General features: G+C 41.9%; 11 protein-coding genes and 1 pseudogene across 34 annotated transcripts in view; 7 read left to right on the top strand and 5 right to left on the bottom strand.

Annotated features, from left to right (window-relative positions):
- LOC133918315 (phosphatidylinositol/phosphatidylcholine transfer protein SFH6-like) overlaps positions 1–2,281 on the bottom strand; it is a 4,553-nt gene extending 2,272 nt beyond the window's left edge. Inside the window, exons 1-6 of one of the 3 annotated variants that reach the window (XM_062362144.1) lie at positions 2,167–2,281; positions 1,931–2,041; positions 734–1,031; positions 524–623; positions 145–411; positions 1–54 (exon numbers count right to left, since the gene is read on the bottom strand). The exon at positions 1–54 is cut by the window's left edge and continues 24 nt beyond it. In XM_062362144.1, coding sequence (XP_062218128.1) covers positions 1–54; positions 145–411; positions 524–623; positions 734–1,031; positions 1,931–1,964 — 753 coding nt within the window. In that variant the 5' untranslated portion in view covers positions 1,965–2,041; positions 2,167–2,281. Of the gene's footprint in view, positions 55–144; positions 412–523; positions 624–733; positions 1,032–1,930; positions 2,042–2,121 lie in introns of all 3 variants that reach the window. The other 2 variants (XM_062362145.1, XM_062362146.1) reach the window with 2 other exon arrangements.
- Positions 2,282–10,920: 8,639 nt separating this feature from the next.
- Positions 10,921–24,244, top strand: LOC133918314 (pentatricopeptide repeat-containing protein At4g04790, mitochondrial-like). 5 transcript variants are annotated; one of them, XM_062362139.1, is made up of 17 exons: positions 10,921–11,324; positions 11,421–11,474; positions 11,570–12,220; positions 12,371–12,550; positions 12,777–12,841; positions 13,468–13,575; positions 14,420–14,533; positions 15,143–15,238; positions 15,313–15,411; positions 15,815–15,934; positions 16,273–16,377; positions 16,527–16,691; positions 16,797–16,924; positions 17,015–17,084; positions 22,183–22,397; positions 22,604–22,807; positions 23,090–24,243. In XM_062362139.1, the coding sequence occupies exons 1-17, from the start codon at positions 11,048–11,050 to the stop codon at positions 23,151–23,153; spliced, it is 2,715 nt and encodes a 904-aa protein (XP_062218123.1). In that variant the 5' UTR covers positions 10,921–11,047; the 3' UTR covers positions 23,154–24,243. The 5 variants fall into 5 exon arrangements, with proteins under 5 accessions (XP_062218123.1, XP_062218122.1, XP_062218127.1 ...); XM_062362138.1 differs by having other exon boundaries at positions 11,558–12,220; XM_062362143.1 differs by lacking the exon at positions 13,468–13,575 and having other exon boundaries at positions 11,558–12,220; positions 23,090–24,244.
- A 9,654-nt stretch (positions 24,245–33,898) lies between these two features.
- On the top strand, positions 33,899–35,540 carry LOC133918312 (bZIP transcription factor 44-like). Its single transcript, XM_062362137.1, has one exon. The coding sequence runs from the start codon at positions 34,718–34,720 to the stop codon at positions 35,180–35,182; it is 465 nt and encodes a 154-aa protein (XP_062218121.1). The 5' UTR covers positions 33,899–34,717; the 3' UTR covers positions 35,183–35,540.
- Positions 35,541–45,892: 10,352 nt separating this feature from the next.
- Positions 45,893–52,474, bottom strand: LOC133918311 (uncharacterized). Of its 13 annotated transcripts, none has more exons than XM_062362128.1 (8): positions 52,264–52,470; positions 51,018–51,346; positions 50,835–50,920; positions 50,548–50,694; positions 49,998–50,100; positions 48,723–48,835; positions 47,873–47,998; positions 45,893–46,141 (listed from the first exon to the last, which is right to left on the bottom strand). In XM_062362128.1, the coding sequence occupies exons 2-7, from the start codon at positions 51,292–51,294 to the stop codon at positions 47,903–47,905; spliced, it is 822 nt and encodes a 273-aa protein (XP_062218112.1). In that variant the 5' UTR covers positions 51,295–51,346; positions 52,264–52,470; the 3' UTR covers positions 45,893–46,141; positions 47,873–47,902. The 13 variants fall into 13 exon arrangements, 11 of the variants coding, with proteins under 11 accessions (XP_062218112.1, XP_062218110.1, XP_062218118.1 ...); XM_062362126.1 differs by having other exon boundaries at positions 45,894–46,141; positions 47,881–47,998; XM_062362134.1 differs by having other exon boundaries at positions 45,897–46,141; positions 47,873–47,995; positions 52,264–52,467.
- Positions 52,475–54,674: 2,200 nt separating this feature from the next.
- LOC133918310 (uncharacterized) lies at positions 54,675–58,407 on the top strand. The gene is made up of 7 exons (XM_062362123.1): positions 54,675–54,899; positions 54,976–55,054; positions 55,893–56,897; positions 57,006–57,068; positions 57,148–57,368; positions 57,670–57,773; positions 58,020–58,407. Exons 1-7 carry the CDS (start codon positions 54,834–54,836, stop codon positions 58,132–58,134), a joined length of 1,653 nt encoding a protein of 550 aa, XP_062218107.1. The 5' UTR covers positions 54,675–54,833; the 3' UTR covers positions 58,135–58,407.
- A 2,168-nt stretch (positions 58,408–60,575) lies between these two features.
- On the top strand, positions 60,576–63,618 carry LOC133918308 (proteasome subunit alpha type-6-like). The gene is made up of 9 exons (XM_062362122.1): positions 60,576–60,756; positions 60,866–60,960; positions 61,314–61,395; positions 62,102–62,198; positions 62,283–62,341; positions 62,472–62,554; positions 62,705–62,800; positions 63,167–63,226; positions 63,308–63,618. Exons 1-9 carry the CDS (start codon positions 60,681–60,683, stop codon positions 63,398–63,400), a joined length of 741 nt encoding a protein of 246 aa, XP_062218106.1. The 5' UTR covers positions 60,576–60,680; the 3' UTR covers positions 63,401–63,618.
- A 2,373-nt stretch (positions 63,619–65,991) lies between these two features.
- On the top strand, positions 65,992–70,093 carry LOC133918307 (uncharacterized; annotated as a pseudogene).
- A 3,773-nt stretch (positions 70,094–73,866) lies between these two features.
- On the bottom strand, positions 73,867–100,104 carry LOC133918306 (cyclin-dependent protein kinase inhibitor SMR6-like). 6 transcript variants are annotated; one of them, XR_009909740.1, is made up of 5 exons: positions 99,623–100,104; positions 83,561–83,642; positions 82,389–82,594; positions 80,918–81,097; positions 80,609–80,749 (listed from the first exon to the last, which is right to left on the bottom strand). XR_009909740.1 is itself a non-coding variant. In XM_062362120.1 (3 exons), the coding sequence occupies exon 3, from the start codon at positions 74,487–74,489 to the stop codon at positions 74,061–74,063; it is 429 nt and encodes a 142-aa protein (XP_062218104.1). In that variant the 5' UTR covers positions 74,490–74,556; positions 80,603–80,749; positions 80,918–81,433; the 3' UTR covers positions 73,867–74,060. The 6 variants fall into 6 exon arrangements, 3 of the variants coding, with proteins under 3 accessions (XP_062218104.1, XP_062218103.1, XP_062218105.1); XR_009909739.1 differs by lacking the exon at positions 99,623–100,104 and adding an exon at positions 82,674–83,345 and having other exon boundaries at positions 83,561–83,931; XR_009909741.1 differs by lacking the exon at positions 99,623–100,104 and having other exon boundaries at positions 83,561–83,931.
- LOC133918305 (uncharacterized) lies at positions 84,250–99,253 on the top strand. The gene is made up of 8 exons (XM_062362118.1): positions 84,250–84,384; positions 86,163–93,698; positions 94,272–94,886; positions 94,985–95,239; positions 95,629–95,703; positions 96,162–96,581; positions 96,699–96,959; positions 97,037–99,253. The coding sequence occupies exons 1-8, from the start codon at positions 84,343–84,345 to the stop codon at positions 98,975–98,977; spliced, it is 11,145 nt and encodes a 3,714-aa protein (XP_062218102.1). The 5' UTR covers positions 84,250–84,342; the 3' UTR covers positions 98,978–99,253.
- A 298-nt stretch (positions 100,105–100,402) lies between the features above and the next one.
- Positions 100,403–106,284, bottom strand: LOC133918304 (uncharacterized). The gene is made up of 10 exons (XM_062362116.1): positions 105,902–106,284; positions 104,229–104,705; positions 104,006–104,163; positions 103,777–103,860; positions 103,631–103,683; positions 102,633–102,714; positions 101,939–102,046; positions 101,564–101,687; positions 101,169–101,254; positions 100,403–100,926 (listed from the first exon to the last, which is right to left on the bottom strand). Exons 1-10 carry the CDS (start codon positions 106,254–106,256, stop codon positions 100,705–100,707), a joined length of 1,749 nt encoding a protein of 582 aa, XP_062218100.1. The 5' UTR covers positions 106,257–106,284; the 3' UTR covers positions 100,403–100,704.
- Positions 106,285–107,757: 1,473 nt separating this feature from the next.
- On the top strand, positions 107,758–111,863 carry LOC133918303 (probable ATP synthase 24 kDa subunit, mitochondrial). The gene is made up of 7 exons (XM_062362115.1): positions 107,758–107,936; positions 108,794–108,893; positions 109,416–109,560; positions 109,985–110,095; positions 110,513–110,659; positions 111,193–111,315; positions 111,519–111,863. The coding sequence occupies exons 1-7, from the start codon at positions 107,898–107,900 to the stop codon at positions 111,580–111,582; spliced, it is 729 nt and encodes a 242-aa protein (XP_062218099.1). The 5' UTR covers positions 107,758–107,897; the 3' UTR covers positions 111,583–111,863.
- Positions 111,864–133,494: 21,631 nt separating this feature from the next.
- On the bottom strand, positions 133,495–133,950 carry LOC133917300 (uncharacterized). Its single transcript, XM_062361209.1, has one exon. The coding sequence runs from the start codon at positions 133,948–133,950 to the stop codon at positions 133,495–133,497; it is 456 nt and encodes a 151-aa protein (XP_062217193.1).
- Positions 133,951–141,379: the final 7,429 nt, after the last annotated feature.

The raw sequence follows: 141,379 nt of genomic DNA, 5'->3' as shown, positions 1-141,379 counted from the left end.
TTTCTGCAGTCGCTGAATTAATTCACGTGCAGTTTTGCTGAAATTTTTCAACCCCTGCAAAGCACAGGTGCCAAATTAGCTCTCATAAACTGTCAGGTTGCAACAAGAAAAGCATTATGGAAGATTAAGTCTTCGGTGACATACCACACCCTGAACATCCAGAATTGTTGTGCTGGAATCAATGTGCCTTTTTGCAGCAAGAGAGCATGCTGGAAATTTGATCAAGAAGCTCTTCTCGAACTCCTTCACATGGTATCTTACATATCGATCCATTGTTGTTACGCGCATAAGCTTGTTAGGGTCAACCTTTCCAAGCCTTTCGATATAAACAGGTCTCCCCTCTTTGTCAACACCGTGATAACCATGAGGATAATATTGCAGAACAGTGTCCAATTCGCTGTAATCAAAATCCTGCGGAACAAACATAGTTCCAGGTTATTTTTATTGAAGGCACAGGTGGCTAGGTGTCATATAGCCAAACAAAATCCGAACTGTCATATGACTTCAACCTCAGCCAACTAACCTCGACAATTGTATCAGTACCATACTCCTTCCTCCATTGAAGCATGTCAGTCCACAATTGCTTTGTTTTCTCAATATCAAATTTCCTTGCTTTCAGAAATCTATACAGATCAGTTTTAGTTAGGTTATAGCTGCGTGCTTGCCCTGTGGAAAAATGAGAAACAATATGCCAAGAAAATGTCAGAGGGACACCATAATTTATAGTACATACCTCAGCATCATATGATAGTCATCATGCCTTGCAGGCAGCAGCTCATCCAAAAGTAGTGATTGTCTAAATGCCTCGACAGCTTGCAGCTCCTCTAGATCGCGCACATCTTCAATAGACACAGAGAGAACCCGACTGCCACTCTTCCTCCTGTTCTTCTTTAAGGAATGCCTAATCTTAGTTGATGCATCTATTGCTTTTTTCTTCAAAGAACCCATTCTGGTCTTCCTTTCATCTTCGGAGTTTTCAAAGTCTGACTTATGGTCTCTACGTTCATCATGACTTGAGCAACCTTCAAAACCTGGAATATTGGGATGAAAATAAGCCACTGCTGATGAAACTAAATTGTGAAAGCTGCTATTATTTTGCCAAAAAGAACTTCCAAGTCAAATCTGTCCAAATTTATAACACTAAGTTACTTAAAAGAAAAACTATAGCTCCACCTACAGAAGAACATAACGTCTGGTTTGTCTAAGCTCATCATGCGAGCAAGAGAAGTGACAAACCAAGTCAACTTCCCGACAAAATCAGCTTTCAAAATAGCTTTGAACTACATTTGCAACTGCCTCAAGCGTTGAAATTCCTGGTGTTCCTGCACACCAGATTGCAGACCCTAAAAGTAACTAGTGCGCTGGTTCAGAGCTTGCTGTTATTGAACAGGTCAAGCCAACAAAGCGCTGTCTCATGTGGGAATCAGTGTGAAACCTTCTTCTTGTAGCAAAAGGATTCCCTCTATTGTGACCTAGCAATTGATCCCCAGGAGTTTGTTCTCAAATCCAACTTAGCCTACAGGCTACTTCATAGGAAGCTACGCGCCCATCTATCTAGACCATAGAACCTCTCATGGGACCGAACAACGCAGTGTACTGAAACTGTCAAACCACACATCTCGTCGTTGCCAAACTACCGGATATTCCTATAGCCAGAGGCGCGCACGCCGCGCGGAGGGGGCAGAGAAGGCCTAACTCGAATCCGGCGAGCTCCCCGAAGACTCAATGCAGTTAATCGGATTAACCTCGAAGCGAACCAAAAAAAAAATAACGAAGAGAAAACCATATTGATGCTACAGATTACGCTAGCCCAATGCGGCCGACCGAAACCTAAACCTAAACCCACCAACCTGCCGCGAACCTCCGAGAGAGATCGAGGGGGGGGGGGGGGGGGGACGTAAGCCGACAAGGAGAGAAATCTCCAACTCACATGGCCGCGCGAGGCGATCGAGATGGCCCGACATGGGCGGCGATGGGAACCGGATCCTCCTCTCCTGCGGCTCGGCTCCTCCTCGTCCTCCTCCGCAGCCTGAAACGGAACCTGCATTCCCGTCAGAAACCATAGAATAGAACCCCGCTGCGGAAAAATCCCCAAAAAAAAATCTCCAAAAAAAGGGGCACCGAGCGGAGCTGCGGCTTTCGCCGGAGACCTCCCTCCTCACAAACCTCGGGACGCCGGCGATGCTTTGACGCGAGGGGAATTTTTGGGGGAGTGGCGTCGCGGAGCGGGGACGGGGAGTATAACTTTAAAGTGGGGAGGAGGAGAGAGAAAGCTGGAGGGGGCTAGGACGGGAAATTCGGTGCTGGTGATCTTTTATGGTTTCGGATCCGTATGCGTTTCAGCCCCTGGGTTTTACTGCAATTACTTCCAAATATCTTTCGGGGATTTGGGGTTAAGGGCCTATTAGGTACAAACTAGGTAGAACGGCGCCTTTCGCTACATCAGTTTATACTACAGCGTAAATGTAGGTATAGAAAGAAAAATTATATGTAGATGTAATTTAATAGTAAGATAGTATATAAGTTTGTTGTCTAAAATTATTATTTTGTAGGAAATAGGTAGCACAATAAGGATTAATAGAAGTTTTAATTTAAAAAAATAAGGTCGTGAGTATTTTTTAAACTGACGACTGAAGCTTTCGGAGAGATATTGTATTTCTCTGATTTCACTGGTACGAGGGGATAAATGAGTGAGATATATGTTATTTTTAAAATATAATAATTTTTTATTTTTTAAATATCAAAGAACCGTAGCCACAATGCGCATAGTGTTAGTACAGTAATGCATAGTAGTGCTGCAGTACTGTACATTGCTGATTCAATGTCAGCCCACGCATCAGGTACGATAGCTACAGTGAGGGAAGGCCTAGGAGCTCACGCCCTTTGTATATAAGAGCATCTCCGGCACGATTCCTTATATCTCAATCTCCGGCACGACAACCACTAAATTGCACATCTCGTCCTCATGGGCACTCACGTTTCTACCATTTGTCATCATCTCCCTCCCCTACTAAACCTCCTACCTCCTCGGCGCTGAGCATCATGACGGCTTCGCCTCCCCCTCCCAGTCCCTTTCCACCCCCATCACCACCACCATCTCCTGCACAACCATTGCCCCCCTAAAGAAGAAGAAGACCCCATCCGCCCTCTCCCACTCTCATTCGCGCCCCCTTGAATTCTCCACGCGCCACAAGATAATCACAGACAAGGCGCTCATCACCGATGTGTGCCGCTAGCCAGGCACCACACCACATTCGTGTGGTCCACCAGTCACGATGTCGCCTGGTTCGCCAACTTCCTGCATAAGGAGCTCACCGTCAAGAAGGCGGTGTAGAACTGGATCCACATTGACGGTGATAAGCTCAGGTTCCCCAGTGACGAGATCATGTTCCCGCATGGCGCCGATGCATACATCGATGATATTGGGAAGCTCATCCTGGGGCCTCGTCGAGCTCTATCGTGTCCTACTCCTACTCACCGAGCTCCATGTGTTGCCTCTGCTTGACATCGCGACGGCCCTCTTCTCGTTGGCGCAGTGGTGCCAAGTGGCTGCTCCTTGTCACGGCGACCCTCTACTCGTGGGGCGGTGCTGGCCACCTGCTCCTGGGGCAACGTTGGCCACCTACCACTAGGCCTCACCACATGCGGGAGGGGGCACACAAGAGATGAGCGCACAAGAGAGGGGCTCATGGCAGGGGGCCGGACGGATAGGGTCCCTACATTTGGATGATGTGGAGCTAAATTTAGAAGACTCCTAAAAATAGAGGATGAGATATGACATCTGTTGAAGAAACATTTTTAGCCCAAATCCCCTACATTTAACTATAAAACTTCAAATAGGAACATACCTGGAGATATTCTAAGATATATTTGTGAAGCTAAAGTTCTAATGAGAAGTTGGATTCTATTAAACGAGGTCTAAGAAATCCATGTGTCATGCTTGTCATTTCGGGGACAAGTAAGAAGTATTTTAGACGAGTCAATATTTTTTTAATAATGAAAAAAATATAACTTCTGTTCTATACACTAGCAAGAGGTACATGATGCACACAACTATTTTTAAAAAAATCAGTCACTCAAATTCATATCTAAGAGAACTTAAATGTAATGGTCTAGATATACATCTATACCCCCAACTAACTGGGCTAGCTAGTCTCATTCCTATGTATGAGCTAATACAAATTTAAGTATAAATTTATATAGTTGGTGTACTAGGAATATTCTGAGGTGTGCACGTATCTTTTTTTCTATGCAATACCATTGCCTACCAGGATTTATGCAGCTATATTTCAAAACTGCCTCATTTCCATCCAGACGTAGGGATCCTATAACAGTGTTCTTTAAAAGGCGGACTTTATTTTTAGTTGCTTAAAGAGCGGATATAAATATTCTTCCATGATTTCATTTTTATTTCTGCTTTCTAGAATGCTCTTTAGCTACAAAGAAATGTATTTTTAGCAGTGCTATCTTATCACTATATAAGATGCTAGTAGTGCAAAAGTTCGCATTCGATGATGGAATGGGGGCATGTGATCCCCCAAGATAGCGAAGGGTGCGGAAAAAGAAGGTCGGGCCTTGGAAATTCTTCAGCAAAATGAAGCTTCTTTCTTATGTGATCCTTGCCCAATGCCAAGATGGCAATTTCATTTAGATATGAGAAATGAAGCCTTGTCACCATGCCCACCGATAGTCCATGTAAAGATCCTGACGGTAGAGAAATGGAGCCTTGTCACCATGCCAACCGATAGTCCATATAAAGATCCTGACGGTGAGTGTATATTGGGTTTGCTTCATGAGCTTCAAAGGGGAGGGAGAATGAGGGTGTAAAGGGCATTCTTTTTGGAATAAAAAAACAGCCATGAATGCCTGTGTGCAAATAAAATACTCCCTTGAGTCTATAATATTATAAAATATTTTTAAAGATAAATCTACCTATATAATTTTCATGTTTTGAAACTGTATATTTTAAAAATTATTAATAATTAAAATTTTAAAAATTTGATTGAATTTTATTTAAAAGGTTACGTATTTAAGGATCGAAGGGAGTATTGTGCACAACTTTCTTTGCTTCGTGAGACATTGCTTCGTGGTATCTCCACGTCTGCCACCGGGGATGGCCGGCCGGATGCATCCACCAGCGTGAACAGCGTAAAAATCCACAGGGGGCAATTCACAGGGGGCTACGGGTAAAAATCTTTTCCTTTCTAAATATCTCCCAGTTTACCTGGTGCTCGGAGGGACCCGGGCACGGCCCCCACGGGGCTGTCGGTGCACGTGGCGCACCCGCAGGGAGCGGGACCCACTCACAGTCGGCTTCTAGACCTACACGCGGCCAGCGTTTTACGTTGACACCGTGTCCAAATTTTTCTCTGAATCGAATACCCGGAATCCGAGATGTATCTCGGCACTTTATTGAATCTAAGTTATATTTTGCATGTTTATTTTTTTTACCAAATCAAAGATTTAAATCCAAATTAGATTTCATCACCCTTATCCATATCCAGTTAACCCTGGTTTAAGCCTTGGCTTCTTACCAAATTCCTCTCATCATGGCTGCATCATGCAGCAGCAGCCTACTCTACGGGGCCTGCAGAGGCGGAGGTGGTAGGCACGCTTGCGCACCACCATTCTGTCGGAGGAGCCGAGTACCACCGTTCGTGGACGTCGACGGAGGCAGACCTAACCTCTATTCCATGTGGGCCTAGGTTGCTCCCTGGCCCATATGTCAGTGAGGTTTACATCATAGCCGGAGGTGAGTGCGACAGTACGGAGCCGTTACAAATGGAGAGGCAGGTGAGTGCGAGAACGGCAGGCATCTCCAACGAACTCTGTATCAAATTTTTATATCTATAGCGGATGCTAGGTACTTTATATCTATCTAGGGTATTCTCTTTTTTTCGTCCGTATTACCATTTATAGAAGTTGATTTTGAGTTTTTAAAGAGATAAAAAATAATAAAAGATAGCAAATATAGTAACTACTGGCGATAAAAAATAAAATGTACTAAGAGATATTATAATAATATTATAAAAATAAAAATTTTAATGTATCTCCCCTCAGAGGCGGAGGGGAGGAGAGCCTGGGATTCTCTGTGCTTGGCGGGGAAGCAGCGTGAACCGGATGAGCCAATTGAATGGTCAAGCGGGGGACAGCACTGCACGGGCCTGGCTGGCTCTCTCTCTCTCTGCCGCGCGGCCGCGACTGCGCCACGCCAGGGACAGTGGTGAATCGGGCACTGCTCGATCTGCTCCGGTGACGGTCCGTGGGCCGTCCGATGCGGTGCGATTTATCGCTGCTCGTGCAGAGAGAGGAGACAGAGAGGGGTATTTCTGCACAGATGAGGCGTTTCGTTTACGAGGAAGAAATGAGGCGGTTACTGCGCTTTGCTTACGGTTTATCACTCCGGTGACAGTATTGCTGCAGTAATTAAATTTCACTGACTGCTTCGCTTTTAATTTTATTCATTTTTTTGCCTTTGATACTTCGATTTCTTGACAACTTGAAAACCTCGTCAGCAAATTAAAATGGCTGCGTCAATGAGGGGAAACGCTGAAACGTTCCTTCTCCGGTTCTCAAGTCAACGGTGGTGGTAGTACGTGCCATGGGGCTAGTGTGTGTATGTGTGTGGAAGTCAATTGCGCCGTCTCTTCCAAGTCCTGACTTTCCGGTCTCAAATTTCTTCAACTTTAAATTCCTCTAAAAAACGGGGCTATACATCACTTACTTGACCAGCTCAATTATTATATTAATTCCGCCCGCCGTTTCCTAACTAATTAAAAAGCCACAAATCATATGTGGCCAGGGGCCAAGAACTAAAAGTCTAAGGACATGTTTAATTTACGTATAAGTTTGTCTCCCTAAAATTAACTAAGTGTGGTTTATCATAAAAATATGATCAATAAATTTTTAATTACAAGTGTGACAAAGATAGTTAAAATACTGAATGTATGATGTAAGAGCTATGAAAATAACAAAATATAATTCACATAGTTGTAACAGTAAACCAAATAATTGACTAAAAATTAATAATATGATTAAATTTAAACATGACAGACTTAGTACAACCAAATAAGCTCTAAAACGCAGGTTCATCATCGAGGCACTTGCTGTTTCGTTGGTCAAAGCTTGCGTCCATTTTCTCCTATAGCCTCTCTTCCAGTCTTTATCGACATGTATATTCAATCTAGTTCTGCTCGAGTGCTGCACCTCTGAAATTCTCCCGTGACCAAGTAGCTAGTAGCTTATTTCTTGGCAAAAAATAAATTATCCTTAGAACAGCTTCAATTCTGACTCCCAGAGATTACGAAGCACGTCCCGCCACTGAACCGGCCGGCCATGCAAATTAAGCTGGCTAACTAAGTGCGGTAAACCAACAACGGATATTAGTATATTATTACTTCCTCCGGTCACGAAAGAGTCCCGTTTCGATATTGACATGGTCACCAACAAATTACTATGACTACTGATCTTTAGCACAAAATATATACACAATATAACAAAGTTATAACATTTTGAGGACATATTTGGTAGAGCTCACAGAGCAGTTTCCTGATTGGAATTAAGAGAGCTCTGTCAAACAGTAACTTTTAGCTTTTAGCTCCCTACGTGAAATCTGTGGGAGTGATTCTTTAAAATGAACTAAAAGTTGGAGAGCTGAAAAAAACAGCTTCCCCTGATTCATTTTCCGCAGAGAATCACTTCCTCCATATATTTTATTTTAGAGAATCATTTTCAGTCACAGAATCACTTTCTCCAAAAAGTCACTCCCCGCCGAGAATTTGAATCAAAAAAAGCACTACCAAACAAACTCTGAATCTACTTTTTAAGAAAAATCTAGCTATACCATTTTACTGGGACAAGCTTAATTAAGCCCGTATGGTTTGGCCAGCTTTAGATAGCGCTAATTAAGAAAAGGATTAGTACTCATCATTTGGTAGCAGCATGAGCTAGTTTTTATTTAGTTAAAAAATACGTAGCGGTTTATGTTGCGCTTGAATGTGTTTTGTTTTTAATATTTTCAGCGTCTACATTCCCCTCCACTTCCTACGTGGGCCCGCGCTCCCGTGTGCTGTCACTTGCTCTTATGTAAGCCCGCCTGCCACGCACGCTCTAGCGTCCGCTTTCATATGAGCCCGTTTGCCATGCGCGCTCTCGCATGGACCTACTTCTCACGCACAGCCGTGCATCCGCGTTACGCTTCACGTAACTAGTTTAAAAAAAAAGATTAGTACTCATCATTTGGTAGCAGCATGCAGCTAGCCGCTTCGTTTGGCTTGCTCCGGCACGGCGGCGCCCGGGTTGGCTCGGATGAAGTATCTCTGCATGGTTTGCTGCCCGGATCAACCAATCCTGCTGCCAGTTGTCTCGGCTTATCCATCAATTCTGTCTTGCGGTAGTTTAGGTTGTGTTTGGCATCGTTCTGAATTCTCTTTAAAAGTGTTTTTACGATAAATCAGAATCAATTTATGTAATTATTTAGCTAATCAGTAGATTTAGATTTTTAAGATGATAGTTGAGAGAGAGGGATGGTTCTAATAAGAGACATATTTTCGAGTCCGGCTAGAAAGAAAAGATACATTTTCTTAGTTTCATGCCAGAATAAAAAAAATAAAAATATCCGTTCGATAGAGATTCGACTGTTTTTGATCGAAACGGGAGTATTTCTTGCTACCAAATGCACCCTAGTTATAGATAACAAACTAACCTAATTACACGATGAGATTCTCCAGCTGATCCAGCTAACAGCGCTGATTAGGGAGGCAGCTTGACGTACGCGATCCATCCATTGATCGGTCGACACGCGTTGGTTGCGCCGCTCGTTACCGATTTTTTTTATTGATAACGATTTCTAACCGATTTTTTTAATGATAATGATATTTTAGCGATTAAAAAGAAAATAGATCGTATATGAACGGATAACAGTCATTTCATATCTTTATCTTTATATTTTAACTAAAAAAATAATAGATATGGAAATAAATACGAATAGTATCGGAAACAAATACGGTATAAATATAAATATGGATCTAGATATCTGTGAAATTATAAAGACCCCTTAAATAATACATATAAAAATAACAATATAGTATAATATTAAACATAAGAGAAATAAATTATATATATAAAATAATAAATAATAATGTAGTCTAAGTAGTTAGGTGCCCTGTTGGCAATAGCGATAGTCTTTATCCTTATTCAGATATTATCCGTTTTCGTATCCGTATTCGATTAAAAAACGTTTCGTTTTCATATCTTTATCCGGATAAAAAAATATCTGTATCCGATCCGAAATATCCATATACATTTTTCCATACCTAGAGCGGAAACTATTTGAACCGTTTTCGAGCGTACGTATCACTAAGCACGCACAACACACTTGTACAAATCATACACGTGCAGCAGATGACAGAGTTATTTAACAAAGGAGACCCGTGCTCCATTGGTCTTGCTACCAAGCCCACTCCCACTCCCGCTCCAACTCAAACTCTGCTGGATAAACAACAGATAATAAGCACCCCAGATCCTGCTCTGAGGCATACACAATCTTCAAGAACAAGTATAAGCAACGGTGGTACAGTAGCCTCTAGATGTGTTCCTGTGGACAGTTCGTTTTATAACAAGTCTGTTGGCTGTGCAGCAAGGAATGAAGCGAATCAGTCAGTCTGCGAGCACGCATAAATCATAGCTTGAATATTGTTGCGGTGGATCAGAGGTTAGAGAAACAATCTCCCAGGGGAACTCTGAAGGCTGATCATGTTTCCCATGTTTGCAGTGGACCGAAGGATATGAATGCGGCAAGAATCAGGGACTTGACCAGGCAGAAAAGAAGAATTCGAGAGGCTGAAGGGCACCCAGCTCCTGTTGATATATCTGATAAAGGTGCTTGGATTGGGAGGCAATTTAGAAGTGTAATTGTTGTTGAAACGAATTCGTCTTAGAAGAAGCAGAAGCCACCAAATGCACTCAGCTTGCACTGAGATGGCAACAAACGGATTCATGTCTCATTAATAATGCTCTGTTAGTTTTTTATCGGTTACCTGTATATAATAGAATTTTGTAGCAATGTTCATTTGTATATCAGCTTCTTGTCACCTCAGATCTTGGGAGCGGTATTCTGATGCTATATACTTTTTTTTTCCTGAGATCATCTAATACTATATACTTGTTTACATTACCTGTGTTGGAAAGTGTTCAAGCAGGTAACGATTTTCTTTTTGGTTTACAAGGAGATTGACAATGTTGTGGTGATCAACACAATCTCCCTTAGACATTTGATGACCTTTTCAAATTTCTATTGGGAAAAATGATATATATTCGTATGGAATTACTTCTGGGTTTTGGGAAAAGTATGCTAATGCTAGTTCCGTCGTTTTTTAACAGAGCAGTTCCAACATCTTGATATTTTAGCCGTTTTATAGATGCTCGGCTAACAGAGCATTTTGCAAATTAACCCCTTCTATCTCTTGGAGTACAAGCATCTGGATTTACGGTGTCTAAGTAATATTTGGAGGCAGCTGCTAACTAATTTGAAATATGGATATATGAATTAAAACGATAATATAAATGAATAAATACGTAAATTATACTTCATTCGATAAAAAAATATAAGACATACTTTGTTTCGAAAAGAATCAAATTTTATAAGTTTTGACCGATAATTAGTCACATTATACGTATGTTTAGTATACAAAATTTATTTAAATAGATTTATATTTTAAAGTACTTTTAATATAATGTTGATTTATAGTAATTAATAATATATAAAAAATTAACTGTTAAAATTAACTTTTAATGATTTTTCAAAATAAAATACACCATACAATCTTGAATAAGTGAGTAGAATTTAAAATCATCGGTAAATTAGAGAGCACACGTGTCACATGCTCCAACGAATGCAATTAGGTTAAGGTGGATCGGATCCATTTGAGTCCAGTCCAACCACAACGCCACGGAACCGACCCACTCGCTCCGACACCTCGCGCCCGCCGGACTCGCCGCCACTCACCGGCGGCGGCGGTGGCTACTTCGACCGCTGCCCTCGCCACCAATGTGGAAGCGCCTCCTGGAGACGACCAAGCAGGCAGCCGCCGCTTCTTCCCCCAAATCCGCCACCCCGGCCGCAGCCGCCCCCAAGCCCGCTACCCCGGCTGCCGCCGCCGCTCCCAAGCTCTCCACCCTGAAGAGCCCCTCCTCCAGCCGCCGCGCCGCCGTCACTCCAGCTACCGCCGTCAGCCAGGCCTCCCTCCTGCGCCTCAAGCATGCGGCAGCCTCAAAGAAGACCACCTTGCCATCCTCCCTCCCACACGCTCAAGCCCATGCCCATGGTAATCAACACCTCCCTCCTCCTTTTTATCGGCTTCCCTCTCACTCCTCTCTGTTACACCGGCTTCCCTCTCACTCCTCTCCCTTCTCTTGCGCAGATGAGGAGGAACCCCCTCACGCTCTCACCAAGGCGCTCATGTCCGTCTTAGATGGTACCATTAAACTCTCCTAGCATCCTGCAACTCCTTCAGTTGTAACTGTGACTGTAATTGTAATTGCAATTGTGAGTTATTAGTTCAATGCGCAGGGCCTGATGACATAGAAGAATCATGGCCTTCGGAGGCGCCAGCAGAGGACTCTGAAGATGCTGGGAATCTTGTCGGGAAAAAGATATTGGACATCGAGTGGTTTGTGGCGCCACCATCGAGGGACCCGCTGATGCATTGGAGGAGGGAGGCGGCGAGGGAGAAGAAGAAGCAGTACATATTCAAGAACACAGAGAGCCGCCGCTTCACGAAGCTGATGCGGACCTGCGCCGATAAGCTTGGTGCGGAGTTGACGCTTGAGTTTTTCGAGAAGCTGGGGAGGGATAATGGGGTCAAGGAGTTCAATGCATTGATTAGGGTTTGTTTGGACAAGGCGAGGGCCTGCAGGGATATTGACTCTGCCGTGGAACATATTTATAGGGCATATAACCTTTTTGAGATGATGAGAGACAGGGGGCTTAGGATCGAGCAAGATATTTATGGCCCATTCCTCTTGTATCTGGTGGAAGTGGGCCTGTCAGAAGAATTTGAGATGTTCAGTACGTTCTTTAAGGATGCAAATCCACAGTCCTACTCTAGAATAGCTTATTATGAGATGTTGCTTTGTATTAGAGTTCAAAATGAAGAAAAAATTCAAGAACTTTGTCACTCTGTTGAAGACTACAACGAGGAAGCTCACTATGACATAGCAGGTAAACAACCAAAATCTTAATGAGGTCCTTTTTATTTCTTGCTCATTCATGGTAATTGAAAAGTGCTGACTTGTCTTGTATAATTCATTCAAGCTCGCATGCTGACATACCATTCTCACAGCAGCATCATATTGAATGCCTCTTTTACAGAAAGTTATATGTTGGCCTTTGCTGAAAGCGGCAGAAAGAGGGATCTGATCGCTTTGTTGGAATTACTTGATCTAACGAAAGTTTCAGGCTCAAAGTACATATCTAGTATATTCAAATCATTGGGTAGGTTAGAACTGGAGAAATATGCTGAGAAACTTCTTCAGGGGATGAGGTCAAAAGGTAATCAATTGTGTGCAAGGTTCTCCAAATTTGATTCACATCCTTTTTATGGCAATAAGATGGACGCAAGTATATTAGCAGGAAATCTGTTCGTTGAAGTGTTAATTTATTTACCACTAGATACCACAATGCCTTTTTCTTTTCCTTTCCCCCTTTTGTGGTTTACCTCAAGATTCTCCACAGGGCTTAATCTTTACCTGCTAATGTTATTGATTTTTTTTTTCAGAATCTGCTGGTGGAAACATTTCATCCTTAATTTTTGACTATGCTGCAAATATACCGAACATAATGGTGAGGAATCTTTTATGATCACTACTGGTAATATTCATAGCTTCTAATATAAAACGGACTTTATGTGCAATTCATTGCAACGAAATGAACTACTAATTTGTTGTACCATCATAACTTAGTAATAACTTTACAAAGTAAAACTGTTATTAGTTTTACATTTTTATCATATGCAAAAGGAGCATGCTAGATTTACATATCAAATCACATACCTGCAGAAATACATTGCATTGGGAGTAATTGCTGGGAGTAGTAGAAATTGTCCAAAAGATGAGGCAAACCATTTTTATTTGCAAGGATGACATTTATCATCACAACTACTACTGGACCTTATATGGTTATCATGCCAACCGACCTTAGTTTTTTTTGTTCTTATTACTATCCTTATATTTGATCTTTGTGAAGCAAATACACTTATTGAATTATCAATATACTATGCTAATTATTTTCCATCCATGATTATTACATTAGGACTTTCTTTCAAAAGTTATTTTGCTCCCCCAGTTTTCCTTAATGTAAGGAAAAGTTTCTCCATGTTTGAACAAATGCAGTCAATTGTCAAGTTAACAATTGCCCTTCCATCTAAACTTTATTGCTAGACCACCATTCAATGATGAATTTTCTTGAAGGTTGAAGACATTGTAGTAGCATTTCATAAATGGCACGAGAAGTTTGAGGTAGCACCCTCTATTGCTGCATATGACAGGATCATCTCTATCTGTTGCAACTCATCAATGGTAATGGCAAATGCATTCACAGGTCTCTTGTAATCCTAGTTGAATGAATGACTTGACCTACTTGTACGTGTACATTTATTTTTTGAATTTTTAACTTTTGTATTTTTTGGCTTTCTGCTGGCTTGGGTACTACTTAACCAACTTTAGGTTTCCAAGATGCACAACTTGGTTAGCATGTGTTTCATCTATTATTTTATTTGGCCATCTGCACATTGATATTTTTTCATAATTCATTTAAATTTGGGTGTCAGAACTCCTGCTACCACTGCAATAGTGGATGCATGGAAATTTTTGGTTGCTTGGAACCTTAAAGATCTGGTTCTGGATATTGGTTGATGCATGTTGAGCATCCCATATGTGAAAAGTTACTTGGGAGCAACGAAGAACTATTTGATGTCTTTATCGAAGGGCAAATACTGAAATGTGTTGTTCCTTGGGTCACTGGGTGCTCGAATGGTCTAGTGCTGGTTGGGGCTTCCTCCCCGCATTTGAGCTAAGAAAAGTGGCCAATGTGGCATACTGTGTTACTGATGTGCCATACTTCCTTACATGCTGTTTTGTTTAAGCCCATGCTTGGTATCAAGCCAAAATAACCTCTAATTCTAAAATTTTCTTTTGTTGACTCTCAATTTTTTTTCTTACTGCAGTTGACACAAGTTCTGCATCAGTGGATCGCAAAAAAAATATATTAACACTTCTATTAATTTATCCCACTTCAAACTGATATTGCATATGTTATGCTAAATTATGGAAATGAGTTTAGATTTGGTTCTGAGATTCTGAATTCATCCTTATGTCACAAAGCAACATTGTAACCAAGCTATTTATCTAATATTCTTTGCAGATCAGCTTAGCTCTTGATGTAGCTGACTGCATGTGTAAATCTAATTCCGATGTGCCAATTGAATCGTTTCATCCAATCATACAGGCTTGTGAGCAAAGATACGAACTTCACATGGTAAGTGGGTGAGTATGTAGGTGTATCAAACAGTTGTGTGTTCCTTGTCACTATAGTTATCAGGATACATCTTGTAGGTAGAATCTATCATTTCAAAGTGCACTGCACTGTGGTAAAGGACTGCATACACTAACCATTTGTGAAGGTGTTTCAGAATTTGAACAAGTAATAGCAAGCATAAACACCTATTTGATCATAAATTTTCCAGAATGAACTCCGCCCGACTTTTTTCTCTTTTAAAAGGAGAAAAGAAACTCAGCCTGACCTATTTAAACTTAAAACATGTGTACAGCCGCTGCTTAAACTGTTTAAGCATAAATTTGATTCTTGGTTACACTATGCTACCTATCACAAATTTATAACAAACTCCAAGATTGATGTGTTAGTCGTAGACCCAACTTGTATTTCAAAGCCCATAAGGCATAGCTATACACATATACAAAGGTATAAAAGACAGAAAAGTGCCCCTGCTATACATACAGGATCAGGATGAACATGTATTTGTAGTCTGGCATGCGGCAATTATCCTTTTCAAAACCATTATTTCATGTGATCTCCAGTGAAATATCTCACTATGAACTATTATCAATATCTGTGCAAATTTTGCAGGTTCACCCCATATATGATTTGATCCGTCGGCACAAGTTGAAATTGAAAATTGAAACATTCAGAAGCATAATAAGTTCATTTGTAAAAATGAAGGATGTAAGTCATGATGCTGGTCACCTGCTATTTTTTGGCATCATGTGACACTGTTGTTTATTGATCCTTGTTTCCAGTTTGAAGGTGCTTACAAGATACTCATAGATGCAGAAGAATCCGGGGAGATATCAACCATAAGCCTGTATAATGCTATCATGCTTGGATATTATAGGGAGGTAAATTATTGGGTCACTGTTTCTTTCATTTAGTTTACCTTGACATTCCAGACACTGATATATTCATTCATATTCTTGAAACTACAGTGGCCCTACAATTGGCTATTGGCAGCATATTTGTTCAGCTTCAGCTGATATGCATGTTATCCCATGCTTAGTTAGTAAATGCATAAACACCTATGACTCACACATACTTCGGGTTATTTGTTCAGAGTTACTCAATCCTTCACCTGAATACATATGTATAAAAATTTCAATAGTCCAGCTCAGCATCTCGTACATCTGTATAAAAAACCCGCATAAAGTTGCAAATCCTGCTAGCAATGACATTCTGGAATATAGACTTCTCTTGTATACCTCTTTCTAGTTCTTCTCTGTAACTTTGAGCTTGAATGTTGGGCAGAAAAACCACAGTGGAGCACAAATGGTCATGGCCCAAATGCAGATTGCTGGAGTAAAACCAGATTCCGAAACATTCAGTTATTTGATAGTGAACTGTGAGTCTGAAGAGAACATTTCTAAGGTTTGCCACATACCAGACCACTTGTTATTGCCATTGTGTCTGTTTATATTGTGGTTCGAGGAAAGGCAGAGGTCTTGATTCTGGAGGACACTGTACCAGACTCATTCCCTCTGCTGATGTCACCTAAGCATATCCTCAGTTAATCAAAATTTCTTTTTTCATTTGTAAAGTCTGTTGTATCTTGGATAAGCCACCATGCACCATAACCCGTCCTGCACTATTACCTATAATTTCCCATTGTAGTTCCATTGGAAATAATTGTGTGAAATTCATGTTGTAAATCCCTTTCTATATATAATTTCTAATGTGATAACTGCTGAATATTGAAATGTTGACAGTATCGTGACCAATTACGGCAAGATGTAATTCCAATGACCAGACATATATATATGGCACTCGTTAATGCATACTCAAGACTTGGGAACTTTGACATGGCCAAGCAGGTAAATGGTGTTTGCTGCTCAGAATGTTCTTTGGATTTAGCTGCACTTTTGTGCTTTCAGGTCTCCTCACATATTTCTCAGTAACACAGAATGAGGTATATGCTGTACTTTGTTATATTGACTACTCTAAACTGTTCTTGTTTCCTTAGATTCTACTGGATAAGGAAATACCACGTAAATACCTCAAGGACATTAAGAGCGCACTTGTAACAGCGCTTGCATCAAATGGGCAAGTGTTAGATGCACTTAGCATGTATGATGAAATAAAGCAATCCGGAAGCTCCCTTGAGCCAAAGGCTGCCATAGCCCTGATTGTGAGTTAAGCTGTGAACCATCTTTCCTGTTGAAATGAATGAATCTGCGTAATCCGTAATCAGTTGTTGTCTCCATTACTTATAGCATTGTATTTGTTTCTGCAGGAAAATATTCGAACAGAAGGTGAACTGGATAGAATGCGTCAACTTCTGGAGGAGCTGAGTGAGTCAAACCACTGGTTTGAGGGGTGTGGCAGAGTACTTCTATACTGTGTTCAGCACAACCACCCTGAGTATGATATTTGATGTTTATGCAGCTGCCTTTCTACTGCTATTTAGTCAAACTTTTCACAAAGTGTTTATTTGCTATGTTTTTTCCCCAGTGCTGCGATTGATATACTTAAGCAGCTCAAGGCGAAAGATGAAATGAGTACATATATGGTTGTCGATCAGGTATGTTTTTGGATTGATCTTTCTGGGCATTGGGATATCTGACGGCCTTCTGATTTCCATAACTTGATCAAAACCGTCCAAATATTTTCCCTTTGTCTTAATACATATACTTGATCTCTTGTAAAAGTGTGCACTTTTGTGTCACCCGGTTTTAAGACCAAACCGAACATAAACTATATGTATGTCAATATCAAGTTACATACATATAGTGACATCATAAATGAGATAACAAAACAATATCATTAACTTAAACGTATCTTCGTTCTATCAAAATGGACTAGCGAGGGTCAAAAAGCAAGGACATCAAAACCAAATGTAGCCTTCATCTCCAACTGGACGACTCCATAGGCAATCGACGGAGAACACACCCTAGAACGTAGCATCATCCTTGGGTACTCCATGAGATCTTCACCTTCTGAGTAGCAACATTATGAGGGGAGAAAGCAAGCGTGAGTGCATGGAATACTCAGCAAATGTAGGAAAATATGACATGCAGGCCTGTCGGAGGGTGAACTCCTGTCGCAGGGATCCCGAGAGACCCCTTTTTAGAGATTCGGCCGGGGGGATGATCCTGAATAAGTTCGTCGGAGAAATAAATGGAAGTGGAAATAAATGCAACGGCCGGTGGTGGGGAATGATCGACCTAGTGTAAAGGGAAGTAAATGCACCGGAGTTTAGACAGGTTCGGGCCGCACGGGGGCGTAATACCCTACTCCTGTATGGATGCAATAACTTTCCCTGAGGGGGATCCCTCAAGGAATATGTCTGGTTACAAGAATATATTGTCTAACTAAGAGCTTGAGGCTCCTTGTTCTAGCTCTGCTCAGGCTTGCTTGCAGTGTTCTTCGTCTAAGTGTGGCACGGTCGATTGCTTGGACTTGTTCTCTCCTCCGATGCTTCGAGTCAATCCGGTGTCTCGGTCCAATCTTCTCTTCTTTCTGTACGCCCATCCTTTTATGCACTCGCCGGCCACGACATACCCCGAACGGGAAAGAAGGGGCACAAGTTCCAAGACGCCACGACTGAGAAAGGCGTCATCATTTCCTCTGGGCGAAGTGACAGCGGCGGTGGAAAAACGCGGCGCGCGTCCGACCACCCGTCACTGTGGACGCCCTGGCACCGGGCGCCGTTGAGAGGGCCCACCGAGCAGCCACAGAGGCACCCGGCGCACCCACCCTGTCTTGTTCCTCTGCCACGGCAGGGTGGCAGGCGGAACGCCTTGATCCTGGCAACGTTATCCCGAGATACACCGGATGATACGGGATGAGACCCGTGCAATTAATGGCCCCACGCCCCTCTGCCAAAGCATGGCAGGGACTGACACTGCGGCGGGAGCAGTTGGGGATGTCAGGATGTCAGGCCGCGCACGCCCATTAAATGCGGCCTCGGGCCTCTGACTGGCTGACACCTCATTGGCGGGCCCCTCAGGGGCCCTTCTGGGTCGTCGGGGCACCGAGTGCTCGGAGGTACTGTTCACCCCCCCGAGCACTCTTGCACGAACCTTCGGGGAACCGAGTGCTCGGGGGCTGCCACGTGCAACCCCGAGCACTCTCTCCCGAGCACTTTTGCTCGAACCTTCGGGAAACCGAGTGCTCGGGGGCTGCCACGTGCAACCCTGAGCACTTTTGCACTGACCCTCGGGGAACCGAGTGCTCGGGGGCTGCCGCGTGCAACCCCGAGCACTCTCTCCCGAAACTTAGCTTTTCTGATCATCGGGGGACTAGGGTGCTCGGGGGCTACCGGGCACCTCCCCGAGCACTTTCTTCCCGGAACTTAGATTCTGCGGGTCATCAGGGAACTGGGGTGCTCGGGGACCAGAGGCTGTGGCCCCGAGCGCCTTCTCCCAGAACTTAGATTTTCCTCATCCCGCAAGAGAGACCTCGCGGGATGGTGACACGTGGCGGACGGTTGGCCTGGCCTTGGGACTCAGGGACCCCCGGTTCCTGATACACCGACAAGGCCGAAATCAAGAATGGTTTAACTCCAGGGTTTATTTGTATAAATGCCATTTTACTAGTAAAACAGTTATAAAAGCAACATATTTTCTATGTGAAAGATTTTTTAAAACTAGAGCCAAGGTTCTAACCACCATGCTCCTCAATTGAGGTTCCGTTCACCTCTAACCAAAATCAAAGTTGAATCACAGTTCCTACCACTGTGATCCACCAGATCCAACCAAAAACCACCCGAAAATTCACCCAACTAATCATGCGAGGGGTCTATACTATTCATGACCGTGAGCATGACTGATATATCGGTTTTCACTATGCAGAGATTGTATACTTTACCCGCATGTCATGATTTCCATTATTCCCGTCACTTACACACTTCTGAGGTGTGCAATCAGGAAACCACTACAAAGCATTTCCATCGCCTCTCTCAACATGTGTTGACCTGCTGAGGTTCCACTGCCGTGGGAGTACACCCTCCACTCCAGAAGCCCCCTCTTACACATTGCGGATTCAGGAAGTACACATTTCTATCCCCGTACCACCAAATGATCTTCACCATGCTGAGAGGATAACAAATTACTCAGCTAGACCCGTCCCATACCAAGGTGGTTGTACTGTTTTCATGGGTGGTCGCTTCATGAACTGGTTCTTAACATGGTCTGGGCAAGACCGTCATCATCCAACACAGGGTAATAACAAATTTTTCGATAAAGCCCACAATCTTGCGTGGAGTACATCCATAGGCCAATCAACATGCCAAACTTGCCCAGCCCCTACTTTTCATGTCTAAGCATTTTTACCAAAGTTAACAACATGATCCACATATAAGCAACAAAGCATTTTCTACCCATAACATGATAACCAAAACTACGACCCCAAGGAATATTGGGGAATGCTAGTAAACCCTAATCATAGGATATCATATTTGACCAGCATGTAATTTGTAAAACAAAACTTTATAAAACTAGATGCAAGATGATCAAGGACACTTACCTTCTCCGTTAAACTGCTCAAAATCCTTGAAGTCCTGGTCTTGGATGTTCTCGAATACTTCTAGGAAGAACTCTTCTACACGGACAAAACAAACAACACTAAGAACGAGTACTAAACAAAGCTAACACAACAAACAAAAGCTAAGGCGGTCCAGAGCACGATTTTAGAAAGAGTTAGGCGCAAGAATCGCCCAAATCGGAGCTACGACGCGAAAACTACGGCTAAACAAATTTTAAACAGCTAAAAATTGCGAAAACTGTTTTTTTGGAATTAAACCTAATTTTTAAAAGGCATAAAACATTTATTTACAATTTTCCAGAATTACTTTTCAACATAAAACTAATTAAAACAATTTATAGAATTTATTTTCATGTTTATGAATTAAAAACTAATTTTATATGCAACAGATTAAAAACATTTATTTGACTAGAGATAACGTACTTAAAACATTATAAAACTATTATAAATTTTGTAAAACTATTAAACATTTATTATAAATTTTATTTACATTTTTAACACTAAAAAGGTATTAAATAACATTAAATATATTTAAAATACATTACCAGAAATAAAAACAGAATTAAAACATTCTAAAACATTTATCAATTTTATTATCTAATTTGTAGAATTTTTCAAATAATAAGAACCTATTTTTTGGATTTTCTCAAATTTATGAATTATTTTATAAATAATTACTGCACAACGATGACGTCTCTAGCTGACTAGGCTTGCTGACTGTGACTAGGCTTGCTGACTGTACTACCACGTCGGACAAGAACGCCGATGTGGCACACTTGCGTGGCGGCTCTGGCTGGGATTAGATCTATTTATAACTAAACAGCATGAAATCGGTTGGACGGTCAAGATCGTCTATGCGAACTGGTACCTAAACTTCTAAGCTACGTCGACTGCATGATATCCGACGACAGAGGGGGTGCCTATCTCTTCTCCGGTGCGAGGATGATTCGATGGTGAGCTTAGAGCGGCGGTGCATCGTCGGAGATGAACGGGAAGTCGTTGCGACGCTCGGGAGACGACAGCGAACAGCGGAACGTGACAAGATGTTGACGATGAACTCGTTTGAAGGCTTTGAGGGCTTTGGGATGGCTCGGATAAGCTCGACGACGGTAGCGTAGCTTGGAGGAGTTAAGTGGCGACTCGGGAGCTCTCGGGTGAAGGGAATTCGACGGGGTTTGGAGGTGCGGGCGCGGTGAGGTAAAAGGAGGCTCGACCGAGGGTCGTATGTGGCTTTTATACACGGGAGGGGTGAGATTTGGATTCGGCCAGCTAGGGTTTAATGACGGGCATAGAAACTGTGTCGGTTTCCATCTTTCCCTCTTCGAAATCTTCGTGAAAATGAAGTCTGCCTTCAATCCATGTTCACCGGTTTCCATCGTGGCGGGGCGGTGGATTTGGGTGCAGCTGTCGGCATATTTGGTTGGAAAGGGGATCAGTGGGAGGAGGAAGAAGCGGCTAACGGGTGGGGTCCTCAAGTCAGTGAGAGAGAGCGAGCGAGCGAGAAAGAAAGAGATTCAAAGAGGGGAAAGAAATCTGGCTGTCACATTTTGCCTTGATCAAAATCATCCAAGTTTGTTGCAGAGTTATTGCATGATATCAGATGATCTCTAGGGGATACCCATAAACTATGACTTGCACTATTTCATTTCTTTGCATCCTTCCCCCATCTTTATTTTGTCCAATGCACATTTACTAGAAATTGAACTCAATAGAAGATCTTCATGTTGTTTGGTTGATCAGTCGCATTGCCGAACTTTTTGTTTCCAGCATGTTGAAAATGCATTCCCTTCTGTGTTGGTTGTCCCATTCGGTATCTGTTTGTTTTCCATGTTATAAGCTGCACTTTTTTACCGCCTTTTGTCTTTAGTGAGTACTCCATGACTGCTTAATGTGATCTCACTTGTTAATTATTCTGTTAGTTTGGAGAGGTCATTCCAGTTTAATTGAGGAGACTCAATGAGTAATCAGATTCTAATTGCATAACTGCATTTGTTGGCAATGCAGATTCCTCTGAACTGTTTTCCTTAAGGGTGTATTAAATGTTCCAAAACACATTTCCCCACGAACTATATGTTTCCCCCTTTTCTTTGGTTTTTGTTGTAACTTTGTTTACTTGCTTGAACGGGTTTTTGAAGGTTTTTGGCCAAATATGGGATATGGAGGCCACAAATTTGGATCTTGGGATGGAGCTTCTCCATGCTGTCAAAGAGCTTGGACTTAATGTTTCTCGGACAAGCCTTGATTTTCTTCTCAGTGCATGTGTAAAGGCAAAGGATTCACAACGTGCACAGCAGATCTGGACAGAATATGAATCTGCTGGCCTTCGGCACAATGTGTTGACTTTCTTGAGGTTGAATTCTTTATCTCGGACATAAGCCAATAATTGTTTAAATATTTTTTCCAGCACATGGTACATTTATGGATTGATTTTTCTCACGGAGCCGTGGAAAGCTCCTTTTAGGGAGTTCAATTCCATGATCAGTGTGCTTGATTTGATATCATGACTGATTCTTCTTTACGTGATATTTGTTACAAATACAACATTTGCACCTGCAGGATGTATCAGGCTCTTTCGTCATCTGGGAGATGGAAGGCAGCTAAGAAGTTGCTGAAAGAGATATCAAAGGAAGATGATCATGTGCGCTACATAATAGATTCTTGTCATATGACATACTACAGTGAGGAATTTAAGCCTCCTGCTACCATTAGGTTCAGTTCAAAAAAAAGTGCTAGTTCAAAACAAAGAGCTACTAACAAGGGGTAAGAGATCTATATAACCTTTACCACTTCTGTTCCAGTCAAATACTGAAATGAATTGAAATTGATTATTTTGCTCTAGCAAAATCCGTTCTTACTTGTTAGCTCTCAGCATGTGGATCGTATTGACAAGTTGATCATTGCTGGCTTCGAACAATATCTTCTTAAGCAATTGGTTATTCATGAACCTGATGAATAGCATGGATTACAATGAAATAAACTACATGGTGGAAAGTTTTATAAATAAATTATGTATGCATATCGAGGCTAACATCAAATCTTCAGACAGGGCAAACGACAAGAGACATTTCAAATTGAAGCCAAACAGACAAAGACTGCCCCTTCATAATAGGTTTCTCTGAACATGTCCTTTCATTAGTCGCTCAAAGTTATTTGCATCATTTGAAGGTGCTGCATCTAGCTTGAAACAAGCAATCATGCATCCAAGCCATTGCCAAAAGATCATGAGACCACTAGCCGCATTTGAGCCCCCTTTGGTGTGACCACTGGCCACCATTCCTGCGTGCTCCACTTGACTTAATGGCCTTAGCCAGTAGAGCCTCTCTTCTCGTAGTGCAATCCATGTGACCACAAGAGTTTGGTCACAGTGAAGCAATCACCACCACACAGATCTCAGTGTTTCACCAACCAGAAAAAAGATCTGCTGATTAGTTCTTTTTCTGGAGCTATCATTGAGCGAGGAGAATTAGTTGTAGTAGGAAAGATGCATGATTTGTTGATTTCATTGCATGCAACTGCATGAGTGTATATCTGGTTGCAAATGAGATGCATTGCATCATGGCTGCCTCATGTTCAGTTCCTGTCACTAATGGATTGGACACTGGCATTACCTTAAAACGTGCATGTATGTCTGGATAGCTCAAATTTAAAGAGGAAGAAAGCAACCTTGCATTTTTCTCCTCTTTTCTTCCCCCCTTTTCTTTTCATACCTACCTAGTAGCTTGTATGGTTCTGACAGAAACCTAACATAGCATTGTTTAAGCAAATTGTGCACTGGCCCTGTAGAAAGCATGAAAAGGAACACTCAAACATGCATTGGACATCACATGAATGGTCCAAACAAGTTCCAAGTTTGTGATGATTCATCTAGCTATGTTTTATGAATGGTGCACACATGCATTGTGTACTTGAGGATACGAAAAGCTATGGAGGTTTAGATATGCCAAAAACGAAAAGCCATGAACACATCTACACATTCGAAAGAATAAGGAACCAACCAGCGTAAGATGCACGACGGTTTGGCATATACCCTAGTCATGCATATTCTTGGTCTCCATCAGAAGGGCTTTAGGTCGTACTCGCAGTCAAACTTTATTTATTTTTTTGCAACCCCTTTTTGTTTTCATAACTAGCTATGCCGTCCTATCAGTTCTGTTCTAACATTCAATACATTATAAACCCCGTAGAAGGATTTGCAACAATTATTTGCAGGTTGAAACAACTTTTATTATGCTCACACTGTACATTACATGGCATTTCATATGCAACATTGACATATATCTGAGTGAGTTTTACACACACCTGACCATCAAATCCTAGAATGATTTATAGTTTCTGTTTTAGTGACCGGAACCTAACATTACTGTTGATTTGTTGTAATGAAAAAAGGAGGGTAAATTGAAAGGAGAAACCGCTTACATGGTAGTATGTGTTAGGTGCCAAGCCAGCCCCAAGGATTGAAGCAAATAAGCATGAATGCACACCACAGCAGTAGCTAGCCCACTAACTGGTTCGAAGCAATAATATGCCAAAATCCACTCCTCCCAAATGTTGAACCTTTGGTAGGAGATAGGGAGAGAGATACCTTTTTTTGGCCATGTGGTTGGGTGCCCCCCAAACAAACCATATACAAGATGTCTCCCATGTATTCTGATCCCATTGAGCAACCAACCAAGATGTGGGCGACTCAATTGCATTTTTTTCTCGAGAAACACCAACACAACTCTTGGCACTCACACAACCAAGATGCCGGGGGTCTCATTCAATTGCAAAGTTGATGTGCAAGTGTAGGCAGGTCCATGCAAAGCATACAACTAGTGCTGCTTGCTCTAGGGCATGCATGCATGGATTTGTCATGCAGGCACAAGCAAATACAGCTAGGGTTGTTCCTTGCTTGTGCTGAGCAATTATGCCTTTGGTACTTAGAAAGAAGCTCACTGGTCACCTAGTGGTGTCACCTCACACGGACGTAGCTCTTGTGGTCACAGACCGATCAGATCCTCTGCAATGACTTCTATCGTGATTTGCAGTGATGAGAAATCTCAGCAAGGCGTGGGGAACGTTTCATATTGACCGCTACACCGCTACAGTCCGAAAGGGCATATCCACTGTAGCTACAGTGAAATTATTAATTAATGCACGGTACTGTAGCCACGCATTTCACTGTGTAAACAGTATTTCTGTAGCTTAAACCTGACTTAATGCAGAGAATTTGGATCCGTCACAGACTCACAGCACATCAGGATAACGCCACAGATCTCTCTCTCTCTCCTATGCTCTTCAAGAACAGAGTATAAAGCCATGCCCATTGCTTGAGAGATCCATTAAACAAACAAATCTCCTAGATCTCGTACCTCCTGTTCACGGACTTCCGTTCCGATGGCACCTAGATACGATATTCAAGAGTGCTTAGTTAAGAACGTGTTCGATTAATATGCTCGGGTTTTCCAATATGCACATGCATGTTTCTACAGTTTCAATTCGTACATATATGGTTCCACAACGAACTTGGAATCTAATGTGCCTTTGGATAAAAATATGCATTGTTCCTTTTCAAGTTTCTTTCTACTCATGTCACGAAACGATCGATGCTCTTTTGTGACGGGAGGGAGTTAGTGTAATTAAACATCTTTATAAGAACCTACATCTGGCTAGCGAAAAGAGTGGTGCTGACCAAGTACGTTGAAGAATGAATACGATATCTAAAAAAGAGTGGTGCAGGCCATTATACCGGTCATCACCGATCGCTCCTGTCAGAGATCGCACAAAGGTCGAACCGGGCGGCCAGAGTGCAGCTATACAGGTACGTTTGTATTCTGCCCAGCCCTGCCTGCCTTGCCAAGTCGTTGGTGTGCCAAATACTTGACCGACGTTGGCGAGTCAAAACTTGGTGTCACTCCAAATAACAGCCAACTGAGCCTGAGCGAGCCAATATTTAGTTGGGCAAGCATTGGCTTCGATCCAAACGTATCCTAACTTGCTGCAGAACATCTTATTTGCACTGGTGCGAAATTCGTGCCCTTCGAACACGAGGAAATTTCGTGATTGTGGCGGTTCCAAAAGTTGGCATTCGGGAAATACCACTCAAACGAGGTGATTACTTCTTAGAGTACCATACACTACTATCGACCTGAACCTATATACCGATCTATCACGGTTCATTAGCCTCGCGAGAAGAATCAGTCATCATAACTTATAAACCGGTAGTGATAAGGATCATCACTGCCGGTTGATGGATTGAGCTGGCAGTGATGCACCAATACCTCATCACTGCCGGTTTAATCTACTGATCGGCAATGCTATTCTCATCTTCCCTACCTTCTTCTGCCTCGAGCTAACAGAGCCATTTCAGTAATCTATACTTTACAAAATCTCCTATGACAACAACCACTTCATCCCTTCTCAGACATTAATTCTCTCCACCACTCAAGCTCAATTTTGATCAACTTGGTGCCACTCCAAATAACGGCCAACGGAGCCTGAGCGAGCCAATATTTAGTTGGGTAAGCATTGGCTTCGATCCAAACGTGCCCTAACTTGCCGCAGAACATCTTACCTGGACTCATGCGAAATTCGTGCCCTTCGAACACGAGGAAATTTCGTTATTGTGGCGGTTCCAGAAGTTGGCACCGGGAAATACCACTCAAACGAGGTGATTACTTCTTAGAGTAGCATATATTTCTCCAGACTAAAATAAACCGTAGCTAGAAATTAAAGACTCTTTACTTTTAGAGCAGTATTTCAGGAAATTTCCCTGGATCATGTCGCGAGACCGTTGCGCATGCAGTCCAAAACGGAAGGAGTACGTAGCCCTTGAATGAATGGTGGTTACGAGGACCAAGACAGGGTGTGAATATATAAGCACGACTGTTGAGGTCGATGCATTCATGCATCGCCGGCTCGATCGCGTTGCATATATGCATGGAGATCATATTCGTCATCGAAACTTTTAATTTTGAAACACGTCGCTGCTGCCGGGTTCAGGATCGAAAACACCAACGACTTTCTATACTTTTAACATTAATTATTCTCTCCTTCTAGGTAGACGCAACGGCAGATCTTAGGAGGGCGAGAAGGACTTAAGCTCTCTTACCGGCTGTCACTCTTCTATAACCCATTTTTCATTTTTTACAAGAGAAGGAGAAAGGAGAGATAAGATAGACAATGATAAGAAAAAAGGTCAACCTTTCTTCGCGACTTAGGACTTGTTTGTTTTAGGTCATTTCTGTCTTCTGCTTCTGTTAGAAGCTCAAACAAACGAGTTTGCTGAAAAGTAGTTTCTAAGAAACTAGAAGTTTACTTCTGAGTAAATAAATTAAAAACTAAGAAACTAGTTGAGAATAGTTTTTCTAAAAAACAGTATACTAATAAGATAGAAACAGAAACCTAAACAAACAAATATAGCTGTGTCCATAAGGCTGACGGTCTTTACCATGCATGATGCATGGCCTAACACGTAGTACGCACGTACGAATACTCTAATTTGACGATGGGAAACATTGTGGCAGATCCATCCCAGCCTGTAACAGCAATCCAGCTGCCTCAGTGCATGCATGTGCAGCTAGGTCGGCGCGAAAGAAGCCAATGAGACAGTGCACACGGACCGGGACGCATGCATGCGTTTCGGTAACTAGATCGATACACGCCACCCGCCCGACGTACATGCTGTCAGATATATAGATGCAATCTGCAATCTTGTTTATGTTCAGCTCGACCAGAAATTCGGAGCGAACGAACGCGGCTTCTTTAAGATCGAGTTTGCTTGTTTTCTACACTTCGAATCAATAAGTTCACTCGGGCTTTCGAAAACTCCCGGTTGAAGATTCGATTCAATTCAATCTCCCTAGTATCATTATGAACCTGGAAGTGCCAAAATTTTGCAGGTCCCTTGCAGGAACCAGGCACAACTACAGATGTCAATGTGGCTTTCATCCCCGTTCCCTCCACGAGGAATTCCTCTATTAGAAGACGAGAATAAAACTAATTTTCTCACAGGATCTCGAATATATGGGTTTTACATGTATTAGCTTAACCGGCTCACCATCAACTTAGAGCTCAATCAATTCATAGGATGATCCATTTAAGTATCTAGTCCAACTATTTCTAACTTAGAGCTCAGTCTATATAACACTTAGCGGGGACAAGTTTCCCGTCAAGTCTCCATTCTCTGCGCGGAGATGGGTTGAAAAGAAAATAGTTCTCACGAGTAGAAACGTGGACGAGAAATTTTCCTTCATTTTGGAACGAAGATAGGACCATTGCCCGACAAGAAATTCTCCATTAACATCTCTAGACACAACCACACGGGACCCTCTTGCAGTTGCAGAGAAAGAAAGACAGAAAGGAACACACGACGTGACACAGGGAACGAACGTCGAGGCCTTTTCGCAGAGAAGTCGGCATCTCAAGTCTCCTGATCTCTCCAACGACGGCATGTCAGCAGCAAATTAAAGCATGGAGGCGATCACATCTCTGCACCCCTCTCAGCTCAGCTCAGCTCAGCTCATGCATGCATGCATGCATCCGTACAGGTGCCAGCGCCGGTTCGGGAAAAGCGGCGGCAACGCTGCATGGGCAACCCTTACTGCCCCTTTTTCATGAAAAAAGTTAATCACGCACGGTTGTATCTATTACATACGGATTTGATTTTCATCATGCAAAAGTATCTATATTATAGAATTTATTATAGATATGTAACAGTGTCTTCTGTAATACAGCTATACATATGTTAGTTTCGTAAATCTTACACATGAATTTTCTTGAAAAACCGTCTATGTGTATATAGTGTCACGGATGTTTTTTATTTAGAATCGTTTGTCACTCTCGAATTGTTGCAGACGGAGTTATTTAGAAATCGTCTGCAACTTTCAAATAGTTTCGGATGAATTTTTTTTAAAAACCGTTTGTGTCTTACAACACATACTGTCTTTCAGATCAAATTTCATAGACATGTTACTTTAAGAAACGGCTATGTATGTATTTCAGATATATTTCTATGAAAACCATGTGTGCCCCTAAGCCCCCCTACCCTCATCATCCATTTTGCTTCATGACTACCATCTGGACGTGCCACAATCATAGAATATTATGAAATGTACATAAGCAATATAACACAAATATACCATAATCACATATCATTATCAAATGTACATAATGTAATTAACATCACAAGACCAAACAGTTACATCACATAAAAGTTCAAGAGCATATATCACATAGTTCAAACCCAGACATCAAGCATTTGCAGGACAATAGAACCCCCCTTCTTGTTTATTACTTGACTAAGGAAAAGGCGAGTTGTCCTCAGATTTCACATGATTTTGTAGCTGGAAGTTGAGTTATTGACAATTTAAAAATCTGTTGATAGAAAAAAATATATAAGTAATGAGCATATGTAAATCAATATTGAAGTAACAATGATGATTTACCAACATTTGGATCTTGATCCCTCATATTTGTGATGATTTGCATGTAACAGGCAATATAGAAGTCACATGTGTTGTCCGGTGGTATATATATTATGTACCTAGGCTCAACTCTAGTTATTGTTGCGCTACCCCAGAGTTACAATCCGAAAAACAGGGAGTTACAACCAGATGTAAATAAAAAATTTTGAGTTGCAATTGCATTATGGATGAACTTCTAACAATTCCTTACCTAATGATATATAATCTAAGGAACATGATTGTAATCGTAGTACAATCTAAAACGTAACTCGTTAACTTCTCATGTTGCAATCATGTACTTTTGGATGTGCGGTTGTAACTGATCTATATAGTAAATTGTAACTGACAACTGATTGAGTTGTAACTGGAGGGTGACACAACAATGAACTATAGAGCCCCTAGGCGCAGTGTGTGTATATATATATATATTATATGTGTGTGTAAAGTGGGTTGGGGATAAAGTAACAATAATAATGTATTTTAAAAAGTTACTGTATCAGGATTTAAAGAAATAGTGCAGTTTGATTGATCGTTTCATCTTTGCATATCCTTTCTAACCAACGTGTCTCTCAAAAGCTCTAGATGCATACAACATTAAATTTATTGAATTGAAAAAGACCTCAAAATGCCCACATCCCTGTCTGCAACCATTTACAGAACATGTAAGAGCTATAGTCAAAAGAACATAACTTTTAGTAATTCTAAATTGGTCATGATCTTTTACTTGGGTTCTCCTGACCTACGGAGTTGGATGCACATCATTGTACCCACAAACCTACAACCTAATTGGGTTCAAAAGTTATTTGAAAAAAATCATTGTAGCTTCAGCAGAGGCATTGAACTTGAAGGTTGATTCTAATTCTAACTATTCCATGTACAATTCTTAACACTTCACAATTATTATCTATTATACATCCCATGAATAGAATCAAATTAACAGAGTGGCGAGAAGAAAACCAACCTGCAAGGTAGTCTTGCACATCAAGTCCAAACTCCCCAAAGCTAGCACAATGGAAATACACGCACAATTATTAAAATAAAGAATAGCGAACACAATTACTGTCTATTATACATCCCATGAATAGTACATCAACCAGGATAGCAAAGACAATTATCTCACGGGAGGAAACACAAACGAGCTAGCACAACAGAAATACTAGTACATCACAGATTCCTTCATCGATCAATGCAAACAAACACTACTACTAGTACACGTCGTACTCCAACATGCCCTGAGGTGTTGTCGAGCTGGACGAAAAGGTTGCCCTAAGTCAAGGCTTGTGGCGAGTGGGAGAGGAGGTAGATCACCATGCCGGAGCTAGGCGTGGAGGCCATGGAGGAGCTCTCTGTGTTGGAGCAACTAGCTGTGGTGAAGGAGGCATGCATGGTGGAGTAGCTTGCCGTGCTAGAGGCCGCCGCCATGGATCTAGTGGCAGTGGATCCAATTGCCATGGATCTAGCCACCATGGATCCAGTCGTCGTAGTAGACGAACTCACTATGGGGGAAGTCATTGTGGTGAAGGAGCTCGTCGTGGATCTCTTGTCTGCGGTGTTGCTGGAGCCCATGTGCCAAGACTAGGTGGTGGTAGTGACGGTGACCTGAGAGGAGCACGGGAGATAGAGGGATAGGGAATGGATATTTCTAATTTGGGGGAAGAGAGATACATGGGACAAAGAGGGGAGAAATCAGAGGTAACTGCCAAGTGGGCCTGTGGTTTAGCTACTTTGCATGTTACCTGTCCCCAGCACCAAATCGTTGAAATTTGAATAGTCCACCAAAAGTTTGTGTGATGAATTTGATTGCTTTTGACAAATACAGTTAAACATTCAATGGCGAATGTGAAAAAATTTCACATAATGCTTTACTTTAATGATTCAACCAAATAATCGTCATAGATGTTTGGCTTTTTATGACAATTTTTCTTTTTTCTATGACATTGTTTTCCATAATGTCATAAAAACGGCTGCCCAAATTGCCCAACCATTGATCTATGACAAAATCTATGAGATCGTCACAAATAATATACTATACATGACGTTTTAGTTATTCATCACAATATTTTTTGTCATAAAAGGACATTTTTGTTACAATGTAATAGCACTTTCAAATTTATTTAATTCAATTCAATTCCTGATATAACATGAATATAAATAGATGCAGATAATCAATTATTGATTAGCTCGGACAAGCCCCGACAAGATTCAAGTAGAATCTACTAGAATATAAACAACCCTAATCAGCCTCGACTAGATACTCGAGAAGGATCTTTACTAGCTCACTCGAAAAATATATTGACTAAAATACTCAAGTAGTATATCGACTAATTCACTCGATTAAACACTCAAGAAGGATTACAATATACGTACCCGATGGCGGCGTGAGATAAAGAAACCCTCGTGATGTCGATGCAGTAGGCAATGACGAAATGAAGTAGTCGAAGTTGATCTCGATGTAGCAGACAACGACGATGATGACAATGTAGACGAAGAACACACGATGATGTGGAGGAAGCAAATCGTGAGCAGTCGCGATGAGCGCTTTCGAAAAATCTTATTCGTTCTCTCCTGGTGCAGGATCCCAAGAGCGACTCTGGAGACCTGCTCTCCTATTCATTGGTGCATGCCGGTATAGCAGAATGGAGTAGTCTACGTGCGATGGCACAGCAGAGAGAAATTGGCAAAACCATAATTGCGAATATGCAACTCGCATCTCAACTTTGTGTGGCTGCTGGTAGATATATAGAGAGAGAGTCGCGTAGTTGAGACACGCCATGATCAGAGTCTTGACTGACACGATTTACATATATTTATCCGTTTGCACACACAGCAAAAATGAATAAAACCGCAAAAGAAAGTCGGACTTGCGCAAGCAACTGGACCCAATTTTAACGAACCATTCACACAGATACCGTGCACACGCCTTGGCCCATGACGAGACGAGCGAGCATGCGTAAGTGTTCTTCTAGTCCTATCATCCACACATGCTAAGTGGGTGGATGAGAGAAATCCATTTGAGTTGGTCTCTATTCATATCCACTAGCAAGGTGAGACTAAAGAAACACACATTTCTCATATAGTTGAACTTTTAAGATTTATTTAAAATTATACAAATATGATGGGCTAAACCTATATATTCTAACATGATCTCGACACCTAACACAAACCCCAGATTTAATTGGTCACCTAACTCGCCATGTGGTTATGGTCTATAAGAGGGTTCTGCTACTTTACAGGCTAACTAATTCCGAGGAAAACCAAACCATAACATCTCCAATTCCCGATCCTAAGAGGCGCTAGATCAGCACGAAGGTCGGCGCCACTGCACTAATGTCATATACACCGCCGAACTACACTCCCTCGATCGTACTTATCCCTATCGCGGCTCTATATCAACAGAGCTACAAGCCTAATGGCATCTTCAGGCTCACGTCAGTATATGCTTTCACCCTAAGTTAGGTATTCAATGTGGATATTAGTGCTAATGATGATTAGCCTAAGATTAGTAACCTACATGGTCGGTTTGAGCTTTCTCCTTCTTCCTTTTTTTGGGGGGGGGGGGGGTTAATGAAAAGCTACCAAGGAGCTGGACGGCGGTTCGGCCACCTGGCCAGCAGAGCAGAAACGCACGAAGGGGTGTCGACGCCGTCGTCCTCTCAGTTGCATGCTGGATCCGGCCCGCACGTGCGGGCATGCGTAGAGAAAAGAATGGGTTTCTCTTTGCTCCACTGCGTCTGATGTTCTTCGAGTTGTTTCCCAAACCCGATGGCGATTCGAATCCAACGGTGCACAATCGCAGGGCCGGCGGCGACTTGGTGCAGGTTGCAGATGCCCGTCACTCCTATGCTGTTTCAAGCTTAACAGTAACTCTCTTTTTTTGAAAATTTATCGAGGACCAAGCTTATCAGTGATTACCAGCAGAGTTTGCTAGGTTTGATCTTACCAGTTGGTCCAATGCAAGCAATTAACATGGTCGTCAAGTAAGCAGTGTCAGTCTTGCTAGCCATTATATTCGGGTTGCACCCAAGGTACACGAAGAGCTGCTACAAGGATGTTTAGGGTGTGTTCAACAGTCAGAAACGTTTTAAATTCTATCAATCTAGAATCAGTAGAATCCTTATCAAATAGTGTTTTTGGCAGAGGATTCGAATCCAAAACGGAAGAAAGCTTCTGTTTTTTTACACTAGGAGGAAGAAAAAAGACAGGAAGTGAAATCAGTCAGTCACCTGAGCTCGCCACCCGTAGCCACAGGCACAGCCCGACCTCTTAGAAAATACAACTCTATATATCCTTATACATATACGATCTATTTTAATCGTCCATACCTCTCGTATAATATTCTGTTGATTCTCTCACTATCTGCTGCTCCTTTTCATTAACAGACCGAATCCCGCTATAAATTCCCCTGCCGTCGCTGCAGCAACCCCCCTCCAACTTCCTCTCCTCTTCCTCTGCTCCCTGGCCAGCAGATGCGCAGGCATCGATCTCTCTCATTGGCAGGGACAGGAGGACGGAGAAGCGGAGCGAGAGCTCTCAGCCACCCACCGATCGTCGAATCCGGTGCTCTAACCTCATACCTCCCATCTTTATAAGCCGATCGATTGCCCAGCTCCCACCGCCTCACCATCCCTCTACGTCGAGCTCGACCTCGCTGGGCAGGTAGCTCCGATTGGAGTGCCAATCGGAGCCAAGAAGAGAGAAGCACATGCTGCCGTTCGTCCTAGAGTTCCTCATTGATGTCGCCCGTGATCAGTGAGATCCTCCTCTCGGGGTTTATGATCAACTCCACACTCCGGCGACGCACACACCTCGTCCAGTCGTTCTCCGTCGTCTTCCTCTACTGGTTCTATGTCTTCTCATAAACTCCTCTCCCCCGTCACGACCCTCCTCTCCCCTTCTTCTTCTTCTCTCTAGTAGCCTCGTTTCTCTCTGTCTGGTCAGTCTCCTACTCATCGTGCTCCTCCTCGTCTTCTCTCTTTTCATTTGGCTAGTGTTCGAAAGCTTTAATTTGCATGCACTCCGTATTGTTGCTGCTACTCTGCTTTAGTAATCTTTAGTACTCGTGTTTACGAAGAAGAAGAAAGAAATCGAGGCCAAAAAAAGAGCTTGGATTTCTTTGCTAGTGTGGTGTGGTGTGGTGTTGTGTAATAAGGAAGAAGAAATCAAGAAGCTGGGAGCTGTTCTGTTCTTGCAAGAAAGGACGGTTCTTGGAAGGAAGCAAGCAGGAAGAATGGCTTCTTCGAGCGGGAGCGGCAGCTCGGGGTCGCTCTCGGCGGCGACGGCGGCCGCCGCCGCTATGGCGGGGACGGAGGAGGAGCTGCGTGCGCTCATGGAGCAGCGTCGCACCAAGCGGATGCTCTCCAACCGCGAGTCTGCGCGGCGGTCGCGGATGCGCAAGCAGCGCCACCTCGACGACCTCACCGCGCAGGCCGCGCAGCTCCGCCGCGAGAACGCGCACGTCGCCACCGCGCTCGGCCTCACCACGCAGGGCCTCCTCGCCGTCGACTCCGAGAACGCCGTCCTACGCATCCAAGCCGCCGAGCTCGACGCGCACCTCCACTACCTCAACGACATCCTCGCCTGCATGAACACCAACGCCGCCGCCGCCGCCTCCGACCCATTCATCGCCTTCGACGGCAACGCTGCTTTCGACGACCTCCTGAGATCCTGCCCCGAGATGTTCCCGCTCTGCTAGCTGAAGCCACCATGGTGCAACACAAAGCATCATGAAAAAAAAAATCATCTTTTTTTGCACTTGGTGTTTCAGGTTAATTTACTAGTGAGAGGGAACTGAAATCAGATCAGAGGTGGTGAGCCATGAAAATTACTGTACTACTGTACTGTACTAGGGGTAAGCAAAACTAAGCACTGCACCTAACTGAGCTAGCTGCTGGGATTAAGGTTAATGAACTATTGATTACCATGTGTGCCTCTGAGGTCTGCTCTGGTAATTGCCATGTACTGTGCTACTCCACTATGTAAGAGTCAGAGCAGTTACCCTACTATTTCTCTGTCAAACAAAGGAAGTGCAATATATAATTTACAATTTACTCGACCTGTGTCTTGCATTTATCTTAATGTTGAGTTGATTGGTGTTAATCTTTTTCTTTATTTTCCAATGCTTCATCTGGAGCAAGATATTTTTTTCTTCCTGTGCCTCTTAATTGTGGTGTGCTACTGTGCTGTAAATGTTATGTGCCTCCACTGGTTCTGACTGTCAGCTTCAGATTTTTACAGCTAGTACATTTTTCTGATGCCCATGGGCAAGTGGTGCAGTAGTATATCTCCTATTCATCTGCAGAAAATTCCTCCAAATATTCCTAAAGGTAGTGGGAATAATCAGAGTGATAACATCCAGTCTTTTATGGCTGGAATAGAATGAAATAACTGGCTCAGTTTTTTTTTTCTTTTTGGAGATTTTTTTAGATGTTCTTTTGGGGATTTGGTTGAGTACAGTATTGATGGGCATTGTGCAGGGAGAAAGAGATTCTCCGAATTACTCCCTTTGTTCTCTCCCACTTTCAATCACTGTGCCTTGTGTTTGTTTCTGCTTGAGAATTTGATTGTACCAGAAGACCACTTTCTAGTTGTCATGGGCCAACACTGCTGTACACTGCTGCAACTCTGCAAGCTAATGGCAGTAGCACTAGTCCTTAGTGCCATCTCATGTAGCTCAGCCCTGAGCTCACCACTCCCAGCCAGTCCCACAGTACAGATATTTCATTTCATTTCATCAGACCACAGCTCACATGATACCTCTTGGTACCCACCACACCACATGCAGCCCTCTGATGATTCTGCTGCCACTCTCTCAGTCTCACACACACGCATGGTGCAAATGCAATTGGTGCAATGGACCTGCCTCCTGCAATGCCTGGGAGGTAGCTACATTGATGGAGTAGAGCCAGCTCTAGTGCAGAGGGGATTGGAGAACGTGCTGATAGCACGATAGTAACTCATCTAGCTATGGTGTTATCAACAAGAGCTCAAATCTTGGTTTAAAAAAGATATATCGCTATGTGTTATTTTCAGTATGATATTAGGTGATCATAAAGTCGCTTTGAGTGATGCTCCTGATGGCTGGTCTTAAGTCCTATTTGTTTTCTGCTTTTGGTTCTGTTTCTGCTACGGACAGAAGTCAGAATAAATGGGGTTCTGGAGAAATGTTTTCTGGAGGAATCAAAAGTCTGCTTCTGAGGAAAATAAACTAAAGCTGAGAAGCTCGCTGAGATATGTTTTTTCTGAGAAGCTATGTACTGAGAAGCAAAAAATTTATGGTAAAAGCTAATAGACTATTTCCAAAATCAGCTTTTCAGACAAACCAAAAGCACAACTTTTCAGAAAAATCAAAAACAAAACTCAAACAAACAGATACTTATGTCTTTTCTTGACCTTCAAAAATAATATCCTGCCCTGTTCTCCTGTTTGTTTTTATGGGGATTGCAGAAGCCATTGTGCAAAAGGGAGGGGGCCTCACCTCACCTTCGTGCAGGCCAGCCTCCACCTTTCCTCATCTCCACCCACACAGAGGAAGAAATGTCAAGAACCGCCCGGAATATTCTCCATCTCCGGTCCGGCCGTTGTCACGGTCGGGGTGGTCGGCGGCAGATGCACCGACGAACGACCTTCGGAAAGTCGGTGGATAAGAAAGGGATCTCATTGCCGGTTTGAGTATTTCAGAGTCACCAGCACTGTTGCTAGTACCTGATGTTGTAGATGTGAATGAACAAAGCTATCCTGAATTCTTGATATGAGCATGATTAGTTTCAATTGTGGTGAACTGTAAATGATACATGTGTCAAGTTTTCTTCTCCTTGGTCAAGTGAATCACCTACCCATCTTTCTGCATGGTGTGTGTATGTATGTATTCCTGTGTTTTGTTTCTGTTTTCAAAAGTAGAAGTTGCTTGCAGAAACGAAAACTGGGAGCCTAGAGATATATTAGGAAATGCCCCTGGAGCCCAAGAACAGTGGACTTTGGTTTTCATAGTGGTAGTATCTCTCAAGATTCTTCAGACTCTCAATGGCATGGCACCAGATTCACTGCATTACTTAATAGTACTTTAACGTCACTTGGTGTGTCAAAGTTCTGTTATTTTTTTATAAAAGAAAATGTGTGGTGATTGGAGAGGAGAGAGAAGATATTTTCTGCCTGTAGTTTGTACCTTAACACGAGTCGATTCTGTTCTTACACATCTGGCAATTATAATTTACAGAAGATGAAAGGGAAGAAGAAAAGAATCTCAATGGCTGTGATTGTTGCTTTTGGATCATAATGTCACTTGAGTCCAGAGGCAGGTTCATGCATTACACATGAGGCTAGTGAAGCAGTAGTCTGCAATGGTGGTTAGAACTTGACAAGGCTTTGTTCCAAAAGCTACAGTCAGTGGCCAGCAGGCTATGGAATTTCATTTTCTTGTTAATTTGACAGATTTGCATCTTATATATTTGCAAAGAACTATTGTTCAGAAATATGAGGAAAGAATAGAATCGTTTTTCTGTAAAATGGTTCTGTGCCACAAATATGACCAAGCATAGAAATATCTTATCTGAAGATGCAAAGATTATGCAGAATAAACACGTTAAGAATATAAAAGAAGATTAAGTAACCGAAGAAGAATCGGAATAAAGGTCGCATTAACAGTTCTCCATAGAATAAAGAGCATAATTATATTACACAAAGTGCGCTAAGTGCGGGATAAGACTATTTCTCATCAATCATAGGAATTTCTTAGCAGTAGATTAGTAATTCAGATCTTACCAAAGCATGGCCATTAGCGCAAACACGATCTAATCACGCGGTGATATGGTCTGAATATTTTTATATAAAAAATGATCTCTTGATTCCTTCTTGCAGAATCCAAGGCATTTTTTAATTACCTTGACAGAATTGTACTTGTGCTCAGTTGAATACTGCTTATGGCCATGGGTTATGCATGCATTAGTCTGGCTGTGTGTCTCGTCTCTGTCTCCTAAGCCCATGTGGCCGGTGATGCCTTATGCTGAGCACTCATACGGGGATGGTTGGAGACAAAGACTGCTGTGTTCATGTTCAGTCACATTGCTCTACTTCAACAGTTCCCTAGATTAGATTCAGTCATTGCTAATTTTAACTTTTCAAGGACTTGTAGTTTGATCTAGCATTTGTGTGTATGTCTTTCCTTAAAAGGATCTCTGCGTGAAACTACATCGCCATTAGGCGCTTTTTTCCCTTTTGAAGAGAAAAAATCGCAAATAGGTGTTCGGTAGATTTCTAATTGTTCCAAAGTTGCATTTCATTAGGCCTTAAAGCGGAAATAGGCAAGGAACAAGTTCTGGAAAATTATATGAACCATGCATTATAAAGAAGACCCTCGGTTAATCCTCATGTTATAACAGCACCAGATGCTGAATTCTGACGAATTTCAGAGACTTTCGCGAAGAGCATAAAGCGCGCAGATTAAAAATTCCAAACCTGGACCATTTGATTCTACCTAAGGATTGTATAGATAATTGGCAGAATCTGATAACATTTGTCTACTTCCCTTGCATTCCATGTTGCAGGTAACCATCGGCAACAGAGAAATATGCTGGTCGGCTTGCTTTATTGTTGTTTTTGGAACACCTTTTCTGCAAATGGAAAAGATAAAACCAAATAATGTACACACTCACATGCTCATTGCCTCTTGCCTTTGTACTAGATGTAGCTGATCCTGCATACATACTGCTCTGTAAAGCAGCCATACTCCTCTCCACTGTACACTACCTTCTTAGTTTGTTACCCTCCTTTTCATTCACATTGGTATATGGTTTTGACACGCTATATGAGCAAAATGGAAGGCGAAAAGGCGGCATTATTGTGCCGATGCATGATGAAAGAGCCTGTCATGATCACTGTGTGAAGGCTAGGGTTTGTTTCTAATGTTCAGGGGGGCAATGGATCGGCAAAAGCAGGCTGTTGCAATGCCATTAGCATGGCTGAAATGTGCATTCGTGGGAGGTGAAGGTTGGGGTTGGGATTTACTTGGAAGAGTAAGCAGGGAGCGTGACTTTGGTGCTCTTCACAGGCATTTGGAGACCAGGCAATGAGATTATGGCCAGTGATTAGATGCAAAACTTGGAAACAACGTATACTTAACAAAAGTGTCACCTCTTCCATGGCTTTCATATAAACATGGCATTTTCAGTGATCTTTAAAGGTAATAAAGTTAAGGTATTCCGACAACAATCGTTCTTCGCATTCTAAAAACGGAGATATTTCGTATTTCAGGATTCGTTGGGAGGACATGGTTGCGCATAATTTTAGTTATATTTAGCACAATTATCTAACTTTTTGAGTATTTGAAGCTTCTGAGTATCTGTTGGATGTGACTACCATTGCTGAATTCATATACATCAACTATCTAGAGCCTAGAGGCATCCACATCACACCAATTTAGCCCTATTATGACAGTGTAGTGCTGTGCCGTGTCGTAAAGCAGCTGTTACCTTACTCTGAAGGGACCAAAGCATCTCTATCAGATTGTAAATGCGTTCTTCCATTCTGCTCCAGACCTTTCGCGGTCCCTTTTTCCTTTCGCATTTTTCCGGTCTTACAAAGAAAAAGGCAAAGGATCCCCTTGTCTATCTTACTCGGTTAAGATTCCCAAAATATTTGCAACAGTAGTTCTTGTTTTCTATGACGCTAGTGAAACAATGGCATGAACAGTTATTAGTTAACATTAGTTCTTTTCTGATGAAAATAGCTTAACTGATTAACTATACTTGCAAAGAGTGATTATTATTGATCATGAGCATTAGCTCTCCAGATGGCTCTTTTGATTCCATTTGTCATCTTTCTTTCTCCCATCAGTATGCAAATGGGAGTTTGAAAGCTACATACGATCCATCATTGAGAGAAACCTTCAACAGCTCAATTCAGTGATTGAGGAGGTGTACAGATTGCGATATGACATATGGTTATCTCTCAGAAATGTCAGTATTCGCTGATATGAAATTTGCCATTCCATACCACAATAATGCCTTCTTGACTTTGGTGCAATTTTTTTATTCCCATCTATAAACCAATCAAGTTTTTGTCTGTTTGTCAACTAAAATATGCTCAATCCTATTACGGTAGAGAGTTCAAGCCAGACACACACGCACAGTGTGCGCATCTTACAATTGTTTGTAATTCATTGGGTACTGTAGTAGCTGGCATTGTAGCAAATCAATGTGAAGCAGTGGTTCTTGGCCTTCGATAATGTGATCGGATGGCCAGTGAAGAGGCATATGCCACAATATTGTCTACCCAGAGGGTCCCATTCCCAAATGAGGAAAGCATGGACCTAACAAAAGCAAATTAATTGAGTACAAATTAATTCAATCAGAGAAGATCAGAGCTCCTAACTCTGCTAAGGTAGCTTCTCATGGGCCATGGCTCTCTCTCTCTCTCTCTATAGCTTCTGATAGCTACTTCTGCCATTTAATAACTGTGCAATTGCATGTAAGCTCGTGGCTTCAATTGCAAGCCAAGTCTTAATCCTGCAACAAACTGATATTGCGTTCATTCATAAATTTATTTTCGAGCTAATCAATGCCCAAATTAGTCATAATTTCCCCACCTAATCAAAGAGTCTGAGTCCAATTGGGACTCTTTGCCACTGAACAACTGAACAAGTCATTGTCTGTGTAACTTGCATCAGTCATCGTCATGCATCACCATCACAGTGCCATTCAGCTACTACATGCTTGCAAATCATGGAAACTAACGGGCAATTTATTTTTTCTTTTCCCCTTGCCACATATGGTTGCTTGCTTCCACGCTCTTCCTACAATCATCTCTAATACCCCCCATTAGTGCGTCTTTAACTTCCAATACAGACCTTTAACTTAGAATCAGAGTAATAGAGTTTCTTAGTGATGTGAAAACGAGAAAGATTCTTTTTAAAAAAAATTGCCGTGCACGTGCTGATGCTGGAAAACGATAATTTTGTCTAGAGCCAGGAAGTTAAGCAACACTTTGGCAAAGTTGAGTGCAGTTGACCTAACATAAGAAACCAGATGATTGGATCGGTGTTCATCTGTTTCGTTAGGAAGCAAGAGTCAAAATTTATGTTGCTTCTTCAGACATCCAACCAAGCGAAAACTAGAGTAGTTTCAGTTCAAGGATTCATAGGTCATGACTACTTGACTACTCTACAAATGAAGTTAGAAGAACATCACTTACAGCAGGTGATATGGCATTTGCTGGAGCAAATTCATGCGGATCCACGACCGGTATTCACACACTTGAAAGGCACTGAGGCAGCTCTGCCCGGAATTTTGTTTTAACAAGTCACCAAGGGTCAGTTTCACCTTCACTTAACAATAAAATATTAAATTCCTGAAGCCAAAAAAGTAGGATTACTAGTAGTAATCCAAAACAGGGTCCATGCATAGATGGGAAATTTAGAATCTGGTTCGTTCTAAAATAAAAATATATATATAATCCAGCTTTTAGATTATAACAATTCAGCAATTCATCTTTCATCTGTTTTTACAATCCACAATCCAGATTGTTACAATCCAGCTTCTTACAATCCACAATCTACAAGTTGTTTTTCACAGTCTCCAACTGAAACAAACTGACCCTGATGATGATCTCCACGTTCAGGTGCCTGCTGTATTATTAAGCAAAAAATGCAAACTCCCACACCCCCCCCCCCTCAAAGCCAGTCTAATTTTGACATCCCACAGAAATTATTTTGTTGCAACCCCCCACCCCACCCCACAAAATCAGTCTGGTTTTGAGATTCCCTTCAACTCTCCTCAGAAGTCGTGCATATTTATTTTGATATTCTCTGATGACACGAAGATTCACAACTAAGAAGAATATATTTTATCACAATTCATTCCTAACTATGTGAGTTCTAGTATAGTCGGATCTTTTACTGTATATAATCCAATTATCTTCTTCTGAGCAAAGTTGAAGGACTAACTAATGAGATTTTGATAATTAATAATTAAGCATATGTATATGAAAATAGTGGAAGAAATAGTGTGGTTTTTTTTTTTTTGCATTTTTCCATATTATTAACAATGCAGGCAGAAAGGCAGAAGGCAGGACTGCAGGAGTACTCTCCTGCATGCGTGCTCTTGATTTTCAGCAGCACATCTCAAGTCACAAGGTACTAGCAACCATAGAAAATAGAAAAAGATGCACCAGTACAAGAGTAGCATGTGCAGTCCAAATTATGATGGCAGCAAAGTTAAGCAGTCCAGCATAAGTCTGCGTCAACTTCATTTTCTGAAGAGCGATGCAACGCGTACAAACTTTTGTGCACCTCCAGGGGATATTATTTACTTTATCGATTTAATTTGATGAGAATAATCAATGGACAAAGCATTGTGAATTTGGCAATACAGTTCTGAAAGGTATGTACAACAAACAGCATATTTGCATCTTAGCTGCTACGTGTTTGTTGCGAACCTGAAGAAAGGGAAAATAGAAATATGCTACTATTTTACAAAAATGTTCATTCAGAACGGCAGCCTAGAATTTCTATCATGACTTTCCTCATCGGTTGAGATGTGTGGCGATCCATGTCATTATATTGTTTGAGAGCTAACTGTCCGGCCGGTGTAAGAATATACCAATACTCACACCATATATTGAGCTAGAAATCAATCTTAGGTCGACTTCATAGATGATAATTAAAGTACAATTTCATAACTTACGAATTATCTGACATTACAAAGGACCTTCAAGGGTCGAAAAGAAGCAAATAAAACTGCAGTTAGCGTAGATCTTTTATTCTTCCATTCCCACAAGCAGTCGATGGAGAGCACCACCTCAGAACACATCCTCTTTAGAGTAGCTATCAGAATCTTCGCTGACTGAGTAGTGTGGTCATAGCAAGTGTGAGTACCTCTTGTACTCCGCAAGTGATGGTAAAGTAATGAAATAAAGTCAATCATAATAATAAAACTTATAAGGCTTATTTGCATAAAGCCATAATCTAGTAAAAATATTTAATATAAGCGTAAGTAAATACTAAAATTAAATAACATCAAGAATTAATATTCTTGACCTCAACCGAAGTTAACCACCTTAAACATAGTTCTCACAACCATGAATGAACCACCAACCCAAAATTTTCCAAAATGTTCTAATCATGTGTGGCATTCCTCGTCGCTCATGTCCGTGAGCATGACGATATATCAATTTTATACTTTGCAGAGGTTGTACACTTTACAGACAAGACGTGATCATCCGTTGCACTCGCGCCGTGCAAACATTTACGTACTTTCGAGATGTGCGGCTAGGATTCTCACTGCAAGGCCTTTGCAAAGTCTTCTCCCAACAAGTGTCTACCCGCTGAGGTTTCACTGCGCATGACACAAATATCCTCAACAACGAAAGTCCCCTCTTGCGCTAGATGGTTCCAAGAAAATCTCATCCATTTCTCATTCCTCTATCTAGTCTACACTATATTGGGAGAAAAACTAATTATTCAGCCAGACCCGTCCTATACCAGGTTTGTGGTTGTACTGTAAAGCTTGATCTGATCGCACCATGAACCGGTCCTTAGTTGAATTGAGCAAGACTACCATCCAACCATTCCAATCTCTTGCTCAATTCCCTAGTCCATGTTTCTAAAAACACAATTTTATCTCATTGCATAAAACTTTTATCAAAATAAGTAAACCAAGTTTTCCCCAAGCATGACTAAGCAATACTACCCTTGATCCCACCAAAACCAAAGCGACAAGGTGGTATGAGAAAGCTAAGGAATTGCCTATCATAGGTTTCCCACCGACAACTATAAGCATGTAATTTCGTAAATGAAAATATTTAGAAACATAGGATCAAAATACATCAAGGACAACTTGACTTCACCCTGGTACTCAGTGAGGTCTTCTAATTCTTAGTCCTGGAAACTTACAAAGTCTTCCTCTTGGATGGCGGTGTCTAAGCGCAAAATAAAATAAGGCAATAAACACCAATAACTAAGAAAAGAGCTAAAAACATAACAAACAACTCAATTTATTATTTTTATAATTTTTGGTGAATTATTAGCGAATGAAACGATTAGATCAGAATTGCAATGGTGGAGATATGGCTTTGGAAGGGTGAAAGGAGAGCGTAGGAATTTTCATAGGATTTTCTAAAGGCTCATGGTATTTTCTGGGTTCTTCTAGCAAATTTTAGGAATTAAAGGAACACTAAAAAGGATTTAAACAGATTATTCCAAAATTATTTTACTAAATAAAACTCATTGTCATAATTATTTACTATTTTCATAATTAAAAAAATTTCAAGAATTTTATTAATTACTTTTATCACTAAACATATTAAAATAGGAATAGGGATAGGAATAAAACATTTATTCTACTACTAGAAAACATTAACAGAATTAATGAAGTATTTTCCAAAATTTTCTATTAAGAAAACCTATTTTTGGATTATTCAGATTTATTTTTCTACTGAAAAAGGGTTTATGACGCAAGCTGATGTCACTAGGTTGACTGGGCTGCTGACGGGCCAAAAACACGCTGACTAGGCACCACGTAGGACAAATATGAACATGTGGCAGACTTACGTGGGTGTTGATGTGGCTTTCATAAGCTGACTGGGCCAAGGCGAAAGGGTACAGGCTGGATCTAATATCGGCCGTCTACGCGGGATTGGACGACTGAGGTTGATCTTACTTGAGATCTGGCAAGGTTGGCAACGAAGGTGAGCTCAGGACAGCGACACTTCGTCAGAGAGGGCGGAGAAGCTCTTCGCGGGGCTCGGGATTCGACGACGAGCGGCAAAGGAGCACCAGAGAACGTCTGGGAGCTCGTTTGGGGTACACGTTGGCGTCGGAGAGTGGCAGAGCGGCTCAGTGACAGGGAGACTCGACAATAACGGAAGAGTTGTTGGGGCGATTCTTGCGCATGGGTGAGCGAGGGGAAAAGTGGCGGAGGACTATGGGATTCCAAGAGAGGTCTCAAGGTGGGGTATTTATACCCGGGGAGGCGCAAATTGGAGTCGGGTTCGATGTGGGCCGCTAGCGAGATTTCCACATGTGTCTTCCTTGCATGGAGCTTCAATCTCGGTGCGGTTTCGATCTCATTCCCTTCTTCCTGCTTGGCTTTCCATGCATGCGTTCGCTGGGGTCTCCTTTTCTTCGGGTGCGCGATTTGAGGGCCAATACGATTCGACTGCGCACACAAAGATGGACAGGAGGCGGTGAGAGGAGGAAGACGATTGGCATGTGGGGCCAGCTCAGAGGCATGAGAGAGGTGTCAGGTGGACAATTGGGCCAACGTAACTTTGACCTAGGGACGAGCACACGAGAGGAGGGGGAGAGGGAAAACGAGCTAGGCCGGGTGGGCAGATGAGGCTGGGAGAGAGGGAGGAAGTTTGGGCCGAACCAAAAGAGAGGGAGGGGAGCCCTGGTGGGATTTTCTTCTTTTTCTTTTTATTTGATTCATTTTCTTTCCTCCTTTCTTTATTCCTTTTATTTACTTGCAAAAAAATTTGGGTACAAGATTTTGGGTCGTTACACCAACAAACCTACATTGGAACCAAAGAATCTTCACATGACTTCAAACAAGCAAGTGTTACACTTTTCAAGAATTTATGTGCCCCAGCAAGGTTCATTTTTCATGTAGTTCGTGCAATATCAACATCTAAGATTTGCTTCTGGTATGCCATCGATGTTTATCTGAAAAAAAAAATACAAGAAGTTATTCAAGGCAGAGTGCCTGGAGCATATAGAGCGATCACAAGTTTTTTGAAGTGGCGAGGCAGTGTGACATTTGTTAGTGATTTCCCAACACAGAGCATCATAACTATTCAAGACTTCTGTAGATGAATCAGATGGTAATCGGACATGTGGCCGTTGATTCTCGAACAACCATCCCAACACATTTCTGGTAACTTCACCAACTATGTCTATCCTTACAAAGCTGTCTGGGCAGTAGCAGTCTAGCAGCTTGTGCTGGATAACTGAGGAAACAGTATCTCATCATGAACCACATTGTCCATTGGTTCAGATGCGTCAGTACTGTATCTCAAGAAGATTAAATGACTTATCATGACATGGTACAACTGACAATAGCTGCAAGGGATGAGGAACTCAGCAGTTCACGCCTTTTTGACGTGTTCTTCTGTTCTAATTGTGCTTGAACGGCCAGCCTGAGGTGTTCCCCACTTATCAGACATCGTTACTACTGATACTTCAGAGTATCATTTATTTTTCACATTTTCTCAAGAAAAAAAGGAAGGAAAAGGGAGGAATCTTTAGGTTCCTGAATCGTGGTCCCTGAAGGGACCAAATAAATGATTCCATGTCTATTGCTATGGAGAATACTCCTAGTTCAGCATTTGAGTTGTGGCAATCAAGCCTTGGTATTTTAGGGCATTATTGCTTTTACTTTTTACCAAATAAATAATGTAAGTAAAGAAAATTTGTACATAATGTCTACGAATTGTAAACAGATATACATGGCCGTCATATGCATCTTTTCCATATTTTGATTGGGAACTTGAATTAACCAGGTACTCTGTCCATGATATAAAGAAACCAACGTATGTCTGAATCTGGGCATCAGAAGCATCAGCAAGCATGCCCAAGGCACTGGATGCAATTTGTTATCAGCATATGCGGATGAAAGCCCGCTTTGTCCTACATTAATGCAAATGGTAACAGGCTGATCCTTTGAGGAAATCAAGACTGTTTACATGATGCTTTATGTTTTATTGCTAAATTCCAAGGTAACAGACATTTTTTGTAAAAAAGAAACGAGCTTATCTTCTAAAGTTTATTTCATCTTGTTAGAACAGCTAGTTGTGGCATTCAATATGACAGATTAAATAGGAGCGACTCAGTGAGCCATACATATATATTTTCTTAGTAGAACCAAACAAGTGTAGTGCATCTCAAGTTACTTCACTCCGCATGCCGCATGCATGGACCGATGGATAATCCCCTGCAAGCAAATTCTTCGATCCAAGGGCAACCCACAGGTGAACTAGGTTTGCAGACCCATCGCAACAAGCACGGAGGTTTGCTAGCACTACAGGAAGAAAACAAGGGAGAAAAGGCTGACTTTTTTTCATTCACTATTTCAGTACAGATATCAATAGCTCTGGATATGCAAAGGAAAGAACTGAAGAAGTACTTCAGATTAGGAACCATGAAATTATTTATGAGTCATAGAGAAAAGCAATAAGGCGACACTATCAAATAAAACTGTAGAAATTGACTAATTACGGAGCCTGAGGCAAAATCTGGAAATGTGAGACATTGAAACCCCATTTCAAGTGATTATTGCTATGAGAGCTTTGTTACACTTGCACCTATATGCTGCAAGGAAATATTTTTCTAGAGAAGTAAAGAACACATGGAAAAGCTAAGCAAATATTTTAAAGCAACAAGAGCAAAATTGTATACCTGAATACCTGATGCTATATGCAGTTATGTTCAATAGAGTCCCAATATCTTCAACTCTGTAACATGGCTAGGATCAAGGTCTGGCACTTGGTCAGCTCCTTCAAGATCTTCTACAATATACTCCTGCTACCATTCAAATATCAAATGTTGCAAGCAGAATTTTAATTGAAGTTTTATGGGGAAAGTGAGAGGACAACAAGCCATAAGGAGAAAGCAAATGTGCCACATTTCAAAAACAGTAATGCCGGTAATTGTATGAAGCTATGCTATGCAAGGACAACACACAAGGATACACATCTGGATCACTACATGAGGAAATCGTGCTCTGTGATTGATTGATCTATTGTTTTAGTTTTTTTTACTAATATATTTTTTCTCGAATACGCAGGAAAGCTGCGCATCAAGGAGGAGAAAAAGTTCGAAAAAACAACACACACACACCCATACCCAAACGTACACACACACACTCATCCAGACAGAACTCTAAGCACACACGCGCCCCTTAATGTCCAGTTGTGCTACAACCACTAAACTGAACCTATGTCCAGTTGTGCTAAATCCCTGTCCAGTTTTACTAATACGTTTACAATTTATTTATTTCACTATGACAAAGAACCTTACTTTTTGCTGTAAAGTTTCATAGTCTGCTTCTTTTGGTGGCAAATATAACTAAGAGAACCTGTTGGTCGTGCTTTGATGCTTAATTTGCAGTCAAACGTTCTTGCAGTATATACATATTGAAAAGTTGACAGTAATATCAATGTGTCAAATAGACAATACACTTCTTGAAAAATGAAAAAGATCAATCAATACAACTTGCTTTTTCAATTTTCCCCTTTCTTTCACCAACCTTGGTTAACTCTTGCAATGCAAGGACATGGTAATGCCGTTCAGTGATCCTCTGCCCACATATTATAGCAACGAAGAACCCATACAGCAAACCAACCAAAACAATAGCCAATACTGCAATTGAAGCAATTGTTTCAAACATTAATCTTTTTCCTCAGCAAGTGCCTCATGTAAACTGTAAAGTACAGGTAAAAATTCCAATTCATGTACATAGACAGAAGTTAACAGGGTATAGCATGCATATCAGTACTTGTACAATCTTTTTTTTTTTTTTAAAGACAATGAGACATGTCATTGCATTCTCATCCAGCACGTTCTCGAAGAAAAAAAAAGGTCTTCCAGCTATGCGCTTTACATACTTTTGAAATGATTTTAACTATTCTGTAGTTTCCCTTGAGCACATAAATTTTCTGTTAACTATATTCGTCTACAATTTGTGAAATCTCTTCTAAGATCATGAACTACAAAAAAAAAAACATAAAAGAGTTTAACTATGTTTGTGTGCGATTTGTGGAGTCCTACAAGATTATATGAACTAGGAAAATAAATCCACATGATGTTTCTATGATTACACACAACACTGAAATAACCATAACCCACCTAACATAAAACAAAATGTATTACAGGCTATCTGTTATCTTCAAGCCCCAAAGCTTGTTACTGCTATAATAAACTACACCAAGATGATATATGTCCTCACAATAGACAAGACAATACATAGTGAGACATTAATTCCACACCATACTCAACAGTAGCTTTATGAAGTGTATGGTGCAAAGAATGAAATGGCTTTCTTTAGATAAGTAAATATGAGAATATATTGTCAGCACTGAAAAATTAAATCTTCATAGACATTGGACAGTTCCAGTACAACAAAATACATAAGTATGATTCTCATTCAGATTTACAGATAAGCAGCTATTAATGAAATTTTCAGAATCACAGTTGAAACCGAACATACAACATGCACAAACAGGATTGTACTCCCTCCGTTCAGAAATAATAGACGTATTTCCTTTTAGAAAAGTAAAACTTTGTGTACTTTGACTAACATTTAATCAAATTATAAGAATGTTTAGTGTATAAAAATTATACAACTAGGTTCACAATTCAAAATAATTTCACACTATAGAGGTTTTGTAGCTATAAATGATATATTTTGTGAGAAAACCTTAGACAAAATCCAACTTCGAAGACCGAGCCTAAAAGAAATACATCTACTATTTCTGAACATAGGGAGTAGATATCACTATGAAAAATTATTAAATTAACTTACTTGCCATTGCGTAGAAAGCATATGGATGCTTTTCATAGCCAAACATTTCTCGCAGTTCATCTCCATAAAATCTGTATACCACCATACCCAAGAAAGCAACTACCTATCAGACAATAAGGAAAACCAAGATGTCAGATAAAACAAAGACGTATATTAGTGTGCAGTGCATTATGACCGTCCAGGCCTCTTTCTTGAGCAGTCATCCAAAATGTTTCTCTTAATTGATCATGTAAAATATTGTATGTTGATTTCTCATGATGTAATGACGAAGAATAACATATTCTTGGTCTTGGTACTCAACCGAGGGCAAAAAAAGAAAGGAAAAGAACTTAGTTCAGAAAAACACAATACTATGGTTTGGAGCATGCATGGTGCCTCTTTTTTATGCAGAAAACACAAAGAAAAAAATGATATGTGCACTTCTAACTTTAGCTAGATCAATAAAATCCAGAAAAGAGAAACAATGCTTCAGCGCAAATTAATGTTAATACTGGATCGTTGAAGATAAGTAATTTGTTGCATTGAACCATAAAAGGTGTGAGCATCTTACCAGCTGCACAATAAAGAAGATCAATGTGTGATCCCTAACAACCAGAAGTTGAAACTTCAATCTTAACCACCATCGATCTGGAGGAACATTTGCACGAAGCAAGAATGCAGCTCGACACTCGGTGCAATGTGAAAATGCAAAACCTTCCTGGGTGATGTGTAATAAACAGACAGGGTTTAGAGCCAGCGAGACTAATGATTAACAAGTGTGAGGTTGGGTGCATTTAATGATGCTTGAGTGTCTACAAGTACATGCAGTGTAAAGTACAGATGCTCAAGAATCCGTACCTTTGTTGATCTCCAGTTATCAAGACAGGACCTATGGACATACTTCTGTGTTCCCTTGCAACGGCAGGGCGCAATCAAGTCATCACCTATACAAACCAAAAAATAACTAAATACGAAAAATAACAAGAAATTTCAAATCCTTAAGAACTGTCTACGAAAAATACTACAAGTCATGGTGTCAACCTTCATTGTCAAGGCAAATCCGGCATTGAGGAACATCTTGAACAACAAGGTGAGTTTCTTCATTGGCATCAATATTTTCATTGTCATCATCAACACTTACTGGCTTGATTTCACATGAGGCTAGATGCTCTGTGGGTCTCTCTGGTGTGTTTAGTTCTGAAATTATCGCCTGGGAATCAGACACTTCTGCATGATCACAATGGGACACAAACTGCATTGTTTCTTCTGCTTGAGTGCCATTAGAAGCCAACTGCATTATCAACAACACGCAAATCATATCCAGATATCACCAAGCATGCATTTTGCCAATCATTTGATAAAAACAAGTCCTGCAAGATCATAAATGGTGAGTGAGATCACCAATCAACAACTAAAATGTATACAAAAGGGTAGAACTGATTAACTACGTAACAAAACACCACACACACACACAAAAAAAAGACTTTTTAAGAAAGTTGCATAGAGCCATAGAATTTATCATAATGGTTTGAAGTATGGATACCCGAAACTTCCTGTTTGGATGGAAACCAGGGATATGAAGGTGATAACTTATATAAGATATGTTCATCAGAGCATGTACTATTTATTCTTCATGCTGTTTTAGCTTGATTTTTCACAAGTTTAAAAGAAAATTCAATACAATTCAGGTCGGATGTCCTACTGGTTTTCTCTACCTTACTGGTTCTATTGACATAGCCTACCCCAACTTGTTTGGGCTAAAAGGCTCTGTTGGTCTTGTACTGGTTCTATCGACAGTATCAGAGTTTACAACGAAAGTGGCTATGGTCCCAAGTTGTAGGACTGATACTAATTTACTATTGGTTTAACTAGAATTCACCAATTCCAGCAGATTTGGCGCACCGGATTTCATCAACTGAGAAAGATTTTGCCATGGTGACGACTAATTCTGGGCAGACAACCTACACAATTCTCATTAGACCCAGCAGCAACCGTATCGAAAGGTGGGAATCTAATTCCGACAGCATCTCTGCTTGAATCAAGTATATCTGGCATCAGCCAATCCTAAACCCCACTAAAACCATTCCCATCCCGGCTACAGTCTCGTGCCAATCATTACGCCAACTATGACGCGGCACGCATTCCGGGTCCTCCGCCGATGGATTGGCTCCAGAAGCGCCTGCGGGGGTCTCTGGATCACCAACCCGAAAAGGCAAGGCCGAGCTCGCGATCCTAAACAGCACGGGCGCGCGAGAGGGTTACGGCCGGGGAGGTGATGGGCGCTTACCCTCTGCGACAGCCGACGCAGGACCGGATCTGATCCAATGGGGATGGAGCGGAGCCGCGGCGAGATCTGACCGGCGGGGGACGGCGGCGGTCTTCTCGAAGAACCGAGGCTGTGGGAACGGAGGTGGCCGTGGAAAATTGGAAATGGAGGATTTGGGTTGTCTGGTTGCCTTGTTCCGCCGCATTGACCTTGAAAATTCAGCCCACAGGGACTCCGAGGCTGGTTGATTTGCCTGGTATTTGGTTTGAACCTAAAATTTAACTGTGTCAGAAAAATCTTAGTGGTGTCCATCTACAATTAATTACTCGTAATGAGGTAAGTTTTAACGGACTGCTAAATTTTAACTTGATCACAAATCAAATAATTATTTTTTATCAAAATTTGGTATTACTTTGAATTTGACTATGACTAATATTTAGTTTGGCACTCCGGTGCCTACAATCAAACAAAGTCTTATGTTTGACTTAGACTAATAAGAGGAGTAGTCACTACAAACTAGTTATGTCTGTGAGTTTGTTGAGTAATTTAAGGATTTTATAGTGAAATACTATTTTTTTTAATAGAATAAGTATCAGAGTTATCTATATTTAGATTAAATGTGAGGATTCATGAGTAAAACTAGAGTTTAAATAAGACAAGTATGGGAGCAGAAAAATATATGGGATCAATAATTCTTTATTATATCAGGTTTCTTTTTTTCTCTATATATATGATCTTTTTAGTCATTTATATTATATCTATGCAAGACACACTATGATCATATAGCTATAACTAATACACACTAACAAGTTTAGACATAGATAGTTTGAGTAAGAGAAACACGAGAGCAGAAAAAAATATGGGATCAATAGTTCTTGATTTTACCATGCTTCTCTTTTTCTCTATACATATGATCTTTTTATTCATTTGTATTATATCCATGTAAAACACAACATCATCATATAGCTACAACTAATATACACTAACAGTTTTAGACATAGATAGTTTGACTAGAATCATTTTAAACACCTAAACAAAAGAAAAATACTGACTTGCCACAATTAACCCTCTCAGATCTATTGCTAACCACACCTATCATCTAAATCCATGTGTTAGAAGTATGAATTCCACATAATATTGCATGAAGTGGCTCAACTTTTTTGGTTTTTTAATCAATATATGCATAGTTTGAAAAAAAAAGTCTCTCAAAGAGGCTATAAATATATAACTTGACAAACATTGGGGTAATGCCTGAGCTAACTTGGCTAGGTTTGGTTAGCTAATATAGGAGTTTTTACTTTGAACTCTGTTGTATGAGAGGGTTTCTAGTGTCATAGTTCACATAACATACATCTGCTATTTGCAATCACAATAGCATTACTATAGCCAAAAAGCTCAATTTTTTTGTTGAAAATCTATGATTGAAGTATGTTGTGGAGCGAGTTGTTGAGGCAATAGATCTATCAAAAAAAGAATTCGGATGTAGCTTTAGTACATAAACAATACATAATCAAACCTTACACATATCAAACAAGCAACCTATAGTAAGACCTTCAATTGATAAGCAAACACTAAACCACATAAGATCATCTCCAACGGTTTTCCTTCAGTGTCCAGAATCCCTTCATGACGAGATTTTCGTTCCCTTTAGTGCTCCAACGGTTTCCTTTTACGGTTCCTGTCACGAAAGGATTCTCAAGGTAATTCCCTCCGAGACGAGATTATCTCTCATTTTCCTTCACGATTCCCCTCGAAGGGAAACTATTGAAGATGAGAGAAAATAAAAGGAATAAGAACGGAAAAGAGAATCGGAAAAGGAACAAAATGAAGAGAATATGGTTGAAGATGGTCTAAGAGGACCAGCAATTGTCTTGATGGTCGCTACTCATTTAGAGTCAATCCATAAAATGTTGTGGTGTGCCTTATTTAATCGAAATACATAAAAAAAGGTGTGTGCATTCAATTGGGAAACACATGCACCTATTCTCTACATGGAATTAGGAGTTTCCATACAATCCATAACATGTGAGTGTATATAACGTTATGCCGGATGAATTGATGTGTTTTCTATACGTGTACTCTCTTAGAAAAACATCCAACCATATGTTTTTCCTTTTGAAGTTGTGGGCATCATAGGACGACCAACAAGTTGCACGATTTAGGTACTCCAAAATTCGAATCTCAGCAGTCAAAATTCAAACCTGCAGATCCCTAGTTCCCTACAAATTCAAATCCTCCCTTCCCGGGGGCTTCTGCCCAATCCAATGGAGCCTGCTCCTGTAATAAAAGGCGGGCCCACGAGCCCAGCCCCCACACGCCGCACGCCACCCAAAACAAACCGCGCCCACCTCCGCTCGAATTCAAAAAAAAAAAAACACAACCCGCACCCATAAATTCCACGCGATCCCCACCGCCACATCCCATCCACGCCTCCATTTCAAAACAACGCAAAGCTTCGCGTCTCCCTCCGCTCCGCTCCCCTTCCCTCCTCTCCGCTCCAAACCCTAGCCAGTAGCCGCTGCCGGCCCAGATCCCGCCCCCTTCCCCGGCGCCTCCGTCCGTGCTAGACGCGCCTCGTCGCCGGCTCCCGGATGGGCCCCGTGGGGCCGCGCGTGGCCGCGGATCCCGCCGGATCGGGCGCGCCGCCGCCTCCCAAGGTGGATGGCCGGCGTTTGGTTCTTGGTTTTTGGTTTGGGGGTTGGCGGGGTGATGTGCTGACGCGTGTTCCTGCAGGAATTGGACGGGAGGGGTGCCTCCATCGGTGGTGCTGCTGAGGGGAGCGCGTCGCGGCCGGTGGTGATCGGAATGGGAGGTGGGTTCTTGGAACTTCTTGGTCGGATTTTCTTGTGCCTTGGGTCCCGATCCGTGTTGGTCCCATGCCTTTAAAACGAGGGATGAATTGGAAAATGTTGCATCTTTCTTGGGCTGTCGTTGTTCTTGAATCCTAAGCAGCACCGCGGTCGCTAGTAGCACGAGAATTCGAGAATGTCACAGTACGGTTCCATACTGCCACGTGCAACAGATCTAAGCGTGCCACTGTGCCAGTACATGCACGTGTTCCACTAGAATTTTCATAGAGTTGTAGCTGCTCCTGTAGCTTCCATCGAGCACAGTTATAAGTAAACAGCATAAATTTACGGCCTTTCAGTACTCAGTAACAACACATGCTTTTCTTCAATAGTTAGATGCATAATACGTGCTAATGATACACGTTTTGGAGAATTATTTTTTAACCAATTGATTTGTCGTCCTACGAATAACAGTGATTTTGTGGTAGTTGTTGGTGTCTCTATCAAAAACTCTACCCATTTACTCTATAGTGCTGGCTGTATACTCTTCAGCAGCTCGATAGAATGAAACTTGGCTTGCAGGCTGCAGCGCACTCTTCAGAAATTAAATAAAATGGAAACATTGTGGTAGCAATAGCATATACTATCTATTGTAACTCTGTTGAAGCTTCAACTAGTAAAAACTTTAGTCTTCACTCACATCATTGCAGTACTCTTGTGCACTGCCCGTGTCATAATTTCTCTGAATTGAATTCACTAATAGTAAGTGCTTGTTTCTTTTGTCAGACAAGTTATTTGTTTTTTACTTTGTGCCTCAATAACCTTGCTCTTGCTTATCGCTTCTGTGATTCCATCATGTAGATCTGAGGGCAGGAATTTCGGAATCTTCGGATCAAGAAAAAGCATGTTTGCATCCATGCAACAAGAAGGCTATTCCTCAATTGGCTGCTGAAGGTGCCACACAATGTGGAGATAGACTATCTTTATTGCCTCAGGCTGGGGTAGTTCAGGCAGAAGCTGCTTGTCTGACCTTAGGTCGTGATTCCAATGCAGCATCAGTGGCACGTGGTAAAGAGAACATTGGGACAGATCTCCAACCTAAGCCTGATGCAGAACACGATGAGAATAGGATGAGTGCTGTGCGTCTTGGATTGGACCTTAACGCAGTAGATTGTTCTGATGCAGCAGAGCATAACCCCTTCTTCCCTTACAAGAAGCTGGGGCAGTCAAAGGTCAGTGATCCATCAGAATGTGGCAGTACTACTGGTGCTACAGAAGAAAGTGAGTCGCATAGAAAGTGGAGAGAAATGAAGCAGAATGGCTTTCTTTCATCATCTCATGGAACTGCAGTGGTGCCTAGGCCACGTGGTCGACCCCCCAAAAGGAAAAGGGACGATGAATTCAAAAAGATCATTTCAACACAGAATGGCCAGACTAACAAGTTTATGAAGGTTGCTGCTCCTAGTGGCCTATTATCTGGGTTAAACCCCGGAATCATAAACCATGTGAGAAATAGCAAGCAAGTTTACTCCATAATAAAGGCTATGGTACACTCCGAGAGGCTTGAGAATGAGAGCCAGCCTGTTTGTACTAGTCGAACAGGTGAAAGAGGGAAAGAAGTTTATGAGAGAATCCAGGACCAGAAATATGGGGGTAGTTTGATGAACTGCCATTTCATGATGAAAGATAATAATGCAGCATTTCACCAAGGACTGCCTACCGCATCACAATTCCTTCCAGAGGATGGCGATGATCTTAAATTGCAACTCTCATCAGCAGTCACTATGGCTTCAGATAGGACCTGCAGTACATCAGACAATGATCATGCATCTAAGCATGATTACATGACTCTATTGTCAGTAAAAGGTATGCTTCCTTGCTTGTCTAACTAATCATTTTGTCTGTGAGCTTGAACTAGACACTACTTATAGAAATATCCATGTCTGATAGTTTTCCTGCTCTTCCAATGACCAGCGGCCAGTGTTGCTTCTCAGTGGTTGGGACTGCTGCATCAGGACATAAGGGGGCGCCTTGCTGGTATAATTATGGAGCCTGAAGTAAATTTCAAAGTTTTAGTCATGCATTATATTTAATACATTTATCTTCTTTCTCGAAGCTTTGAAGCGCAGCAGGAAGAGAGTCAGAAATGCCCTTCACACGGAACTGCCTTACCTGATATCAACAGAATTTTCATCTAACCAAGAGAATGAATCATCCATTGCAAATTCTTCTGAAGCTGGATGTACTGACAAAGCAGTTTCAGAAGCGCATGTGGCACGATGGAAGTCTCTCTTTGTTCAGATGGACAGAGCACTTCAGGAAGAGGGGAAACACCTGGTGAGTTTATCATTGATTTGACCTGAGTATTTTGTGAGGGATATATATTGAATCATGATTTGCCATTCTTCGTGTTCTTGATGTGACATTGGAATCTAGATTGCCTCTCAATGCTCTCGGCACAACGCAGCAATTGTGACCTTTGATAATTATGCTCCATTTCGTATTGATAATATTAGACGCACACAAGTAGTATATATATGTACATAGAGCATGTATGCCCACTCAGGCAAATGTGTTTCATTTTGGTCCTGTGAGGGTACACACCTGACTACCTGACCATGCCAAATACCTGTTGCAGGAGAACCGGTTGAAGCAAGTGCAAGAAATGCAATTGAATTGTGATAAAGGCCTAAAACACATGACCTGCGACGCTCCACTGCTGGGACCTATGGCTGAATTATGGTTAGTTCATCAGGACATTTGACCATAATTGATTTATCTTTTTTTTTTAATTTCTGGAATCATGTTCAAAGCCAATTGTTGATATATAAAACTCAGTTAAACAAAGTAATGACGTAACAACAGAATCACTGAATCATTTCACTTCACGCCTGCGTAATTGTCTAACTGAAGATCCTACAGCTTGTACCTATTGTTGAGGCTTAAAAAAAGTGTCTAACTGAAGTAACTGCTAATCTGTCTCTTCAGGAAGCTGAAGAACCTGGAGATTTCTGAAAGCGAGTGGGCAGTGCAAGCCGCTGCTGCATCAATCTACTCGACTTGCAACATGGTCATGAGAACCGAAAACGTGCCTTGCTTCTGAAATCAAATTTGGAATTAGTTTCTTGCTTTGCTGATCTTTACCTCAAAATTAGGTTCCCTTTCTTTCCTTTAACCTTGTAGGTTGCAATCCCTTGTTGATTACAGTAGTGGTGAGTGCTGCTTGATGTAACGTGAAAAACTTGTGCTGTATGTTGTTCCCAACTTAAATTTCACAGGCTCGTGAAATAACAAATTCACTTTATGAAGATCAAAGTCTTCAGATGCTACCATTCTGGCTTTGCTAGTTGGTTGAAATAGAGATTGCCAACTTCTCAATTATTGATGTGCATGGTCGATTTTCTGATCGAACGATCACAAGCAGTCAAGTACTTTTACTTCTGGACGAGGGGAATTGCTCCAGGAAATTTTGGAGTTTGTGTTAAATTTAGAATCAAATCCTTCTTATTCAAACTTGTCGAAGTGCCCTTAAAATTGCGATAATTGTTCGTTGGACATGGTAGATCGATCCTCGACGTTTCGAAACTTCTCTGCCGTTTGATGGCGATCTTAAGAAACAAGAAGGGGTAGACATTTTTTTTTTGGAGTGAGTCAGCGAGTGTATATGCTTGTGAAGATATCCACATCTTCAAGCTTGAGCACAAGCTAGAGCTAGTACAAGAATGTATTTAGTTGTCTCAATTTATTCTAATTTGATATGGTAGATACGTATAATCTTTAAAAGATGTTCATTTAGTTGCTTGTATCCACTATTACAATTTGGTCCATCGGATATAAATACAGTATCTCATCATAGGCAGAGAATAAAGCTCTATTCGAGCATGCAAGCGAACTAATCATTGTTAGAAAATCATCTTCACGTGAGTAATCAATTACAATCTTAACTCTTGCATTCGCTAATATGATCTCAAATTCAATCAACCAAACAGAATCTTAACTCAACTTGTCCAAACAGATATAACCAACAAAACATTTTTTTCTTCAATAAATATAACTCCGCTTAATTTATTTCCCGCTCAGCGTACATTTAGCTGAATAACAAGTATGCTCACTGTAGTTCATACCTGTGCACACTCTACAAGTTGTAACTCACAGTATTTCGGGTTGTAACTGGGGATGTGCGCAGAGCCTCGCCGTATATATGTGTATATATATATGAAACTTTGATCTTTCACTTATTAGGGTTTGTGTGCTATTTCGAACTTTCAGATTTCTTTTGAATCGATGTTAGGCTATGCAGATTAGTTTTACCTGTTTAGGCGCGAATGCTATTGATCAGACATCAGAGCTCCGCATTGCTCTGAAATGTGAATTGTTGTTCTTTGAATAATGTATGTAGAAAAGTTGAGTTCATTTGTACAGCCCAAGTTCATTGCGTCTCAAACGATCCATTTCTTGCTCGTTGTTGTACAGAGATTCTCTGGTGAACTGCAGGAAAGGATTAATGTTGTACACAGCTGCATACGCCATTGATGTTGTGGCAGATCAGGAATTCGGTGAGTATCACCGACCTAATTTGAGCTACCAGTCATGTTTCTTTTGTATATATTTTCCTTTCTTAGACTTTCATATCTAAGTACGTGATCTATTGATGGATAAATGCATATTTCACCTACCGCTCATGGTATTTATATTTACACCTGAAAGCAGCAGCAGAGTCACAGAGATATGTCAAGTGCTACTCTTTCCGTTCTCCATAATTAGATCTCCCAGGTGACATCTACACAATCAACCAGATAAACTTATAGGCTGCTTTGTTCCCTTATTCTGTGGAAACTAGTGGTTATTTCCTGTTCTTTTTGCACTTCAGTTATACTCTCTGCTGTTGTGGATCAATGAGATCGGTAGTAGGTTAGGTGTACTACTTGCCGGCGATGACCACGCCGCCCACCCGCTGCCCAAAGGTTCGTTCCCGACGACGCTTGTCTATGAACGAGCCTACTCGAGTTGAGCTCGAGCTTCTGTCGAGCCGATCTTGAGCCTGACTGCAGGCTCGGCTCGAGCTGGAGCTTCTATCGTGCTCGACGAGCTCGACTCAGTACTCTGATGCGGGCCCAGTGGCAGGGCCCACGCTGTCAGAGTCTCTATAATTAGTTCTCGCAGGTGCCATCTACACAATCCACCAGCAAAACTTATAGGCTGTTTTGTTCCCTTGTTCGGTAGAAACTAGAGGTTATTTCCTGTTTTTTTTTGCACATCAGCTATACTCTGCTGCTGCGAATTAATGAGATCGGCAGTAGGTTAGGTGTACTACCTCGCCGACGGTGACCACGCCGCCCACCTGCTGCCCCAAGGTCCGTTCCCGACGACACTTGTCTATGAACGAGCCTACTCGAGTCGGACTCGAGCTTCTGTCGAGCCGATCTTGAGCCTGACTGCAGGCTCGGCTCGAGCTGGAGCTCGGCCCAGTACTCCGATGAGGGGCCGGGCGGCAGGGCCCACGCTGTCAGAGTCTCTCTTCTTCTTGCGGAATAAGAAGCCGCCGCCGTGTAGTTTTGTGCCCGAGAGGTCCCAGAGCTTGAACGCCCAGCCTCTCGCCTTTCTCGCGAACCACACCCAATCCGGCGAGATCTTCCGGCGGCCGGCGAGATGAGCCGCGGCACTGGCGCGGGGTACGACCGCCACATCACCATCTTCTCCCCAGAGGGCCGCCTCTACCAAGTCGGTGCGTGCCCCCCAAAACCCTAGCATTTTTCTTATTACTTGCTTAGATCTGGGGGACTCATGGAGTTTCGGTTCGAGGGCGCCTGACCTGTGTCGCTCGGTGTGCGCAGAGTACGCGTTCAAGGCGGTGAAGTCGGCGGGGGTCACGTCGATCGGCGTGCGCGGCAAGGACTCCGTCTGCGTAGTCACCCAGAAGAAAGTGCCGGTGAGTTCTGGTCTGCTTGGTTCGTGGGCAAGGGGCTTGCCTCAAGCAAGGCCAGGTTCCGAGCGACGCCTTCATCGTTGCCTCCAGTTGCCCTCCCCTCTCATTTTTTTTGTCTCGCCACCGAATCGAACACCTACGCGGCCAAATCGAACACCTACACCGCCAAATCCTCGCCGCCACTTGCCTCGATTGATCGGAGCGGTTCTTTTTTCCTGTTGTTTCTCTACCTCCTGCGGCGCGCTACTGAAAATATTGCAACTTTCTGTGGTTGTGTGTTCGATTAGTTGTTTTATGTGGTGGTGGAGTCTGAAAGACGGACTTTGTTTTTGCTCTTTGATGGGCTGTGTGTGCAGGATAAGTTGCTGGATCAGATGAGCGTGACACACCTGTTCCCGATCACCAAGTACATCGGATTGGTTGCCACTGGCCTCACAGGTGTGTTTATTGTGCTTTAGCTTACATGGTTATTTGGTTGGAAATCGTTTCAGACGCCTTCAGCAATGGAAGGGTGCTGTATTTTTGTTGAATTATTGGGGGGGGGGGGGGGGGTAGTATTTGTGATTTCGTGATTGCAGATATAGATTTTGGGATAGATCAGTGGAAATCGACTTGTGGTTATGCGGGCTCTAATGAGGATACGATAACAGAAGTTGGGATTTATAGTTCAGTTTTGTTAAGTGTTGCATCATGATTATCAAGATCATGAGTCTTATTAACTGCATCATGATAACCATTAGCTTGAAGCTCCAAGAATGGACTTAAAAGACTTGTTAGTTGCATAAATGTAGGGAATAGTAAGATTTTAGACTAGGCCTCAGTGTTATGATTTGTGAGCTTCAGCCTCTTGCTAATTGAGTGAACAATGGAGGCTGTGGAGTTGCTGGTAATTTTATTTTTTTACTTGGGGTTATGGATGGCATGCCAAATTTGTTTATACTTCCCTCAGGAATATGGTAAGAGGCAGTGCTCTTCCACAAAATCCTAATTAATCTGTTGACCGCATATTTCCCCTTCAGAACACTCATCAATTCACGGAGTACTAGTTAGCCTTTGCTGTTTGCACAGATTTTCCCTATTTAATTCTACCAGAACACCTTTTTGTTCTTTACCAATAATGGATATGTGGTTACTTTATTCACAGCCGATGCAAGGTCATTGGTTTACCAAGCAAGGAACGAAGCAGCTGAGTTTCGTTTCAAATGGGGTTACGAGATGCCTGTAGATGTTCTAGCAAAATGGTACTGAACCTTTCCCTATTCAAGTTCCCAAATTGTTAATTGTTCTTCGTGCATATAATGATACTTACCTGATTTATGTTTCAGGATAGCAGACAAAGCACAAGTTTACACACAGCATGCCTACATGAGACCCCTTGGAGTAGGTTAGTATCATCATATGGCACATCTTAGCTATTCCGTTGAGCTTCTACCATATACTGTGGTGTTTAAGTGGTTAGTCAGCTTATAGCTTATTGGCCATCATATTAATTTTCCTTGGCTTCATTCTTTTAGTTGCTATGGTCTTGGGCTACGACGAAGAGAAAAATGCCCAACTTTTCAAGTGTGACCCTGCTGGTCACTTCTTTGGACATAAGGTGTGTCTTTTTTTTTTTTTTTTTGCTGCTACGCTACCTTATATAGTTGCCACCTTCTCTCCTTAATGATTTTTCTGCTGAATGTCTAGTTTCCTTGTCTCTTCTTGATATTTATTAAGATCTAAATATTCTGCTGACATTTTCTTTCAGGCAACTAGTGCCGGGCTTAAGGAGCAGGAAGCAATAAATTTTCTGGAGAAGAAAATGAAGGATGACCCACAATTCACCTATGATGAAACTGTTCAGGTAAACCTTCCCTGTCTTATAATTTAGGCAAGGAAGAAGCTCTCTTTTTGTGTAATATTATACATGTTGCACCAAGTTATTAATCCAATTATCCAAACAACTAATTGTTCACATATATTAGTCTGCACATTTATTTATGTAAATATCGCCAATTGTTCATAGCGTGGTTGCATATTGCACTGGTAATGCAGCTAAAGGATGTAGCTGTGCCATAGTTTCTGCAGCTACATATCACACATTGGCATGTAGATATTCATACTTCAGTTGTAATTTACCCCCTATTGTTCACTTTCCTTTCAATTTTCATACTATTATGTAGAAGTTGAGGTCATGATTCTTTGTTAACTAATGTCCTATACTTTTCAGATCGCAATTTCTGCATTGCAATCAGTTCTGCAGGAAGATTTCAAGGCCACTGAGATCGAGGTATCACACATGCTCCAAGATAAACATAAAACTCCTCAATTTCGTTTACTTAATCCTAATGCTATGAACTTGTGTTGGCAGGTTGGTGTTGTGAGAAAAGAAGATCGTGTTTTCAGAGCGCTCACAACAGAGGAGATCGATCAGCACCTGACGGCAATTAGTGAACGGGACTGAGCCACCATATTTTCGACATGTCACTGCGCCGTTGTGCTTCAGCACTGTCATTTCATTTCATAGCCAGCATTGGAACACTCAGTGGACTACTTCCTGTCTAACACAAGATAACAAGCCCCTTCCAATGTACTTGTTGCTTCATCCTTCAATGTGGTTGAATTTGCTACGATTTTCATATTGCTGGCAATTGCATGTCTGAGCCATTGGTTCTTCAGTTCCGTCGCATATGCATCCTGGAGTGTCTTAGACCACGAATCGGATGGTCTATCGTCCTAATTCTGAATTCACGTTCTTTTTTTCGTTACTGGAATTGGTTGGTACATTATGTCAGCTAGTTCTAAGGCTGTTCACATCATGTTTTTGTCTATACGGAGGGAAGAGTAATGATAGATAAAAGTTAGATTACTGCCTAATAAATTGTCTAGTCATATAATATAGTCGACTTTATTCCCTCAAGTATTGAGTCCTCTTAACCCAAGTGTCTTTTGGTCTACGAAAGCAAACCGTCCGATTAAGTAGCAGTTGCTTCGACTTGCCCCCTCTCCGTTTGTAATACCCTCTCACATGACATCATTTCATATACCGGAGCTCCATCCTCATTACCAGCGTCTTCTTTCACGTCGCAGCACCGTCATGTCGTGCTCCTCAACCGTGACTTCCACCACGTCATATACCAAATCGAGCATGTAATGCGTACACATACTGTGCATACACCACAACTTCTGTTTGTTGGTGTGCTCAAGAAGGACGAGTAGATCGAGGAGCAGCCCTTCTTCGAGTATGAGGCTAATTAACTGCATGCATGCACTTGGTGTAAAGAACTGAACTTAATTTGTTTATTGATTTGGTATGAGTTTGTGTTGTTTGAGGAGTGAGACGGAGACGAGCGAGAGGCCAGGAGGGGATGCAGCTCCACGCGGGGGCAGCAGCAAGAGCAGCCCTAAGCCCTCCCCCGTCTTGCTCTGCAAATCCGCGGACGCGTAGACGAGAAAGGAAAAAATCACACAATATGATATTCCACATGGTAATATATATAATCTTCTACATCATCAAAATCATTTAATAAAACCGGTATAGAGAATGATGTGAGCTGGTATTACAAACTCAGGAGTTAAATAGGTTAAAATATATTTGGGAGTTAAGTGGACTCTCATAATACTTGAGTGAGTAGAATGAATTTTTTTCTGCAACCTATTGATCTTGCAGTCTCTTATATGTAGATCTATATTAATTTTATCTACAAAATATGTTTGGTGTAGTTTTAGCTCTAATAATTTTTAGAACCGGTCATCTTAGCTCTATTAATTTTTAGAGCTGGAGCTGTGAATAGATTGAGATCTTTAATTTAACTATCTTATTTTAATTTTAAATAAAAATAGATATTTAAATTATTTTATTTTATTCTACACACTCTAGGTCCTATAAAGATAAACAAAGTCATTGTACTATAAAGATTGTTAACTGGGTCAGTCCGAGGCACGGTACTGTAGGCACGATCCAAGCACGAGAATAGACGGGTTGGATTGGTACGTGCCTGGGTCGACACCTCGGCACGGTGGGCTGGCATGGCACGGCCCGGTTTAGACGGGCCGGCACAGACATGGTCCAGGTACGGGCACAACCCACCCCGCCCCGCACCGGCTGCCTGCCCCTGCGCCGCCTCCCCGCCCAGCACCGGCTGCCCACCCCTGCACCGCCTCCCCGTCCCGGCCCGGCCGCCCGCCCCTGCGCCGCCTCACCGCCCTGTCCCGGCATGACCCGTCGTGCTGCAATCGTGCCCAAGTCAACCCGGCCCTGTACTGTGCTTCACGGGCCGTGCCATAAGCTGAGGACGAGGCATGCGGGTCGACACGACACGGTTTGTTACAGTATCCAGATCTATCGGGTCGTGCCGGACTGACACGATTAGCCTATTTAGCCATCTCTACCGTACTACATTTTATACTAATATAAGCTATAGGAAAGATGGTCTATCGTATATTCTAATATTATAAAAGTAAAGTTTGGCAGATCCAAATGACCTCAGACAAACAATCTACCTTGCTCCAATGACATTGCACATCACATGACAACTAATTTGCAAACACAGGGCAGCCCTAAGCCCTCCCCCGTCTTGCTCTGCAAATCCGTGGACGCGTAGACGAGAAAGGAAAAAAAATACACAATATGATATTCCACATGGTAATATATATAATCTTCTATATCATTAAAATCACATAACAAAACCGGTATAGAGAATGATGTGAGCTGGTATTACAAACTCAGGAGTTAAACAGATTAAAATATATTTGGGAGTTAAGTGGACTCTCATAATACTTGAGTGAGTAGAATGAACTTTTTCCTGCAACCTATTGATCTTGCAGTCTCTTATATGTAGATTTACATTAATTTTATCTACAAAATATGTTTGGTATAGTTTTAGCTCTAATAATTTTTAGAACCGGTCTATTGATTTTTAGAGCTGGAACTATAAATAGATTGAGATCTTTAGTTTAACTATCTTATTTTAATTTTAAATAAAAATAGATATTTAAATCATTTTATTTTATTCTACACACTTTATATCCTATAAAGATAAACAAGGTCACTGTACTACATTTTATACTAATATAAGCTATAGGAAAGATGGTCTATAGTATCTATACTAATATTATAGAAGTAAAGTTTGGCAGATCCAAATGACCTCAGCCAAGCAATCTACCTTGCTCCAATGACATTGCACATCACATGACAACTTATTTGAAAACACTGAATCAATTACCAATTAATTTGCAAACCTGCCAGTCAATTTATAGATTAATTTGTGATCTTCTCACACACCCGTGATTTTGTATTTAGTCCCAAGAAATTAGGGATATAATTGATCCAACCTACAGATATGGAAAGTAATCCATGCCGTCACCGTTCGTGAACGGTCAAGATCTACGGACGCTGGGCCCTAAACCTCGGAGGCTCGGTTCGCTAGAGCGAGCCACACGGCCATGGCCGCCGCCGCCCCTCCCGGCGACCACGCTCACCGGCGGCAATGGCGGTACACGTGGGAAGCCCTAGCCCACCTCCCCCTCCTCCGCCTCTACCTCTTCCCCCGCCCTGCACTCTCCGCCGCCATTCTCTCCGGCCTCTGCGCCGACCTCCGCCTCGACGGTTCCCTCCTCCTCCTCTCCTTCTCCCTTGCCGGGGACGCCGTCTCCCTCAGGGTCCCCGTCCCCAGGGTGCTCGTCGACCCCTCCGCCCCCGTCGAGTTTCGCGCCGCGGGAGACCACGTCGAGGTCCGCCTCGCGCTCGTCCTCCCCGTCGATCACCCCGTTATCGCCGCCGCCTTCCCCCCGCCCCACGGCGCGGAGCCGCCAGCTCCTCTAGCGCTGCGCGATGGTGAGCCATCTCGGGGCTGTCTCCTCTTGTGAGATTAGGTTTGGCGAAATGTCCGTTCATAAACTATGTTCATTTTATTTCTGTTTTTCAGATGAAATTGAAATCCATTTTTATAATTCACTTTCATGGATAAACAGATTTAAAGAGTCTATCTGCTGGAGACGTTCACTTGTATTGCAAAAATTGCTCAGCAAGATTGACAAAACAGCCACTAAGGTATAGAGCATTCGCAACTTGTGGCCTCTAGTTGTATTGCTCTTTGTAGTCTTCAGTAGTCAGTTTACGCTTGACATATATATGCAGTGAAGAGATTTATAGAAGCTTGACTTGCTTAAATCATATCACCGGCAAAACTACCTGCAATCTGCAGATCAGAATCAGATTGCTGTTATCTCCCACCAAATCTGCATATCGATAAGCCTAGAAATTTCTTGTTACAAGCAGTAATTTTAGGTTATTACAAATTTTGTCTACTTATGAGCTGGTGTATATTGGCTAGCTTTTGCTCATGGTTTCCTATTAATATTTTTGAAGACTAGACTTGAGAACCTGGGTAAAAATTTCTTATTATGCGGCAGTTTGATTTGACATTATCTTGGTGCTGACTTTAACAATCTAGATACCTTTTTTCCAGAAAAATCGTGGAAATGCCATCTTTAAATTGGGAAGATGTGGCTGACAATTGGTTTGGTGGATGTTGCACCTCATTTGGTGGTGCAGGCGAGAAGTTAGTATCACAGTATATTAATGCATATGGTCGTCTAGAGGGAACAAGTCTACTGGATGCAACCTCCATTACTGTAGAAACAGACTATCTTGAGGCAGATTTAGTGGCTCAGGTAGCTTGTTCGGCGCTTAGTAGTGATTTTGTTGCTCTAAAAGAAGCTATATCTGATGTTAGTGTAGGAAAAGATCATACCACTGGGAAGATAAAATTGAAGAATTCAGAAGAGCAGGCAAAGATCACCGCTACTCATGTGCAACCTCCACTTGTTTTGGAAGAGGGACCTAGTGTTAGTAGTAGTGAAACAAATGGAGTCACTCCTGAGAAGTCTAAAAATGACTGCTGTGCTGAGAGCATGGAGAAATCTAACAAAGAGGCCGACTTGTCGCTGGTGGATCCATGCCGTTGCTGCTGTGTCAATGAATACAGTGGAAAAGCTGAAGATAACCCTTCACAAGTGTCCTTGGGGAACCAGAACAAGCAGACTATGTTGGAGACTAAAAGAGATTACAAATTAACAAAAACTATTTCTCTTGGTAGTAGCTTCATCGTTAAAGCATCTAACCTTTTGAATGATTTCGAGTGGGTTGAACTTCTCTGTGCTCGATGCTCATCACCTCTTGGGTCATACCCTTCTCAGTGTTAAGCTTGTTCCAGCTGATGGCCGGGTACGAGTCTTTAAGTGCTACACGTCTACAGAACTTCCTGTTGCGGGGCCTCATGATGCGTTCAGGTAATTTTCTGCACAGCTTTTTAGTTTTGAGATGTTAAACCTTCACTCACAATTCTGATAATATTGTAAACAAGGAAAATAGTTAAAAGTCTAATATTCTTGCTCTGTACAGATATTCTACTCTTGCTTATCGCTAATATGTAGATTTCATCACTGATACATGGACATGCATTATCTATGTGCAGGGTACATACATTGGAAAGAGTTTTTGTTAATCTGTTGCTCGAAATTGCAGAAGATGAAATATCTTTTCGTACAGTAGTCAGAAATTTGAAAACCAAAAGGCCCATCCTGCAACTAGTTCTTCTAAGTTCAAAAGCATGGTTATCTTCTGGTTGCTGCTATGAAAATGATATGGATGGTTCACATGGAACAGCAGATCTGCAGCCTAGTGTTAAACTCTTGTATTCTGATTATAGCAATGCTTCAGAATCAGACTTAAGGTATGATGTATGCTAACACTTGTTAGTATGTTTGCTATTTAGTCGTGTACAAAAACTTTTGAACTCCTCCCCCCCCCCCCCTCCTTCTGAGAAGCATGCATTGTGCATTTTATAGCTTGCCTCCCATGGGTTACTGAGTGAGTGAGTGTTGCAGCGAAAACCTGCCTTGCTCAATTCTCTATGTCCATACTGTTTTTCACATACATGTCTAATTCTTCTAGTTAAAGATAAATGTATGGAATTATATGAGCACTTTGGCATAAACCTTTATCATACTTTGTTGGTGTGCATTTGTTGTGTTTGCAGTTTGCGCTTGGTCATTTACTACTGTGATTTTCTGAGGAAACCGGGCATTTGATTTTCATTCATGATTCATAGCATCTTTGTATAATGAGGAATTGGTATATTTAGTTATTCAAATTTCAACTGTTATCTGAGCGGTTCCTTTCTTTTGTCAGCAATTATTCTGTTACTTGATGTTAGTCCGTGTTTATCCTTAACATTTTTTAGTTTCATTTTTACACTGCAATAGTTTCTTGAATAAGATGTGAACAGATGTACTTCTGATATACATTGAGTACTATGATTATTCCTTGGTTATAGCTTCCAGCCCCACCATGGTCAGGTGGTTGGAGGTAACATTTTTGTTGATGGCAAGTAAGTTTCAGGATCGCAGCCGATGGTTTGCATATCTACAACATTTGTTGCATGTAAAGCTTGGTTCTTTCAGCTAATGATTTGTATATACCTCAGTTTTATTTTTCTTCAGCTGTATTGACATCTGTATGTGTCCTGTCAGCAAGTCTGTTATGTGCAAAGCCATAAGGGTGGCATACCATGCTTATGAGTCTTTCTTTTGCTGTCACCTTTTCTTATCTTGTGCTATTTCCCACACGCAGGATAGTAGAAGAGTGGTCATCCAAATATCGGGCTGAAGAGTTGTACATGATGAAGCGTCAAATAGATGAACTTATTGAATGCCTAAGCTCAGCAATGGACAACTTTCCACTTTCTTGTTGTTCCCTTGAAGGGATGTTCCTCTCATCTCTGGGGCGCTGACTTGAGTATAAGATAGGGGAATTGTATTATTGACTGATCAAGTTTTCGTATCCAGAGGGGACTCCAATCTATAGAATTCTGATCGGATCATCCTCAGTTTCTGTCAACCTTTCAGCAAGCTCCCTGATCATCTCTTCTTTGAACTGCAAGATGTCATGGTTTGTCCTCTGCTCTCAAAAAGACAAGGTGAAATCTGAAATGGAGCAATGGCGAATCCAGCTATTGGTAAATTCTGGTCCAGCTGTCATCTGGTAATAGCTTAATAGGGGACTCAGCCTTGTGGTGATCTAGTTGACATAGTATCTGACATGTTGTAGCTCTGAAGGATTAAATGATCAACTTACTAACCTACTTTTATTCCATATCAACTCTGGTATGTCTATATTTTCTCACTGGGCTCATTCTGATTATTTGAAATGGATTTGCGGAGTCATTTGTTCTTGGATTTTTTAGGATCCAGTTTGGACTTGAACCAAATCTTAGTGGTTTGGAGCCAAACTCATCCTATTCAAATAGGCCCCGATGGTGTAAATTATCTTGTATGTAAAATAGCCGAGTCTCGAATGTGCAGTTTTGGCCAAAATCCCTGCTGATGTCTGGGGCTCAGATGGTTTATTTACGGACAATGCCACTTGCAAGAATCTTAGCTCCTGGAACACATTTATGATTATTATCTTACACAAACCGCAATATTCCGTGTCCATTTAGAAGCACAGAAGGACATGATTAATTGGCATGTAGCTAAAGGAAACAGTACTTTTGAGTTAAGTCGTGTACTGGTGCATTTGCACCGTGCTAGTGTACAACCACTGTGCTCTGTGATGGGAGAGAAGAACTAGCCTGTACTTGTGTAACATAACATCAGCACCCACCTGTGATACACATGCATGGATGGTGAACTTAAATTGTTTATTCCTACAGGAATCATTTCACTTTGTATTTTGCATCTGACTGTATGATCCAGTGGAGTTCCACATAAAAACAGTAGCACATTCGATGCTGTCAATTGCATAATTCTGCATAAACAGTGCAGCATTTTATGACCATCTTTGCTTATATGCATAGATGATAAGGATCCAATCAGAGCCTGTGATAAATGAGGTGCCTGTTCATGCAAAGCTGCATTCTTTTTTTGTGCCACATGGCCACCGACTTGTCATGGAACTGTACATGTGTACATGGGGCTCCGGCCGTGTTGTGTCCACGTCACTGACACTGTGTCTCGGCACATGCCCATGAGCCGCATCGATCATTGCATAGACCCCTTGCCGAAACCATGAAAGCGACATGGAAAGGGTTCATGCTTGATCTATCAGGTGTTGTTGCACAAATGGTAAAGCACACTAGGGCCATGCATGGATGAGTGAACAATGGCCTACCTATCCATTGCAAGACATGTCATATTCTCTTGCATAGTATAGCTGGAAAGAAAAGACCACAGCATGGTAGGTTTTGCATTGCTTGGTGATGAATGCAACCACCTAATAGCGTTGGAGGCAAAGGTATGGTGAATGTGTGATTATATTATTACGCACGAACTTAACTAGATATGATACTTTAATCTGTGTTCAATTATTATAAAGTTAAGTCTAATGATCAAAGCACATTTAGGGATGAACACAAGAGAAAGAGACAAGTTGTAGTATTAATGATAGAGCAAGCTTCAGGTCTATAATCTCATATGTCATTTTGTAATTAGTCCACTTGCATACAGTGGGAATTGAGCCTCGATTTTCTTATGCCCATCACATTTGGCCAAGGATGCATGTATTTCAACAAAGCTAAACTTCAGCTTTTGTCGTTCTCATTCAACATCTTACTGGCTTAAATTTATCAACGATCGAGATAACATTTGTGTACGGCGTTCAAGGAAATTAGCCATAACATTCATCTATATATCCACTTCTCTCTCATTGATCTCACCAAATCCAATAATTGGATCGCCCTGTATGATATTAGTTAGAGACTTGTTACATCAACATACATGCACCAGACTGAATTGTACATCTCTTATTGTCTAGTTAATGAAGAGACACCATGTCCCAATTGATTATACTTATACCACTTAATGGCAGACATAATTATGTGGAACTAGTCCCTCTAATAATCTTCAATAGTACTGCCCTGGAGCTTTTGATCATCATATGTACCCAACCCCTGGCCATAATGAAAATGGATCGACTAACCCTAGCTTTCTCTGGCAAGAGGATCTGTGCACTAGCTAGAGGGATCATCCTAGCATTAAAATCCTAATTGTTTTATTTCTTTCGAAAGCCATTTTAAGCACCACTTTCCCCATGACTCATAACTCAGAAATCCATCCTGCTTGTATTTATTCCTGCTTTATTCAATGAAATTGACACTACCTTATGACGTTCGTTTTTAAAAAATAACTCAGAAATAATCCATTTCATGATGGATATTTTTTTAAAAATAATTATTCGCACTTCGCAGAAATTAACATTCATGACTCTGACTAGTACAGAAAAAGGCATACAGAAACATCCAATTAGTTGGTTCTTACACTCATACAGATGCAGTGCCTAGTTCAAAAAAAAAAAATGCAGTGCCTAGTAAATACTACTACAAGATACTAGTAAAGTTAGCAGTGGCTTTTTCACTGGAAAATAAAAACTTGACTGTGCAGGTCAAACCAGAAGAAGCGGGAGACCTTCTTTACCAGGCCGGTGGCTTTGAGCAATGTAGGGGCCCAGCCATGGAGGGATCCAAGGGAGAAAAAAACGAGACCACTCAGCCCTAGTGGGAGCCGTTGTACTAGCTAGCATCCAAATACTTATATCTGTCTAGTTCACCAGATCAAACTGTGGTGCATGCATGTAGCAGTATCTGAACCTTAATTTATACTAACTAAGCGTCAGTGTATTGCAACGAAAATATAAATATTATATATGGTAACATCAAGCATAAATTTAAGTATAGAGATGTGATACGCTATGGAAGCACTGCTGATAAATATGTCAGGAGCGATGCCGTAGTTGGTTGGTTGATGCGTCATGGGAGCATTACCGAATAAATACATCATGAGCGATGTCGTAGTTTGCTGGTAATGATGTAGTGAGGCTAACAAAAATGGATAAATTATTCGAATTTTAGAGATTTTTATTAGATTGAAGGAGAGTATGGAGAAGAGGTGACGCGAAAAACAACTCGTGTTTTATATAGTAGAGATAGTAGAGATTTAAAAGGGTTTAGAACATTCCATTATATATTGAAAATTGAAATTAGGCAGGCTACGTGAGAGCTACTGAGCTAGTGTTGATCTTCAAGGCTGGTGACAAAAAGAAACAAGTGCTGTTGGTAGTTTGGTACTACTGCACAAAAATGTTTCAGTGTTAGGGCGCTTGATTTATACAAATGCACATCTCATGGGAATTAAATTATATTGCTGCCTGTCTATTTATCTGCCTAAAGTCTCTGAGGCTCTCATTTAAATGATTGAAAATTTATGCTTTCTTTTTGGAATGGCAAGCATGCATGATGCATTATTATCTCCTCTGATAATTTAATTTTGTAAGAACGAATGAGTGGATAACCTTTTTTGTGAAGCATACGGATATATTGGAAAATTGCTGAAGTTCTTGTTTAGATTAATGAGTACTTTTAATTGGGATCCTAATTGAACAGGTTTTCCCCTCTCTGTGGCTCGAAGCTCGAGAAAGAAAACAGCTTTAGGAGAACACCAGTGATTATCATTATATCAACTCAAAAGTGGCTCGCAGGTTTCCGGGGATTTAATCAGATTTCCTGGTAGGATTTAAAATTTTGGCGGGATAGAGCTTTGCCATGTTAAACAATGGATTAGACATATGTACATACACTTTCGTTAAAAAAATGTAGAAAGTAATCAGACGAGACATGTGAAACTGTGAATCTCTGACAGTATTTTAATAGAAAACTACGTACCTTGTCAATTAAAGCCTGCAAAATTTTTGCTTAAGTTTAATCAGTTGAAGTAAACTTATGCATTGGGTTTGTGACAAGGAAAAGAAATTTATGCAGTGTGTATACCCACCTTATGCCAATGAGCAAAAAAAAAAAAAAAAAAACTCACTTCCCTCCAAAATCCAAATTAAACATGGAAGAGAGAAATATATATGCAGCAAACAACTAAAAGATAGCGATTTGTAAAGGAATAATCATTCCATCCAAGAAAAGTTCACAGGCATTAACATGGTGCTAATAAAAGAGAATTTTTACAGCTGCACTCTCACTCATGCACTGCTTCGCTCTTGAGCTCTGGATCACTTGAGCTCGAGCATTGCATACACATTTGATTCATCTACGTGCGTAGCATGTATAGCTAGTTCATTAATTTGCATTGGCAGCTCGGCTGACAAAGACGGTCTCCAAATCCGCCGGCACGCGGAAGAACTCGAGGACCTCGCCGTCGTCGCAGTTGCACCAGCGACCGGCGCCGCTACTGATGATCGCCACCGCCGTTCTCGGCTTCTTAGGAGCCGGCGGGCACGTCGCCGCCTCGGCTGGTATCCTGCACCCCTCCCCCGTCGGCGTCACCGCCCCTTCTACCTCTTCTTCCTCGTCACACTCCTCCTCGTTGGCGGAGGCAGCGGGGCTGTGCCGTCGCCGGCCGGTCTTGACGGGCTTGAGCTGCTGCAGCGGCAGGGCGATCCCGGCCAGGCCCAGGACCCAGACCTTCTTACCGTCTTGGCGGTGATCTTCCACTCGCATGTCATGGCGATGCTGATTACGCAGCTTCTTCACCTCTTGGATCCCCATGTCTGCTATGCAGCTGATGATGAGTGATAGGCCTTGTGGAGTTGTCTTCTTGGTTTGTGTTGAGCAGCTGAGGAAGTAAGAGCAATGGAGTGTAGAGTGAGAGCTTGCAGCACAGATCGAAGAAGAAAGGCTGGAGGCGAAATACGTGAGGCTTTAGCCTTTCTTTGCTGGCTTCTTTTGTCAAAGCTTAAGGGGTTCTATATAATGGAGGTATGCATCAGAAAAGAGATGGTAGAGAGAGACCGTGGACACGCTTGCAAAAAGGCAATAATTAAGGCTTACACTCTTTCTGATTTTTTTTATATTTCCTAAAATAGGTGTCCGTTTTAAAGAATTGCGCATTTGGATAGGACCTGCCACGACATGTTTAAAAATAAAAAATATTACGTTCTATTACTTTAAAATTTAAAATTTATCTAAATAGTTATAAAAAATGCTGAAAAATTGATAGTGCAGACAATATTAGGATTTAGCTCTAAAAATGTTTCAGATAAAAATATGATATGTACGATAAAATTTATCTTTTTTTATTTTTTATTGTACAAGTAATTATTTGAGTTAAAAAAACTAGTGCTAGATTATAACATCTTCTACACCATATATATATATTTTTTAGAAATTTTATGTCTATTTCGATAGTGTTTTCAATTTTAAGAGCATTAGAATACTGTATTTTTTAATATGTAAATTTCGTAAAACTACAAATACTTTGACAAAATTATCGCAAAACTACATATTTAAGCAATAGTTTCACAAAACTATAAATTTAGTGCTAATTTTATCTCAAAACTATAGATATTTTGGTAAAATTATTGTAAAACTATATGAAAGTGTCTAGAGGGGGGGGGGGGGGGGTGAATAGGCTTTTCTGAAAATTAAAACTAAAACAGCGGATTAAATCTGCCGGATACTCCGGTGAAGATCGGATACTCCGGTATGGTCCGGAGTATCAGGTCTAGTCCGGAGTCTCCGGTCTATACAGGAACTCTAGAACAACTACGAATTAAAGCTAATAGCTAGAATCTAATGTTAAAGCTAGGTCTACTGGATATCACAGAGCTAGAATAACACTTAACACTAGTAAGATGATCACTAGAGCAATTTGTAAGACAAATCATAAATTTCACACAATAAAACAAATTGCACAAATACGAACACAAGAGATTATCCCGGAGTTCGGCCACCTCACAAAGAAGTACCTACGTCTCCGTTGAGGAGCTCACAAAGAGCCAGGTCTTTTCCAACCCTATCCTCTTCTAGCGACCACCAAGATCAAGTTAGAAATTCTTACTCAATTCGAAGATGTTTACAAACTTTCCGTGACACTCCACAAGTTTGGGTGCTCTACGGGCGACGCCTTGCCGTCTAGAAGCACAAAGCTTCAAGAGAAATGATCGCAGCAAATGCTCGATGAAGAACTCAATGCTCAAGTGGCTAGAACCCTCTCCAAACACAAACTCTCTAAATTTTTGCAAACTTTACACTAGAGGTGGTTGGAGGGTCTTTGAATGCTCTTAAAGTGCTCAAGAGGTCTAAAGTTCACCAGCAACAGCAAGCTCTAAATGCCATAGGGTGTAGGAGTATTTATAGCCTTTTCTCCAAAACTAGCCGTTACTGTTTTATCAGAACTGACCGGAGTATCCGGTGAACACCGGAGTATCCAGCCCTAAATCCAAAAACAATGTCAGAATGGTCACAGAACGTGTCAGAACTAACCGTTACAGTTCTGTTATCCGGTAAACACCGGAGTCTCTGGTCCTGACAGGGCTTTCAAAAACATTAAGTCCGGAGACTAGCCGGACCCTCCGGCCTCTCCAGGTACCGGAGTATCTGGTGCACACCGGAGACTCCGGTCCTTTTTATCAAAAAGATTAAAAGCTAACCGAGAGTCTCTGCTGGAGTCTCCCTCGGAGACTCCGGTTAACACTAAATCACTTACCGGAGTATCCGGTGAACACCGGAGACTCCGATCCTTTTTAATTAAAATAAACACCTTAACCGAGACTCTCTGGCGGAGTCTCCCTCGGAGACTCCGGTCTGTTAACCCATAAATTACCGGAGTATCCGGTGAACATCGGAGACTCCGGTCTTTTTCTAATAAAAATAAACCGTAACCGAAACTCTCTGCCGGAGTCTACCTCGGAGACTCCGGACTAAATACTGAGTACCGGAGTATCCGGTGAACACCGGAGTATCCAGACTCAGTGATTTTTGCAGAATAAACTTGGTGTCCGTGGGCGATTGTGTCTCTCAACTAGTTGGTTCTAAGGGATACTGTCGGAGGATGAACTCCTGTCGCAGGGATCCCGAGAGACCCCTTTTTAGAGATTCGGCCGGGGGGATGATCCTGAACAAGCTTGTCTGGGAAATAAATGGGAACGGAAATAAATGCAGTGGCTGGTGGGAGAAGGATGGGTGCACCGGGGTTTAGACAGGTTCGGGCCGCACGGAGGCGTAACACCCTACTCCTGTGTGAGTGCTATATCTATCCTTGAAGGGAATTCTTCAAGGATGTATCTGATTACAGAGGTGAGCTGTCTACAGAGAGCTTGAAGCTCTCGTGTTCTAGCTTGACTTGAGCTTGTTCGTGATGTTCTTCGTCTTTTGATCTGGGCTTCGGGTGCTTCTTGAGGGCTTCCGGATCTGAGGCGGAATTCTTCAAGGATGAGTCGTGAGTGTCGTTGCTCGTAAGCTGTGTCAGTTGTGTGTTGTGAGAGTCATTTCCTTTTATAGGCGCGCCGACCTCGACCTATCCTGAATGGGAAAGAGGGGGCGCACGTGCCAAGGTGCCACGGAGAAAGGCGTCATCATTCTGCTTCGGCGAGGTGACATGGGCGGTGGAAGATTGCGGCGTGTATCCGACCACCCGCCACTGTGGAGGTCCTCCGGCGCCATTAAGGGGGCCCACCGGGCAGCCGCAGAGGTGCCCGGTGCGCCCACCCTGTCTTGTTCTTCTGCCGGGGCAGGGTGGCAGGCGGAGCGCTTCGATTCTGGCAACGTAATCCCGAGGCACCCGGGTGGAACGGGACGGGACCCGTGCATTAAATGGACCCACGCCCCCCTGCCAGAGCATGGCAGGGTCTGACACTAGGGCGTGGGCAGCTGAGAATGTCAGGATGTCAGGCCGCGTGTGCCTATTAAATGTGGCATTCGTGTCTTTGACTGGCTGACACCCCGGCGATGGGACCCTTTGGGTCGTCGAACGATCTTGCGATAACCTTCGGGGAACCGAGTCCTCGGGGGCTGCCACGTGCAGCCCCGAGCACTCTCTCCCGAGCACTCTGGTGAGACCTTCGGGGAACCGAGTCCTCAGGGGCTGCCACGTGCAGCCCCGAGCACTCTCTCCCGAGCACTCTAGTGAGACCTTCAGGGAACCGAGTCCTCGGGGGCCGCCACGTGCAGCCCCGAGCACTCTCTCCCGAGTACTGGGGGAAACCTTCGGGGAACCGAGTCCTCGGGGGCTGCCACGTGCAGCCCCGAGCACTCTCTCCCGAGTACTTCCTTCCCGGTACTTGGACTCCGCGGATCATCGGGGAACTGGGGTGCTCCGGAACCAGAGGCGGCGGTCCCGAGCACCTTCTCCCGGGGCTTAGCTTCTTTTTATCTCGCAGGGCGGACCTCGCGGGATGGTGACGCGTGGCGGATGGCCGGCTCGGTCTCGGGACTTAGGGACCCCTGGTTCCTGATATACCGACAGATACCTTGAGCATTGTGACACTAACCAAGCAATCAAATGTAACCCTCTTAATAGAGCGGCTATCCTAGACTCAATTTCAAAAATAAAAGAATTTAAATCCTATTGAGTACTCTTCGTTGATTCTCCATTTGTTTCAACAGGCGTCAAACGTCACTTATCTTTTCAACTAATGCTTAAACCTGTTCATAACTTAGATAAGCATGTTAGTTCCTTAATCGTTTTATCATCAATAAGCCAAAACCCACTTAGGGGGCCTAGATGCACTTTCACTATAGACTTAAGCAGTAATTTCATAAAACTACAGATTTAGCGTCGATTTTATGAAAAAATATAGAATCTAGAGGAATTGTTACTAGCCCCGTTAACATAACAAACGGGTCCCGCTTGTAATCTCACAACAACTTCTAGCTTATGAAATGGATCGCTCGGAAGCTCATGAAACTACAGATACTTTGAAAAAATCATCGTAAATCGTAAAATTATAGATTTACAAAACTACAAATTTAGTATCGATTTTATTGTAAAACTATATATTCTAGCGTAGACCTGTTAATCTGACGAATGAGCCCCGCTTGCAGTCACATGAACTCCTGGACAATCCGTTTCATGAGCTAGCAGCTGTTGTGAGATTACAAGCGGGGCTTAGTTGTCATGGTAATGGGGCTCGAAACAACTCATCTAGAATATATAGATTTGTGATAAAATCGACGCTAAATCTGTAGTTTTGTGAAATTATTACTTAAATCTGATGTTTTACGATAATTTTACCAAAGTGTATTTAGTTTTATAATAAAATTAGCACTAAATTTGTAGTTTTATGAAACTATTGTTTAAATTTGTAATTTTATGATAATTTTGTCAAAGTATCTGTAGTTTTATAAAATTTACTCTTTTTTATTTTTATTAACATGACACCAGTTGGAAGGACAATATACACATGTCGCTCTTTCAACAGACAATGATAATGTAGATGTGCGATTTTTTGAAAACAGAAATCTATTTTTTACAATTTTTTATTTAAGAAATATAAAAAAACTCCACTCTTTCTCAGAGAAATTTGACTATAGATCCCGAAGCCTTTGATAAAATGTTCAACGTTAATAAGTCTTCGATTATGTGTTCCATATAGACTAGTTTGTGACAATTTTTTATTAGGTATTGCAACTAGACCAATGTACATCAAAGACTTTTTCGCCCTTATGCAAAAAGAAAAAAAAACCTTGATGTACCCGTCGGGCTGCAATTATTTCTCTACTGCGTTGCGAGGTAACGCGTGGAGGCCGACGGGAGGAGCAGGCGCGGCGGCCGGCGAGCGAGCACGCGCGGCGGTCGGAAGGCGCAGGACGCGCGGCTGCACGGGCAGAGCTGCAGCTTCTCAAAATTGTGGCACAGCTCCTTGCCGGATTAGTGTTTCAGGTGAGCTAATTAATCATTTTCGTTTGATTTGGTGATTTGGAGGCCACAGAAAACAGCAGCAGTAATAGAAAATATTGCATCTAAGCTTCAGGATAGTTATTTATCTCGAACATTTGGTTATTGCAAATTGTAATTTGCATGGACCATAAACTGTAATCTACTGTGAAGGCAAAATCTAACGAAACTCTAGCAGTAAGTTTTGGTTTTGTTTGTGAGAGGTAAACTTGTCTATTTATAGGATTATTTACTCCTTATTTGTAAAAGAGATTCTATAGATATATCATCGAACTATACAATCAAGAATATATAAGCAAAATCTCATCAACTTTGAGCATTTTATTAAAATCTCGCCAACTTCGGGACATATAGTCACCTTTCTCATCAGTGACAAACGATCCATTATTCATGGGCTGCCAGGCTCTCTGAGGAAACCGGCCATGTTGCTAATGGCACGGCCCAAGGTAAATCTCACTTGCTCCACACACTACTGGCTCCACTCCACACCACATGAGAAATGCTGGTGCTGCTGATGCCTGAGCTGCGTTCATGTTGGCCATCATCCAATTCCAATCCATGAGGAGCAGAGATTCACCAAATAGTATACCGAAACTGTTACCATCTAACTCTCATATGTGATCTCACCCCATGATGATTAGTGTTGTTTAGTGCTGATTCCTTCCTGAAATTTCAAGTCAAAGCGACTAAACTCCTTCCTTTGTTGGGATACCTACCGTTTGGCTTTTGCAATAGCCATTATAAAAATCTGGATTCTAGATAGTAGAAGGTATTTTAAGTGGATTATAGATTGTATCATAATCTAGATCTAGATTGCTACAATCTACTTCTAAAATCCATCCATTTATTTGTCTAATTCGATTGTGAAGCATAATCTAGAATCCAAAATAAACAGATCCATAATATAGCTCTCAGATCTTAATCCATCTCTTAATCTCAGCACCTAATTTGGTGTCAAAAGCAAAAAGAGAGAGATCTTGTGTACCTAATAGTCGTGGTGGGGCCCACATGACGTTCGCGCCATGCGCAGGGGACGGACAGCTCAACCACGAGAGGCCAGCCTTTCAGTAGGAGAAGATCACTGCTCGCGTCATCTGCCAGTGCCTGTCAATCTATGAATCTATCTACCATTCTGTCAGAAAACCAGAAAAGAAAAACAAGGATTAGAAAGCCATGATCATGGAATAGGGAAGGCAAACAGTGCATCATGCATCGACTAGACCAACTATTCTTGTTTGTTTCTCTGCAATGTATGCAGTGACTAATAGCGATTGATTGTTCACTGTGACTCTGAGTATACCTGCATGTGTAGTGCTGTGTTGTAAAGCAGACTTGCGGCTTTGTGGGTCCCGCACGTCAGAAAATGGACATCCGAAATTCTCTTCACTGGATCCACTCTGGAGATCGACCTCTTTCCTTTGCTTTGTGTTTCCCATTTGATCTCATGGTAAAAGGTTGCTCCCTCCACATGACCACTTGCCTGCAAGTGCAGAAGCTTTTCATCAGAAAGTTTTCCTCTTTTCCTCCTTTCTCCACCCTAGATGCTGCAGCTAGGTCCGATTATTACCAGTGTTACAATTGATCTGCAAATGAGATCAGCTAGCATGTCTGATGAGGCAAAAATACAGTATCTTCAAAGCACCGTTCACAAACCAGGTAACTAATTATTTATAGTGATGGTTACAAGTTCCAAGTCATGCATATACTGCAGAAAGAAAGATCAAAAGGGTAAAAAATATAGCACTCTATCCTTCCCTCTATCAACAAGTCTGTCAAGGCATAAAACATAGGCTCCAATTATATAGCTGAAGGCCAGAGATCAAGTACTCGGCACACCTCTATTTTTTCTTAATAAAAAACCACCTAGTTCCTTCTTAGTCTCATTTTTATATTCTCGAAAAAGAAATACTCTGCGTATATATTCTTATATTCTTACACCTACATATCGATATCGATGAACTATACCAGTATTAGTTGTTAGCAATAAGCCTTAATATGTGCATATTTTCAGCTAGCAGGGAGAATAATAGCTAATTAAAGCAGTAATAGTTGTAGTTATTAGCTATTTGAATCAGAAATTTTCAGCTAGCAGATTAAGGAGAATAATAACCAATTAAAGCAGTAATGGCTATAGTTATTAGCTGATTAACACATGCCATATTGTAGTGGTCAGCAGTGTATAAATAGAGAAGAAAACAGAAAAGACAACAAGTTATTGCAGCACCAAAAATACCACTGTTAGTGTACGTATGTCTTAGATAAGTTACTGAACTACCTATGAGACTGTAGTCCTTTCATTAGTCTACTAGTTTCTTCAATGCCCTAGAGGAGCCAAACATTATCATCACCACTCGGAAGCTAGTGATCTGTGAGTTAGATGCGTACACGGTAGAGAGACTGGTTAATCTCCAGAAAGCAACACACATGCCGGCATCGTGCAAAAAGCTAGCATGCATTGTAAGTTACAAATATTTCGCAATAATTTCACGAGAAACAATTTAATTCTCGCAGGAGCCAGGAAAATTCCCGTATTCCACATGGCGCCATGTGGCCTCTCGTTTCGTGCTTCAATCTGACGAGAAAGTTGTCGTTGCATAAACAATGGAGGTGGCTCTGGCCTTTCGCTCAAAGGAAAAAAAAAAAGAGTTGGCTCTAGAAGAAGATTACTCTCTCTCTCTCTCTCTCTCTCTCTCTCTCTCTGGGACTTTGGCTCATCGGGTGACGAAATTAGTTGAGAAATCTTTAGGTGGTTAGGACTTTGGCGGCATAACCTGACAAGATGGCTTTAGCACGGCCGGTGCCAACATTGGTGTTGCTGGGTGTTCTTCTCCAATCACAGGCCCATATTCGCTTCTCCTGTTGCCTTCATCCAAAGAAAATTTGGATGTATCATATAAAAGAAGGAAACTTGTGATACTCACCCTTCCTCTGCTTTTAGAAGATGCCGCCTCTCTTTTCTGATCCACCTTTTCTTTTTCTGCAAGATCAGATCAAGTGTTAAAACTTAGGAGATTTTAGATGTATCATATAAAAGAAGTGGAACCTGTGATACTCACAATAAATCCCATATTTTCTGGGCCACAGACTTTGTTTTGTCAATAAAAAGTAAAATTACAGAAATATTACAGCGTTGAAAAAGAATTGTGTCCATCGATACATCGACCTATGCTTATTGGCTCGAAGGATCACAGGTGACGGTTTTATTCCAGTGACCAAAAGCAAACAGTTCCACGAAACAAAACATCAACTTCTGAAAGTTTTCCAAAGAATGATAGAATCTACGTACGATGCTGACTCAGATCTGACAGCGCCACTAGGGCGGCTTGAAACTTTGATGATAAGGATATGCAAGACATACATGTCATCTTCCAGTGGGTCCATTGATTTCCTTCTTTCGGCGCAGTGATATTCTAGGACAATAGCACAAACGCTTAGCATTACCTGCCTCAGGTCTTCATAATCCATAGCAGGTGACGGATCAGACCAGGCGGTGAGACTTATTTTCTGCTGGAAGAATTTGCGTCAGATGGATCCAGCGTGGCACTTGGGGCTGGCCAACTTGGTATTTTCCTTGTCCAAAGCAGTCACTTGACTGGATTGAATATTCTGGGGCATGCACCTCCTTTCTTCGCCCTTGTGTTCATGTAGCCTACAGAAGTTAGGCCCCAATGAGCCATTTTCAGCAGGTGATGATATACTACCATAGTTCTGAATGCTAGAACAATGGGCTGAAAAGAAAAGGTAGGCTGGGTTAAGAAGTGCTGGCCATATACTTATCAAAACCGCAACAATCACTTCGTTTAAAATTCAAGAGCAAAAAAATTAGAAAAATTGACACATTAACTAACATAAAATTTTGGTAGATGAATTTTAAAGAAACCACTTATCAAAAGAAAAAGAATGAAAGCAACCCTGGAGTGCACAAGTGTTTAACTGGGCATACCATTATACCAAAGGCAAAGGTACTTTCAATCTTCCATCCTGTTCCTCTTTTCGCTCGATTCAACTCAGACACTTTCCATGGGCTGCATAAACATGGGTCAAATCTGTCATTCCCTTGCATTACAAGCGCATTCTGAGGTAAGATGAACACAAGTATTCCACAAATAGTTGAAAGCGACTAAAACATATAAGGGCAGCCTAACCAGTAGGAGATAATTTGCACCATAAGGGACTTATAAAGACCAATCATGTAATGTTATATGTAAAGCCACGCAACGAAAAAAGCAGACAATAGTATTCTTACACCAAAAACTAAACTTTTCTTTTGAGCTGCACTCAGGAAAGAGAAATAATGAAAGATAGGATCCAAGAATGATACCCCTGATCAATTATCGATCCAATAATTTCACAGAAAAGGTTCTGTGGGTCCAGCAATGCAAGGATGCAAACACACTGGTCCAGCCACCACAAACCATGTGCCTCGTATCAGTTGGCATTTTGGCACCTAATGTTAAGTTTCCATGTTCATTGATGTGCCATTTCAGGGATAATTTATCCCACTTAATCTAGATTATGCTTAAGCAAGTTCCAACTCCCTGTCAGGAGCACTGTCAGTCTGTCACTGCTTCCTAACCGCTGCTCAACAATAGAAAACATATTGACAGAGGAAAGGTCAGTATAAAGACCACCAGTTTTTCGAGCGCCCACTAGCCTTTTTCAGGAAGAAGCCTCTCCATCTTTCTTTCTTTCTTTCTTTCTTTCTTTCTTTCCTGATCTGGAGCAATGGCAACGGAAGAGGAAGCACGAGAAGCAACAGATGGGAAGGTAAGCAATGGCTCCTCTTAGCCTCTCAACTTCTGCAGAACTTCCTTTCTTCTGTTTCCCTGCATGCATGCATATTTTGTGTAGATGTAAAGCCACGTAGAGAGCTTTATTGTCGTAGAAGTTTGTCAGCTAAGATGCAAATTTCCAACAATCTCGTAGATTCTGGCCAGTTTTCAAGGAAAATCGGCATGGTATCTTATTTATTGTTCCACAGTTCCTATGTGTTAATCTCCTCCTAATATCATGAAGGTTTCTTCATGCAGTAAGCTATGTGTGTTGAAATGTCACTGCACTCATTTTTTTAAAACAAAAAATCTTCAAAATCAAAGTATATGTTCTTAAATAGTGCCAGAAGTGAACACAAACAAAAAGAGTCATCAAGTTTGCGTTGATTTATACCAAAATGAGTTAAAATGTCTGCCTCATTAAGTTTTAGTCATGTTCTTGATTTGATAACAAAAAAGAGTTAGCATGCAAAAACGTTAATATTTTTTTAGAAGGATCCAGTTGCAGGTATGAAGAGCACCACGTGGTGGGCAGAATAAATAAATAAAAAGTTTCATAGGTTATTTGCCCATGGAAAGTATCACTCCGTGAAATACTCTGCTCTGCTCTTCTGATTATTGATAAAAAAAAAAAACTGCTAGTAGTCCTTTTCCCCCACCTGGTGATTATTGCATGAACTTGGTATTTCGCATGCAAATTTTCTCACTATTAAGAAAATAATGTTAGTCAAAAATAAATATCTTCTATAGTTCTATATATCCAGATGAAACAATTTGTTTACCATATGGGTAGACAAGTTTAACAATTTTCTCAACTACTGAAACAATGGCGACAAGGTTAACATGTATAAGCAATTAGAGCACTGATCTACACCGAGTGTCAATCATCCAGTGTGCTGACGAAAGACAAAGGCATGAAGTGAGCAGAAGGCTACTTAAAGTATGCAGAAAGTTATAACTGCAGCACTAATCCACTAAACAGCAACAATCAGTATAGCTGACAAGTCCTTCATCTAAGAATTAACAGATGTTCTTGGAGAGGCACAAGCTCATCCAGTTAGGATGCCCATATGCAGTTTATTGATTCGAAACTGATGAATTCAGTACGGCTGCCACCTCAGTTGGCATATGGCAGTGCCGTATTAGTGTACCATTTAACAAGTCAGCATGTTCTTTGTTGACCACTTGCTGCAGAGTACTAGAACCACGAAATGGGAACTCTTACATGTACTGAACCTTCATGTGCCATTCAGTGAATTCACTAGTAAAACATAGTTGGCCAATGAGAAATGGTTACTGTCAGGCAGGACGGTATGCTTGCAGTATTGCAGTGCTGCAGTACCATCATGGCTGGATGTCCTTTTGTATAAATTATTAATGCAATAGAGCAAAGTCAAGGGATAGCGAATCTAAGAATGTATAAGCCATCAGTTTCTTTTTTCTTCCCCTTTTCTTGGTTTATGTCTTCTATGGAAAATATAAAACCTAATATATACTATTAGTCGTTATATATGCTAGCCAGTTAAAAGTAATATTAATATACTTATGACAATCCAGTGTCGCATGAAATGTATTTTTTAAGGAAAAATTAGGTGGATACCATTGCAAAGATGTCTATATTGAAAAATACCATCGGATGTGAGGATGACATGTAGCTATGGGACCACATGTCATAGAGACACCGACGGTATTTTCCAACTTAGGTGATCTTTGCGATGGTATTTTCCAAATTCACCCTTTTTTTAATGTCGAATTCATCTGTACCTTTCCCAGGAAGTCCAAGTGGAAGCTGTGGATTTAGGAACAGTCCAAATGCTAATGCACCCAGAAGGCAAGCTTTCATCTACTATGGAGATCAAGAGCATGGGAGAAATCTTCGATTCAACTGAAGGAACGTTGAAGATTCCAGAGGATCAAGTTTTAGTAGAAGTACCCTCTGAAGTCAAACTTCCTACAGAACATAACCTAAACGGCACAACATCTTCTCTGAATGGCCATATGGACAAAGAAGAGAAGGTTTCAAATGAGCAGTTGCATGACAATAATCAGGAAGAAGCAGAACTAGACGAGACAAGTACCGATCAGAACAACAGAATCAACAAAGAAGAGGTGACTGATTGTGTAAGCCATGGAGAGAGCACAACAGAAGATAGCTGTCTTTTGAAGCATCAGAAAGAAGAGCCGAAGGGAGAAGGTCGACAAGATTTAGAAGGTGTTACAGTAGACGACGACAAGGTGCAGGAAGACACACTGAAAACTGAAAATGCTGTTGAGCGTATAGTTGATGGACAGCAAGACCAGAATCTGGAACCAGCAAAAGCAACCGAGGACATACAACCTGCAAGCATGGCAAACACTCCCGATGTTGTGGTTGTAGCTGAAGCACCTGCTGGAGTCCAAACTCCTGTGGAGCCCAATCTGGATGATTCTGATGCCATTCCAGATGATATTGATGGAAACACAGAAATAGATGAACCAGCTAAAGAAGATGGTTTCATTCATCTTGACCATAAAGAGAGCATTCCAGAAGATACATCTATTGCAGAATATACAGATGAGGCGGTCAAAGTAGAATATCAGCTGAGTAAGCAAGGTGATGTTATGGATGCAGAAGTGGTGCAGGAAGAGATACCTAAATGCGAGGAAACTGATGTGCAGGAAGAGATGCCTAAACCTGAACATGCTGATGAGTCAACGACAGCTGCTCAAGAAATGCTGAATCAAGAATCTGCTGAAGAAACTAATGGTCTGGTGAATGAAAAAACTGTAGCAACTGCCCACCAGAGCAACATAGCAGCAAGTGAACCGCAGGTGGCTGAAATAGCAGAAGAACTGAAGGACATTGAAACCATTGAAACTCAAGAAATCATCCAACAGGGCCATGTTACTCCTTCCAAAGAACCTTCAGCAGAAGATGATTCAACAGCAAGTGAGCCTAATTATGTCATCCAGCAAACCCTTGAACAAGATCCGGTTGAAGTTAAGGACACTGAAACTCACCATGGAAGAACTATTTCTGCTTCCGAGGACACAGTGGAAGATAACGTAACAGCAGAAGGACCAACCTATGATATTGAAGAAGTAGAAAATGTAGAATCAACAGAAGAAATCAAAGAAAACATAACTGAGAATATTGCAGAAGTCTCTAATGTGGCGATTGTTTATGAGGTAGATGAAGAAAAGAATGTGCTAAGAGCTGAGGATATTTCTGAAAAGCATATGCGGGGGCTAGAACCAGAAGAAACAAAAAACACAGAACCTGTTGAAACAGAGGAAGTTTCTGATCAAAGACAAGCTGCTCTATTAAATGATTCAGCTCAAAAACATAATACACCACCAAGTGAGAAGCAGCAGATGGAGTCAGCAATAGAAATGAAGGAAACTGAAGCCACTAAAACTGAAGCAATTCCCCAGGAAAGCAATGCCTGTGTTTTTGAGGAGCCTTCTACAGAAGACTATATAACTGAAAGTGAAACAAATTGTGACACTCAAGAAGTAAGCATCACAGAATCTTCAGAAGTGATTGAGGGTGACAAAGATATCAAAACTGGAGAAATCTCTGACCAAAGCATCATAGTTTTTGCCGAGGAGTCAGCTCAAGAAAACAATGCCCCTGAAAACGAGCCAACTGCTGATATACAGCTGGTGCAAGAGCCGGAATCAGAAGACCTGAAGAACACCAAGCTTGTTGAAGTTAACAAAACATCCCATGAAATGAATGCTACTGTCTTTCAGACGCCAACTCAAGAAGATAATCCAACCACAATCGAGTTGCATGCGATGGAATCAGCAGGAGAAGTGAGCAACACTGAAGCCACAGAAGCAGAAGGAACCCCCCACCAAAGCAATGCTGATCAATCAGAGGAGCGATCAACAGAAGAAAATAATACAGCAAGTGAGCCACAAATACTGGAACCAGAATCAGTTGAAGAAACAAATGACATTGAAGCCACCGAACCTCAAAGTATCTCCCAGCAAAGCATTATCTCTACCTCTGAGGAGTCTGTCCCTGAAGAAACAACGACAGAAGATAACAGAACCACTGAACCAGATGTTGATCACCAACTCCAGGATCAAGAATCAGCCCAATTCATGGAAATTGAAGCGTTAGCTGATCATGCAGTTCAAGATAAGATACAACCAAGTGAGCCAACAGCAGATATACAACCAGTACAGGAGTTGGAACAAACTGAAACAAAGAGCACTGGAACTTGTGAAATGGATGAAGCTTCTGATCAAACTCATGCTGTTGTCTTCAATGACCTAGCTCAGGTAGATGGTATAGCAGCAAGTGAACCACAGGTGACTGAAATAGCAAAAGAACAGAAGGACATTGAAGCCACTGAAACTCAAGAAATCACCCAACACGGCCATGTTACTCCTTCCAAGGAAGTACCAGCAGAAGATGCAGTTAAGGACACTGAAACTCCCCGTGAAAAAACTATTTGTACTTCCGAGGAGGATACAGTGGAAGATAATGTAACAGCAGAAGGACTAACCTGTGATAGTCACAAAGTAGATAATGTAGAATCAACAGAAGAAACCAAGGAAAACATAGCTGAGAGTATTGCAGAAGTCTCTAATGTGGCGATTGTTGACACTCAAGAAGTAAACATCACAGAATCTTCAGAAGTGATTGAGGGTGACAAAGATATCAAAACTGGAGAAATCTCTGACCAAAGCATCATAGTTCTTGATGGGGAGTCAGCTCAAGAAAACAATGTACCTGAAAGCGAGCCAACTGCTGATATACAGCTGGTGCAAAAGCCGGAATCAGAAGACCTGAAGAACACCAAACTTGTTGAAGTTAACAAAACATCCCATGAAATGAATGCTACTGTCTTTCAGACGCCAACTCAAGAAGATAATCCAACCACAATCGAGTTGCATGCGATGGAATCAGCAGGAGAAGTGAGCAACACTGAAGCCACAGAAGCAGAAGGAACCCCCCACCAAAGCAATGCTGATCAATCAGAGGAGCGATCAACAGAAGAAAATAATACAGCAAGTGAGCCACAAATACTGGAACCAGAATCAGTTGAAGAAACAAATGACATTGAAGCCACCGAACCTCAAAGTATCTCCCAGCAAAGCATTATCTCTACCTCTGAGGAGTCTGTCCCTGAAGAAACAGCGACAGAAGATAACAGAACCACTGAACCAGATGTTGATCACCAACTCCAGGATCAAGAATCAGCCCAATTCATGGAAATTGAACTGTTAGCTGATCATGCAGTTCAAGATAAGATACAACCAAGTGAGCCAACAGCAGATATACAACCAGTACAGGAGTTGGAACAAACTGAAACAAAGAGCACTGGAACTTGTGAAATGGATGAAGCTTCTGATCAAACTCATGCTGTTGTCTTCAATGACCTAGCTCAGGAAGATGGTATAGCAGCAAGTGAACCACAGGTGACTGAAATAGCAAAAGAACAGAAGGACATTGAAGCCACTGAAACTCAAGAAATCACCCAACACGGCCATGTTACTCCTTCCAAGGAACTACCAGCAGAAGATGCAGTTAAGGACACTGAAACTCCCCATGAAAAAACTATTTGTACTTCCGAGGAGGATACAGTGGAAGATAATGTAACAGCAGAAGGACCAACCTGTGATAGTCACAAAGTAGATAATGTAGAATCAACAGAAGAAACCAAGGAAAACATAGCTGAGAGTATTGCAGAAGTCTCTAATGTGGTGATTGTTGACACTCAAGAAGTAAACATCACAGAATCTTCAGAAGTGATTGAGGGTGACAAAGATATCAAAACTGGAGAAATCTCTGACCAAAGCATCATAGTTCTTGCTGGGGAGTCAGCTCAAGAAAACAATGTCCCTGAAAGCGAGCCAACTGTTGATATACAGCTGGTGCAAAAGCCAGAATCAGAAGACCTGAAGAACACCAAACTTGTTGAAGTTAACAAAACATCCCATGAAATGAATGCTACTGTCTTTCAGACGCCAACTCAAGAAGATAATCCAACCACAATCGAGTTGCATGCGATGGAATCAGCAGAAGTGAGCAACACTGAAGCCACAGAAGCAGAAGGAACCCCCCACCAAAGCAATGCTGATCAATCAGAGGAGCGATCAACAGAAGAAAATAATACAGCAAGTGAGCCACAAATACTGGAACCAGAATCAGTCGAAGAAACGAATGACATTGAAGCCACCAAACCTCAAAGTATATCCCAACAAAGCATTATCTCTACCTTTAAAAAGTCTGTCCCAGAAGAAATAGCAACAGAAAATAACATAACCACTGAACCAGAAGTTGATCACCAACTCCGGGATCAAGAATCAGCCCAATTCATGGAAATTGAAGCTTTAGCTGAACATGCAGTTCAAGATAAGATACAACCAAGTGAGCCAACAGCAGATATACAACCAGTACAGGAGTTGGAACAAACTGAAACAAAAAGCACTCAATCTTGTGAAATGGATGAATCTTCTGATCAAACTCATGCTGTTGTCTTCAATGACCTAGCTCAGGAAGATGGTATAGCAGCAAGTGAACCACAGGTGACTCAAATAGCAGAAGAACAGAAGGACATTGAAGCCACTGAAACTCAAGAAATCACCCAACACGGCCATGTTACTCCTTCCAAGGAAGTACCAGCAGAAGATGCAGTTAAGGACACTGAAACTCCCCGTGAAAAAACTATTTGTACTTCCGAGGAGGATACAGTGGAAGATAATGTAACAGCAGAAGGACTAACCTGTGATAGTCACAAAGTAGATAATGTAGAATCAACAGAAGAAACCAAGGAAAACATAGCTGAGAGTATTGCAGAAGTCTCTAATGTGGCGATTGTTGACAAGGCAAATGAAGAAAAGAATGTTCTAAGAGCAGAGGATATTTCTGAAAAGCATACACGGGGGATAGAACCAGAAGAAACAAAGAACACAGAACCTGTTGAAACAGAGGAAGATTCTGACCGAAGACATGCTGCTCTATTTGATGATTCAGCTCAAGAAGATAATACACCAGCAAGTGAGAAGCAGCATATGGAGTCAGCACTAGAAATAAAGGAAATTGAAGCCAGTAAAATGGAAGCAATTCCCCAGGAAACCAATGCCTGTGTTTCTGAGGAACCTTCTCCAGAAGATAATATAACAGAAAGTGAGACAACTTGTGACACTCAAGAAGTAAACATCACAGAATCTTCAAAAGCAATTGGGGGCGACAAAGATACCGAAACTGAAGAAGTCTCTGACCAAAGCAACATGGATTTTGCTGGGGAGTCAACTCAAGAAAACAATGTCCCCAAAAGTGAGCCAACTGCTGATATAGAGTCAGTGCAGGAGGCAGAATCAGAAGAAATGAAGAACACCGAACTTGTGGAAGGGAACGAAACATCCCATGAAATGAATGCTGCTGTCTTTCAGAAGCCAACTCAAGAAGATAATCCAACAACAAGCGAGTTGCATGTGACGGAATCAGCAGGAGAGGTGAACAACATTGAAGCCACTGAAGCGCAAGCAACCCCCCACCAAAGCAACAGTGATCAATCAGAGGAGCAAGCAACAGAAGAAAATAAAACAGCAAGTGAAACACAAATACTGGAAGCAGAATCAGTCAAAGAAATGAATGACACTGAAGCTTCCGAACCTCAAAGTATCTCCCAGCAAAGCATTATCACTACCTCTGAGAAGTCTGTCTCAGAAGAAATAGCAAAAGAAGATACCGTAACCATTGAACCAAATGTTGACCATCCACAAATCCAGGATCAAGAATCAGCCGAATTCAAGGAAATCGAAGCTCCTCTTGGAGCTAATAAACCTCAAGGAATTACCTCATCTTGTATTGTTTCTACTTCTGAGGAGTCCACTTCAGAAGATAATGCAACAGCAACAGAAACAAGTTCTGACACCCAAGCAGAGAATTTACAGTCATCAGAAGTAACTGAGGACACTGAAAATGCGAAAATTGCTGAGGAGGTAGCTCCAGAAGAACATGTAGAAACAGAGGACACTGCTGATATATCACCAGTGCAGGAGCCAGAGGAAGAGACCAAGGACACTGAACCAGTTGGAACAGAGGATAATATGACATCACGTGACCTGCCAGCAGAAGAGATGGTCATGGAAACTATGGAGACTGAAGCAATCCCTCATGAGAGTCCTGTTGCAAGCATAAAAGAACTCACTGAATATGATATTTTAACAGCAAATGCCCCACATGTTGATATTCAACCAGTTCTGGAGCTAGAATCAGTTGAAGCCGCGAAGTGCACTGACACCACAGAACATCCAGGAGAGCTCCAAAAAATCATTGGTTCTGCTTCTGACAAGCTTACTCCAACAGAAGAAAAGATAACAGTAACGGAGTCAGCTTTTGACACACAACAAGTGCAAAATCTGACATCTCAAGAAATCAAGGATAGTGAAGATGCCAAAACTGATGAAATCTCAGATCTCAGTAGCTTTCCTACTCTTGAAGAGGCAGATCAAGAAAGTAATGTACCAAGAATTGAGCCAACTTCTGATGTCCAACAAGTGCAAGAACTAGATCCAAAAGAAGAAACCAGGGGCATTGAAGCCGTGGAAACTGAAGATCACCAGCAATACAGAGTTTCTACCCTTGAGGAGCCAGCAGTAGACAGTGAGCCAAATGTTGATGATCAGCAGATGCACGAGGACAAACCAGCAGAAGTCAAAGACAATGAAGCAATGGAAGCTGAAGAGGCCATCAAGCAAAGTAATATTAGCACTCCTGATAATGCAGCTGAAGAAAGGAGTGAACTGGGAAGTGACTTAGAATTTTATGTCCAACCAGCACAGCAGGTAGAATTATCCAGAGACAGTGAGGACAGTGAGCTTGTAAAGGCAGAAGAAACCTCAGGTCAAAGCAACATCGCCGCTCTTGAAGAAACAACTACAGAAGACAGTGTTGTGATCGAAATTAACCCACCTGTTGATATTAAACAAGAGCATGAACAAGAATCAGTGGAAGAAATCAAGTGTATTGATGCCACTGAAGCTAAAGAAGACTTTCATACAAGCCAAGCTGATGCAATAGAGAAACTAGCTTCAGAAAGTAATATAGCAACAATAGAGCCGAGTTATGATATTCAGCTAGTGAATGACTTGGAAAGAAATAAAGAAATGAAGGGCATTCAAGCCATGGATGATGGAGAACAAACAGATATTGCTACTTTGGAGGACCCATCTACAACAGATAATGGAACAAAACCAGAAGAGCATCCTGTAGAGTTGAATGAACATAACATGGGAAATGAAACTGACAATGAAATGTTGGTGCATGGAATCAAAGATGAAATACAGACATCAACGGAACTAAAGGTATCTTTGTTCTGTACATTAACCTCTCATAGCATAAATGCTAGATTAATACAAGATGTAGGTAGTGCACTAATGCTTAACTTGTTTAGTAGAAACATACAATTTGATTGCTCATGAAGCATCATACATGGCGGTTTTTTTGTATAAATGTACCTAACATCACCGCAACATTTGATCCAGTAAGAGGCACATAACTAGATGTAGCTTCCATCTTCTTGTATAAATAAATACTATCAGATTATAGATTGACTACAAGCATTATCTTACATGAAGGTGCGTACCAAACAAAGATCAACTGTTAACCTACTGCTGTCAGACTGTTTAGTTAAATCAACACAGAAAGTTTGAGAGCCAGCAGGCTCTACGCCAAAGTTGGAGAGCTGAAACGTAAACTGTAAAGTAAATTGAACAGCAAAAGTATACCTATCTGTAGCCACGCTGGGGACAAATTTTGCTAAATCTAAGTTGCAAACTAAACTAAATAAAAAACTAATTACTGCAGTCTGAATAGCACTACTCCTTTGAATTTGGGCATACCTTGCAAAACAATTTACTAGTGTATATCTTATACAGGACACTGAATGTGATTTGGGTGAAACTGTTTTAACACCTCTGAAAAGTGAGAATACGACCGATAAAGATGATGTTCAAAGTTCCAGTGATGATACACTAGAGACACCAAAAGATATCCATCAAGTCAAAGAAGAGCAAAAAGCTGGAACTGAACATAATTCAAGCCAAATGTCACAGCATGGAGAGAACATAACTCATGTTCAAGATAGAGATATCAAAGGGGAATTTCTCACACAAAAAGGCACTGCAGAAGCATCACAAGCTTTATTTGAAAGTGATCCCCAGGTAGCACAAGAAGTTACAGAAAAAGATGATACAATAAAAGGTGATGAGCAAACCAATGATCATGATAACAGGCAACTTGGTGTAGTACTTCAACTGCAAAGTTGTGAGACAGATGCTTTATCCATTGTGAAACAAGATGAGGCTGCACAAAAGGTTGACTTGGATCAACAGCAGAAAGAAGATGAGATTGAAAGCCAGAAGGAAGAACTTCAGGTAGATGAACAGAAACATGAAGAGAAGACAGATGATTTCGCCACGGAGCCACTTGTCGAGCCCCAGAATATTGAAAATGGCACCACAAACAGGACAGAAGATACTGATGCATTTAAGGTAAATATCTCCAGGAATTATTGCATGTGTTACTCTTTCCAGACTTCTATAATCAGAAACACACGAAAAGTAAGTTTCTACTCAATGAAACCTTGCAGGCTGAACAAACAGAGGCAGACATTACTGAAATTCTCAGGCACGAACAAGCCCCACATATATCCGAGGAATCCACCCCAAGCATTACATATATGAAGGTTGAAAATGTTAAGGGAACAGATGAAGGAGCTGAAGAAGATGCTGATGCTAAAAATGATAGCAAAGATGAGCAGCAGAATGCAGAAAAGGACAAGGTAGTAGCAAAAGATTCTACTGATGAAAAGGACGAAACAACTGATGAAAATACAAATGACGAGGTCAGTTCAGAGTTTCCATGAATGAAATGTGAGAAATTTAGATATAAGTTCTTTTGTTAATTATATCTGTTGGATTCCATAAGTTCAAAGTGCTAAATTTCCAAGTTAGAATGTGGATAAAAATATTGAAAAACTTGATGAACGATGACCTGGAATTATCGGTTTCTGGCATCACCATTTTTTTCTTGAGAAAATACTAGGCACGACCAACAGCTACACTTAGCACATTGAATTATTATATGGGCTCACTATTAATTAGAAGTATCACTAAAAAGGTGTCAATATATCGGAATGATCTATACAGATATCGAAGAACAAAGTAGTGATTACTTGGTGAAAACCTCTCATTGCTCTACTAACAAGACTGCTATGTTTTACTAATCCTGCAGCTTGAACCTGGTTTGGCATCATCTGTTCAAGAAATATCTGACCCAGCTCCTTCAAATGATGAAATACTAAAGAAGGTACGATTTAATTGACTAAATATTACCCATGGTGTTTCAAAAGGGATGAATAACTTCACTTTTTAAGACAACTGTTCCAAACTCCAATGGTGCAGTTCCTGGAGTCACCTTTTCTTTCTGTTCTTCTTGAACAAATATTAAAGAGGTTCACACAAGAAAAATCGAAAAGTGATAGGAATAACAAGAATGGTATACAGGTAAAACAAAATAACAAGAAAATGAAGAAAGTGAGGTTTAGTTTTGCAATCCGTAGAAAAATCATTATCCTTCACTGCATCAACATATGCAATTTCAGTGGAAGTTCATCGCTAAGCAATTTTTCGCAGTTTTCAATGGTTGCATGCCTCTTGAATTAGATCATTCTGCATCTGTAGTTCCAGAAACATCCATAGCAGTAATTCTCTGTTTAAATGACATCATAATAATTTGAGCAATGAGCTATTATATTTGTTATGCAGGATCATATAGCTGTTCCTCAGAATGTTGAATCCGGAGTGCACAGAGAGGATAAAGAATGCACTAACAAGGTTAATGATGATGTGCACGCTATTCAAACATCAGATAAAGAGATCATAGATGAAGTTGAAGAAAATAAAGAAATGCAAAATGAAGACAATGATGTTCATCATGATGAATCTCAGACCAAACCTGAAGAGAAAGAGTCGCCTCAACTGCGTTTCAATCAACCATACAACACGGATACTAAAATTGATAATACAACAACTCCCTGGGAAGAAATAATCCATGACAATACAAGTATACAGCCCAGAGAAATTGAAGAGATAGGAGAAAACAAGGGAATCGATTCCATTTCCACACCTTTTGTAGAAACATCCATACAGAACAATGTTGAGCAGGACTTAAGCAGTCATCAAAAGGTCAGTACTAATACCCTTAACAAGTACTGCTCTTATGTGCCTCGAAATTCATGTTGCCAAATTTTCTTGTCAAGTCTGCTCTTGGTAAAATTCTATGCCATTTTTTCCTGCCATCAGCTTGAAGATGAAAAGCTTTCAACAACAGAGCAAAATGCTGTAGACATTGAAGCTATGGAAGAAAAGGTTGATGAATCTGCCTCAGATACAAATCAAACCAGGCAATGCAAGGAAGATATTAATGCAGATGATGTTCTGCAGCTTGAAACAGAAGAAAATGCATTTGACAAGATTGATGAAACTGCTTTGAATAAGAAAACAGAGACAAGCAATACAACATCCACTGAAGCGGTAAAAATCAATGAAGATATCACTGATAAGGTCAGTAAGTCAGAACTGAATAACTATTTTGGAGTTATATTTAGTATTACTAAGCTATTTTTCACTTTTCCATTTAGGCTAGCGGAGCTGATGGAGCACTGTCTGATGAAAGTCTCAAGACCTTTAACGACACTGGAAGGGATCTTGATGTTTCATCTGTAATTACAGCATCAAAGGAAGAAAGTATGAATGAGAATATGGAAGATCATAAGCTTCCTCTTCCTGCACAGGTTGAAAAGGAAACAGAAAGAGAGATGTCTTTGTCAGAGAAGCTCCTCCACGATGAACCAGAGGAGCAAGATGAGAATCAAACTCCCAACGAACAGGATGATGACGGCATTCAAGAGACAGAAATTGGTGATGCTAAGAAAGAAGTTGAACAAGAATTACCTGTCTCTCATTTTCTGATGAATCTAATCTTGGGAAAAGAGAACGGTGATGCAAATGGAAATTCAGAATCTGAGGCTGAAAGGAAGCAAGAAGAAACCACAGAAGACAACAGCTGCTTGATCATTTCTAGACAAGACGAAAGCTTGGTGTCACTTCCTACAGAAAATAAGGTGGATGACAAGTTCACCTTCAAGCAAGAAAAACATGATGTCAAATGCTCTGAAGAAAAACAGGAAATGGTCAAAGAACAAAGTCATGACCTCAAGCTGGACACTGAAAGATCAATAGAAACTGATGAGGAGCTCAATAAGAACACTCGTGATTTGGAAACACCAGCATACCAAGACAATTCCCAGGATGAAATTTCTGGTGAAATGTTTTCAGAAGAAGCAGCTAGCATAGCTACAAAAATGGAAACTAGAGATATTGAGATTTCAAACATTGAGCTGGATGACAGTGTAGTTGATACTATCTGTCAGGAAAACAGTGAGGCATCAACAACAGTTGAAAATGGAAGTTCGACGAACAACCTAAATAACTTAACAAACACAAAGGCTTCTGAAGAGGATACTCTAGGGGAAGGACAAACAGGACTCTTACGTGAATTTTTACCTAAAGAAATAAGTGCTGATGCAGTGTCTGAGCAAGCACTCTTGCTGACAGAATCGGGTATGACTGATGCAAAAGATTTGCCTAGCGACGCTGAGAGTATTCGGAACCCTGTCTGTGCAAAACAAGACGAGCCCACTGAATCTTCCAACATTGAGGCCACAAGTACTCCTGATATTCAACTGGAAAGTGAAGAAGTAGATAAGAAAGAAGAGAAGCAGCATGCAAGCACAGCCACATGTGAAGTTTCTAAAGAACATGTAGAAAGTTTACATGACAGTCTGCAGAAAAGCACAAGCTCCGAAGCAACATCTGATGAGAAGGAACCTCAAATCACCAAACCAGTTAGTGACACTGAGATGACTTTGGCTTGTGAAAAGGAAATTTCTGAAGGCTCAACATGCATGAATGAGAAAGAAAAATCTAACTTCTCAATTGAAGGACAGGAAAACTTTCAAACAGAAGTTGAAGCTCAGGCTAATGGTCCAAAAATACAGATCAACCATGATAAGCAAGATGAAGCTGCTGAAAACGAAACTGCAATGGAGCCAGAAAGACTAGGGGAATCTAATTTTCAGGAGCACCAGGAAAGTGGTACAGAGCAAAAATCTCCTAAAGAGAGTGATGAAGGAGACCAGCAATTTTTGGTCAAAAAAGAGACTATGATCAAACAAGAGGATGTGCATGAAACAGTTGAAAGCCATACGCAAACACTGAGCATAACATCCAATGAAGAGCAAGAAATGTTGGAATCAAAGGTCCAGGAACGTGATCTCAACATGATTTCACCCAAAGAAGCTCCTGATGCTGAAGAAAAGTTTGTGGACATAACAAAGCCAGAATTCAGCACAGATGAAGCAATGAAAACTGAAGCACGAGGAGCAGGACAGAAGGTGGCACATAAAAAACATAACCTATTGTCTGGTGTTGGATCAAAGGTAAAGCACCAACTAGCAAAAGTGAAGAAAGCCATCATAGGTAAGCCTGGGCAGACAAAACCAGAATCACTGAAATCATAAAACAGAATTCACCTTAGAGAGTGTATATTATTGTACTATTTGTACTTTTGTAAGCTATTTATTTGAGTGGTAGAATGCTGCGATGGGATTAGTAAAGGTCCTCTTCACAACCATCACATTGAAATGCTGTGATGCTGAAGACATTTGTAAATATAGCTAGTGTGTAAATCCAAGTTTCCATGAAATTTGGTGATTGTTTTGTAAAACTTTGAGGTAGAATCAAGGGCATGGACTTGGCAGATTGCTTGTATTCTTTATTGATATGTTACATATGTATATGCCTTTGTGGTCATCATGCAGCATATTCCGTATTTTCCTCAAAAACCCATGTTCTGTCACTCTGTGTTTTGCTCTGGTTCTGAGTTCTGACCAATCTGAGAACTTTTCAAACGTAAAATGTAACACTGCATTTCCAATCAGATCATGCTGAAGCATAGTGAAAACTAGAACTGAGCAAGCAAGAAATGATAAATGAGTATTGCATTTGGCAGTAACTGTAAACTGTCAGAATGTGGAGAACGAATACATGAAAGCATGACTCCAGAGTTCAGACAGCATCTACTCATGTTGTTGAACTACGTCTCCAAATTGATGGGCAAAACTAAGGCTGGGGAGTTTGAAGAAGAGAAGGAGGTGTTGCAGAACCTGGAGTCATGTGAATATGGCGTGGCTCTCCGTGGTGCAGTCCGACACCCCGATGGCATTGTATCAGCGCCGCGTCGCGGGGAGCAAAACCAGCCGCCGTGCTCTGACTCTGCGGGATCCCTCTCCACCGCGCCGTGCACGTTCAACGCCCCGTCCCCGGTCGCGACGGCCACGCTCCGTAGGTTCCTGAACGGGCGCGAGCCGGGCATGGACGGGCGGCGGAGGTGGACGGGAGTCGAGCAGGTGGTGGGCATGCCGCAGAGGCCACGGGACACGCGAGGCGGCGCTCCCAACACGTCGTCCCCCGCCCGCCGCCATCACCCGCACGGTGCCCTCCGCGTTCACGGCCGTCTGCTACCTTGTCTCTCGCCTCGAGCTTGACGGCGGCGGAAATGGCGGTGGTGGACGCGGCGTCGCAGGGGCGCGAAGGAATCGACCCCTCGGATTCGACAACCGCTGGTCCGTCTTTTGATATGAAGAAATCAAATAATGTTGTTTGCTCGCGACCTTTTGTAAATTCACTTTTATTTGAAAAAGTTGTCCTCGCATTTTTTAGAATGAAGTTCCACTCCTTTCGTATTTCTAGAAATTGGATTCTACTTGTTTTCAATGATTCTTATACTTCACGAATGATTGCTTGCTACCGTTAGAGTGTGTAAATCGCAAACATGAAAAATATTGATATTCATTGTTTGGTTTTTTATACTATCCCTAATTCAAATATCTCGATTCACAAAGAGAATAGTTCGTTAGGGCACCAACAATGGCATAAAAAGCATGTCACGAGCAAATAGATGTGTATTAACTCTTAATAATTGTGAAAAGGTATTTCAAAACAATCAAACAACCCATAAATGATTCTCTATTCCTAACACTTACAACATCGACTTCTCTCAGGACAAAATAAAATTTTGAACAAGGTATTGTTGATTTCAACTGATTTATTGGCAAGCCCTTCCAAGGGACTATTCATGCACCAGCTGTTCTGTAACTTACGTAGCGAAGGACTCAGAGAAGAGCTATTCGACCGGACTTGGAAACCAAAATTGTGCAGCCCGCTCTTGGTCATGACTCATGACTAGCTAGGACACTTTGTGCGAGATTTTTATGTAGCTCATGAGCCTTTTCAGAGCTTTACCACTGTCAATGGCTTCTCTTGCCCGGTCAAGAGCAGTGTTGATATCTTCAGCTCCGCTGCAGCCTAATAAGTGGTCAACCATGGCTGCATTAAGAACTATTCGGTCATAGGCTGCCCCTTTCTCACCACCTAGTGCTGCCAAACCCAGCTCCAAGTTTTTCAGGACCTGATTCAGTTAGGACACAGTAAGTAAAAAACAATAACTATGCTAAAAGAAAATATGTCTCCTGCCAATAATTCCAGGTGATACACAGAAACACGGAGCACTAGCAAACTTAAATGTATAAGGGCCATGGTTTGTTGAAAATCAATGGGACATATATAATATGAACTGAAAATATGCAGCAACTTCACCTAAAAAAATAAAAAAAAGCAGCAACCACTGCCAGGGGGGGGGGGGAGGCTTACTGATCTATCAGTTCTTGGCGTTTCAGTGGATTCAAATCCAAGTTCTTGAGCATTCACAGTGACCCTGAAGCTCTCCCTAGAAACACCTGAAAGATACGTGAGAGAAGCTTAGACTGAGATCATTTTATAGTCACCTTCTTGGGCATTCACAACAAGCTATCTGGATTGTAGAATCAGTTGTGCTTATCAATGCCATTCATAAAACATCTTGTTTTATATGAATCTGCCAAGGTGTAGTACAAATCTGAAACGTTTGACATAACGCTAGCTTATGTAGCACAATTCCTTGCCACAGGAATGAGTGATATGTACCAGAAAAAAAAAACAAATGCCCTACCATCCAAGAATACAAGGCTACCTATAATCCATAAAATGAGTAAAAGATATTCAACTACCATCAGTTTCAGAGAAATTTATGATGTTTGGTGTCCGGAACCCCGAACAATGGTTCACCGGAAGTCCTTTTGACGCATGAGTTGATCTTTCCTTGGTTGTCATTGAAAGTGCACCTTCCTCACCCTACATGTGCAACATACATTTTGTCATAGCAGGGGTAACAGTCAATAAAATTGAGAAAAATAATATTATTACACTATCAGATTTGCATTCTGACAAGAACAAAAGGGCATAAGCAGTATTGGTTCCAAAAATTCAGCAGAAGGTCCTATCCATGCAATTGAGATATCACACTCCATGATTTTAATTCAAGACGGCCAAGTCTACCAAAAAGTTCTTAAAAAGAGGCACCAAAATAAAACCATTGAACTTACCTTTACAACTAGTCCAGCATGAACAGTTCGCCTTCTCATAAGCATAAGCAATGGATCTTCATAGCCCTCATGATAAAATCCTGCAACCATTGATTCTCTTCCCCGTGCCTAGCAATAAAAATAAGACCAATAAACCTTTTCACAATGAACAGTAGAATTCAAGTGAATCATGTACTGATACATGGCCACGAAGCATTTTATGATTTTGTAACAGAAATACACATCAAAAGGAGTAGGAATATGCCATTTCTCATCCAAATTTAAAAGGAACGAACAGGCACTCCCATAAAGTAGTAGACAACAGATTACTTGTGTCCAATGTCTTTAATGGTGCAGATTTGCATTATTACAAGAAATAACTCCAGTCATCTTGACTATAATTAAAACAGTTCATGAGAAAAAAATGTGTATAAAATACCCTCTTGTAAAAGTACTTTGAAAACCTAAGCTCATAAACTGCCAGATATTTAATTATCAAAAGGAAACAGTAGATTTCCTGAACCTTTAAGTCAGTAGTTTATCGAAGATCTGTCATCTTATAATCAATTCTGTGCATGGTATTCATAAGCACAAAGGATGCTAGAACATAAATATAGCATGCTACAGATGATAGAGCAATTCTATCATAGGAATGCTCTTATGCTATTTGTTCTTACAAAAAAAATGTCGCAAGTAGTTGAGAAGAGTAACTCACTCTCACAAATTGTTGAACTTTCTCAGAGGTAGCCAATGGTGGTCGTTTCTTAATATGCTCCCTGAGCCCAATAATTGAATGCCTGCAAGAATATTGGGTCAAAAAATGCCTCTTCGTGAAATACAACTTTTCTTATATGTTCAAATACTCTTGATGAAGATTTGATGATTAAAAATTAAGGATTTGCTAGAAATATGGTATATCCTGATGATGGAGTATCATCGTACATGTATCCGTTACCTTGTACGGTAGGTTTAATAACTAACATGAGGTAAATAAGGCATGTGCGAATATTCCAGATAGTTCACCGTGTTCCACATGGAAATTATCCTCGGATCAGGAAATAATCCTCCAGATAACACAATCCGTGAAGGTTACACTCTAGACTCCGAGTACGGTATGCCTCCCCAACCCAACTATATAAGGAAGGGAGAGGGTCGGACATGCAAGACAGAGAAAATAGACAAGCGCTATAGAGCCAAACAGAAGCAATATGAGGTTGGATAGAAGCATAAACAACTCATTGGGATCCACAGCAGATTCAAGCCACGATCAAATTCATCCAACCAGAGCTTCAGGATTTAGAACACGAGAGAACTTGCCGAGATTCATAGGAGTAGATCTAGACGCATCCCCATTATAATTGTCTTCTCCTGAGATTAATCAAGGCAACACATGATGTAGGACTATTATCCTAAGGGAGGCTCGAACCTATATAAAATCTCATGACCTCTTCGATATGCATGGTTGATGAACATGTATCCCTACTTTAAATAAGTATTTGCATAATCAACTTTACTAATCGTTGACAACTCTATTCTGGCATGAAGCCAAATAAAAAGTAGTAATTCAAATTTGCAAATATATGTATACGCTTCATGCAATTTCTAATAAGAAAAGCTAGTGAGTCCATCCTGAACACAATATCTGCAGGAATATGGTAGAAATGCCTCTCTGGTCGTTGGAGCATAAAGTTATCAAGGAAACGCCAAACTTACAATGGTGGACAAGCTTCCTGGAGATTCAAATATGCAAATCCAGCGTTCTCATCCTTAAAGCCAGAAAAAAGCCATCAGATGCAGTCAGCAGTGGAAAGAAAAGGTTGAAGGAAAAGTAGGCAGAAGGCATCGAACTCCTAACACACCTCCAACAGTGTTTTGGCCTGAGTTGGAGACAAGTGTGTGTTTGCACCCATGAATTTAAGCATCTGCCCTTCTGTTATGCCACCCTGAAAATCTTGATCATTAAGTAATACAAATGGTTTTCAAAAAGTAAATGATAGACAAATCCATCGCCGAACCACAAGATAAATATTACTAAAAATACTCTTAGAGATGTTTATTGTTGCTGGATCTGTTTCATAGACTACTGACCTTGGGTGGCATCCATTCAACACCGTGGAGGAGGCAAGACTCATCATAGCAGGCTCGAACAGCTGCAACAAATAAAGTACTCCTAAAAAAGCGTGTATTTCCATCATATGGTTCACCATAGTGTGTCAAGGACTTGACGTCAGCAACTGGAGGAGGGCCTGATAAGAAGTGTTAATGACACCATTGATTTCTCTATTCAGTTTAAGAATCCACTTGATGTTACCTAGTTCATCATCGAAGGCTAGACAATACCCTTTGAGCTCACGATCAGTTTCTCTATTCATCCGCTGTCCAATTAAAAATGCTGCTAGCAGTGCTTCACTAACCACTGTTAAATTTGCACTCGATCCAACTGGTAGAATATCCTTTAGTACACATTGAACCTCCTCATAACCTAAATGGCCACCAGCAAGCACCTCCCTCAAAGCACCAACAAGTCTCATCTCTCCTGTGCCTTGACCAACATACCGAGGTCCTGTTAAACCATTTGCACCCATGATTGTTCCTTCAGGATCAGCTATAAACTTCACCTCAGGAGGAAGAACTTGCAAAAGGCGTGGCCAAAATATGGCCATGGCGCGTCGCTCGCCCTCACTCCATTGGGTGGCTTCTGGAAAAGAATTAGCTCTTATTGTCATGCCAGCAAAGAATGCACCCAGCTGTGCATTGGACACTGGCTCATCTTTGAGTTCTCCCATTGCTACACAAAGATTTTGCAAAGAAATGCAATGTAAGTCCTCATGAAAGGCAAGTAAAATAAACAAAGCAGACCTACTGAAAGCATGCCACTCAAATCAAAACCAACCAACCAATAGGAAAAGAATTCACTAATCTCATATTCCTCCAAATCGTTAATTGCTGCCTAAATAAGTAACTCACAAAACCAGCACATGACATGAAAAAACACACATTAATTGATTAACCTGAGGCTAAGTTCTCACTTTATGAGGTAAATAGAAAGAACTTTACTTTATAATACCTAGTACCTATCCAGTGCATAAGAAAAATGCAGATTCAGATGAGGATTAGTATATAGGATAAGACTGTGTACTGGTGCCAAGCTATGGTGCACACATAATCAAGAAACAAATCTAGAGTTACCGATGCAAGTTTGACATGCCTTAACCTTTTAGCTCCCATATCAAGGTGATTAGTGTTGCAGCAGGAATGTATTGGCCCTTCAACAAAATAAAACTTGTTTCATGAGATCAAGATAACACTGAAAGCATAAATACCAAGTTGCCAGCACCCAACCGCATGATTTTAAGTTTTAACACAATAAACAGTTAAAATTCAACCAACACTATCAACAGTCTGAGGAAGATGTAAAGCCATAACTACCTCAAGTGCGACACAAGACAACCAAGTTACGAAGGAGCAAAGAGTGTTTCTTCTGGATCAGTTACCTTACTGTTTAGTATTTACACGTACACAACCGCAAGGCAGTAAATGTCGGATCCGGATCCCCTGACATCGATGTCAAGGTTACTTCGTCGCTGACGTCAGGGGATCCTCGTCCGTAAATGTCATACGGCTCAAATTCTAAAACGAGTCTAAAATGAGTCTAAGACAAATAACAATCATCGGGATTGCATCAAGCTTCTAAATCTGCAGTCAATCACCATTCACCAGAATGACACAAAAATTAAGCAGCTACATTTGTAAGCATAAACAGCTCGTTTACAAGCAGCCCGCGCTATTTCTCGAGTTATCTCCTAGCAGGTACATCGTCTATACTATCAAAATCACTGCACTAAGCTCTCACTTCCCGCACGAATGGCGGTAACGAAACAGGATCCAATCAAGAACTCCCCAAACCAAAGCAGCAAGCACTCACTATCCCACGCAAACACAAGAGGCCACGGCCGACGACTAGGATGAGCCGAATGGACTCACCGGAGCGGAGGATGGTGTCGAGGACGCGCATGGTGTGCTCCTCCCCGAGCGGGCGCGTCTGCCCGGGCCCCGTGCACACCCGCGCCTGCGCCTCCAGCACCGTCGCGTTCGGCCGCGGCAGCCCCGCCGGCCGGTATGAGTCCGAGACCGACGGGTTTCGCCCCCCGCCCTCCTCCAGAACCGCCACCCCCGTCTCCTCCATCCACGACGGAGCCGCCGACGCCACCACCCCTCCCCGCCGGCATCTGCGCCCGCCTACCAGCGCCGCCGCGCCGAGCCGCCTCGGCGCCAGCGAGACTCGGGGCCTCGCGCCCAGGCTCGGGCCCGGAAGCTGCGGCCTCAGGAGAGAATTCATTGCGAGCCAAGGTCAAAGGCGAGCAGGGAGACGGAGACGACGACCACTACAGTTATTTGAGTGATCGTATATGATTAGACATTTTACTTCCGTAGATAAAATCTCTAAGAGCCACGGACTTGAATTCCAATTTTTACTCATAGACATATACCCGGATTTAAAATTAAACTTAAAAGGTACAATGAGATGAGTTTGAAATCGACATACTCACACCCGTTTTGCCTATAAATCTACTCCACATATCTAATATGTTGACCCATTTCATTTTTATATATAACCTATATACTTCCTTAGGATTTATGTTCCTACATTCTAGCTTAGCGCCCCAACTCTCAACCATAGAAAAATGACTGTAAATAATACAACAGAATAACTATCTTTTCATCATCATTTTTTGGGTCTTGGTGAGCTGCATCTTACATATTTATAGTCAAAGCAAATTGAATTAAGTCACTAACTCACTCTTAATTAGGATGTGAAGGCGATCTCAAATCATATATTCATATGGTTGTCTTGAAAGTGTTTTTTCTTAGATTATAAGGGCAAATCCTTTATATTTGAATTTTTTTAGCTTCTGTTGTTCTATTTGTCATTGTCCTAAGTACCTAATGAGTGATAAAACCAAGCTGAAAGCAATTTCAAAGAAAAAAATTATGATTATGGTAAGAAATTTTGCAAAATAGAGAACAACACATGTGTAATTGTACAAAACAGAAAAATGGTTGGTGATTTTGTTACAATGCTAAGTTGAATGTCTTTATTTGCGAGTACATGAGTGTACTTGTAGCTATGTGATACACGAGGTGGTGGTGCGGGTTTCGGTTTTTACCCGAGGTAGGTAATAGGTGGAGGCGCGGGTTTGAAAATTAGCTTATAAATACGGGTTTGTATAGCTTCTACATACGGGTATTATATCTTGTTATCATATCTAATTGATATTATAATTGATTGCTCGTATGAAGAAGATTTTATAACACTAATAAGTGAGTCGTCTATATAAACGGATATAGGAGCTAGGTTACAGAAGAAAGCTCGAAATCCCTCACAATTCGGACATACATTTATATCCGTCAGACTAAACTAAAATAATATATATAAATGATTGAATATATTTCTGTTTTAAAATTATACGTATTTACGGGACAAGATCCTGACAACCAATCAACACCTAAGGCCCTGCTTGTTTGTCCCAAAATTGTATATTCTGGATTGTGGACTCTGCAAACAAACAGCTAGATTCTGAAAGTAAATTCTGCAAATATATAACTAAATTATAATATAATATATAATCCACTCAAAATAAGCTTTTACGATTCATAATCTAAGATTCAGAATCAGGGAAACAACAGGGCCTAGGTCCTAGCCACGGAGGAAGAACCGAAGCGGGCTGGACCGGGCCCACCGCGCACCGGGGGAATGGGCCCACGGTCCCGGCGGATCTCCGCACGCTTTGATATCCGTGCGAGGGTCACGCGAAGTCCGGTGGCATCGGACGGCGAGGAGCAGCGAAGGAGCACCAGCAAAGCGCAGAGCCAGCGCCGCCCCCGTTTCTCCTCCTCCCATCCCCATCTCTCTCTCGCTCTCCTCTCGCGGAGATCGAAGAGAAGCGGAGGCTCCTGCCCTAGCGCCGCCGCATCAGCCATGGCGCTAGCCGCTCGCCTCGTCTCCCGCTCCCGTCAGGTTCGTTCTCTGGCTCGCCTCCCTCTGCGTCGCGTCACCAGAAAACCCTAGCTGGGTTCCCCGGTTGATCTGATCCGGTGGCTTCTGGCTCTCGGCGTGCGCGCGTTCGCCATCCGCGTGGTTGCGTTCACTTGGGATCTTCGTGTTTCCATGTAGAGTTCGTTGGCAGCATCGATCGAAATGGACAATGGTTGTGGATGTTCGAGTCCGATTCATTTGTTTCGGCTCGGTACTTTGTTGCTTTGATTGATTGGATGGGACTGTAGTGGGAGCGTATCGATTAGGAGGGTAGAATGTTCGAGGTGTTAGCTGAATTGGGAATTGGAGGCGGCGAAGAGACGAGACGAGGCAGTGTCTTGTGTACAACAACTCCAGATTCTTTCAGTCCCAATGCAATTTCCCATTTTGACATTTTCGTAGATCTAGCATCACATGAAACCACGTTTGGTACCCATCGCTTAGCTAGCTCTGAGCATGCAGAATCCCTCGGATTGAATGTATCCTGTCCATACAAATGTTATTAATCCTACATGTCTTCTGAATTTCTATTGCCTTTGAGCTCTGTATATGTTATGCGGTTAGTGGCTTGTTGAAATTGACATGATAACAACTAGCAAGCATGTTAACTTCTACTTGTGAATATATCGCTTCGTTGATCCTACATGTTGTTCCGTTTTGTCATTGTAATCTAGTAAAATATAAGACTATGGAGTTATTAGTTTATTTTCTGTGAATGCACCCATGGTCAATGAGATTCCACTGTGGAGCTTTTTAGTTTTAGCATGGTCTGTTTCTGCCACTTCCCATACTTCCAGCTATGTTTATGATACTCAGTTCATTTGTTGATGCTCCTGCAGCTATATTCTGCTCAGGCTGCTTTTGTGAATGGAGGTGCTAATCAAGTTCGTTCCTATGCCAAGGATGCAGCTCCGGCTGACCGTCCTGTCAGTGGAGACGGTATGTCTCACATTTTTGCTGTTTGTGTATAAATTAGCTTTTTTACGGGTTAAGAAACTTTCTTCATCATAAATGTTTCGCAGCAATGTGTTATATACTTGAACAATAACTGCTTAATGCATGTGTAATTCTCATAAAGCTGTAAATCATAACAAACCCATCTTGAACTATTTTGTTGTAAGATGATCGTATAGAGCAGCAGAAAAAATGTTTTTGGTACTGTATCCTCTCGAGTTAACACTATGAGCAGAGTAAATCATTTTATTGAATATTCCTGTCATGACTAAGCTGTGCCTTCAATGCTGGATCATTCACTTTGTGCTTTTCCATGAAGATGTGATGTATGCTGTCGATTTGAATTTCTGTTGGCATTCATAACGTTAGAGTCTATTTTGGATAATGGGTTCTTTTGTTAGTTATAGGGAAACTGTTCAGAGCAATGCTTTTTATGTGTTGCATACTTCTCTTAAGAGGTGTTTAATTTTTATAGTCCTAACTTTATTCCTTTTCTATGTTATCAAGACCTGCTGAAGGGCATATTCTTTGAGGTAAAGAAGAAGTTTGAGACGGCCCTTGGTGTCCTGAAAAAGGAAAAGATCACAATCGATCCAGATGACCCAGCGGCAGTTTCTCGCTATGCCCAAGTTATGAAGACTGTAAGGGAAAAGTAAGACAATTTGTATGACTATACATGTATTCCATGGTCATAAGCTTACCACTGTATTTCCTTCATTTTTACTTTACTATTGTGTTTTGTTTTGACAAAATTTTCCGGATGTGGTGATAGTTGGTAATTCAAGAGTTTCTAAAAGTTTTATTCAGCGAACACTATAGTGTACTATTGCAATATCAGTGAAACAAAGCATTTTAATTTCAGGATTACTTCCTAATGATGAGGTTTTGCCTGTGCACCTATCTGCGACTTTGGTTGATGTTGGTCTGTTATTTTGTGCTTGATCTGTTTGAAATCACATTTGTAAAATGAATTCGAGCATAAATCTGATACTTAAAATAAGCATTCACTTTATTTTGTGTAAATTCATTTAAGCTCATTGTTACTGACCTGATTATGCTCCTATTGGTAAATGCAGGGCAGATCTTCTTTCTGATTCTCAAAGAATTAAATATACTATTGATACCTTTACCAAGGGAATCCCTGATGCGCGGACTTACCTGAATACTCTTCAGGAGATCAGAACAAAGTACATTTATTTCCATTATTGCATAATATTTATTTATGCTTTCCAATATGCTTAATGCTGCTGCTTGATTTTTTTTTTTTTGGTGAAATCTACATGTTTTTGCATCTCATGCATATACCTTGATAAGTTTTCCTTGTCTTTTCTCTAGTCTACCCCAGCTTGCTTGGGACAAAAGGCTTTCTTCTTGATGTTAAATCTGCATGCTCTTTCATTTTAATGAGATGATACACATAGGCTAAATACAGTTTCTTTTCTTATTCATTTCTTCTCTTGCATGTACTCGTACTTTAAAAAAAAAAAGAGAAAGTGTTACACTTCTTAGGTACGGAATAGCAGTTTACTTTGGCACATCTTACAACATTTTATCACTGATTGCTTGTGTAACTATTTCTTTTCTTATTGTGTTCTATGATACAGGAGTGGCCTTATAGATCATCTTGGTATCGAGCCTCTGATGATGGAAGCTCTTGAGAAGATTGAAAAGGATATTAAGAAGCCACTTTTGAGGAGTGACAAGAAGAATATGGCTATCCTCTTGGCAGAGTTCGACAAGATAAACAAAAAGTATGCCAAGATCTGTATCCTCATCTCAATAGCGTATTTTTATTTAACAAGATTGTTAATCTGAGTACTGGAGATTTTAATCGCTAACTCGCTCAAGATTCATCTTTGCTTATACTGATTATTGGAGGCTCTGGATAGTCCGCAGTTGAATACTTGACCACAATGCACGCCATGACCCGAATGGCTCTTCATGTAACAACGGAGACATCTTATAACATTTAAATCTCTCACAAAGAATGCGTAAATTGTCTGGTCAATCTGTTAGGATTGTCTGGTTTCATATTGCAAAGACCACGGTTTGGCATGGCCCACTGTTACTTGTATTTAAGTATAGGCAATCCTGATCGGTTGTTGGGATTTGTTGGTCTAGGGCTTGTTTCTTAGGCAGAGATTAAGCCTGATCCACACCTGTGCAAAACAAAGCTCATATAGGGGACCTTTTTGTTTGCATTTTGCTGTGCACCCTTTACCTGTCATATGTCATTATAGTTCATGTCATTCACATGTTTTTATTTTGCTTCTTCTTGAAATAGCCTTGGCATCCGGAGGGAGGATCTTCCCAAGATTGAGGAAGAGCTTGAAATGGAAATTGCCAAAAGTGAGCTGACGGAACTTAAGAAGGAATGTATTGAAGCAATGGAGACTCAACTAAAGAGGTACATCTCTTAACTGATAGACTAATAATCCATTATTTGCTTGAATGGTACCTCAAATGGCAGTTGTTATAAACCTCTGGAGACAACTTCCACCATAAAGCAATCAACACAGCTAGCAGACTGATATTTAGTTTATATACACTAGAGATTATAATCGGTGTGCATGTGTTATGTTGCGACACGCTGATGCGCTTTATTACCAGGGAGGAGTTTAAAGATGAGGAGATGCCTGATGTCAGGAAATTGGACATCAGAAACTTCCTGTAGGCTTGATTGACGACAATCCTCATGGCATTTCAAATCGTCCGATCCATCCATGATTTTCATTTTTGTTTTAAGGAGACCGGTGCTGTAAGCCACACCTCTTGAGTCAATTCTTGCTTTTTGTAATAAAAAATGCACCGGAGTACAAAGACAGTCAACTGTCGAGTTGGATTGCTTCTTGCCTCTGCTGCTCTGGTGGCCATAGCAACAATGAGTTATAATACATGAACCAGATTATGGTACGAGGCATTGAGATAATGATGATACTTGTTATTTGACCTTTATTTTCTGTTTAATGTCGCTTAAGAGATTAACTCTCGCATTTTAGGGCATAAACTGTTTCACTTTAAAATTTTGTTCTCTATTTGAGCGCGTTGTAAGAGAACTCTTTGCACTTTATTTGTCTTGTTTGCACTCCATCTCCATGTCTTTGTTTGCAAATAATCTTGTGCTGCCTCCGTTTGAATGAATAAAGAAAGAAAGAAAAGAAAGGAATGCGCCAACTATCTAGTAGATGCAGTTATGTGCAAATGTCCAGCCCAAGCTTTTGACCTGGGAGCAACTCAGATCCAGCCCAGTTCAAACCCCCAGTATGTGGACCTTCACATCAAAAGGGTTAGGACACTGAGATGGAGACTGTAAATTTTGTTCTTCAAGAAGCGCTCCAATAAGCTACCATTCCAAGCAATGCTCGATTCAAGAAGCGCAAGCCTGAAGCCAACCGAGCAAACACTACTATTAAATGAACTCAATAAAGCAGCAAATCACATATCAGCCGGAAGGCCAGAACATCCAGTACAATGAGTTTTCTGAGAGCCGCATATTGTATTAAATAAGAGAAAGTCTGACGAGTTGAGTTGTTCAGTTAAGTGAGAAAAAATCATGTAAAAATCATAGCAGATAGATTAACTATCTAATTAAACTAGACCTAGAGTACTGTAAAGACGATCTCAACACTTGACCAACTGTCTAGCTACACTAGGCCTGATAATCTAGGACAATGAGTGAGCATATGAAATATCACTAGTAAATTAGGGTGTGTTTGGTTGGTAAGGATGAGGTTAGATGAGAGATAGACCATCCACATTTTTGAGATGTTTAGTTGAAGGGCGGGTGGATGCGACTATCTGACTTTTGAGAATATTCTTCAAATATGTTGGATGAAGTGATCCATTCATTTTGGCCATATGAGCCCATCCATCTTGGCTAATCACAATCATTAATAAAATAATTAGTGATAATTAGCATGTTGTATTGCTAATTAGTATTTATTACTATGAGATTATGATGGTTAAGTATTAGCGTGTTTATTAATGCATCATTGTGTGTCGATTAGAGTACGATCAGTAGTAATTAGCATATTTTGTTGTTAATTAGTAATTACTACGATAAGATTAACATTGATAAGCTTTAAGTACGTGTTGATCATTGTATGGTTAACTATTATTATTTAAAATTAAGAGATATAATTTAGTTATTACTCTCATCTTATCCACTATTATTCGTTAAAAAACTAACCCATCTTATCCATCCAATCAAACATATAACTTAAATAAATATATTAAAAAACAGAGACGATGTATCCTATCTATCATTGCCATCCAACCAAATGCATACTATTGGAGGCATCAGCTAGCCAGGTCCTTCCTGAACGGCATCGACTAGTGGGCGTCTGCCCACATCCACCTGTCCCTGAGCCCACTCCGACACTAGCACGTACGTGACCACCGTGTCCCTCCTGAGCGTCAGGTAGACGACAACGACGAGGTAGGTGGCCATGAGCGCGAAGACGAGCGCGTTGGCATACGTGAGGAGGTGGTTGTGCACCAGCTACTACTGCAAAAGGGCACATCAGTGCCGGTTGAAAAACGGCTCCACTACCGATTTTTCAACCAACACTTTTTACTCGGCACTGATACTTGACTAGTATCAGTGCCGGTTGTGCACACCATACAATTGTCATTTTCATGGAATAAAAAAGGGAAAAATTTGGCGGCGGTGGGAGCGGCATCCGAGCCGGCTCGAATGCCGCTCCCGCCGGGCAGTGCCGGCACACCTGCAAACGCGGTGGCTCGAAGGCCGCCGCCACAGCACATGCATAACACATCCCACTTGGCCGCCGCTTCCATTCGGCCGCTGCTCGGCCCCATGCCGCTGTTCCTCCTTGGACTCAGCCTCATATTGGGTAGAGCAACGCTAAAGCATGCCGTCGGTGTCGAGCTTCTTAGTGGCGGCCAGCAGAGACCAGCGGGGGAGGAAATGGTGGGCACGACGTGTTTTGTCGAGGGAACTAACTAAGAAGGGTCAATATGATGTACTGGCTCAATGGAAACACCTGTACAGAAGGAATTGGTAAGTAACTCACCGTGCTCCAAGGATTTGGGAGCGGACTCGAGCTCAATGTGGCTGGCTATGGCGAAGACAAACTGCTCTCTCTAGTTTGGCCGCAGGAGAGAAGATGAGAGTGGACGGAGCCTGCAAAGGAGTACCTGGAGGTCACAATACGGTAGATCTAGGCGAGAGAGAGGGCTCGGATCAGCCATAACTGGTTGTTTTGCTCTAGCTGAGATGGAAATAGGGATAGATGGGGGTGACAACGTGCTGCTCTGGGCAATGGGAAGGTCAGCAAATCGGTGGAATTTAATAGATAAGGGAGGGAGCAACTGAAGGAGAAAGAGATATATTTTATTTTGAAAAAATTAAACTTTAACCGTTGATTTTTTATAGTATGTTATCAATTGCTATACAATTAATATCATATTTTAAATAAAAATCTAGTAAAATAATTTTTGTATATTAAATATGTATATAATTTAATCAATTGTTAGTCAAAACTTATGAAGCTTTACTATTTTAAAATAAAACACGTCTTATATTTTTAAACGAACTAAGTAGTAGAAAAATTATGAGATTGTATGCAGTCTTACATAAATGCTGATCAAGCAGCAGCGATATGCGGCATTCAGTTAGTCCAGCACAGATCCGAGAAATGCTAGCTCTGATCGCGTGATCCCGGGTGCGGCGGATGGGATCAGGACTGAGTCTCAAGAAACCGTGGATGGAGATGGAGATGCAGTATGCATGGTCAAGAACAGCATGCATGGAGCATGTGGATCTGGATCTGAGAACACAAATTAAGGAGCGAAGTCTCTAGCCTCACCAGTTCCGTCACGGCCAACTGAAGTAAGTAACTGATTACACAGCAGGTTCGTCGAGCTCGTCGGCGGTCATATTTACCAGTTTCATCACGGCCAAATTTGCACATCCCTTAAACTACAGTTCTATGAAGATAATTCAAGGAGTTTCTCGAAGTAATTTTTTAAAAATTGCACATTCCTGTGATCTTGACACCACATAGATAGGCCTCACTTCTTGCTGGCAATCAAGCTACTTTACGGAATTTAAGTTTTATGAAAAGTAGAGTAGATTCTAGGAATTTTATTCATAGATAAATACGAACACTATTTTTTTTAAAAAAAAATACCACTTCTCATCCTCTAGGTGGGATATGAGCGAAGTGCCTCTCGGAGCGGAGACCGGGGGTGGCCCCTATGCTTGATGGAGTTTCACAAATCTCTCTAGATTTCTCGAAAATATTGCTAGAATAAGTTATAACAGACTATATTTTTTTATACATGTATGTAATGAGCAGCATATAAAAGATAAAGAACTTAGAGCTCAATAGCATACAAACTTATTTATCTATTATCTTGTTCCAAGTATTATATGTCTTTTTTTTCAAGAATAAATTCCAATATTAGATACTATCAAGTATAATTTACTATCCATGATTATTGTCACTACGACAGAACAACAAATTAATAACAAGTGGTAACCATCATTACCCATCACTCTTATTACATCAGTAATGATGAAATATTAGTGACGAGTTATAGTTGATACCTGTCATTAAAGTATGCCTACTATGGTCTAAGAAGACCTGTTGTCCGTCACTGTGATCGTCATTAGTGACGGATAGCTTTTCAACCCGTCTCAGGGACTTGGTTATTAGTGACGGGTGTATTTACCACCCGTCACTAGTTATCGAGTCATAGTGACGGATAGCTTTCCAACCTGTCTTAGGTACTCGATCATTAGTGACGGGTGGTAACTACAACCCATCACTATTGACAGAGTCATTTATGACATGTCTATTTACCACTCGTTACTAATGATCCAGATAGTAGTGACGGGTCTATTTACCATCCGTTACTAATAACCGAGTCCCACTAAGGGATTGAAAAGCTACCCGTCACTGGGACTCGATCATCAGTGACGGATGAATTTACCACTCGTCATTGGTGGCCTCTGTAGTGACGAGTGAAGTTTTCACCCGTCACTAATGGTCTCGTCCCCCAAATGGATTTACATGTTTTCTAACTACATCCTGAAGCAATGTTAGGATTTGACAACCATATTCTCCTGCAAATAAGACACATCCAGATACCCACATCAAAATCACTCAAAACATTCATGCCACACCATGCATTTCAAGATACCCACATTGTAGGGACCAAGTCACGAGATATGCACATATACATAATCAAAACGTACAACAGTACAAGTACACATCAAGATAACTATAAATTACATAAGTCAGGACACGAGCACATAAACCTACTACTTGGACCACACATCATTGAATTGTCCAAAATACATGGACAATTTGAAAGCATATTCTTATAAATATGACGAGTTGCTAAGTCATATTTATAATCAAACGCTCCCGAATGGGAGACATAGGTTATGCATGTACACTAAGGGGGACAATCCACATATATCAAGATCAGGGAGAAGGAGCAAAATTGTTGATTCCAAGTACTCAAACCCTAGAATCCACCATGCATATATGAGCAAGAGGAGGAGGAGAGGGGGAGGCAAACTTTCAAAGGACAGGGACAATCCCAACTTCAAATTACCGAGATTTGATTTGGACTCAACAGAATCACTAAAAAAATCACCCTTTTACTGAGCAGCCGACGAACAGATATTGTCTGGTCATGCTGCTTGGCGCAGAAAATAACAGTAAATATCAATAATTAGTGATGGGTTAGAAGGATACCCGTAACTAATGACTTCACATTAGTGATGAGTTGTAAGTAAACCCGTCACTAATGATTTTCATAATATATTAGTGACGGATGAAAACTAAGACCCGTTACTAATGACTTCTACAAAAAGATATCAACTTTTAGAATAGAGGCATATATGCAAACAAAAAGTACTTTAACAGATCCTATTCAACAGAATATACAATAACTTCGATGGACGACATCCTGAATCAATGTCAGGATTTGACAGTCGTCTTTACATTCAAGAACACAAATATAAATCCAGAAACTTCAATTTAGCTCAAGTTAGTCATACAATATAGTTATACATATATTACGTACTTATACAAATATCCATACATCATTACACTTGAGCATTTACTGGAGTACGTAACCTGATATATTTAATATAATTGAAATTTATAATAATGTATTATAGTACTTCATTGATATACATTAGCGCATGAATTAGTGCACTCTCTTTCGCTTGACAGGACGACTCGATGCTTTACCATAGACAATGAATAATGTCTTATTAGCTAGTTCATTTCCTCTTAAATGAAACCTTATATCAGCCTGGAAGTTGCCTTCAGCAGTGAAGTCCACTCCGGAGCTATAAAAGCTTAACCCAAGATGTTCCATAGCTTGATCTAAGATAACATGAAAGCTAATTGACACAAAGGTGTAATAAAAAAATATCCTACAAGCAAAGAAAATAAAATTATAAAAATAATACACAATAACAATCATCTATATCAAAACAACCAGATTACATATTATTGTACTATATATATCATATTCATTGAACTGAATAAGCCTCTCATTGATCGAAGCCAAATCCTCTTTGCCCTCCTCAAGTGCTTTTATTTGAAAATAGTTATAGTTAGGCAAAAAGAACCCATGCTCCTCAAGCGCTTTCAGGCACCCTTCCACGATTTTTTTGCATGCAACACAATCGGTGATGCATTACCATATGCCCTAATAATGATATCCCTGATACTTTCTCCCCTTTAATGTATGTCAAAAGAGATAGATAGCTCCATAAAATTCCTTCTATCTACCGTGGATTGCACCAAAGGTACAATACCACCTATCGCAGGGATTACCTCTTTGAGCCATATGATCGGTTTCAACACCTACATGATAGGATGTTATGAATTGAGCCTAATGTACTATAAACTCAATTAAATTGTTGTGTCCTAATGAGTGTTACTATAAGCCTAACAATGAGGGAGAAAAAGGAAAGAGGTTACATACTATGCTTGGGCTCCATCCTGACGGCCGTGGGCTCATCACCAGGGATGCCACCGGTGGGTGAACGCCTGGAGGGTAGTGGATGCCTAGCGTGTGAGCCGATGGAGGAGTCATTGGGATCCATCCAAGGCCACCACAGTCACAGCCCCCGCCACTACCTTGATCCATCGCCCTAACCTTAGCGGGTAGAAGGGAGCAGCGACGTCGGGCTATGGCGGAGGCGGGAGGATGGCGGCAGCGTCGAGCGTTGCGGTGCTAACGGCGGCGGTGTCAGGAGGAGGAGGTGAGCGGATGTGAGGGGAGATGCGAGTGGTCGAGAGAGAAATGAGTGGATAAGAGTGGTCGAGCAGCAGATGGTTGGTGCATAAATTAGTGACGAGTGATAAGGACACCCGTCACTAATGAGTTAGTAATTAGTGATGGTTAAGAACTATAACTCGTCACTAATTACTTTAATATTAGTGACGGGTCTAATAACAACCTATCACTAATTAATAGACTATATTTAGTGATGTGTGCCTCATCTACCCGGCACTAATGACTACCTTATTAGTGATGGTCTTTAATGTTACCCGTCATTGCTATATTTAGTGATGAGTCGTTCTCTCGCTGTCACTAATGAACCCTCATTAGTAACGAGTCTTGGTCGGGTCCCATCCTGGACCACACATTAGTGATGGGTCGACACTGGACCCGTCACGGATGACGTGTTTCATTTAATGGTTTTTTACATATTATGTGAATGCATGTAACAAAAGTATTTTTCTTGCCAAACTTTATCAAGTTTAAAGCATTTATCCTTAATAGCCATGATTCATGTTCTATTACTCTACTCTTTATTACCTGAGCTCTAGTTATTTTTAGTTATATAGTGTCAGAGGATGAACTCCTCAAGCGGGGATCCGGAGGGACCCCTTTGAGATTCGGCCGAGGGGATGATTCTGAATCTACCTCGTACGAGAATTAAATGAGAGTATATGGGAGATGCAGGTGGGACGGATGATCGGATGCTAGAGGAAATAAATGCTTAGGGGATTTTAGACAGGTTCGGACCGCACGGAGCGTAATACCCTACTCATGTGTGTATGCTATAAATGCTTTGGAAATGCCTTTATCTGGATCTCTTGTGTTACAAGAATTTCTGTCTAAGTCTAGAGCTTCGGTCTACGTGAGCCTCTGCTCGGCTTCGCTAGCTTATTTGCTTGTCTGTTGAACTTCTTGAACTTGTCTCCGTCTTCAGAGCCTCTAAGACTTCTCAGACTCTAAAAACTCTCCCTTTGTCGTCAGGGTGCACCCCCTCCTTTTATACCGTCGGGGGGGGGGGGGGGCTTGGCGTGCCCAGAAAGGAGGGCACGAGTCCCTATGAGCCATAAATGGAAAGCAACCATCATGGGCTACAGCTTAATGTTACGGGGGGTTAAAAAATGCGTCTCCGACCGGTCCTGTCGTCATCATGCCACTTTTCAGCGGGTGCAGCAGGGGAGCCCACCGGGCAGCCACCGAGCAACCCCGCGTACCCGCTCGGTCAAAGCAGGCCTGACACAGCAGGGTGTCAGGCGATATGCCTTGAGCCCAGCGACGATATCCCAAGGCGCGCCGGATGACGCGCGATGGGACCCGCAGCATTAAATGTCCCCACGCTTCCCTGCCAGGCAGTGGCAGGGACTGACAGCAGGCGTGGGGGGAGTGGTTGGAAGTGACAGGTCGCGCTCCCTTTTAAATGCAGCATCGGGCCTCTCACCAGTTGATACCTCACCGCTGAGCCCTTGTGGGGTTCACCGGCAAGGGGCTTCTCAGGTCCTCGGGGAACTCTGGGTGCTCGGGGACTACTGTTCATAGCCCCAAGCGCCCTCTCCCGGATATGTCTTTTCTCGGTCCTCGGGGAACTCGGGTACTCGGGGACCACTGTTCATGGCCCCGAGCGCCCTCTCCCGGAACTGGATCTTCTCGGGTCCTCGGGGAACTCGGGTACTCGGGGACCACTGTTCATGGCCCCGAGCGCCCTCTCCCGGAACTTGTACTTCTTGGGTCCTCGGGGAACTTGGGTACTCGGGGACCACTGTTCATGGCCCCGAGCGCCCTCTCCCGGAACTTGTACTTCTCGGGTGCTCGGGGAACTCTGGGTGCTCGGGGACTACTGTTCGTAGCCTCGAGCGCCCTCTCTCGGATATGTCTTTTCTCGGTCCTCGGGGAACTCGTGTACTCGGGGACCACTGTTCATGGCCCCGAGCGCCCTATCCTGGAACTGGATCTTCTCGGGTCCTCGGGGAACTCGGGTACTCGGGGACTACTGTTCATGGTCCCGAGTGCCCTCTCTCGGAACTTGTACTTTTCGGATCCTCGGGGAACTCGGGTACTCGGGGACCACTGTTCATGGCCCCGAGCGCCCTCTCCCGGAACTTGTACTTCTCGGGTCCTCAGGGAACTCGGGTACTCGGGGACCACTGTTCATGGCCCCGAGCGCCCTCTCCTGGAACTTGGTCTTCTCGGACCTCGGGGAGAATAGTCCCTGAGGGAAGGCGCCACGTGACATTCTGCTGTCCTGACCTTGGGACTCGGGGACCCTTGATTCCCATATCACCGACATATAGATTTTTAGCAACTTCCACGATAGGTCTGTATCGAACTAACAAAGACAATATCAGATCGTTAAATGAATATATATCACCATCCATTATATGAAAGGTCATAAATTTACTACCATGCGTGAATTTATGTATGAATAAGAAAAAATCTTTTATGATGATTATAGAATATGGATTCATCACAATACCTATATTAATTTTGTTCTTCTAAAGAACAAAAATATATTAATCAATATTAAGAGATTTTAACAAGGATCAATGTTGTATCTTCTAGAACCAATTTAAATTTATCTCTCCATGCACCCCTATTGTTCAATCTTAGCTTCACCCTTTGTGCCTCTGCTACCCTCCCCTGTCCAAGCTGCCTTTGACGTCAACCTATTGCCTGTTTATTAGGAGATTTTTAATTCTCGCTCACTGAACAGACAAAAAACGTCTACTTTTGCAAATTTTCAAAATCACCGCATATTTCTACAATTTTTTAATTAAAAATATATAAATAAATAAATTCTCACTAGAGATCTCCATGCACGTGTGAAATTTACCCACTCCCCTGCTGCTCTACCCTGTCCCTGGTGTTGGTTGCTGGTCGGCCCGTAGGTGATGCGGCGCGTGACAGCGGACGGCGGCGATGCGAAAGCAGATGCCAGGGACTGAGAAGCTGCTTGCCGGCGACGAGACGAGCAACTCCACAGAAATTGCCTCACCAACGTCTCGCTTGGTCCGTCTCCAGTGACAAACCAAAAGAAAAAAGAGGAAGGACACGACATCCACCAACGAAACCACGAATTTTATTTAAGAATCAGACGGTCCAAATAATGGCCAAAATGGCCTAAAAACAAACCGATCCGATGACAGATTTCACGACCATGCATGCATGCAACCTCTGTTTATTTGTGTGCGGTAGCATTCGTTATTGCATGTAGAGGTCGAGCATCCGTTGCCGTTTGCGGCGGCGCCGGCGGACATTCGGGGTTGCACACGGGGCAGTTGGCCTTGCAATCGTCCCAGGCGTCGTAACATTCTGGCTTGCTCGGATCTTGGTTCTGGCAGCAGTAGCAGGGGACGTTGCCATGGCAGAAACATTTCTGGGTGCAAAATATCAGTACCAACTTGCTCTCATCATCTACGTCTGGTAAATCGCACCTGAACTCGGTATGGTAATCATCGCTCGTGTTCGAGGGAATATTTTGGTAGCTCCCCCTTGTGCTCTTGACAACCTCGAGCGCCCGAGGGTAACCTATCGATCGATATTTTATACTCATCAGTACAATTATATTCATTGTAAATTATATAGATTAGTTACAGAAAGACAAGAAAGATCCTGATGTATATATACTTACATTGTACATGCAATGCTAGACATCCAAAGAGTGCAACGAACAAGATGATAACCATCACATATGCTAAGCTCCTCATATTGGATCTTCACCGTATATATATATATACTCTCTCTTGCTAGATCAAAGGAACTACTGTTTGAGAGTCGGGTTGGGCCTGAGCAATGGCCTCCCTCGTGAAGAAGATCAGAGAGCTCTCTCGATATATATATATATATATAGAGAGAGAGAGTAAAATCTTTGCAAGATGCATGCGTGGACTAACTTGGAAACATATCGAGTAAATATTAAGAAGATAAAAAATATTACATACATATTTTTGGAATAATACGTTACCATACACGATGGATCCGCGAGATGTGGTATATAATTTGGATATCAAAAAATTATCGTGGTACATACATGCATGACGAGAGACTTTGATCAATTTCCTTGTGTAGATGCAATCTGCAAGGTTGTACATGGTATGGACAATCACCAAGATACGTTATTTGATTTGGAGTTTGCATGCACAAGTAAAAAATAAAATGGCCCATGTTATTTTTTTTATAAAAAAATATACCACGATATCCAATTAACCAGCTGGGTTGGCATGGTACGTACTATACGTGCTAGCTGCATGCTGGTGAGCTGACCTGTCACATGTGTGCCGTGCTATCTCCCGTCGCGGAGTTCCGTTTAATCGGCCGGCCGGCGACCAGTCTTGCCGTCGATCCTCAGCTGGATGATGCGACTAGGCATAGTCCTCACTCCTCAGCTGAGAATCGAAGCTCTCTCGGCAAGACAGGGTGGACGTACGGCGGCATGGAAGCGGATCCCATGGACTGAGAAGGTCGTCGCCGGCCAACAGATGAGAAGCAGCTCCACCAAATTAAATTTGCCACGTGTGCTTAATTCCTCGCTCGATCACGCCGTCTCCAGGGACAAAAGAAGGATAGGCATGACATTTGAGCAGGCAAAAAGGGGAAAAAATCAAAGCAAAAGTACATGGAAAAAATACAGGGACAAAAGGCAAACTAGCAATGGAGCACGAATTTTATTGAAGAATCGGACGGCCTAAACAATGACCAAAATGCATGGCTTAAGGACAAACCGATACGGCCGATGACAGATGCATCGTTTCTTTCATTGTATATCGGTTTCAAACAATGCATGCAACCTCTCTCTTTATTTGTATGAGGTAGTAGTATTCGTTGTTGCGTGTAGAGGTTGAGCATCCATTGCCGTTTCAGGCGGACATTCGGGCCTGCACACGGGACAGTTGGCCTTGCATTCGTCCTGCTCGCTGAAACATCTTTGCTTATTCGGATCTTGGTTTTGGCAGCAATAGCAGATCTCACTAAATCCACAAACACATTTCTTGGTGCAAAATATCAGTACCAACTTGCCCTCCCTCTCATCGTCTGTTGTTGGTGGTGACGGGCAAAAGGCTTCGGTATGGTAATTACTTGTGTTGCGACGACTCTTCGGGTAGCTCCTGACCTCGAGCAGCTGAGGACGACCTGTCAATATTTTTGCTCATCAGTATGATACATAATACCAGCACATTTACTTGTAAATTTGGTGACATTTGAAGAGAAGAATTAATGTGCATGATATATATACTAGTTAAATGTTCATGCGTTGCAACAAAAACACAAACAATTGATACGGTAACATCAAGTATAAATTTAAAGTATAAAGATATAGATGCGTCATAAAAGAGCTGCCGAACAAATACGTCGGGAGTGATACTGATTTATTTTTATTAGTAAAACAAGTTCTATACCCGTAGTCGGTAACGAGATAAGAAAGTTGAAGGACAAATGTGGATAGCAAAAATTGATAAATTATTCAAATTTAAGATTTTTAATTAGATGGGAGGAGTATAAAAAGAAGATGTAACATGAGAACTAACTTATATTTTATGTAGTAGAGAAGATATATACTTACATTGTGCGTACAATGCTAGGCATCCAAACAGCACAACGAACAAGATGACCTTCATAGCTAAGCCGCCGCGCGCCACCGCTGCCCCTCGTATTTGGATCTCAATTTACCCTGACTTGCTAGATCAATGCATGGAATTGTACGATAGTCAGACTGGACCTGAGCAATGGCCGCACTCAACATATATAGAGCGTAAAATCTTCTTTGCGAGATCGCGATGCCTTGACTGATTTGGAAACGTATCAAGTAAATATGAAGAAGTTCAGAGAGGTCACATATTTATATATAGAGCGTAAAATCTTCTTTGCGAGATCGCGATGCCTTGACTGATTTGGAAACGTATCAAGTAAATATGAAGAAGTTCAGAGAGGTTACATATTTATGAACATTTACTTACTGCGGTACACATATCTGCACGATTACTTGTGTTTATAAAAAAAAGCTAGCCTGAAATTAGGTCTGAAACGGATCACCTCCGATTCTTCAACCCAAACAGAGACAGATCCACCATATGTCGATATGCACTATGTGAAAATAGACCAAAAAAAAAAAAGGATCGTATAATGATCTGTCACTTATATAACATCGTGTCAAGATCAGATAATGATCTGTCACTTATATAACATCGTGTCAAGATCAGATATTGATCTGTCACTGATAAGAGTCATAATATTACTAATCATTTCTTATGTTGGTGACGAGTTATAACTAGACTCATCACTTATGATTAGATCATAAGTGACGAGTTTCACTGCACTAATCATAAGTGACTGGTCATATTACGACATATCACTTATGACCTGGCATAGGCGACAAGACTCTCTGCACTAGTTATAAATAACGAGTAATCTTATGATCCGTTGTTTATGACTTAGATTTGTTATAAGATTTGATCAGCTACTGTGCGTGGCCAACAATACTTAATAGTACTGTGCGCACAATTCTAGCTATTTTCTCCAGTTCCACTAGGGACTCTCTAATATTTTGTTGATTTAAAGTTTAAATTGGTGTTAGGTCTTTGAAGGTTTGCATCTCCCCCTTTTCTCCTCCTCTAACCCCTATTTGGTAGATTTGTTGTGCTTTGAGTTGTAATCGGTTATTTTGCATCTTTATCCAAAATCTTAGTACAAGTGAGTTGTATTTATGTTAGATTTACTACTATATTTGCTCGATCTACCGTGAGATACAACAGATCTAGTGTAATTGTATGGAATTTTTAATCACATGCTTAATCATGTAATTAAGGTAATTGTTAATTAAGAATAAATATTTTTATATTGTATATGACAGACAGAAGTTGAATGTATCTTGAGATCCGAACTTATCCGGAGTACCTAAGCGGGGTAAAGTATTTCATGAGTGCTGCTTTGGCGGATATGCAAGGTCATGGTAAAACGACAATGTATTGTCCATGTCGCGATTATAGGAATGATAAGAAGTTCAAAAACTAGACAATGTTCATGCACACTTGATCATACGTGAATTTAAAGAGAATTATACATATTGGAACAAACATAACAAGAAAGACCTTAACGAGAGAGAGATTGATCGGGGCCTCTATGCTGACAGTATGGATCAAGGTCTTACACCCGGTGATATGGATCATGATATCAGGGACGAGGACATATTATGTTTTAATGATAATGATCTTGAGAATTTTGTGAAGAATAAGGACCAGATGTAGCGGGATGTCGAGAGGCACGATGAGTATAACAATGATGAGTTTGCTAAATTCCAGAAATCTGCGTGGGATTCCAAGACACCCCTTTATCCTAACTGTAAGGAGAAGTACATGTGGATCCCTAAAGCTTCTATAGCTGAAGGCAACCCATGGTTGGACTGACAAGAGTTTCAAAATATTGTTGGGTCTGCTAAGGGACATACTACCAGAGGGGAACTTGGTGCCCAAGGGCGTCTACGACACAAAGAAGATAATTTATCCTTTAGGACTGAAAATAGAAAAAATACATGCATGTAAGCAGGATTGTATCTTATTTCGTGGAGAGTATGTATAGCTGGATCAATGCCATGTTTATGGAACCCATCGATATAAGCATAGAAATGATAGTGGTGATGGGGACAGAGGCAAGAAAAGTAAAGGGCATCCTAGGAAGGTGGTGTGGTATTTTTCTGTAATTCCCCGTCTGAAGCGTTTGTTTTTCAACAGAAAGGAGGCTCAATTGGTGTGTTGGCATAAGGAGGGTCATAAGAATGACGAAATGATACGGCACCTGATGGATTCCGCTCAGTGGCAAATCATTGATTCCACATTTGGTTGATTCACTAAAAAAAATTGAGAAATATTAGGTTTTCTATGAGCACAGATAGCATGCATTCATTCGGTAACATGAGTATCTCACATAGTACCTGACCTATTGTATTGTTGATCTACAACCTTTCACCCTGACTTTGCAACAAGTGGAAATACATTATATTGTCGATCTTGATATCAGGACCGAAACAACCTGGCAACAATATCGATGTGTATCTCAGGCCTTTAGTCGATGTTCTTAAGAAACTCTAGTCGAAATGTGTCGAGGTTTAGGATCAGTACAAGAAAGAGTACTTTACCTTGCACGTCATGTTGTTCGTCAACATCAATGATCTGTCGGCACTTCGTAACTTATCAAATCAGAGCAAAAGAAAAGGTGAAGCTTACCCCCATTGCTTAGATGACACATGCAGTGTGAGGTTGACTAACTCAAAGAAAATAGTGCACATGCTACATTGATGTTTTCTTCCTAGGAAGCACCTGTACCGAAACATGGACAAACAGTTTGATTGCACAAGGGAGAAAGTGTTACCTCCAAAGCATTTCAGTGAGGAAGATGTCCATAATCAAGTTAAGAATATCAATGTTATCTTTGGCAAGCAAAAATGATCCTCCAAGGATGATGAACAATTAGGAATGTAGAACAAGAAATCAATACTATTCGAGCTAGAGTATTAGGAAAATTAGGTGTTCGCCACTCTATCGATAACATGCATATAAAGAAGAATATCTGCGAGAATCTGATCGGCACCTTGCCCCAAATTAAGGAAAAAGAAAAGATCATGAGAACGCACAAGCTGACCTTGAAGAAATGGGCTTAAGACTGGAGCTCCATGCACATGATACAGACAAAGAAAAACACCTACCCCCAATAGCTATCACTATATCCAAAAAGGAGAAAAAAAAGAATTCTACGAGTTCTTACACAGTGTGAAAGTTTCCTCCAGTTACTCATCCAACATCGCAAGACTTATTTCGGTGAAAGAACTGAAAATAAATTTCATCATGATGAAGTCCATGATTGTCATGTGATGATGACGTCACTTCTTGCGGTAGCTATTAGGAACATTCTCCCAATTAAGGTTCGTGAGGCTATCCTGTGCATGTGCTTTTTTTTCAATGCAATTGAACAAAAAGTGCTCGATTCAAACTTGCTGGAAGAGCTAGAAAAAAAACACTTTGAGACTCTATATTCTTGAGGTGTATTTCCCACCATCATTTTTCTATATCATGGTACATCTCACTGCTTACCTTGTAAAGGAGATACACCCTTGGCCCTGTGTTCCTGCATCACATGTTTCCATACGAAAGATATATGAGAGTTCTCAAATCGTACGTAAGGAATCGAGCCTTTTCTGAGGGATGCATCGTGCAGGATTACACGATGGAGGAGGCATTGGAGTGGTTTGTTGATTATATTGACCCAAATAACCCAATTTATATGCCTATGTTTCTCCATGAGGGAAGGCCCACAGGTGTAGGGGTCCTGAAGAAGATGGCAATAACTCCTGATCTGAAGGTATACGACCAAGCTCATTTCCTCGTGCTGCAACAAATGAGCGAAGTGTGCCCATATGTCGATTAACATAAGCAGATGCTACTTGAAGAAAATCTAGGATAGGCCGAAGCTTGGGTTGCGAGGCAACAAATGCGAATGTTCACAACTTGGTTGCAAGATCGAATCAGCCTATCGAGTACTCCTACAAGTGCTTTGATAAAAAAAATTTTTTGGCATCGTGCCATATAAAAGAGGGGCGACATCATGGTCTCCAGTGCATCGTGGTCTGCATGAGCTCCAAGTGCAGCGTCGTCGCGCCCCTCACTTCCAGAGAAGCTTTCAGAGAAGGCAGCTTCAGTATCTTCTCCTCCGCATCTGGTAGCCTCGCTTTCAGCTCCAATGTTGTCTCCCCCAAATAGCCCAAATAAGAAGGAAAGGGAGCCGAGAACGAAGGCTCTAAGAAGCACCTGTCGAAGAGGTCGAAGGACATTGTACCGGCGAAGAAGTTCATGGATATTGGAGCAGTGTGAACTAGTACCAACATTAAATTCTAATATGGGAAGCCCATGATGACGGTGGATGACCTAGCAAGGGCGGGACAAGCATGTGTCGACCAACATAATTACTACATGCAGACTTCTAGAGACATTAATGTCCAATCCATAGTCATACAGTATAAACGATGACATTTCTTAAATAAAGATGGCTACTTCATTGTGGGTTTCAATAACTTATACGACCTCTTCAACCTTAATGGTCTAGAGGTATCGTTATTATGGATCTTCACATTATAATTCCCTTGAAACTAGATATTTATTAATTAATACCATTAAGTCTTTAATCCAACTATGTTCTTACTTGTAGACACTTGATGAAAGAAACAAGGAAGAACAAAGAGCCCATCGCATTTCTTGACCTTGGGGCCATTACAATCTCGGTCATCCAACTTCACCCCAACTACGCTGTGGATTATGTGGCCAGGGAAATGCAATACTATTTCAAAATGGACTACTTGATGGGCGCCCACAACTCCAGTGGCTATTGAATCTTATTGGTTATTTGCCTCAAGTGGAACTTGGTGTTTTACCTCGACTCATCAAGACCAGTAGAACCAAAAGGCAAAATTAGACAGTGTGATTACAATATTATAAAAGGACTCCTCGATAAGTAATTTTTGTCTGTCTTAGTTCTCCTATTTAAGTTTTCTAATATTCAAATGCTCTCTAATCGATCCGTCTTTATATAGGGCTTTTGACAAGTACATTCAAGCTGATCCTGACTACGACGAAAAAGCCGGATGTAGACTGACACACAAGATTGGGTTCGCGATAAATGCTACCTAACAGAATACCAAATGCTCTCTGTTGCTATTTTTTTTACTTTTGATCTAACAGTAAATTTGCTTTTTAGCAGTGCCACCACCAACCACAGGGCAATGAATGTGGATTCTCTGTTGCATGGAACATGATCCTCACGGTCCAAGCAAAGGATATCAAATCCTCTGATGTAAGTTCAATAAAAGATTATTCATAACTAATTTTAGTAATTAGTTTAATTCCATGGTAACATGACATTGGTTACGTGTCAAATTATGTAGAAATTTTCAGCTTCTTTTTTTGATGACGATGCATTCCTGGAGATTCGATGACGAATCATTGAGTTCATGGTGTTTGAAGTCATCAACCCACATGGCGAGTTACACTATTGAATTCATAGGTTGTGAGGTCTTATGTAATATGAGTTGATCGAAACTTTGTAACATTTATGATTCTGTAATGAATTGATTAGAACTTTGTAACCTTTGTGATTATATGATGAAGCGAGTTCTTATATAAGTGTGTTTGTCGATATGGATTTGGATGTGTTTCTCTTATTTGCAGGGAGAAGATGACTACCAAATCCTGGCTATGCTCCAGGATGCAGTTAGGAAACCAGACAAACATGCAAGATAACCTACACATAAGTGACAAGTAATCTTTTTACGTGTCACTTATGTATTCTTGTAAGACACTTGAGAAGGCAAGGACTGCAACACACCTTGTATTGATCGATGGGTTGGTGTATAAATACATGTGCAACTAAGACTAAGTCAGCTAACTGCACAACTAACTAGCAACTCACTAGCTAAAGTGTAGGGAAGTTGAACATGGGCAAGTTGGAGCCATGCATGTTGCTAACACCCCCCCTCGCAGTGTGGACATCATCGTTGCCATCGACGCATAGACTGGAGCAAAAAATCTCAAAGATGGTTGCTGGTAGTCCTTTTGTCATGATGTCGGTGAACTGTTGATCGGTAGGAACATGAAGAACTTGTTATTGGCTGACGATGGCCTTCTTGCGGACGAAGTGAACATCGAGTTCAATATACTTCATATGACGATGGTGCCGAGATGTTATCACAATAGACCACCGTGGCCTTGTCCGTGGTGCAGTTGAACTCACCCAGAAGTTTTCAAAGCCAGGTGCACTCCATGATAGCATTCGTGATAGTGCAGTACTCAGCCTCTGCCCTGGACCGAGAAACATTCGCTTGCCGCTTGGAGGACTACGACAGCAATCCGTCGCTGAGAAAAATGCAGTAGCCGGACGTCAACCGGCAGTTGTCTGGACAGCCCGCCCAGTCCATGTCAAAGAAAGCCACCAGATCGAGTGACTTGGTGGCACACAGGTAAATGCCGAGGTGAGCTGTGCTGCAAATATACTATAGGATGCGCTTTACGATGGCGAGATGGTCCTCCGTCAACGCGTGCATGTGCAAGCATGCTTGCTGGATGGTGTACTGAATGTCCGGATGTGTCATGGTGAGGTATTGCAAGGCCCCGATGAGGCTGCTTTACAATGATGCATCGTAGAGAGGGGAGCTGGATGAGCAGGAGGCCTTGTCCTTAGTGTCCATGGGTGTGGTGTAAGGCTGACACTCCATCATGTCAGCGCGGTCAAGCAGATCGAGCGCGTACTATTGTTGATGAAGGAAGAAGCTTGCACTGGACTGTGTGACATGAATGCCCAGAAAATAGTGCAGAGGACCAAGATCCTTGAGCTTGAACTCGGCATTGATGGAGTTGATAACGTGGCGCAGCATGTCGTCAATGGAAGCAGTTAAGACAACGTCATCTACATATAAAAGCAGATATGTCGAGCAGCCGCCACGACGAAGAACAAATAGATAAGTGTCTGATCTTGTGGGAACGAACCCGAGCTCACCAATGAACGAGGAAAACCGAGTGTACCAAGCGTGGGGAGCTTGTTTCAAACCGTACAAGCTCTTGGAGAGATGGCAGATGAAGTTAGGACACACAGGGTCGACGAAGCCGACGGGCTGCTTGGTGAAGACCTCCTCATCGAGCACACCGTGGAGGAACACATTGTTCACATCCAATTGGTGCACTAGCCACACACGAGAGGCAGCGAGCATGAGAATAGTGCGCATGGTGGCAGCCTTGACGACATGACTATAAGTCTCGCCGTAATCGACACCAGCACGTTGCGTGAAACCACGGACCACCCATCGAGCCTTGTAATGATCGAGGGTGCCGTCATCTTTAAATTTGTGACGGAACACCTATTTGCCGGAGACCACATTGGCGCGAGCCGGGCGAGGGACAAGCATCCATGTGTTGTTGGCTTGAAGGGCGTCCAATTCTGACTGCATGGTCGAGCTCCAGAGAGGGTCGCGGAGAACGGTGTGCATCGATTTGGGAATCGACGATATGTTGGAAGTGGAGGCCACACCAGCATATTGCGGATTGGGCTTGTGTATGCCGAGGCGTGAGCGTGTCGTCATCGGGTGGACGTGCTTTGGATGACCAACTAGTGCGGGAGTTGGGGAGGCCGTGTAGAGCCCATGGACGAAGTGGGCAAAGCTGTTGCGCGCGAGCTGGTGCGCTTGAGGTGAGACGCTGGGAACCAGCAGACCCAGGCGTGCGTGATGCGGACATCGTTCGCACAGCGCACCCAGGAGTGGTATGCGAAGTGGACGGAGGCGTTGGTGATGTGGGTCGAGGAGATGGAGGAAGGGGTGACTTAGAGGTCCATGGACCGACAGAAGATGGAGAGCGACAAGGCAGGGCCACCATTGAAGGGGAAGCACGTCTCATCGAAGTAGACATGTCGTGAAGTAATGACGGGGCACGAGGATAAGTTGCAGCATCTGAATCCCTATTGACCCCGTGGATAACCAAGAAAAGCACAAGCAACTGAATGTGGAGCAAGTTTGTGAGAACTTGTAGCTACAGTATTAGGATAATATAAGCAGCCAAAGACTTGTAGCTCGTTGTAGTCTGGTGGAGAGCCATGCAAAAGCTCGTATGGCGAAGCGAGCAATTTAGGCTTGCATGGCCGGCGATTTAGGAGATAGGTGGAGGTGTGAAGTGCTTTGGCCCAAAACGTGAGAGGCATGGAAGCATGGAATAGTAAAGCGTGAACACTGTCATTCAAAGTACGCAAAATTCATTCAACCTTTCCGTTTTGAGGAGAGGTGTATGGAAAAGATAGGTGAAGAAGAATGCTATTACGAGAGTAGGAGCGCAGTGCCGCGTTGTCAAATTTGCGCCCATTATCGGTTTGGAAAGCGAGGATTGGGCGAGAAAATTGAGTGTGAACGTACGCATGGAAGGCGAAGATGGTGGCGGCAACATCAGACTTGCATTTTAGCGGAAATGTCCACACATAATGGGTAAAATCATCTAATAAAGCAAGATAATATTGAAAACCCGAGATACTTAACATAGGTGAAGTCCAGACGTCACAATGAACCAATTGCAAAGCAAATGAAGTGCGAGAGGTAGAGGGATGAAATGGCAGGTGGACATGCTTGCCGATGCGGCATGCATGGCAGGTGCTCGACAAATCTTTATTACAAGAGAAATCAAAGGAATTGGAAATCCGATGAAGAGAGGCGTGCCCTGGATGGCCAAGGCGTTGGTGCCAAAGATCTGCGGTGGTGGTGGTGAGGCAATGCGAGCTAGAGGGAGACACCGACCGTAGGGGATAGAGGTCGTCGTCACTATCACATTAGAGAATTGCTCTCGTCGTGTGCGAATCCTTGATAGAGAAATCAAATTTGTCAAACTCGACAGTAACATTGTAATCACGAGTAAGAGCACGGACAAAAATTAAGTTTTTGATTAAGGAGGGAAAAACAAGAATATTGTCGAGGAGAAGAGTAGTGGAGGCACGGAGAGAGACCGAACTGGTGTGAGTAATGGGAAGAGACGAGCCATTACCCATGATGATACGTGAAGGAGAAGTGTGGGGAGTGAGAGAGGAGAGGTTACCGGATCCGGATGCCATGTGGGAGGAGCACCGGCATCAAGGAACCAGTCCCCGCCATTGGACTGGTGCTGGACGGAGAGGTTCGTCATGGCGACGAAGAGCTACGGGTCGAGCTGCGACGAGGCTGAGGAGCCGGGGTCGCTATTGAGGATGTGAGCCTGGGGCGTCGATCCTAGCAGGCGCGGTCCGAGAAGGCCGGCGCCGACACTAGCACCAGATGCAGGGCGCGCCGACAGCTACATTGGCCAGGCTTGGACCACGCAGGTCCACGGGTTGATACTGGGCCAGAACGCAGGCGAGACGACGGGTGCGGACGGTGCGCGCGCATCGTCAGAGGAGGAGCCAGCCGAAGAAGATTTTTTCTTCTTCTTGCTGTTGCTCGACTGCTGAGAAGGCGAGGAACGGCGCGGGGTGTTGGTTGAGGTGGAGCCGGCCATGGCGCCAGCATGGGGAGCGCGAGGTCGAGTGCCGTAGTGAGCCTGAGCCTGAGCGAAGAGCGCCGCGGCCGCCTGAAGACGAGCGGATTCTGCGATGCGGTACTTCTCGAGTTGAAGAAAGGATCGAGCCTTCAGGAAGGAGGGGAGCCGATCACGCGCCGTGAGGTGCAGGATGGAGGGATGCAGACTTGGGGTGAAGCCATGAAGGATGTTGTAGACCAGATCTTTGTCGGAGACAGGAGCACCGAGGTCGGCAAGGCAGTCGGCCATCGCCTTCATGCGGGTGCAATATTGAAGGACCGACAGTCACCCTGGAAGAAGGAACGAAACTCGGCACCGAGGTAGACGGCACGGGTGTCTTGGTTGTCGCGGAAGAGGTCGCGGATGGCAGCCCAGAGGGAGTAGATCGTGTCGTCGGAGGAGACGACGCTGAGGAGCTCGGGAGCGATGCGGTTGTAGAACCAGGAGATGATGGCGCAATCGTTCTGCACCCAGTCAGAGTCCCCTTGGGCCGGCGAGCCATCGACATGATCGTCGAGACCATATTGGCCGAAGACAACAGAGAAAGCACGAGCCCAAGCAGTGTAGTTCGCCTCGTCGAGGTCGAGGAAAATTGGGACACGCGAGAGGATGTTGATGCCATGAACGAGAGAGGGGGGAGCAGGGGTGGTTTGGATCCAGAGGCCAGTGACGCGGGGAGAGCCGGAGTCATCGTCGTTGGAGGTGCTCATGGCGGCGAGAGGTCAAAGGCAGCGGAAGTGTAGGATCGAGGGTACGCGGGTACCATGTAAGAGACTTGAGAAGGCAAGGATTGCGACACACCTTGTATTTATCGATGGATTGGTGTATAAATACATGTACAACCGAGACTAAATCAGCTAACTGCATAACTACCTAAGTAACTGACCAGCTAAAGCATAGGGAAGTTGAATGTGGACAAGGCGGAGCCGTGCATGTTGCTAACAATTCTCTGCGCTACATTGGTGGTGGATATAAATGACGGGTTAAGAGTTTATCCATCACTTATGTCATTCTTTCTAGCATATCACATGAGAGATGCTCATAGGTGAATGGTCACGGTTACGACCTGTCACTTATAACTAGCTATTAATGACGAGATCCGTCACCCATGATGATTATCATCCATCATCTATAGGTTTTTTCACGTAGTGATGGTACATAGGACACCGATTAAATTTTGTTTTCAGTGATCTATCATATATAATAACTTATGTGACACCTCTAACCTAATAAATAGGACATTCGGATACTTAGCATACCAGTCCGGAACACCTATTTACTGCACCCAAACACCAAGGTGCACACGAGAGAGAGCCCACGACAATGCCGGTCGCCGGTCGGTCAACACATGAGATTGATAGGTTCATCGAGACAGACGCCGTAGTGCTCGAGTTCCGACCAATTCCAGCGAGTTCCATGATCAGACGAGGTGGTTGAAACGACGAGCTCTCTTTGACGGCTCGCACCTGCCTGCTTGCACAGGTTTCATTCTGTCCGCACTCAACACATGAGATTGATAGTAACTAGCTAGACCCTTCAACAGTGAGCAGACATGCGATTACTATTATCAGGTAGAACGTTTTCTGGTTATTATTATTATTATTATTAAGTGCGGCTTGCAACCATAGACCCATTGTAAGCTTGGTCAATCTCACAAGGCATTTTTGTTTATTTGCAGGCAGGCATTGCAGCATATTCTGATCGTCGCAAACCATCTCCTTCTTGAGCGTGGAGAGTGGACAGACAGCATCATAGATGCGCTTGGCGTACAGTCCCCGGTAACTGACGCGGCCGTTCACGCAAACTGCAGCATCAGCATCAGCATCAGCTGGCCCTGAATCCATTCAGGGATGGGGCTAGCATTCAGTGCAATATTACACAGCCCCATGAATCCATTATGCAAGTGCTTCTCGGTTCTTACCATGCTGTCATTCAGTGAAATATTACACAGCCCAATGTATCCATGATGCAAGTGCTTGTCAGTTTTTACCATCTCCGGTCACAGCCGTGCCGCAGCCGATGAAGGCCAGGCAGATCTCCCTGCAGTCGCTACCGGCGGCAGCCAACTCAGGGATGCCGGCGCAGTCGGCCCCGCAACTGATCGTGCAGAACACCGGAGGGTGGTTTCTTCCTGCAGTCAGGGTAGCAGTTCCGGTAACACTCGCAGAACAATGACACGCCGGCCACTTGCAGTACTCGGCCTGACAGCAGGATGAGCATTCAGGCAGCAAGAACTGCCATCCTCTTATTCCCCTCCATTCTTCTCCCTGATCCAGAGGCAGATCAGATCATGAAACCCACAATGTTCAATTGAATCCTTCTGAAAAAAATACCTACTGAGAAGAACAATTCTTTCTTTCTTTTTGCGAGGAGTGTGCTGTTGCTTTACTGACTGCAACGTTGGTGCGGTGATTTCAAATCATGTAGAAGAACAATAACAATACAGAAAAAAAGAACATTCGACCTTGATTCTTGCTAGACGATGGTGAAGTCTGGCAAAAGCTGATATCTGTGGTCCGAAACTCTGAAGTACTCGGAGTCTGCAAGCTGGGGAGCTTACTTTTTGCCCATTTATTCATCTGTTTTTACTTCATGATCATGCTAGTCAACCAGATTGTTTGTGCATCACATCAGTCATGACGAATGCCATTCAACATCGTACCTTCATGAAGTGCTCGAGTTGCATTTACTGTGCTGTTGATTTTTTACTGTGGTTTTCGTCTTTTGCTCCTTGTATAACCCCCAAACCTTCTCAGCATTTTGATGTGTGTATAGCATGTCTTCCATCAGGACACGAAATGGTGCAACTCTGTCCCCGTCAGCCATCTTGAGAATATTTAAAAATAATAATTATTTGTTTGCTTTTTACGACAAGTGTGTTACCTGAAAGTCTGAAACTCTGCTTTCTGTTGCTTTGTTGCCTACGTTGCAATTTCAGAAAAAGTTTCAGTTTTGACCAAGGCATAAGGCAAGCAGCATTCATGGGTGCGAGTGCGCAGCTCTGTAGATTACATGATTACATGAACAGAACAAGAATCACCACCCCTTTCTTCTTGCCTTGTACAGAACACACTCGAATGAGACTTTTGGTGATGGCTTCTTCTTCAGAGAAACAGGAGGAATTAAGAACCGAGCTTTTGGTGGTTCTGATACTCATGTGGCACCTTGTATATATAGCACTGGAGACTTGAATGGCCGGCGTCTGCTGTTACGAATTTTCCCAGAAATTTTTTCCAACGATTAGTATGGAAATTGTGGCGAACTTCTCATTTCCCTATGAGGAATTGCTTTGCTACCGCAACTGCCCCAAAGTTCCATTCTGCAGTTATGTTTCCATCTTAAGGCAGAGAGGAAGTGAGTGGCACATAAGTTTGCATCTTCCAAAGACGGACTATATATACCATGTCTAGCAGTTACAAGGCATATCTCATGTTCAGGAAAGCTTGGCCTGCCCACCATTACAGGATTCAATAATGATGTTATAAATCCGGCTCGTAATCTTGGAAAAGGAGGTCTAATTTTTTTTAGACAAGGGGGGAAAAGTCACGACCTTTTGAATCGTGTAATATATCCCTAGTTTATTATTACATCATCTCAGTTCATAGCTGAATATTGAAGGAAATGCAAACGTATAAGATCATATCAATATAAATCATAGCACATAGTCTAGTACTAAGCCACCATCCATTCTTGACGAGGAGCTCCATGCCTACCACCTCCAATGCTTGACACATCGTACTTATGTTTTCTTTCTCGCTTTCCTATTATATCAATCTTTAGAATCTCAGCCAATAAATACCCTTAAAAATTGTCTGCATAAAAGAGGCTATTATTTTCTTATCAAAGACAGCATCATTATAGCATAGTCAAATTATCCAAAAAAATCAATCACCCCAATCAAGATTTCTTTCTTTTTTACTTGCTCCTAAGTCACCTAGCCAACCACTCATAATAGGCGAAATTTTCAGTGCAAACGATGAGCTCAGTGCAAACACCCTTCGGAGGTCGTCTGATCCGCATCCAACGGCAGCCCGTGATCCCACCATCCCACCGCCAGCATTTTCTCGCAAAACCCCCTATGCAATTTCGATTCCTCACAACTTGGCCTTCCTCATTGCCCGCCCGTAGCTCCTCCTCGCCACCGCCTGCCTCCCGCTGCTGGCTGCGTGCCGCCACATCGGCAGCCACCACGCGTCCCTTCCTCCTTTGTCACTGCCACAACAACAGCCACCACACAAGAGCATCAGCAGCGTCCTTCCTCGCCGCCCGCCCACAGCCGCACCAACTATCTCCCAATTCCACTAGGGTTCGAGCTCCCCCGACGGTGTTCTCCTCCGCGGCATGGCTCCCTCGTCGGCCGAGGATGAGGAGTAGTGCATGGGAGTCGGCACAAAAGTCGTGGAGGGGAATGAGGTGAGGGTGGTGGAGCTCAGAGAGGATGATCACAACGTTACAGAAGGATTTGGTGATGGTGGCCGAGGTGGAGGGGAACAACCGGGATGAGGAGGGCGGGACATGGAGCCACTTGACAGTGGTGGGGTGGCCGGTGGGCGGAAGGTATGCTAGGAACACTATCTTGAACCTGTCGTTGCTGAGCTTGCGGCCAATGTTGAAGCTCGCGATGGCGGCATGGAGCTGCTCATAGGTGAAGATCGGATAGTGGTTCTGGAGCCCGTGGCGATAGAGGAACACGGCGGTGTGGGAAGCTGTAGAGGAGGAGCCTGTCACTGTTGATGGGTTCCGCCCCACCACGCCGTGCCTGTGGAAGCGACAAACAACGATGGTGAAGTAGAGGTAGAGCAGGAGCAACGCAAGGAGCGACGAAGTGGTGAGCACGCTGCTGGTGCTCTTGGCGTGGTGGCTATTGCTATGGCGGCTACAGAGGAGGAGTGGACGCGCGATAGCTGCTGTTGTGGTGACAGACGGCCAGTATTTAAGACTACCATTTCAGTTTCTTTTGACCAAGTTATCTTTGATCAAAATTATCCATCTTCTTAAATACCACAAGAAGATATTTATTCTGAGTGGGAGCTTAATTTTCCACTGCAATTTATTTAGGACCGTGATGGGCTTATTAATCATCTTTTTGTACATGGAATGGACTGAAAAACTCTCATTCGCATGTAGTCCCCATCTAAATGTGTTACATTCCTCGGAGAGGTTAATATGCACTAACTTTGACACTAGATTGTGACAGACAATTAGTTTGTCTCCAATGATTGGTCGGTGGAAGGAGATATTCAGGAGTATTGTTCTCATCACTTCCGCAGCTATGGCCAGCTGCCTCCTAGAAACATGATAGGGTTGAGAGTATTGCTCACTTAGGCGCCTATTCCCTAATCACTTGTCATTCCAAAATCTAATATGGGTTCCATCCTGTGTCTGAAAAGAACCGCATTTGAGGAATTCACTCTTAATTTTCATGAGGCTAGTTCAAAAGTGAGAATCTCCTAGTTTTCCTTCCACATGAGTGAGTGATTTATTAGCTAAGTATTTCTTTCTGAGTAGCCTTTGCCAAACCCCATCCTTGTTTAGTAGCTTATAGAGCTATTTACTGATGAGACAGATATTTTGGACCGATATATCAGTAATTCCCAATCTACCTTGATCCTTTTGTTGGCATAAGATATTCTATCGGACCAACCTATATTTCTTCCTATGATTGTCCCCTTGCCAAAAGAATTTGGATCGTATATAATCTAGTCTCTTCAGGACCTCTGGAGAAATCTCATAGAAAGACATCATAAACATAGGGAGGTTGCTTAAGACTGAGTTTATGAGCACTAATCGGCCCCCAGCAGACATAAGCTTTCCTTTCGAACTGCTCAGTATTTTTTCAAATATCTCTTCTACACTGCTCCAATCACTGTTCTTCAATTTTTTATAATGCATAGGTATGCAAAGATATTTTAATGGGCGATTGCTACTATCACATCCGAATAACTATGTATTGGTCTTCATATTCCTTAGTATCACCATAACAAAATAGTTCACTTTTGTGAAAGTTTATCTTGAGCCCAGAGAGTTGTTTGAAGACACATAAAAGGTGTTTCATATTTTTGCATGCTCCAAGTTATGATCTATAAAAATGATGGTGATATCTACATATTGCAAAATAGATAATCCATCATCCACAAGATGTGATACAACTCATGAGATTTGTTCGTCATGTTTGGCCCTTGAAATTATTATCGCAAGCATATCAGCAATAATATTAAAAAGGATTGATGAGAGAGGATCTCCTTATCTAAGTCCTTTATGTGTTTGGAAGTAGGGGCCAACTTCATCATTGGCTTCAATCCCCATATTCCATTTCGGCACAAAACTTTGGATCCATTCGCATCATTGTGACGAGAATCCTTTCATGTGTAAGTCTTGTTAAAGAAAAGACCATTTAACCTTGTCATAGGCTTTCTCAAAATCAATTTTTAATATCATACCATTTTGCTTTTTCCTATGTAGTTTATGAATGGTCTCATGGAAGATAATAACTCATTCCATTATATTGCGGCCAGACATGAAAGCAGTTTATGTAGGTCACAACACTTCTTCAACTACATTACCGATTTTGTTAGTGCCAACTTTAGTGATTATTTTAAAGCTGACATTAAGCAAATGTATTAGACGGTATTCTTGAATTTTTAGCGTACTACACTTTTTAGGTACAAGTGTAATAACACCGAAGTTATGCTGAAGAAGGGTAATTTTCCTTAGTGGAAATCATCAAACAAAGTCATGAGATCCCCTTTGATGATCTCCCAAAATACTTGATAAAATTCTACTAGTAAGCCATCTAGACCATCTGGAAGATGTCATACCTCACCTCTTTTTCATCAAAAGGTTCAGTTAGGATCTCATTCTCTCTATCACTTACCCAAGAGATATCATCTCTATTAGATCCATCTATTTTAAAAGTATTATGTTCGGACTTGCCAAACAATCCCTTATAGTATTTTATAATATACCACTTGAGTTAGACCTCCCCTATATAGGTGTCTTCCTCTTATTCTAATTTATAAATCCTTTATTTTCAGTGTTTGCCACGGGCCACTTGGAAATATTGGAAAATCTTGTCTGCTCACTCTCACTGCTGAAAACGCTTTCCACCAGGCGGCCGGCGCAACGCGTGTCGCCTGCATTTGGTACACCCTACAGAGTCACAAAGATTTGGTCAGATACTGAGATGCAGTTCTTTTATAGTTCTATTGTGCATATGTAAATATGTCCATCCTTATTGTTTGCCGTAAGAATGTAAGATGATCCATAATTGGTAAACATTTGTGAGACGGCCAAGTTGGTTGTTCTGAGTTGCCAAGTTGGGCTTCAAAGAATGGAGCCGAATTTTTGTTCTGCCATTTAAGTTGTGAATTTAACCAACCTCTTGGATGATTGGATCAAATAGAGTTCATTTAACTTTGAGCATGGTTATTCTGAATTTCTGAGTATGCATGTCTCTCGAATATATGCAGGGATTGCATGTGCTAAAACAAGATCCCGAGAACTTCTTAACATAAATAAAAGAACACTGCCCTCATGAAGATAGAATAATATTGGGCTATTATCACGATTGAATAATATTAGATTAAATTAGTGGTATGTTTTTTTCTTGATGTGTTTTGTATTCTTTTACCACTATACTTTGAAATTTGAACTAAACGATTGTTTGTTAAGTATTTGAGCCACATCCCCTCTTAGAAATTTGTACTAGATGCGTCCCTGTTTTCCACTGCCAAGTTGTCAAGAAACCATCACGTGCCTCGAATCTTTCGTAGATAAGAATCGGGTCTCGAATCATTCGTGAAAACAGAATCATGTCTCAAATCTGCCACAGGCAGACGCACATTTCACACTGAACATATGAGAGATCTATGCACCGGCAACTAGAGCTTTCAGCAGAGAGCATGTGTGAGATTAATAGTATCAAGTAGACAGTTTATTATTCAGGAGTAGTTAATAATTAGAATGATATAAAGCTGGTTCACACTTCACAAGACACTAATTATTTTCCAGCGGGCATTGCAGGCAAGCATCACAGCGGATCCTGATCATCACAGGACAGCATGCGGCCCCTCGTAGACAACTTCCTAAGTGTGCTTGGCGTGCAGTTTCTGGTAGTAACCGGTGCAGTCAATGGCGCAG

The sequence above is a fragment of the Phragmites australis genome, chromosome 5 (genome assembly GCF_958298935.1).
Source record: "Phragmites australis chromosome 5, lpPhrAust1.1, whole genome shotgun sequence".
Taxonomy (NCBI): Eukaryota; Viridiplantae; Streptophyta; class Magnoliopsida; order Poales; family Poaceae; genus Phragmites; species Phragmites australis.
This window is presented reverse-complemented; position numbering and strand designations above follow the sequence as displayed.

What these genes read in the sequence shown, in the direction of transcription:
- LOC133918314 (XM_062362138.1), top strand. Translation starts at nt 11,048, where the DNA reads ATGTGGAAGCGCCTCCTGGAGACGACCAAGCAGGCAGCCGCCGCTTCT. An exon ending in TGCTTGGATATTATAGGGAG is followed by an intron (nt 15,412 to 15,814) that starts GTAAATTATTGG and finishes AATGTTGGGCAG; the next exon opens with AAAAACCACAGTGGAGCACA. An exon ending in GTTCAGCACAACCACCCTGA is followed by an intron (nt 16,925 to 17,014) that starts GTATGATATTTG and finishes TTTTTTCCCCAG; the next exon opens with TGCTGCGATTGATATACTTA.
- LOC133918305 (XM_062362118.1), top strand. Translation starts at nt 84,343, where the DNA reads ATGGCAACGGAAGAGGAAGCACGAGAAGCAACAGATGGGAAG. An exon ending in GAGAAGCAACAGATGGGAAG is followed by an intron (nt 84,385 to 86,162) that starts GTAAGCAATGGC and finishes TACCTTTCCCAG; the next exon opens with GAAGTCCAAGTGGAAGCTGT. An exon ending in AGACATCAACGGAACTAAAG is followed by an intron (nt 93,699 to 94,271) that starts GTATCTTTGTTC and finishes TATCTTATACAG; the next exon opens with GACACTGAATGTGATTTGGG.
- LOC133918304 (XM_062362116.1), bottom strand. Translation starts at nt 106,256, where the DNA reads ATGAATTCTCTCCTGAGGCCGCAGCTTCCGGGCCCGAGCCTGGGCGCG. An exon ending in TTGAATGGATGCCACCCAAG is followed by an intron (nt 103,861 to 104,005) that starts GTCAGTAGTCTA and finishes CAAGATTTTCAG; the next exon opens with GGTGGCATAACAGAAGGGCA. An exon ending in AAATTTCTCTGAAACTGATG is followed by an intron (nt 101,255 to 101,563) that starts GTAGTTGAATAT and finishes CGTATCTTTCAG; the next exon opens with GTGTTTCTAGGGAGAGCTTC.
- LOC133918308 (XM_062362122.1), top strand. Translation starts at nt 60,681, where the DNA reads ATGAGCCGCGGCACTGGCGCGGGGTACGACCGCCACATCACCATCTTC. An exon ending in GTAGATGTTCTAGCAAAATG is followed by an intron (nt 62,199 to 62,282) that starts GTACTGAACCTT and finishes TTTATGTTTCAG; the next exon opens with GATAGCAGACAAAGCACAAG. An exon ending in TCAAGGCCACTGAGATCGAG is followed by an intron (nt 63,227 to 63,307) that starts GTATCACACATG and finishes TTGTGTTGGCAG; the next exon opens with GTTGGTGTTGTGAGAAAAGA.
- LOC133918303 (XM_062362115.1), top strand. Translation starts at nt 107,898, where the DNA reads ATGGCGCTAGCCGCTCGCCTCGTCTCCCGCTCCCGTCAG. An exon ending in CCGTCCTGTCAGTGGAGACG is followed by an intron (nt 108,894 to 109,415) that starts GTATGTCTCACA and finishes TATGTTATCAAG; the next exon opens with ACCTGCTGAAGGGCATATTC. An exon ending in ATGGAGACTCAACTAAAGAG is followed by an intron (nt 111,316 to 111,518) that starts GTACATCTCTTA and finishes CTTTATTACCAG; the next exon opens with GGAGGAGTTTAAAGATGAGG.
- LOC133918312 (XM_062362137.1), top strand. Translation starts at nt 34,718, where the DNA reads ATGGCTTCTTCGAGCGGGAGCGGCAGCTCGGGGTCGCTCTCGGCGGCG.
- LOC133918306 (XM_062362119.1), bottom strand. Translation starts at nt 99,876, where the DNA reads ATGCCCACCACCTGCTCGACTCCCGTCCACCTCCGCCGCCCGTCCATG. An exon ending in CCATATTCACATGACTCCAG is followed by an intron (nt 83,643 to 99,622) that starts GTTCTGCAACAC and finishes ATGTTTATGCAG; the next exon opens with CCCATGGAAAGTGTCTGAGT. An exon ending in CCTTTGCCTTTGGTATAATG is followed by an intron (nt 83,346 to 83,560) that starts GTATGCCCAGTT and finishes TTTTCTTTTCAG; the next exon opens with CCCATTGTTCTAGCATTCAG.
- LOC133917300 (XM_062361209.1), bottom strand. Translation starts at nt 133,950, where the DNA reads ATGAGCACCTCCAACGACGATGACTCCGGCTCTCCCCGCGTCACTGGC.
- LOC133918310 (XM_062362123.1), top strand. Translation starts at nt 54,834, where the DNA reads ATGGGCCCCGTGGGGCCGCGCGTGGCCGCGGATCCCGCCGGATCGGGC. An exon ending in GCGCGCCGCCGCCTCCCAAG is followed by an intron (nt 54,900 to 54,975) that starts GTGGATGGCCGG and finishes GTGTTCCTGCAG; the next exon opens with GAATTGGACGGGAGGGGTGC. An exon ending in CATAAGGGGGCGCCTTGCTG is followed by an intron (nt 57,069 to 57,147) that starts GTATAATTATGG and finishes TCTTTCTCGAAG; the next exon opens with CTTTGAAGCGCAGCAGGAAG.
- LOC133918311 (XM_062362128.1), bottom strand. Translation starts at nt 51,294, where the DNA reads ATGATTTGCGTGTTGTTGATAATGCAGTTGGCTTCTAATGGCACTCAA. An exon ending in TCTTCTTTATTGTGCAGCTG is followed by an intron (nt 50,101 to 50,547) that starts GTAAGATGCTCA and finishes ATTGTCTGATAG; the next exon opens with GTAGTTGCTTTCTTGGGTAT. An exon ending in TGCTTTCTACGCAATGGCAA is followed by an intron (nt 48,836 to 49,997) that starts GTAAGTTAATTT and finishes CTTCAATTGCAG; the next exon opens with TATTGGCTATTGTTTTGGTT.